At 35.9% G+C, this 129,204-nt stretch overlaps 2 protein-coding genes across 8 annotated transcripts; one reads left to right on the forward strand and one right to left on the reverse strand.

The window, feature by feature from the left end:
* The first annotated feature begins 14,490 nt into the window (after positions 1–14,490).
* On the forward strand, positions 14,491–91,889 carry LOC117337143 (calbindin-32-like). Of its 5 annotated transcripts, XM_033897971.1 has the most exons (14): positions 14,491–15,103; positions 48,235–48,320; positions 66,336–66,425; positions 66,530–66,616; positions 73,891–73,947; positions 74,553–74,636; positions 75,591–75,646; positions 75,930–75,975; positions 77,970–77,984; positions 79,966–79,977; positions 85,422–85,478; positions 85,938–86,009; positions 86,340–86,360; positions 88,463–91,889. In XM_033897971.1, exons 1-14 carry the CDS (start codon positions 14,986–14,988, stop codon positions 88,613–88,615), a joined length of 954 nt encoding a protein of 317 aa, XP_033753862.1. In that variant the 5' UTR covers positions 14,491–14,985; the 3' UTR covers positions 88,616–91,889. The 5 variants fall into 5 exon arrangements, with proteins under 5 accessions (XP_033753862.1, XP_033753863.1, XP_033753865.1 ...); XM_033897972.1 differs by lacking the exon at positions 77,970–77,984; XM_033897973.1 differs by lacking the exon at positions 86,340–86,360 and having other exon boundaries at positions 14,496–15,103.
* A 14,516-nt stretch (positions 91,890–106,405) lies between these two features.
* On the reverse strand, positions 106,406–123,332 carry LOC117338639 (lysine--tRNA ligase-like). Of its 3 annotated transcripts, XM_033899996.1 has the most exons (13): positions 123,229–123,311; positions 120,119–120,359; positions 119,242–119,374; positions 118,820–118,982; positions 118,296–118,389; positions 117,211–117,293; positions 116,353–116,582; positions 115,628–115,747; positions 112,484–112,646; positions 111,637–111,810; positions 110,653–110,951; positions 108,067–108,210; positions 106,406–107,527 (listed from the first exon to the last, which is right to left on the reverse strand). In XM_033899996.1, exons 2-13 carry the CDS (start codon positions 120,268–120,270, stop codon positions 107,432–107,434), a joined length of 1,851 nt encoding a protein of 616 aa, XP_033755887.1. In that variant the 5' UTR covers positions 120,271–120,359; positions 123,229–123,311; the 3' UTR covers positions 106,406–107,431. The 3 variants fall into 3 exon arrangements, with proteins under 3 accessions (XP_033755887.1, XP_033755889.1, XP_033755888.1); XM_033899998.1 differs by lacking the exon at positions 120,119–120,359 and having other exon boundaries at positions 123,229–123,332; XM_033899997.1 differs by lacking the exons at positions 120,119–120,359; positions 123,229–123,311 and adding an exon at positions 121,700–121,797.
* Between the last annotated feature and the right edge of the window lie 5,872 nt (positions 123,333–129,204).

Here is a 129,204-nt window from a genome sequence, read left to right on the forward strand (position 1 = left end):
GTTTACAACATGCTATTTTTTCTATTTCAAATTTTTTTTAATAGTAGGAGATAGAAAACTTACAATTTTACACACTAGACTTAGGAATGGATGCAGTGCTCTGCAATATGACCCTGATAGAGTTTTCCTCAGTGATAACCGATCCTTTATGTTTATGTATGGAAGCAGAAAATGTACATCACTATTTCTATACATGTCCATATTACTCTATTGTAAGAAATCTTAAGAACCTGAACTTTCCAGAAATCCTTCTAACTGACACAAACACTCTTCTTTGGGGAAATCAAGATATCACTTTTGAGCAAAATAGTAAAACTTTTACCTTTGTATGTAAGTACGTTAAGGATACAAACCGTTTCTAGAAGTCTTGATTAAAAAATTACATCATGTTTTTGTGTGAAAACCTTGGTTAATACTTTTGAGTAGTTCAGGATACAAAGAAACAACTGTCAACAAATTACAGCAAATTAGTTTGTTAATTCAATTTATTCAATTTAAAATTATCATGATGTATGTAACATGTATTAAAGTTAGGAGAAGGCTAACTAAGTTGTAAGAACTTGTGCAAGGCAATACAAATATGTTTAAACAAATAAAACAATTTAGGAACACAATAATTGACCTACTGGTGCCTCACTTGTTTGTAACTGGGTGGTCAGATGGCACAGTGGTAACACACTTGCCTTTCACCAAGGTGGCCAGGGCTAAATTTTCTGATCGGACGTGAAAAGGTCAGGGGTCACCTGGCCGACCACGTGGGTTTTCCCCGGGTTCTCCGGTTTCCTCCCACAGTAAGATCCCTCGTGCGCGTCAATCCGGGCCAACAAGCGTGATTAGTATAAGTTGATATTACTTGTTTCGTAACTGTTGTAAACCAAATGAAGTTTACTTGTTAGTTAGTGCAGTAGCTTTTAACTCAAGCGGGAAGGCCATTGTTGTTGACCTTTTGTTTCTTTGGTGTAAACTTCCGATTAAGACTTGGAAACACCTACATATACAAAGTTTATAGAGGACGAGCAGATTGACTGTGTTCATGGATACACCTGAAAATTCTTTACAATTAAATGACAACACAGATAGTTAATTTGTGTGATAATGTAGATATGTTTGCATAGGACAAATATTAATAAAAGAAAATCCTTTGGAAAACGGTTTAATGCAGAGATACAGTGTATATTCAATTTTCCCAAAAACAAAATCACCTAATTTAGCCTAAAAATCCCAGATTTATCGTGTGCATGTATGAACAATGATGATGATTTAATTAAGTGATTTTTATCGAGATTTATTTTTCAATTTATTGCCATGTCGAAAAGTACATAAATGACTGCTTCTATAAGAAAGCATTTAGGTACGCAAGAACAGTACTCAGACGAAATCAGCACCAAACAAGCTAATTCGTGTATCATATATCAATAAACATGTAATCCGATGGAAGCCACCAGGACGAGTATCGGAATCACTCTGGTGTTTATATTGATTGTCCATTGTTGATGATTATTCCAAGCGGAAGACACATTATGTCAGTCATTACATTCCAATAAATCTCACATTGTTTCTATAACATCAGAACAGATTCTCCTTTGTTTGGTATGTCGTGTATGTAATTCAATATGTTTACATGTGAAAAGTACATGTGATTATCAGTTTTTCTTCACGTACTTTCTATTATATTTTTATTTATACTTTTATTATTACACATTTGTCATTCAGAATTGCTGGTTTTGTTCTATAGTGTTAAACGTTTAATAGCTATGGTCACTGAAAGGTGGTCCCGTTTTTGCAGGATGTGAGCGAGTAATGGATTTTTTTTGTGTTTATCAGGCTGCGGCATGTTCTTGTGTCTGACGCCGACTTTATAGTGCTGCCTCACTGAAACTTACTGCCGAACACACCCACCAGGAGCCAGTTTATCCACGCCCGAAATTTAAGGCGTTAAGCAGGTGTAGTAACTACCATTTTTATAGACTCGGACTTTTCTTGGCAAAGACAGAACCCAAAGCCCTCCTGATATAGACGAACACCAAACTTAAGGCCAAAAGTGATGCTGTGTCATGAGAGACATAGAGAAGAAGGAACCTGTTCATATTCGTGCAATGTGGGCAGCGATAATTGTACCTGTTACCCTCAGTGCAAGTATCATGATATGTAAACGGAGACTGACCTGGGAACTCATCTGTTTTTTTCATTGTAAAGAACATCACAAATGTCTCTCTTGACATTGCCGCACTATTAAGCTAACCTTTACCGCTTCACCCTGTGAAGTTCTGTAATATTCGTCTCCCTTGATACTACCTACTATTAAACTTACCTATAGATCCCCCTCCCTCGTGTTGAAGTTTAGGAGTACCATAATATTCGTACCTGCTGCTACACACTACATTCTATCCAAAATTGGTCAGTGTTAATTTATTGTTCAGCTGCCGCTATTGATAGCAATACTTGCCCCTATATTGTGTTGCGTGTCGGCGAAAGGAATTTTGGTTTGCGGTATTTGAGAAAGATAATATTTTTGTTGATTTCCTTGAGAAAGGATGTATTTCCAAACTTCATACCAGCATTTCCCGCTTCTGGTAGCAAAAATATATGTGTGCCTTATCTATCTAGAGTAACGACGGCTTATTTGCGTCTTCATTTTGGAATGAATCGTTCCTTCTAAAATATGATGGCGTCATCACTTTATTCTGAGTGATTATATATCAATCGAGATTCGTGATCAAGTATGTCCATCAGGTTTATTGGTGATGTGTTGTGTTGTGTAGTAGATGTTCTGGAGAGGATAGTTTTGTCTGGGGAAGGTGTTCTGGAGAGGATAGTTTTGTCTGTGGTAGGTGTTCTGGGGAGGATAGTTTTGTTGGTGGTAGGTGTTCTGAAAGGGATAGTTATGTTTGTGGTAGGTGTTCTGAAAGGGATAGTTATGTTTGTGGTAGGTGTTCTGAAGGGGATAGTTTTGTCTGTGGTAGGTGTTCTGAAGGGGATAGTTTTGTTTGTGGTAGGTTTCTAGAGAGGATAGTTTTGTTTGTGGTAGGTGTTCTGAAGGGGATAGTTTTGTTTGTGGTAGGTGTTCTGGAGAGGATAATTTTGTTTGTGGTAGGTGTTCTGGAGAGGATAGTTTTGTTTGTGGTAGGTGTTCTGAAGAGGATAGTTATGTTTGTAGTAGGTGTTCTAGAGAGGATAGTTTTGTATGTGATAGGTGTTCTAGAGAGGATAGTTTTGTCTGTGGTAGGTGTTCTAGAGAGGATAGTTTTGTCTGTGGTAGGTGTTCTAGAGAGGATAGTTTTGTATGTGATAGGTGTTCTAGAGAGGATAGTTTTGTCTGTGGTAGGTGTTCTAGAGAGGATAGTTTTGTCTGTGGTAGGTTTCTAGAGAGGATAGTTTTGTATGTGATAGGTGTTCTAGAGAGGATAGTTTTGTCTGTGATAGGTTTCTAGAGAGGATAGTTTTGTCTGTGATAGGTTTCTAGAGAGGATAGTTTTGTCTGTAGTAGGTTTCTAGAGAGGATAGTTTTGTCTGTGGTAAGTTTCTAGAGAGGATAGTTATGTCTGTGATAGGTGTTCTAGAGAGGATAGTTTTGTCTGTGGTAGGTTTCTAGAGAGGATAATTTTGTCTGTGGTAGGTTTCTAGAGAGGATAGTTTTGTTTGTGGTAGGTGTTCTAGAGAGGATAATTTTGTTTGTGGTAGGTGTTCTGAAGAAGATAGTTTTGTTTGTGGTAGGTGTTCTGAAGAGGATAATTTTGTTTGTGGTAGGTGTTCTAGAGAGGATAGTTTTGTATGTGATAGGTTTCTAGAGAGGATAGTTATGTTTGTGGTAGGTGTTCTGAAAAGGATAGTTTTGTCTGTGGTAGGTGTTCTGAAGAGGATAGTTTTGTCTGTGGTAGGTGTTCTGAAGAAGATAGTTTTGTATGTGATAGGTTTCTAGAGAGGATAGTTATGTTTGTGGTAGGTGTTCTGAAAAGGATAGTTTTGTCTGTGGTAGGTGTTCTGAAGAAGATAGTTTTGTATGTGATAGGTTGTTCTAGAGAGGATAGTTTTGTCTGTGGTAGGTTCCTAGAGAGGATAGTTATGTTTGTGGTAGGTGTTCTGAAAAGGATAGTTTTGTCTGTGGTAAGGATTGTGGAGAGGATAGTTTTGTTTGTGGTAGGTGTTCTGAAAAGGAAAGTTATGTTCGTGGTAGGTGTTCTGAAGAGGACAGTTTTGTTTGTGGTTGGTGTTCTAGAGAGGATAGTTTTGTCTGTGGTAGGTTTCTAGAGAGGATAGTTTTGTCTGTGGTAGGTTTCTAGAGAGGATAGTTTTGTCTGTGATAGGTTTTTAGAGAGGATAGTTTTGTTTGTGGTTGGTGTTCTGGAGAGGATAGCTTTGTCTGTGATAGGTGTTCTGGAGAGGATAGTTTTGTCTGTGGTAGGTTTCTAGAGAGGATAGTTTTGTCTGTGATAGGTTTCTAGAGAGGATAGTTTTGTTTGTGGTTGGTGTTCTGGAGAGGATAGTTTTGTCTGTGGTAGATGTTCTGGAGAGGATAGTTTTGTCTGTGATAGGTGTTCCGGAGAGGATAGTTTTGTTTGCGGTAGGTGTTCTGGAGAGGATAGTTTTGTCTGTGGTTGGTGTTCTAGAGAGGATAGTTTTGTCTGTGATAGGTGTTCTGGAGAGGATAGTTTTGTTTGTGGTAGGTGTTCTGGAGAGGATAGTTTTGTCTGTGGTTGGTGTTCTGGAGAGGATAGTTTTGTATGTGATAGGTGTTCTAGAGAGGATAGTTTTGTCTGTGATAGGTGTTCTGGAGAGGATAGTTTTGTCTGTGGTAGGTTTCTAGAGAGGATAGTTTTGTCTGTGATAGGTGTTCTAGAGAGGATAGTTTTGTCTGTGGTAGGTTTCTAGAGAGGACAGTTATGTTTGTGGTAGGTTTCTAGAGAGGATAGTTTTGTTTGTGGTAGGTTTCTAGAGAGGATATTTTTATCTGTAGTAGGTTTCTAGAGAGGATAGTTTTGTCTGTAGTAGGTTTCTAGAGAGGATAGTTTTGTCTGTGGTAGGTTTCTAGAGAGGATAGTTTTGTCTGTGGTAGGTTTCTAGAGAGGATAGTTTTGTCTGTGATAGGTTTCTAGAGAGGATAGTTTTGTTTGTGGTTGGTGTTCTGGAGAGGATAGCTTTGTCTGTGGTAGATGTTCCGGAGAGGATAGTTTTGTTTGCGGTAGGTGTTCTGGAGAGGATAGTTTTGTCTGTGGTTGGTGTTCTGGAGAGGATAGTTTTGTATGTGATAGGTGTTCTAGAGAGGATAGTTTTGTCTGTGATAGGTGTTCTGGAGAGGATAGTTTTGTCTGTGGTAGGTTTCTAGAGAGGATAGTTTTGTCTGTGATAGGTGTTCTAGAGAGGATAGTTTTGTCTGTGGTAGGTGTTCTAGAGAGGATAGTTTTGTCTGTGGTAGGTTTCTAGAGAGGATAGTTTTGTTTGTGGTAGGTTTCTAGAGAGGATAGTTTTGTCTGTAGTAGGTTTCTAGAGAGGATAGTTTTGTCTGTAGTAGGTTTCTAGAGAGGATAGTTTTGTCTGTGGTAGGTTTCTAGAGAGGATAGTTTTGTCTGTAGTAGGTGTTCTAGAGAGGATAGATTTGTCGGTGATAAGTGTTCTGGAGAGGATAGTTTTGTCTGTAGTAGGTTTCTAGAGAGGATAGTTTTGTCTGTGGTAGGTTTCTAGAGAGGATAGTTTTGTCTGTGGTAGGTGTTCTAGAGAGGATAGTTTTGTCTGTGGTAGGTGTTTTGAAGAGGATAGTTTTGTCTGTGATAGGTTTTTTGAAGAGGGGAGTTTTGTCTGTGGTAGGTTTCTAGAGAGGATAGTTTTGTCTGTGGTAGGTTTCTAGAGAGGATAGTTTTGTCTGTGGTAGGTGTTCTAGAGTGGATAGTTTTGTCTGTGATAGGTGTTCTGAAGAGGATAGTTATGTTTGTGGTAGGTGTTCTGAGGAGGATAGTTTTGTCTGTGGTAGGGGTTGTTGAGAGAAGAGTTTTACATGTGGTTGTGATTGTGGAGAGGATAGGTTTGTTGGTTGTAGGTGTTCTGCAGAGGATAGTTTTGTCTGTGGTAGGTTTCTAGAGAGGATAGTTTTGTCTGTGGCGTGTGTGTTCGGGAGAGGATGGTTTTGTTTGTGGCGTGTGTGTTTGGGAGAGGATAGTTTTTATTGTGGCGTGTGTGTTCTGGAGAGGAGAGTTTTGATTTTGGCGTGTGTGTTCTTGAAAGGATAGTTTTGTTTTCGGATAGGTTTCCTGGAGAGGATAATTTTGATTGTGCTAGTTTTACTGGAGAGGATAGTTTTGTTTTGTGATAGGTTTTCTTGAGATGATAGTTTTGTTTTGTGACAGGTTTTCTTGAGAGGATAGCTTTGATTGTGCTAGTTTAACTGGAGAGGATAGTTTTGATTGTGGCGTGTGTGTTCTGGAAAGGATAGTTTTGATTGTGGCGTGTGTGTTCTGGAGAGGATAGTTTTGATTGTAGCGTGTGTGTTCTGATTCTGGAGGAGATACATTTGAGTGTGGTATGGATGTTGTTGTGAGATTAGATTTCGTAGATTTTTTTGTGGTCAGGTCGGCAGTGAAATGATATTTTGTTTCAGTGACTGTGAACACGACAGAGAAGTATAACATAAAAATCGATTCAACGCTGTGACATCTGGTACACACTGGAAATGGGATCTAGACTCGCCATGTGTCATCGATTCTCTGAAACATTCAATAGTTGGAGGGGTAGGCTATACGTCTCACCTTCCTTGTAAGATATAACATGCAGCCAATAGTTGGAGGGGTAGACTGTTAGTCCCACCTACCTTGTATGATATAACATGCAGCCAATAGTTGGAGGGATAGGCTGTCCGTCTCACCTTCTTTGTAAGATATAACATACAGTCAATAGTTGGAGGGGTAGGCTGTTAGTCCCATCTACCTTGTATGATATACTAAATAGTCAATAGTTGGAAGGGTAGGCTGTCAGTCTCACCTACATTGTATGATATAACATACAACCAATAGTTGGAGGTGTAAGCTGTTAGTCGCACTTACCTTGTATGATATAACATACAGCCAATAGTTGGAGAGGCAGGCTGTTAGTCTCACCTACCTTGTGTGACATACTAAATAGTCAATAGTTGGAGGGGTAGGCTGTTAGTCCCACCTACCTTGTATGATATACTAAATAGTCAATAGTTGGAAGGGTAGGCTGTCAGTCTCACCTACATTGTATGATATAACATACAACCAATAGTTGGAGGTGTAAGCTGTTAGTCGCACTTACCTTGTATGATATAACATACAGCCAATAGTTGGAGAGGCAGGCTGTTAGTCTCACCTACCTTGTGTGATATACTAAATAGTCAATAGTTTGAGGGGTAGGCTGTTAGTCTCACCTACCTTGTATGATATACTAAATAGTCAATAGTTGGAAGGATAGGCTGTCAGTCTCGCCTACTTTGTATGATATACTAAGTAGTCAATAATTGGAGGGGTAGGCTGTCAGTCCCACCTACCTTGTAAGAAATAACATTCCGCCAATGGTTGTGGGGTAGGCTGTCAGTCTCACCTACCTTGTATGATATACTAAATAGTCAATAGTTGAAAGGATAGGCTGTCAGTCTCGCCTACTTTGTATGATATACTAAGTAGTCAATAATTGGAGGGGTAGGCTGTCAGTCCCACCTACCTTGTAAGAAATAACATTCCGCCAATGGTTGTGGGGTAGGCTGTCAGTCTCACCTACCTTGTATGATATACTAAATAGTCAATAGTTGGAAGGATAGGCTGTCAGTCTCGCCTACTTTGTATGATATACTAAATAGTCAATAGTTGGAAGGATAGGCTGTCAGTCTCACCTACCTTGTATGATATACTAAATAGTCAATAGTTGGAAGGATAGGCTGTCAGTCTCGCCTACTTTGTATGATATACTAAGTAGTCAATAATTGGAGGGGTAGGCTGTCAGTCCCACCTACCTTGTAAGAAATAACATTCCGCCAATGGTTGTGGGGTAGGCTGTCAGTCTCACCTACCTTGTATGATATAACATACAACCAATAGTTGGAGGGGTAGACTGTCAGTCCCACCTACCTTGTTGAATATAACATATAGTCAATAGTTGGAGGTGTAGGCTATCGGTCCCACCTACTTTGTATGATATAACATACAGTCAATAGTTGGAGGGGTAGGCTGTCAATCTCACCTACCTTGTATGATATAACATACAGTTAATAGTTGGAGGGTTAGGCTGTCGGTCTCACCTACCTTGTATGATATAACATACAGTCAATAGTTTGAGGGGTAGGCTGTCAGTCTCACCTACCTTGTATGATATAACATACAGTCAATACTTGGAGGGGTAAGCTGTCAGCCTCACCTACCTTGTATGATATACTAAATAGTCAATAGTTGGAGGGGTAGGCTGTCAGTCTCACCTTCTTTGTAAGATATAACATACAGTCAATAGTTGGAGGGGTAGGCTGTCAGTCTCACCTACCTTGTAAGAAATAACATTCCGCCAAAGGTTGTGGGATACCTTGTTGAATATAACATACAGCCAATGGTTATGGGGTCAATCTCACCTACCTTGTATGATATACTAAATAGTCAAAAGTTGGAGGGGTAGGCTGTCAGTCCCACCTACCTTGTATGATATGATATACCGTCAATAGTAGGAGGGGTAGGCTGTTAGTCTGAACTATCTTTTATGATATAATAAACAAATAGCTGGAAGGAGAGGCTGCATATCTCACCTTACCTGTATGACATAACACATCTAAGTATGAGAATACCATTGTCTGAAGTATTTGGTCTCAATTAATAACAATAAAGATAATATCAATATGCTACAGCAATATTTCATTTAGACCTTTCTCGAATCATCCCTGCATAAACGAATTGATGAAAGACTCATTCTGTGTAATGTTAAAGAATATAGACTCGCTGACAAAAAAGACCATATAGATATTTCGCCACTTTACACTGAAGATCTTCTTATGTCAAATGTCTTCTCCAATACCGAGGACTGGAATATCATGATAACATACCTGAATTTAAAGTTAAAGTTGTATTAATTTTATTTTTTTTTTGTTATTATTTTGTTATACCCAACTTACAGAGAGTCGGTTATTTCATACCTAATCTAAATCACGTTCTCTAACACATGTGCGTGTCTTGTTTGTTTAGTAGAAACTGTATCTATTGTAATGTTTTCATAAAAAAGTTATAATTCCAATGTTTTGTTATGATATTGATATTCTAGACAGACACATTGACCGGACGCATTGAAAGTCTATCTGGTGACATATGCACTTGTAATAAACTGATTACGTATTTACCTTGCATGAGAACTACCGTTGACATTATTGAATTATTGATTGTTCGTGGTTAATATCTACAGCTCCCTCTTTACAGTGTTTACAGACGCCATTGACGTAGCACCTCCGGTACTTGTCAAAACAATTTCAAAATAAATAATAACGCCATCAGCAATATTAACCGATATCAAAACAAAAACAGCACCTAGATTTATGTACAGAACTCAGAGACTTTGAGAATAACTTAAACACACACCAAATAGTAACCAGAATGGGCCGGTGATTTAGCTTAAGGTTAGGTATTGTTTAACGTTCTATCAATAGATTAGGTCAATTAAGGATGGCCTTCCTTGTGATAGTGATGTATGCGTGTGTTTTGGGAGGCTGACGTATGTTTGTGTTTGTCTTCTGGTGATATCACGGAACTGATGCCGACTTTATATTGCTACTCAACTGAAGCATAATGCCAACGACTTCCAGCTGGACACCCACCCGGTCACATTATGCTTGGGGATATTATGCTAGTATGCCTGTGACATGACAATTAGTACAGTGACACTTACATACCTTTTAATTGGTTCCGCCGAAGTAGGCACTGTTCCTAAGTGACATCAAATCTTCAGCAGCAGTAGTGCATATAATTAAAACCGTACATACAATAACTAGCATATAGACTGATATGAAACCTACAATAGCTTCATCATACACAAAAATACAACAGGTTGACCTCATCGATTTAAGTCATCATGTTGGCCCCATCACGTGTTGAAAGAAGCATTTCATCAATCTTATAGCAAGCAAATTAATTTGCATAAAGGTTTCGTCATAGCTTTGGCAAAACATTGCGTTGTTTTGTTTTGCTTTCTTCCGCTTTCTGAAGTTTGCTTCTTCAAAAAGTGTCTTACAACAAACGCGTAAAAAACCTATTTATTGCACAACAGTTGCGAAACGAGTGATATAAAGTATTTATTAGCGTGTTGATCCAGATGAAAGCGCGCGAGGTGTCTTATATTTGGGGGAAACCAGAGTGTCCGGAGAAAACTCACCTGGTCGGGCAGGTGACCCTATACCTTTTCACGTGCACCCTTGGATGTAATTATGGGGAGAATGAAGACTGACTACTTTCAAACTTTAACAGTTACACAGAAATATAGGATTATCATCGTCAAAATGAGGTGATGCCGATATTATTAGGAATATGTAGCTCTTAAAATTGATAAAACTAAAAGAAAATATTTACAAGGAAACCATCGAAGACATAATTAGCGCCTTTTGATTTTTCTACTATACCGACCAAATAAATCTAGGTCAAATCCGGTCGACGTCACATTGTTGATAGAACAGGGTTGACGGTATCAGAATCACCATCTTTTATAAATAGTCTTGGATTTCCGTTCGCTTTTCTTTGAAAGCATTAAAAGATTGGAATGTGGTATGGTAGTGTAAAAAGTGAAAAAAAAAATGAATAAAATGAATGATTTGATTTAGGAAACTTTCTCAAAGGAGCGGATTATCACAAGGTTTCCTTCATATCTAACTATAGTAAAATAACTCTTCTGTAGTATACATAAACCTTGCCACTGCAACCTTCACTTCATAACTAAACAAAGTTTGTAATAGGACTGAGGTGAGCCACGGGAAGTGTATGATAAGGTATCTTTACACCAAAAATAAGGTATGTTTACACCACCAGTAAGGTATGTTTACACCAACAATAATGTATGTTTACACCAACAGTAAGGTATGTTTACACCAACAGTAAGGTATGTTTACATCAACAATAAGGTATGTTTACACCAACAATAAGGTATGTTTACACCAACAGTAAGGTATGTTTACACCAACAGTAAGGTATGTTTACACCAACAGTAAGGTATGTTTACACCAACAATAAGGTATGTTTACACCAACAATAAGGTATGTTTACACCAAAAATAATGTATGTTTACACCAACAGTAAGGTATGTTTACACCAACAGTAAGGTATGTTTACACCAACAATAATGTATGTTTACACCAACAGTAAGGTATGTTTACACCAACAGTAAGGTATGTTTACACCAACAATAATGTATGTTTACACCAACAGTAAGGTATGTTTACACCAACAATAAGGTATGTTTACACCAAAATAAGTATGTTACAACCAACAGTAAGGTATGTTTCACCACAATAAGGTATGTTTACACCAACATTAAGGTATGTTTACACCAACATTAAGGTATGTTTACACCAACAGTAAGGTATGTTTACACCCAACAGTAAGGTAGTTTACACCAACAATAAGGTATGTTTACACCAACAATAATGTATGTTTACACCAACAATAAGGTATGTTTACACCAACAATAATGTATGTTCTACACCAACAAGTAATGTATGTTTACACCAACAGTAAGGTATGTTTACACCAACAGTAAGGTATGTTTACACCAACAGTAAGGTATGTTTACACCAACAGTAAGGTATGTTTACACCAACAATAATGTATGTTTACACCAACAATAAGGTATGTTTACACCAACAATAAGGTATGTTTACACCAACAATAAGGTATGTTTACACCAACAGTAAGGTATGTTTACACCAACAGTAAGGTATGTTTACACCAACAATAAGGTATGTTTACACCAACAGTAAGGTATGTTTACACCAACAGTAAGGTATGTTTACACCAACAATAAGGTATGTTTACACCAACAATAATGTATGTTTACACCAACAATAAGGTATGTTTACACCAACAATAATGTATGTTTACACCAACAATAATGTATGTTTACACCAACAGTAAGGTATGTTTACACCAACAGTAAGGTATGTTTACACCAACAATAAGGTATGTTTACACCAACAATAAGGTATGTTTACACCAAAAATAATGTATGTTTACACCAACAGTAAGGTATGTTTACACCAACAGTTAGGTATGTTTACACCAACAATAAGGTATGTTTACACCAACAATAAAGTATGTTTACACCAAAAATAAGGTTTGTTTACACCAACAATAAAGTATGTTTACACCAACAATAAGGTATGTTTACACCAACAGTAAGGTATGTTTACACCAGCAATAAGGTATGTTTACACCAGCAATAAGGTATGTTTACACCAACAATAAGGTATGTTTACACCAACAGTAAGGTATGTTTACACCAGCAATAAGGTATGTTTACACCAGCAATAAGGTATGTTTACACCAACAATAAGGTATGTTTACACCAACAGTAAGGTATGTTTACACCAACAATAAGGTATGTTTACATCAACATTAAGGTATGTTTACACCAGCAATAAGGTATGTTTACATCAACATTAAGGTATGTTTACACCAACAGTAAGGTATGTTTACACCAACAATAAGGTATGTTTACATCAACATTAAGGTATGTTTACACCAACAGTAAGGTATGTTTACATCAACAGTAAGGTATGTTTACACCAACAATAATGTATGTTTACATCAACAATAAGATATGTTTACACCAACAGTAAGGTATGTTTACACCAACAATAAGATATGTTTACACCAGCAATAAGGTATGTTTACACCAGCAATAAGGTATGTTTACACCAACAATAAGGTATGTTTACACCAACAATAATATATGTTTACACCAACAGTAAGGTATGTTTACACCAACAGTAAGGTATGTTTACACCAACAGTAAGGTATGTTTACACCAACAGTAAGGTATGTTTACACCAGCAATAAGGTATGTTTACACCAGCAATAAGGTATGTTTACACCAACAATAATGTATGTTTACACCAACAATAAGGTATAATTACACCAACAAAAAGGTAGGTTTATACCCACAATTAAAGAATGAAATTTGTTTTTGCGACATCCGTGAGGTCATAACAGCATTGCCTCTGGACTTATTCCATGAATCGCGTTAGCTAACCAGAAAGCCAATGTCGTTAATAACTCATGAATGTTGAAAAATAAATTCCATTCTTATATTGGCATTGTTTTGCTTTGTAGTGATGTCGATGAGCGAACAGCCGTTTTCGCGGGAAAGTGTCCGAAATTTCTTTGTACGGTCTTAGCATCCGTCATAACAAAAAAAATCTAACAAAATGTAGTTCCATCTACAACATTTATTCTGTGGATGTTTGGAGTGATTTTTATGTTTTGAACATTAAGAAGACCGTGACAACATTGGATTTATGCTTTTACATGGATCGTGTTAATTTAAAGCAACACGAAAAGAAGAAAAAACGACAGCGGAGAGTACCACCCGTGGTAACTCGGTCCCCGACAATACAACACACTGTGATGAGGCTAATGTTATTGTGAACCGAGAATAAGGCATGTTTACTCCAACAATAAGGTAGAGCATTAGCCTGACTGACATTAGTCTCAAGCTTATAGCTAAAACAACAAAGACTATCGACATAATAACAAATCCACGATTCTAACACAAAATCGATAAAACGAGGAAAATATGAACAATAATATAAATGTATGGAGACTCTTAAAAATCTACTAGACAAGCACAAAGAGAACATTTACGAATGTGTAGGGAAACGAAAACAGAGGTATGAAGGTAGAGGTCAATGGTAAAAGTCAAAATTAGATGTTAAAGGTAGAGGTCAAAAGTAGAAGTCAAAATTAGATGTCAAAGGTAGAGGTTAAAGGTAGAGGTCGGAGATCTATTGTGTCAAGTATTCATCTTTGCACATATTAATATTTGTTTATCAAAACTTGTTTTGATCTTACACAGTAAATATAGCAAATACCACTCTTTACGGCGCAAAGTTTATACACTTATCTTTATTTAACGAATACTATTCTAAAGGAACGTTTGATGATTGAGTTTTTCTTTGTATACACGGTTTTTCCTCAAGTATCATTATCTAATGAATTAATAATGTATTATAAAGCAGATTACACCACAAACTCTTGTTGGTAATCAAGGACAGTAGAAGTAATTACATACAGGTAGATTTACGATGGAATAACAATAGCTTTATATATATATATCGATTAATATCATGTCACTACGGCGATAACTGTTTATCACATACATCGCTCACTCTCTTCAATAAACGGTCTGTTTATATAATAACTACTTCTTAAAAATCGAAAGATGGAAACACAAGGTAATTATCCATGCACGCTATCACACGAGTGCGACATCCACTGACTACCCAGCGCTAGGTACACCACACTCAGCATAACGGATTGGAGACAGATATTCAATACCGTGAATTTATCATCTCTATACTCTCTCATCTGCTGGCAATGTGGTGAATGGTGGGATTACCAGCAGAGTACAGGTAGTATTTGGTGTCGTCTCTGGAGCTTTCTCATGTGTCCTTTGTCATCTCGCCTGTAAAGCACTGAAACCGAGACTTAAAAAGTACATCATTGTTCAGTGACCACAGACGTTGTATATGTACACATTCTCACATTCTATGTATCTTAATTCGATACATACACCTGTTACGTGGATTAGCTTTCTGCGCCTGCGCGAACATTATTGAATTCTGTTTCAGCAACTTGTGTACATGTGATCCCTAGCAGTTTCTGACTCGTTACATTACGGTGTGTGTCACTTTAACTTCTCTCCATAGAACAGGCTGAATATTGAACCAATTAGGAAATACTGAATTGCGATTTTCATTTCACACAAAGTTGAAATATCACTGATTTTATTTTGGAAATATACATAAACATGGCAGAAACCGCCGACGGAAATTTCTTGCGACAATTTCGGGATTTGAATACCAGAGAGTTTAAGCAGATTACAGCTAACCAGTTCATGGACGTTTGGCATCATTACGATTCGAACGGTAAGTGACACCAGCCATACTCTCACAATATATATACCAACCACAATCTGGTACTTTGTTGCAAAGTTATGAATATGACCATATATCTTAATTAGTTTAATTTTTTCTCTAAGTTGCAAACATGAACAACAGGGTTTACAGAAAAGAATTGTTGCCCACATGATCTTTGTTAAATGTGACAATAAGTAGAACAATAATTATCTAACAACAGTTACAAGTATCTACCTACCTCATAGTATTTTATCAGCAAGGTTTACTCTTGTCATAACCGGTAAAATCAGAGAGTATATTGTATAGTATAGTTACGCCTATACTTGAAAACTTCTTGTTAGATGTCAAATGTTAACTATAATACCATATACATTTATAGATTACGACCCTTTGAATAGTATAAGGTACGTTCATAATTTGTATAATTGTTATAATTGTACCATTATCGAACAGTCAATATCGTAATTCGAAATATCCTGATCATCTGGTCCATAAAAGTACTTTCAATGTAATTTGACATATAAAGCATAATAACCGACAATTCTAACTTATCGCTCGGTATTGTTGTGTCTGATACGTCGACATGGAGTCAGAATTATATGGAAAGTAACGGAAATGTCACACATTCCTGAATGAAAGAATTTGTTCCGGTACACAGCAGGCATTGGCTTTTATATATATGCTAAACCGACTGGAATTATTCTTGTGTGCTCTTGTTAGACTGAGGATGAAAGGAGTTGAGTACCGTGCAGGTGTTTTGTTTCTAATCAAACTATCAATAATTAATATTTGTGTAGAAAGTCAGCTCCATGCGATATTATATATTTGCAAGACAGACAAAAATTTCGACTTTTGAATAATAAATTTTAATAGAGTCTATTGAATATTGCGTAAAAACAATATCTACTGTAAACTAAGATCTTTGTAGAGACTTTGATTATACAGGCTGATGTCCATTCGTGCACAACCAACTATAATTTATTGTTTATCAATGCAAATTTCACAAACATTAGTAAAAGTATAAAAATACAAGAATCGGTTGAAAAAAACCCCGTATTCATGTCCTCCAGATGTAGTAGCCATAAGAAAAATTCAATATCACTTGTTGCAAGCTTTGGAGATATGATTGAATGATATGATCTCCTTTTTCATTGGCACCACAGCAAGTCCTTCAAAAACTCGGTCAGACAGATATTGACAAGTGAAAGGATCCGCGTGTAACATACCATAGTGCTGTGAGATAAAAGTGTTTCATTACTGTACTGTGTATGTATCGATGAGATTCTATTGTGTCCGATCACCGTAACAATCCTACTTTGATGAGGAGACTATCAGAGAGATCAATTTCACCTCTACTCCTAAACGCCTCTCCTGTTACAGCTTAAAACAGCATGGACAGGCAGATTTATTGGACAGTTTCAATGTGTTGATAATGATTTTAACATGGTCATGATTTTATTTACACAGTCAGTATCATATCCATATAACGATAGGCCTACTACAACATTTATGATCAAATGTGTTGGAATGAGGTTACAAATCGCCACATATAGTAAACAATCTCTATATCCCATACATATTGCTGTTTATTAGAGTAATAAAACTGCTGTGGAACCACCAAAGCATGGTATAGATACTTCCGATGGGAATAAGTTAATGCTTGAGGTTGCAATTTGTGTACAATTCATGTATCGAATAATACAGCGTTTGCTGTTGAATAATTTATTATAAATCAAACACCTCATTTCAGAATGGTGTTGTGGTGAAAATGAAAATATAAAAGCTTGCCCTCGAACAACTTCGGCCTGGCCTCTATACACAATTATACTAATGGGAATACTACATTATTCCTTCTCAGTAACCATTTCCTGATAAACATTTTATGCTAGTTATTTTTGATTTTCAAAAATCATTGTTTCCTTGGTATTTTGTCACCATGATAATCGTTATTTCGTTAGCGTTGGCAATACTTTCTTTAATGGAATTCAGGTTGTTACATAGAGAATAAACATATGGCACGTCCGGGAAAAAATGGAATTTAGGTTTTTGTTTATTTTTGTTTTTGTTTTAGCTTGATTTTATTCATTCGCAGGGTAAAATAACGCTTTGATGACTAGAAATAACCATTCATATTGGTACCTCGCCATATATTCCTTTTCATTCTCACCAACACCGCTATATATTGACAGTTTTACCATAACACATGGGATGTTTTGGCAGACATACATAAGATTGCCCTCGTTCAAACGTAATCAATAGCCAAATGGTCTGTCAATCCATTTTTCCATCAAAATGATACACAATACACATGGAAAACAACATCACATTTATACAATATTGACGATGACTACTAAATGCTTACACAAACGTTTGTTTTTCAATTATTACCTTCATACGGTACATAAAAGCCATTGCTAGCAAGATTGACACACCATTTAACAAGGGTCATCGTGCGAGGCTAATACTGTAAGTCGAAAGTCGATATACAAACATGCTGCCTTAGGATAAATAAAGAAATATTATATTTCTATAGTATTGGTAAATTAATCAATATAGCGTAGAGTTCACTGTAAAACAAAGCCGGAAGGAGTGTTCTATAAGGTAAATCGGTTATTTCAAAATGCGGTCGCAATGAATTAACGCCCTTTCACGTTATTTCTGGAAACAAATCCGGGAAACTCTGGCTTTGCCTTCAGTGGGTAGGCTATTAAGTTCTAGCCTGTGCTACGACCTCAGTCAGTGTGCAATACCTAAGTAAGTAAGTAAAGGCACAAATTGTTATATGAATGCTTACCCTTTATACTGGCGTAAAAACAAACCTTTTCCATGTGGACATGTTCCCAAGGTTTGTCGTTACCTGCAGGACTCGTTTAAATTTTGATGAATAGCAGTTTTTTCTTCTTTAAACAATACAAATGTCCTAAAACTTAGTTTCATTTATTCAAAATGTCATTTAGAAATAAAAATATATAAATCCAAAAAATAACAATGATTAAATGGGAGGTTTAAAGTATCCACCCTATATATTTCAACATTAATCAATAATTCGTTTTGATAAGACCGACGTCCTTTCTGGATTTCCAAACTTTTCGGTCTCTGCCATTACGTTAGCTTTAGTTTTGACCTTAAAAAAGTATGCGTGGTGACCATGACGACTGTGACTATAGTTTTGATTATACTCAAGTGAGGAGGAGATATAGGTTTATCAATTTATTGAATCGTCAATGCATAGTAAATGCAGTCACATATTGATACGAGTTTCAGTTAATTCTCCTATATAAATGTAGCATATTATGTTTATGCATGCATCGATCTGGAAAACAGGTAACATTTGTTGCATTCTCACCATTTCCATATGTTACGAAGTGTATATTCAAGTTATTAATGGTCGTATGAAAACGTCACCAATAATACAAAATGCATGTTTTTTTCTAAGAATTTGGTTTAAATATTTTATTTTTCATTATTTACACATTGCAGTTTCCAAAGACACAACGAGGAATGAAAAGCAAGCTAAAAGCTTACATTAACTCCTCTTTCAATTAGTTTATAGCTATAACTGCCTTCTAATGTTCGATATGTCAGATTAAAATACAATTAAGTCATCGTGACATTATTATATATGCTGTCGGTCCAGTTACCGTTTTTATATTAGTCCTGCTGTGACCTCTATTTAGACTTATGTTAACAGTGTGAGTGTAGTCATATGTATGTTGTTGTTCTTACTGTCACCGATTCCTTTACTGCTGTATCTTCCTCCGGCGGCGCCACTGTAGCAGTTGGCAAGCAAGTTGACGCTGCGACCGTGGCATATAGCTAATTGCAATTAAAAAGTGCAGAGGGATGGAAAACGATGCTAGACCGATACATTCCTGCTGGTCGGAGATCGAAAATAGGGTTTTCCACTATATGTACATAAGGGGTGACTTATGTAGAAATTTTGAAATTGCCCTCTCTTGAGATGACGAAATTAATCTTCTTAGACAGTGCAAAATTTGTAAACATTATTTTTCCTACTTTATTACATTTTTTCCTGCGAGAAAAGCGAAGACAGTTGTGAGATCTGTCCCGTAGCCGAGATTAACCGATATTTTTTTTTATAGGAGGTGATCTCCGCTTGTCGCTCAGGGTTTAAGTTGGTTGTAAGGACTGATTGTTCCTTTATCAATACAATGTGTCACGGTGCGGTGTCGTGCCATCGTGCCCAAGTATGACATTCCAGTGAGATAGCACTTAATTGGTCCGTCAGTAGTCCCATGACCGTTGCCATATGAACCTGCTGTAGGGACATTGAACACTAAACACACTGCTGCCTCAGTTAACATGTTAGTGTTATTGTCGACTTAGTTCCTATTATGTGATTTACACTTTAATGACGTAGTTATTCCTCTATTGTTTTTGTAGTTTAAGACGTTCATTGCTGCTGATGCAGTTGGTGGAGACCGTGAAAGCTGCGAACGTAACACAAGCAATTGCAATTTTGCTAGTTACGTATTACGAAATATGGAATGGCAATCTGTTCTAGCATATTATTTTGCTTTGACTTAATGATTAAATTTGGTATTGAATATATTACATACCTGCAACTTGCTATTCGGGAAAAGGTTAAAAATTATATCATCTTACTAGGCCCAATGTTTTGACTGTTTCCCCTCACAAATTGCATCATCATTTTTGCGATACCTCAATAAAGACAGAGATTATTCCTGTAATAGACACTTCAGTTTTTGTCTGGAACATTCCATACTGTCAACGAGATGAATTAAACTTTAAAAAAAAAAGCAATCCATAATTCACACATCATTTCCCAGTTGAATTCAGACTACATTCTATCGATATATTGTTTCAAAAAGAGGCACGTGTTACACATACTACAAGCCAACGACAAGATATTAAAAACGTGAAGACAACCTTAGTCAAGTATTTATAACAGTGAAACAAATGTTGATTATCACAACCTTGACATGAGTATAATTAAACAGAGACATATTGTATTCTCTTTTATATATATAGATATTAAGAAACTCATTGACCATGTCGATCTATATACTACCACTTATTAGACTAATGTAACCTTGTACAGTTAATTGCAATGTATCACCAATTAAGAGAAGTACGCGGATATACATGTATGTTAATTTTAGGTTTCCACATGAGTTCCGCGTTTTTTACTGCTTAATTTTTTTTTGATATAATGATCCTGTGAACACTACTAAATATAAAAGCCCCCGAAACTTAGTACGCTTGCAGTGTTCTATATCAGAAGCTTACTTCCACCTTTACATAGGCCTACAACGTGACCGAGAACCACTTAAATATGAGATAGGAAGCATGATCACTTCAATTTCCCTTTTGTTATTTTTTTTCGATTTTTCGGTAGAAACATTCCTGCTTATACAACCTCTGGTGTTAAAATTTTGAATCTATTTTCAAGAAATTATTCCCAATATGAAGAAAAACATGAGAATAAAACCAGCCTTTCCCCGCTAATATCTATATAATATTGATACCAATATTGAATAAATTACATGTGCAACAATGTGTCAAATATTTCATTGCCATCATTGTTGCCATGAAAATGGTTTTAAAACTCTTGGTCGAGGAACAACTCGGCTTTGATTATATGACATTGTTTGTTCAATATGTAATATTTTGTGATAATGGCTACTATTTACAGATTCAATTCCTGTAGTTTTAACCCTTGCATGGTCAGAAAAGAATAAAGCATGTTGTACTCCGCCGCTTTTTGGTTGCAAAAGGTGTCTAAAAGTGGTTTACCTCCCATTTTCTACTAATCGGAAACTGCCGAAGCTAAAATTGGCCTAAAGTCCCTATTGCAGCATTTGGAAACTTTGTCTTTGCCTCGCTTTCCTGTGTGCTATCTCTGTTATTTAAAATATTTAGTTAGAGTTTCCTTGCAATTGATATAGAGGAGATTCAGGCCCGCAGAAACAGACATTAGGACTGTTATATCCATGCAATAATCCCTTACTGAAGATGGCATTCCACTGAGAAATATCACATGTCAATTATCTCTTATCTCTTGATATCAGCCCGTATAATACCCTGCCCTAATCTTCTGTATTGTCGTTTCTATTGCGATTGTCTTACAAGAGGTTATCTTTTTGTAAAACTTATCTAGCAGTGTGTGTTAGCTCTATAAGTAATGCTATCAAGAAAACATATTGATGTTGAATCAGGATATATTGGCAGTGCTAAATCGTCTATAATCACATTTGTTATCCGTTTGTAAATACACATCTTAATTGGCAGATAAGACCCATTTGGAAGCACGGTTACGTTGTATTCCTTATTAATTCGATTTACATTTATACAAGATCTGAGGTCACCATATTTATATTTCATTTCGTCTGCATATCCAGTCAGACACAAACATTAAGCGGACGAGCATATTTACAGGCGAGAGGTGATCAGTACAATAAAACAACGAGGGGTGTTTAGTTCGGAATTAATTGGTTAGTTGTGGAACTCTCTAATGACGTATATGTTGTAACTGTCTTATCACTACCAGATTGCACTATGATAACGAATTTTATATACATGTATATATATCTGTGTGCGAAGATTGACAAAAACACCGAACTTTCGTATTTTATTTACATATTGAGGTGATTTATCTCTCTCAATCACGAGACCAGCGCACTCGAGAAAAATGTCATAACTTTTCTCTGTTTCTGCAATTCTTCTCCATAAAATATTTTGATATCAAAATGGGCGAGTCCAATATTTCTGGTTTCGTTTTGTATTGTTTAACGTCCTATAAATATATATATGGTCATTTAAGGGCGGTTCAAATGTGTGCGAGATGCATTCATGTGGTGAGTGCGTGTGCACGTTTTGGGAGATTTTGGTATGTTAGTGTTTGTCTCTTTGTGATAGCGCGGAGCTGATGTCAACTTTGTAGCGCTACCTCACTGAAGCATAGTGCCAAAGAAACACAAAACATCCCACCGGTCACAATATACTGTCCCACACCATCAATGCTAAACGCTAAGCAGGAGCAACAACTACCATTTGAAAGACTTTGGTATATCTCAGCCATAACCAAAAGAAACCAAAGTCTTTAAAAATGGTAGTTGCCACTCCTCCTTAGCGCTTGAAATGCTGTGGGTGGGACGACCTTTGACAATATATTGTGACCGGGTGGGTTGTCCTGCGGGATGTCTTCGGCAGTATGCTTCAGTGAAGTAGCACTAAAAATCGGCGAACGTTGATGGCGATCACAAGGAGACTTAAGACGTACATACCGCAGCTTTCCAAAACACACACCCGCACTCACCTCACACATGCATGTCACACGCACGGGAGGTCATCATTAAATGACCTTATATGTTGACAGGACGTTAAACAATAGTAAAGCAGTTCAATTATATTATCTTAGAAGGCGACTAAAATGTGGACCTTCTGCAGAATCGCGGATTATGTTCAGTCTTCCGCTAAGGTGGTGTAGGAGAAACCAAATATATCTGCTGCGCAATTCTAACACTTGGGATATTAATCTTTGCCTTTCTTTTCTTTCTTTTTTGTTTCCATCATACCGTCCTTAAATGAACTCGTGTTGATAGGTGTAAACAATACCTAGCCGGCCAATATATCGTATTGTATTACGTCCCATCGACAATTTGAGTCATTTAGGACAAAAAAAACAACACCAAGTGAACGGAAAGATAGTCCTGCTGAGTTATAACTCAATATAAACGTGACGGTGTACACAAAATAGTGACTTTTGTTCAAAATAATTACAAGCTGTTCAGCTTTGACATTAACTTGCATTGACTCGACTGTAATGATATCAACATGCGTCCTTAATCTTAGACATACCGAGCAATCACCAGGTACGTATATCAATATCGTTACCAGTTGGACAGCCTTGACATTAACACTTGCGGTGACTCGGTTATAATTCAATATCAATTCGAGCTCTTAATCTAGTCCTTTACCAACAGCGAACTGGGCTTGCTTCAATATCGACGGCAATTCGAAATTAACCTAGGGATGACTAGGGTATATCGCTATCATTATTACTTCTTCTATGTCCTTGCTTGGTTTGAACTCTAGATAGTTGTCCTGTTGTGACTCCGGGTATTCCGTATAAGAAATAATATCATTATCAACTCTTTGACCTCCGTAATGATAAACAATCTTACGGACACTGATTTTTATCGCTTTGGACTCTGGTGCAAGAGCCTACATATAAAAAAAAACATCTTGATTTGAATCAATGATATATAAGTATATCTTAATGGGATTGCTCTGAAACTGAATTCTTTTTCTTTGTACCAGACTGGTATTATTGTAGGTTATTAGGATTTATTCACCTACTATAAAGTTAACTCATTTGCATGTAGTCATATTCAAATATAATATCAATTATATTATCTTGATCTGCGTATCATAATTCAGCCTTGCGTTCTGTGATCCATTTTGTTCATTGGAAGGAAACAACTGAAAATATGTTCCAATGTTTAGAAATTCTTGTTCCATTCAGCGTGTAGATGATACCGACAAAAAAATCCCAAAAATATCACAAATATTAACAAAAGTGTGATGTTGCGCATGTGAACAAGCATTATTGGATTCACTTTGATTTAAGAGTGTTTTCCGATATTTTATGACGTAAAGAATTTGCTTAATTATCTGCAACAAAGTGCCTTTTCCCTCGAGACTTTGTCGAGAATCATTTCCATTTAAAGAGGGAGCTTTTACTCAGCATCCTAGCTTTTCTACGTGTTATGTAACAGGATATGCTGACAATATTTACAGGATTGTGTTAAGAGTGTCTGTATGGTGTTACACTGCCATTGGCGGCGTGCCAAGGATTGATTAGTGAAGGCCTGCTAGCCATTCGTGTTAGTAAATTAACTGCAATACTATCTAAAGCGGTTATGATAGCATACAAACCATGTTATTCAAATAACAAAACCTTCCCTAACTTTAAATTAACCGTTTCCGCCATTCTGGAGACACGTAAGTTTGTTAATACAGAGCCGGTTTTATGCAAATAGAGATGTAGTTATTCGTCCGTTACCGAGTTTTGTTCTGGGTCAATACGAGTTCGTTGACATAGCAATCATTAATATTTTTTGTTTAAGTCGTACCTGCCTGTACTCGTAGCGTCCTTTGTGTTTCATTTCAATACTTAGTGACATTATTATGAATTATAACATCATAATACCAAGTGAATATAAAGTGTTCTCTATTATTTGAGTTGGCATGGTTTTGACTTCTCGAAGTGTTGACTAATTTAGAACATTTCCTTTTAGTAATGTTTATACTGTGTTGCTAGACGATTAGAAATATAATATTTAATTTTGCAGTGGTGTATAACAGAGACAATGCATCTTAAGCCAGGTCTGGGGCTGCCAGATAAAAAAAAAACACCTTCTACACATAAGAATTGATATCGATATCAACCCGATGACAATACGGGTAGTTTAGGTGTTCAAAACAGAAGTGATCAATGAACTGCAATAAATTGGGAGCTGTGCAATTGGTTCGCCCGTTGTCAGTTTAATGTGACCGAGTTAGGTGTCCTGCTGGGTGTCTTCGGCAGTATGCTTCAGTGAGGTAGCACTATAAATTGTACATCAGTTTCGTGGTATCACAAAGAGACCCGCACGTACATACCGCAGCCTACCAAAACACAAACAAAGGATGCCGTTCTGAAATGGCCATAAATTTTCTTAAGACATTAAACAATACAAAACCAAACAAAATCTTGCGACGATTAAATGTAACATGCTTGTTCTCATCTGTAAGATTTGATGTACAGATGTAGTGTTGCATTTAAGGTTCCTGATCTCAAATCCTTAATTGTAGTCCAGAGATGTGCTGTAGCGTCGCTGTACGTAAATGGCATCGATCAAACGACATGTTTAATGTGCACGTGGAAGTCACAATATGCACAGCCATTACGTGCCAGTTGGAGGGAACTAAAACAGCATAATTAACACTAAGAATGTGTCGATAAGGCCTTTTAACCACTCAGCAAAGAAGTTCACTCTCGGTAATGGAACATTTCAATCAACAGGCGAATTGGCGACGAAGAATGTAATTGGTATAAGAAACGAAGCTCTCTCATATTGTAGTCAGGGGTCAAAGTGTTCACGTGATATTAAATCTGTGTTCATTGGAACTTAGATATCAATGGTAACAAATATCAATATTTATGACATAAAGTTCCTTCAATGATTTAAACAATGTAAACTGATTAAAAAAATAAAAATAGCATTTAATTAACACCAAGAATCATTATCTTATAATTATCAAAAATAATTTAACTGAAGCCCTTTGAAACAAATCTGCGTGTGACTATCGTTATAATATATAACACATCTGGGGTTTGTATTTGATAAAAGTTTTATATTGATTAACGTCCTATCAAAAGCCAAGGTCATTTAAGGACGGTTTCCCCAGTGTTCAGGATGCATGCCTGTGGTCAATGTGTAAGAAGCTGTGGATTGTTCGTGTTTGTCTCCTTATTATATCACGCAACGAATGCCAACTTTAAATAAGATACCTTACTGAAGCATAATGCCGTAGTCACCAAGCAGGATATCTCATCCGGTCACATTATACTGACAACGGGCGAACCAGTCGTTGCATTATCAAAATGCTGAGCGCTAAGCGGATGTTTTAAATGCTTACTATTTCGGAACGCCTGGTCCTATTATCCTTGTACTTTTTAAAAGGGTCAAATCTATATTTTTGTTCATATGTCGCCGTCATTTTATCGATTTGGAGTGGGAATAATGGTTTCGTTATTATGCCGGCATTATTTGTTGTTTTTAGACGAGTTTCTATGGTGTAGACAATAGGTATTGTCTACTACCTATCATGGATTAAGGATGGAGCGCATGGATTCATGTCTAAAAAAAGACCGTAACATATCTTGGTAATAAATAGTATAAGCTTATTTCTCTGAATATGGAAATGCGATCAATGTTGTAGGAACTAGATTATACCGGATTACCATTAGCGTTAGATGTAAGAAAATCGTAAACAAACGGTAAGAGTAATTATAAATACTGCTGCACACGGCAAGCGGTTACAATAAACAGTTATTGCTCACACCATTGCATTATTTGTAGAATTATTTCTTCAGGTACGTGACAAATCATAACATTAATATATCCTGCAATAAGTTAATTAGGAAACTACAGGAAATCAATCCGGTTTAAAATCTGAGCTATAGAAAGTCTACGCTAAATTATACGACTTTGTCGTTTCAGAATATTTTATTGTGAAGATAAAGCAGCAAATGGGCAAGAGACAAGGTTTACAAGTTAAGTTCTTTATTACCTTGAGTCATACAACTCATCGGTTTAAAACAATACATACATGTATATAACATATATATATATAACACAAATACACAATGATACATGTACACAGAAGGCATATGTACACTCACTCCCCAGTGTGGACAACATATTTACATATTATCTAATGGATGTTTTTTCATAGCGAGATCTATGTACAATGTATCTCTGTTATTTCCCTTTTATTATCCGTTGTTAGTAATTGTACTAGCTTAAAGGATCGTATACATTTTATAAGTATACGAGTTAATTAAGTATCAGTTACCATGCAGTTGTATGTGGTACTGGAATAATTAACGCAACGTACCAATAGCTAGACTATCCTCCCTGAGCCTGCTAAAAGATTTCGTGCTGAAGGTCAAAGCATATGTAAGGAGGCAAATCTCGTCATCACATCCGAGAAATATAAACATTAAATTGATTTGTCGTAGTATATGTATGCTGTTAGAACCATATATAGATTTTGACATACGTGTAAGCACCGATCGACCTGGAGGGTAGTGTTTGCCCAATCAGAAAATAATGATTTCAATTGATTGTCGCCATTGTCTGTCGCAGTACGGCGACCTAACTCATGTTATAACTACCGTCTCGTGGCATCATCAGGTTGTTTTATTTTGGTGGCAAAACATGCAACGTGGAATTTCTCCTGGGGACGATACTTTTGCTACATCCCAAAGTCCAAAGATTCTAAACGCGCTGATATTTTGTCCTTTTTAAACACACATTTCCCGAAGATATGACGATTGTCTTCCGGTTACATTTATCAACAGTCATGTTTGCACGTAGATAATATATTGAAATACTTGAAATGCCAAAAATAAATGCTCCGTATGATTTTGTCATTAAAATTTATTGATATTATTTTCAAATTAATGTTGGTTTAATACAACATACACGTGATTAACACCCCCGGAACGAGGCTCGGGGAAGTGCGTTTTGTTTTACTCTGTCTACTTTCCATGTCTTCAGTTCCCTAATTTTTGCTCAAATTTTGTCTTGGATGACACCTATCCGACACTCGTGAAACTTCTTGATGTAATTCGGCAAGTGTACAAACTGTTTATATGACGTCATAACGCGTGGTTGTCCTTTTATTGGTTGAAATTGGAACAGGTGGGGGAGCTTTACACACAGAACTGGTTACAATTGGTTCTCAATGTACACCACTTGTATGCCTTAGATAGCGATATCCTGAATTATGGAGAAACACGCCGTATCTGTTTGCTTCTCCAATATTAAAAATCCATAAATCGTCTATTAAGTTCCAAGATAAATCAGGTGGCAGCAATACACATTAGGGAGAATTAGAACGAACACGTAATGGATGATAGAAAACTGTAATAAGTATAGTGTATCAGCAGCTTTATATGAATGAAAGTGTAATGTTTGAGTGTAAACGTTTTGATCAGGAAATGCAGAGTCGTCATTAGTAGAAACGCCGCAGGTGTAACAATGATAACGACTTACTTTGCTCAGTAGGTGGGGCAGGCTACGGCAAATAATGAGGATGTACTTTTAACATCAGATAAGAATCCCTTGCAAAGCTGAACATTAGAGTCGGTATCTTGTCAGCAATATGCGTTCCGATTGGATACCTCGTGAGGGTTTTACTGGATGTTGTTTATAACGCTACACATAGTCAGTGATTATGGTTAGATGTGACGTATCATGTTAGATCATTCCTAAGAACGACTTTCATGGAGCCCTTACTGTGTTTTCCATTGCTGGAGAGTAGCATCCCTACTTCCCCAACTAAGTGGATTATAAGCTCTAAGCTTGTTTTCCAATTCCTATGTAAATATAACGATTGTTCAATTATTGAATAAACAACACGGCTGTTGAAATTAACCTACAGTGTTAACATGAAATATTTGATTCTAGATTCAAGACATTACTTGTTAGAATATCACAATCACGATGGCAGATGTCGACTTCGGACTTAGAATATTTAAAACATTTGTTTTAGAGATATATGTCGATAAAGATTACAGGTTAGTTATATGATCGTAACCTAAGAATAATAGGATATTATATTTGTGTGATAAGAGGTGTTCTCGTTGATATGCCGGATGTGTCAGGTGTTGTTTTATGCCCCCAACCTCCCGAGACGTTAAACAATTTAAAATCAAACTAAATGAACGAATCCTCATTATTACCAATATTATCGTCATCATACACATTTATGATAATGAATTTTCATGCAATAAGTGTACAGCGTATATAAAATTATTCAACACAATACAATATGCCATTATACCAACATTCGATCACGATGAATAATTCACCACTTTTTCCCGGTGTTACACATTATGGCGAAGTTGTCATGACGAACAAACTAATTTCCATAGTGCAATTTGATATTTATTTGAATGATAGTTGATGCCATGTCCCACTTTCCATAATCATCGCGAGGGTCGAAGTTATTTTCACATTTGAAATGAATACGATTCGATACATAACGGAAATTATCAATCGCCCAACATGTGGTATCTCTATCACTACCAATGGTTAATAATGAATTGATATGAACACCAGTCTAACATGTCTAACCTTACGTAAGTAATATTTCAGAGATAATGTTTTACTGGATTAGTATCGCTAAGATATTCTGATTAAGTTGACAAATTGTCTGCAGATACGAAGTCTAAACCTAGTATCATGCGATATGTTATCGTAACGAAATTCAGTAACAACCTAATCCGTCTAGACATTATCCTGGAACAATCGTTGGCCACTCACATATACTTATTTGTGATATATAGATGTCAATGTCACATACACGTTACAACCTTGCTTCAATGAAAACTCTGTTCATTAATATTTCATTATCTACATGCAATTGTGCTTTACTGTGATATGATTGCTGAAAACGATTTCAGTTGTAATGAATATTTTATAAACTTAAAAGTTACGAGTGTGTATTTTTATGTACTGCAAAGATTGTTAATCATTTGAGCATTTATAGTCGTTTTATTTGAGTGTTGTTATATAACCATTGATGTGTCGCCAATAAATAATCTGTTATATAAACATTGATGTGTCGACAATAAATAATATGTTATATAAACATTGATGTGTCGACAATAAATAATATGTTATACCACCATTGATGTGTCGCCAATAAATAATCTGTTATATAAACATTGATGTGTCGCCAATAAATAATCTGTTATATAACCATTGATGTGTCGCCAATAAATAATCTGTTATATAAACATTGATGTGTCGCCAATAAATAATCTGTTATATAAACATTGATGTGTCGACAATAAATAATATGTTATACCACCATTGATGTGTCGCCAATAAATAATCTGTTATATAAACATTGATGTGTCGACAATAAATAATATGTTATACCACCATTGATGTGTCGCCAATAAATAATCTGTTATATAACATTGATGTGTCGACAATAAATAATCTGTTATATACCATTGATGTGTCGACCAATAAATAATCTGTTATATTACCATTGATGTGTCGACAATAAATAATATGTTATACCACCATTGATGTGTCGACAATAAATAATCTGTTATATTACCATTGATGTGTCGACAATAAATAATCTGTTATATACACCATGATGTGTCGACAATAAATAATCTGTTATATCACCATTGATGTGTCGACAATAAATAATCTGTTATATCACCATTGATGTGTCGACAATAAATAATCTGTTATATCACCATTGATGTGTCGACAATAAATAATCTGTTATATCACCATTGATGTGTCGACAATAAATAATCTGTTATATCACCATTGATGTGTCGACAATAAATAATCTGTTTAAACATTGATGGTCGCAAAATATGTTATAAACATTGATGTGTCGACAACATAATATTTATCCACATTGTGTGCGAGCCAATAATACGGTTTATCTACCATTGATGTGTCGACAATAAATATCTGTTAATACCATTGATTGTCGACAATAAATATCTGTTATACCACTTGATGTGTCGAAATAATATGTTATACCATTGATGTCGACAATAATAATCTGTTATATCACCTTGAGTGTCGACAATAATTAACGTATATCACCACTGATGTGTCGACAATACAATCGATTATCACCATGAGTGTCGACAAAAATAAACTGTTATATCACCATTGATGATTTTTCGACAATAAATAATCTGTTTTCACCATTGATTGGTCCACATAAATGATCTGTTCTTCACACATTGATTTTCGACCCAAAAATGATCTGTTATTCACCATTGATGTGTCGACAATAAATGATCTGTTTTATCACCATTGATGTGTCGACAATAAATACTCTGTTATATCACCATTGATGTGTCGACAATAAATAATCTGTTATATCACCATTGATGTGTCGACAATAAATAATCTGTTATATCACCATTGATGTGTCGACGATAAATAAGCTGTTATATCACCATTGATGTGTCGACAATAAATACTCTGTTATACCACCATTGATGTGTCGACAATAGATAATATGTTTTATCACCATTGATGTTTCGACAATAAATAATCTGTTATATCACCATTGATGCGTCGACAATAAATAATATGTTATATCACCATTGATGTGTCGACAATAAATAAAAAGAGAAAGTTATATTTCCCCGAGGCCTCCAACTCCCCGGGGAGCATACAGATGGAGCTGCCATTTCGGCGCTTACAGCTTGCATACCTTTCTTGCACTGCCCTATCACGTATTCATTTATAAGCTGAGTCGGCTGGAACATAAGGATGTCGAGTATCTTGTTCAAGAATAAAAACGGAATTAGTGTCCGTGTACTCGAACTAGCGGCGTTTCGGTCATTATCTTGCGTTCTAAAATTAGAACACCGTGCCCCAAATGATCTTGACAGTTTGAATTGATAACAAGTTAGTTCTTTTCAAATACGCAATGACAGATGTCTTAGACAGAAGTAAAGACGGATTCTATTTTGCTTCTCTTTTTATTTAGGACATTTTCAGGCGTCTTTCTGTAATCCGCAAGGGACAACATTACTCATTTAAATGACCTCGTTATAGACACCGGAGATTTCCTGTGTTGTGGATTTTAAGATCCAGTGAGTAGCTCTTTAGAACTTCTTTTTACACGTATTGGTCTATGTAGCATGTGCGTGTGTGGTTGTATCGATAAAAAGACAAATGAGTGTTACGTGCAAAATTGTCCTTTTCATTATAGCATCAGCTGATCATGATAACAGTTCTCACACGCGTCTGAAAGTACGGAATTAATTCGAATGCCGATTATTCTTGTTTTTTCTACATCATGTATTAACTAAGGTCAGTCACGAGACCTACTTTATTAGCACTATTTGATGTTAATGTAGAGTGGTATAATTGTATTAAAGACCTGGACTATCAGATAAAATAACCATGGTAATGTTGAGCTATTCCATGTGTATCAGCATTTCTGATCAGCAAAAAGACTATTCAAGCCCCGTTAGCTTCCTTTAAATCAAGAATTCGTTTCCTCGTTAAAATGTATTTCATCGGAATTTGTAATTTATATATACTCCCTAGGTTTTGTGGTATAATACCTTTAGAACGTTAGGTAGTGTTAAGAGAGAAAAAAGCATATCCGCTTTATCCTTCAATGGTTTAAACAGATTCATGCGTCATGATGTGACTACCGGAAGTACTGGCGGCATCTAGACGAGGTTCGCAGAAGACGAAGGAAGCCATTATTATTTTTTTGTATAAGTGTTGTTGTAAGTTCTGTTTTACAATTATATCGATTATTAAAATATTTTCTTTGTAGATTACCTTTCAATTTTACAAAGAGCAATGCATAATTTCTGTCATCCTCTCGCAATCTAGATGCCTAGTTTGTTAGGGGGGAAAAGCTTTTCCGTCAACATGACGGAAGTTAAGTAATTTATCGTTCAAAGATCGAGTGGATGGGATTCACCTGTACCGTGTTAACAATCGATGTCCATGATTCATGTCTCTGCGATAAGGTTTCTGTCAAAGGAGATCCTCAGAGTTACAATGTCATAACAGGTGGTCTTATTGACATACTAAACAGCTTTACCCTGGTCTTAACGGATTTTCTTTGCTATAATGATCGATTTTCAAGTTATCTCGTATGTCTTCAGTATAAGAAGAATACAAAATATAGCAGCTGCAACTTTTCGCGTTCTGAACTCATGCCATATATACGTAAAAGGATAATTACATATTTTTAAGGAGCGCTATTTTATAGACGAGCAGAGTTGGTGTTAGTATGACAGCGGCATATAAAAGAGAAATATGTGATGACTATAAAGAATAGATCTGTGGCAAGTTGGTAATAGCCTGACAGTGAATATGAAAGAGAATTCGGACGAGTTGGTAGTTTGACAATGGATATAAAGATGTCTAGCGAGTTGGTAGTTTAACAATGGATATGAATATCTCTGACGAGTTGGTAGTTTAACAGTGGATAAAGATCTGTGACGAGTTGGTAGTTTAACAATGGATATGAATATCTCTGACGAGTTGGTAGTTTAACAGTGGATAAAGAACTGTGACGAGTTGGTAGTTTAACAATGGATATGAATATCTCTGACGAGTTGGTAGTTTAACAGTGGATATGAATATCTCTGACGAGTTGGTAGTTTAACAGTGGATATGAATATCTCTGACGAGTTGGTAGTTTAACAGTGGATATGAATATCTCTGACGAGTTGGTAGTTTAACAGTGGATATGAATATCTCTGACGAGTTGGTAGTTTAACAGTGGATATAAAACAGTCTGAAGAGGTGGAAGGTTGACAATGGATATAAAGAACTTTGACGAGTTGGTAGTTTGACAGTGGATATAAAGAACTGTGACGAGTTGGTAGTTTGACAGTGGATATAAAGAACTCTGACGAGTTGGTAGTTTGACAGTGGATATAAAGAACTTTGACGAGTTGGTAGTTTGACAGTGGATATGAATATCTCTGACGAGTTGGTAGTTTAACAGTGGATATGAATATCTCTGACGAGTTGGTAGTTTGACAGTGGATATGAATATCTCTGACGAGTTGGTAGTTTAACAGTGGATATGAATATCTCTGACGAGTTGGTAGTTTGACAGTGGATATGAATATCTCTGACGAGTTGGTAGTTTAACAGTGGATATGAATATCTCTGACGAGTTGGTAGTTTAACAGTGGATATAAAACAGTCTGAAGAGGTGGAAGGTTGACAATGGATATAAAGAACTTTGACGAGTTGGTAGTTTGACAGTGGATATAAAGAACTGTGACGAGTTGGTAGTCGACAATAAATATAAAGGAACCATCAGACTAGTTTATTATAATAGTCTGGCAATGAAGTTACACACTCACGCTGTCATTTTCCTTCGTTGCGTGTGTTTGTTAGTAACACACTAGTCTGGTGGTACATACTGTCCGACACAGTATTAGGTATGCAGTACCTTCCCAACACTACCTTCAAAACAAGAAGAAAATGCCGACGAGTAAACAAACCCCTTATTCAAACTCGCGCTGGCGATAAAGGAAAGACAATGTGTGAACAAATGACACATTTACACGAAAACCTTTGATAGAGAATAAGTTTGTAGATTTTCAAGGCAGTTGTCGGCGAATCAAAAGACGCTTATCCTTCCGAAAATCTGGTATTATTCTCCTTGATCAAATTCAAGGGTGTCCATGCAGGTCTTTATTTTGCCAATTTTGAGTTGGAACTATGAATAACTACGGTTTCGGTTAAATGTCGGTAGTTTTGGTTAGTTTTTTAGTATGTACTTTGTTTGATTTAGTTACTTAATTACTCAGACCAACGGTGATAAGTCGTGTCGAACCTTGGAAAGGACTCTAACTGTGACATATTGTCTTAGGTTTATATGTATTCGTGCTTATAGTTTTTACTACCTTGTTTTAAGTATGACTGAAGCTTTTTGAATAGCAGCGCTATAATTTCCTTTTCTCAGTGCCGTGTCATAAAATCTATGATGGAAAGGCTGTCATGTTATCATCAATAGTAATAACATACAGTCACATTCTTGAATTACATTGGTTTGAAACGTGGCAGCATTTCGTAACCTGCGACACACGTTAGAGAAGTTTCGCAATACACAAAGTACCTACATATTGTACAATGTACTACATTCTCAGCGAATTTCTGGGTTTATGATATTGGTCTAGTTGTCAATGTAATTTACCCCGTATTTGACCTAGATTTGTATGGCGTGTGTCGTCGTGACCTAGATTTGTATGGCGTGTGTCGTCGTGACCTAGATTTGTATGACTGGTGTCGTCGTGACCTAGATTTGTATGGCGTGTGTCGTCGTGACCTAGATTTGTATGGCGTGTGTCGTCGTGACCTAGAGTTGTATGGCGTGTGTCGTCGTGACCTAGATTTTGTATGGCGTGTGTCGTCGTGACCTAGATTTGTATGGTGGGTGTCGTTGTGACCTAGAGTTGTATGGCGTGTGTCGTCGTGACCTAGATTTGTATGGCGTGTGTCGTTGTGACCTAGAGTTGTATGGCGGGTGTCGTCGTGACCTAGATTTGTATGGCGTGTGTCGTCGTGACCTAGATTTGTATGAATGGTGTCGTCGTGACCTATATTTGTATGGTGTGTGTCGTCTATGAAGCAGAAGACGCTTACTCTGCTGGACAATCTGGTCCTAATTTCCTTGTACTTTTTTCACTGGTTTCCATGGAAATCTATCTTTTTGTTCACATCTTGCTATCTTTTTATCGAGTTAGAATTACGGTTGTTTAATGTTGTTGGTATTCTCTGATTAGTATGACGAAATGTTTATATGTCATCGATAAAGTTCTCTATGAATAATCTGTTCTTGGCCATTATCATCACTTTAACACCTAGACAAATGAAACATGTATTGTTTACAGCCCATCAGGACACCAGTTTAGAAGGACGGTTACGGAAAGAATCCCACGAAAAACTCGAAAGGAATAAAATGTTAGAAGGAAAACACTAAATACAAAGTGTACACTTATATAAAAACGAACTGGTTGTAAAACCCATTACATTAAATGGTATAGTCCTATTGCATGTAAATGATTAAATGGAATTGAATTGATGCAGAAATTGTATCGAATAAGCAAAGAGGTAGACGTATCGTTAAAACGGCATCATGAGCCTGACATCGGAGCATTCAATCATAACATGTCTGACAGTAAATGGTTGATCGCTGGATGATCTTCCTTTTGTAAACTATAACTGTGAGTGGTATCTATATATATATATGGTCAATACACAATGCAATAGCTTCAATGAATGATATACATTGTATATTATAGTAATCTAGTTAAATCATGATGTAATATAGAAACAGTGCGTTGTAAGATATCCCTTTATTCAATACAGATCAATCACGTATTTTGTACAGTCCCCAAGACTGAGTAATGTACATGTATACTATTACACGATCTTACCGTAGCGCATTGCATTTATAGCTTAACATAGACCAATGTAGTTGTTTCACGGGATCAAAATGATCTTCTACATTAAGGTACAATCATTTTATTTCAGAACCACGGCAGTGAACACATTTTTATTAGTCTTCGTTTCATTTTAACTCAAACAGAAGCAAAACTAAATATGTTTCATTTCCTTTTTAAAAACAAAAATTCCGACATATTTTAACAATTTTCTTTATCAACTGTTCCTCTAAACACACTTTAACATTAAAAATGAAGATACCCATTTGTTTTGATTGGCTGAAATGCGGTAGCCTTATCTTTCACAATAAAAGCTATTGTAACAGAATACGTCGCCTATTATTGACATGTTTTAGTACATAATGAGAAAAATAACCATATAATGACATAAGAAATATTTCACAACAGCTGCACAGTAAAGGGATCGAAATCTATGTTCGCAATTGTCTTTAAGATACTTACACGCATTATACGATTAACATTGTATTGGTGCTTATATTATGTATCATTTCAAAGTAGTTCGTTCTGATATACTTTACCTTCAATTACTATACTGGGTAAAAGAATAAGACTTGATGTGAGCCAGTAAACACAGCAAAGTTAGTTAATAATGCTAATTAGGATGTAGATCCAGTCAGTTATATATCACACCTATATATACAGTAAAAAGAGATAGTTAATGATGTTAATTATGATGTAGATCCAGTCAATTGTATATCACACCAATATATACAGTAGATCCAGTCAGTAATACATCATCATACCAATATATACAGTAGATCCAGTCAGTAATACATCATCATACCAATATAAACAGTAGAGAGAGTTAGTTAATGTTAATTATGATATATCCAGTCAGTAATATATATCACACCAGGAGACAACCGATGTTATGTCGTGCCGGGTCTGAGAATAATTGATAGGTATTCATCTAGTTTGTTCCACGTTTGAGACGGGCACGAAAAGCGAGCCATAAAGCCATCATCTTATTGAGCATAAAAGCAGAGTTATTGGTTGAATAAGAACCTATGACCTTGATTTATCGGACATATACCGTAAGGCGTCAAAGAGAGATACACTATCGACACGTGACGTTAGAGACTGGTGTCTGGTACAGCTATTACAGCAGAGGTGTCTGACACAATATCGACACGTGACCTTAGAGACTGGTGGTGTCTGACACAATATCGACACGTGACCTTAGAGACTGGAGTCTTGTACAGCTATTACAGCAGAGGTGTCTGACACATTATAGACACGTGACCTTAGAGACTGGTGTCTGGTACAGCTATTACAGCAGAGGTGTCTGACACAATATAGACACGTGACGTTAGAGACTGGAGTCTTGTACAGCTATTACAGCAGAAGTGTCAGACACAATATAGACACGTGACCTTAGAGACTGGTGGTGTCTGACACAATATAGACACGTGACGTTAGAGACTGGAGTCTGGTACAGCTATTACAGCAGAGGTGTCCGACACAATATAGACACGTGACCTTAGAGACTGGTGTCTGGTACAGCTATTACAGCAGAGGTGTCTGACACATTATAGACACGTGACCTTAGAGACTGGTGTATGGTACAGCTATTACAGCAGAGGTGTCTGACACATTATAGACACGTGACCTTAGAGACTGGTGTCTGGTACAGCTATTACAGCAGAGGTGTCTGACACATTATAGACACGTGACGTTAGAGACTGGTGGTGTCTGACACAATATAGACACGTGACCTTAGAGACTGGTGTCTGGTACAGTTATTACAGCAGAGGTGTCCGACACAATATAGACACGTGACCTTAGAGACTGGTGGTGTCTGACACAATATAGACACGTGACCTTAGAGACTGGTGGTGTCTGACACAATATAGACACGTGACCTTAGAGACTGGTGTCTGGTACAGCTATTACAGCAGAGGTGTCTGACACATTATAGACACGTGACCTTAGAGACTGGAGTCTGGTACGGCTATTACAGCAGATGTGTCTGACACAATATAGACACATGACCTCAGAGACTGGTGGTGTCTGACACAATATAGACACGTGACGTTAGAGACTGGTGTCTGGTGCAGCTATTACAGCAGAGGTGTCTGACACAATATAGACACGTGACCTCAGAGACTGGTGGTGTCTGACACAATATAGACACGTGACGTTAGAGACTGGTGTCTGGTGCAGCTATTACAGCAGAGGTGTCTGACACAATATAGACACGTGACCTCAGAGACTGGTGGTGTCTGACACAATATAGACACGTGACCTCAGAGACTGGTGGTGTCTGACACAATATAGACACGTGACGTTAGAGACTGGTGTCTGGTACAGCTATTACAGCAGAGGTGTCTGACACAATATCGACACGTGACCTCAGAGACTGGTGGTGTCTGACACAATATAGACACGTGACGTTAGAGACTGGAGTCTGGTACCGCTATTATAGCAGAGGTGTCTGACACATTATAGACACGTGACCTTAGAGACTGGTGTATGGTACAGCTATTACAGCAGAGGTGTCTGACACATTATAGACACGTGACCTTAGAGACTGGTGTCTGGTACAGCTATTACAGCAGAGGTGTCTGACACATTATAGACACGTGACGTTAGAGACTGGTGGTGTCTGACACAATATAGACACGTGACCTTAGAGACTGGAGTCTTGTACAGCTATTACAGCAGAGGTGTCTGACACAATATAGACACGTGACGTTAGAGACTGGTGGTGTCTGACACAATATAGACACGTGACGTTAGAGACTGGTGGTGTCTGACACAATATCGACACGTGACGTTAGAGACTGGAGTCTGGTACAGCTATGGTACAGCAGAAGTGTCTGACACATTTGACCGGAGTAGGGACGTGTCACTGGCAACATGCTATGTATGACAGTGAATAGTGGTGTCCAGTTTACAACTTACGTGGTATAGTGGGCTGTCTGGGACTCCAATTAAAAAACAGAGTTTAAACAATTGATTAGACGATCGCAAGTACAGAAAATGTCGTCTCCGGAACGCCACATCCATTGCGCTCGTGAAGATCAATAGAAAAACGACCCTTGTGTGACAAGCTTGGAGACACCATTCTTTGAAAATCTTCATTAGTATGTATAGGTAACACAGAAAGTCTAAATGACACACAAGTCAATGCATGTTACATAGGGGATTTGGCTTTAGATCTTTCATTGATATATGATTTATAAAATAAATCTTTTTAATTTTCAGCAAGCCCCGGACAAAGATATTTTTAATGGCGAAAATTTAACTTCGTGTCGCTTTAATTTGTGGATGATTGTATACGTAGTCCACAGCCTTTGTGTTCATAAAGATAAAATTCCATACATTCAATTGAATAGTATCGTTCATATTTATGTTTGATGTGCATTAAATTACAAAGGTATCGCTCGATAAATTCCGGGAGTATAGAATGACAAATGGTGAAAACGGACCTATTGTGAAAATTTAACAATGCTAATGTTATATACATCTATATCACATGAAGCTGAAAAAGCAAAACAGTTTGTTATTTAATACTACAGAATTCGATATGAGACTGGTTTTACATTAGCTTCACAGGGAAGGGTTACATTGTAATATCAGCTTCATGTTACAATCCTACAGGGGCTGAAAACAGTAGGATTCACCAGTTTCCAGCTAGGATTTTGATCACGTGACACACTTGTAGGAAAAATATACAGCGACATGAAATAATGATTGTGTCCCCGTAAAAGAACCATCCTGATTATGGTACCTGATCAAGTGAGTGAATTGTAGCTCACATGGAAACACATATATCAGTAATTCGGATATATTCATCAATATTTATTAGCTCTGTCGACATTTTGTAATCAACAGGGACTGAATTATGGATCACTGCTTTTCATGCAAATATGCATATTTCTTGAAGCAATTGCCGTCTCCGTGCTAACAATGTCCAATTTAGCGATAATTAGCGGCTGCAATTATCAAAACAGAGCTAATTTAGCCTTATCTTGCCACCCTATTATCAGAAATATGGAGAATATACATTCCTGTAACGGAAATGTTTTTTCCTGTGAGAAATACTTTCTATATTCTGTAAGTACCATAGCCTGTCATTGCCAAACACTATTGGTATCTTAATTGTGGCATGTTTATTAGACAGGTAATACAGGTATGGGGATAAATACATTATATCAGTAGGGCGTGGAATTTGGATCAGAACTGTTAATGACAAGTATCTCCCAACAAATGATTCGTACAAGTACAGAGCTCTAGCATTTTTCTTCAACCTGAAATCCATACATTTAATGTTTTGACAATTATATACCCTTAACTTGATTTTGAATAATAAACGTATATTGACCAAATTCCCTACCCTCTAAATAATCATTCATACATATACTTGCACTCCATGATGACGTCACCGGACCAGATAGTCTATATGTCTGTCTATATCTTTGTATATATATGATGTTTATTGTGTAGAAATGATTCGACCTCTGTTTTTGAAGCGCTATTCTGCAAGAGTTAGCAGAGGTGACAACAAGATGCTCTTCAATGTGGAACTGTCTCTCACTTTTAAAAGACGTATACCCGTTTAAGCAAACGAAAAGACAAGTAAGCCACTTGGGGAAATAACAAACTTTTAATCTAAAACTGTCGACACTGCACAATGACATCGTGCCATCAGTTTGTGTAGCGTACCCATATAGCAAGAGAATCAGGTCATCACTTTCGGAACTCTTCATGTTCCATTGAAAATGGCGAGGTGCAACGGATTGACCTTAGGGGATTTTTATGGTAGAAAATGGTTGGAACAAAATAATAATCGTTCCTGGGTGACGCGTTCAAAGCTTTGTACTAAACATCAGAAGTCTCGCTCTGGGGGATACATGTCTACAGCTACGTCTACATCATACATTTATGATAGGTTATATTAGTCCCCAGTTAACGTGTCGTTCTCTGTGAGCTCATAGGTTATGACAGTTTACAATGGCCTAGCCTCACACAGCAACACAATAGAAAGATGATGTTACGGAAACAATCAAATATGCCTTCACTATTACCTTAATTAATTTTGTCAAACCCAAAGGTATCGTCATGCTTATCTGATTTAGCGTTTCAAGCAAAAACTAGACAAACCTGTTGAGCGCATGTGTAGAAGAAATTCTTTTTATGGAAATATATTTTTTCCACCGTAAAATAGCGTTACCAATCACCGTCACATTATGTAGCGTAATCACACCTCAAGATAACTCCGCTATCGATACGTATTCCCTTTATATAATCACGTTATCATATCAAAACCAAGATGTTCACATACTTGTGTCTAAATGTATCAAATCTATGACAAGGGGCACAATCTATAGTTGCCCTGTATGCATTCCTGACTCTTCATGATTTTCTTCAACTATATTTATATATATAGCTTTTCTGTTTATATTGCCGTTATTGCGGTTATTTTATAGCTGTGTTTAAATATATGTTTATATACAACGAAACACACAAGAACAGTTTACCTGTTTATTTACTACAGTAATATTTAAATATATACAAGACATAACATTTGGCGTATCAGGGGCTACTCACTCAATACCAAAACCTTAACAAATTGACTCTGAGGTGTCCCTGCAGAGCAGCTATAAGATCGAGACTCAAAGGATACAGAGAAACAACTAGACCCTGGACGCTTCCAGAGAAGCTGCTAGACTCTGAAACGAATCTGGAGATGCTGAATGAGAATAGAATATACAATAACTAGCTAGACCCTCAACGATATGAGAGAAGCTGTATATGCTAGCTAGACCCTCAACGATATGAGAGAAGCTGGAGCATACCGTCATAGAATATATTCTATTATAATATTGGGGGCAAAATTCCCCATGAATTAAAAGCCATGAATTAAAAACCTAAACATATAAAGCTATTTCCCAATTATGAGTGAGTAACCCAAACTACAACCCAAGGTAGGAGGACACATGTTTACTGGAGCTCTTATACACGAGACTTCAGCTTGAAATAGCTGAAAAAAAAACAAACTATAAGGTATACATAGAATTATAATACTCAATAGTGAACATAGATATACAAAAAGAAGGTGCTGCAGGGGATGGCGGGTGGGAACGCAGAACACTTCCTTGCTGCAAGGCACAGAAAACTATACTGGGGGGTGCAAAATCCCCAACAGGGTGACCCCCAAAGTGGACGCTGATTGGTCAATCAACCACATCCTTCTTATCTCATTTACATATCAACATGTACCGATACACATACACATGGCAAAAACAAAACATGTATACACACAATAAAAACTATAGGGTAATAAGTAATTTATAAGGCATGAAGCAAATTCGTTGTATATAAACTATAATTTAATCTTAAATATCAAATTATCATTTTATATACAACGAAACACACAAGAACAGTTTACCTGTTTATTTACTACAGTAATATTTAAATATATACAAGACATAACATTTGGCGTATCAGGGGCTACTCACTCAATACCAAAACCTTAACAAATTGACTCTGAGGTGTCCCTGCAGAGCAGCTATAAGATCGAGACTCAAAGGATACAGAGAAACAACTAGACCCTGGACGCTTCCAGAGAAGCTGCTAGACTCTGAAACGAATCTGGAGATGCTGAATGAGAATAGAATATACAATAACTAGCTAGACCCTCAACGATATGAGAGAAGCTGTATATGCTAGCTAGACCCTCAACGATATGAGAGAAGCTGGAGCATACCGTCATAGAATATATTCTATTATAATATTGGGGGCAAAATTCCCCATGAATTAAAAGCCAAATTGAACGAAATGTTAAAACAAGAGTGACACGAAGGTTCAACATAAAGTGAGAGCCCCCAATAAAATATTATGGGAAAAACTGATAAAAACCTGAATATCAACGTCCTAAGTATATCTTAGCTCTTACTTTATCTATAAGCATACAAACATAACAATATAAATGGAATAATATAAAACATTAGTCAAGAAGACATCTGCTGCTGGGCTCGACGGATAGTAGCAGGATTAGTGTGGATATAACGTATAAAACAATCAGATGACCAACGACCTAGGGTTTGAATAACATGATCTTCAACCCCAGCTGCTGCAGCAGAGGTACTAGCGCCGATACGAAAGGAATGACCATTGAAAGACTGATTATCAACGCCAATCCGAGTCAGAGTCTCCTTTAAATAGGATAAAAAAGTATGACGCATGAGTGGTCTAGAAGAGCAGCTCCGCTCCACAAACAAAGGAGAAGTAGGTAAAGCACCTGAAGTGGTTCGAAAACGCAAATATTCACTCATAGTAGCCACAGGTGTTAAAACACCATTTTCGTATACATTGACATCTACTCCTTGACCGAATGGGTCCGTTTTGGAAGATCTCAAGGTGAGAGTAAAACATGACAAATCAGGCAAGATGCTAATATCGCAAATACGAATAAAGTTTTTATCCCACAATGATTTACATGTAAATTCACCACATCTTAAAAAACCATAAAATGCTGTTTTGAAAATACAAACTAACATAAGATCAATAAACGGTTCAAACATACCATGCCGAGTAATAGCAGTGCACATTTTAGATAATAAAACATGAGTAATAGGAAGACGCTTAGAAGAGGTATTTACCTGCGTCTTCTTAATTGCACGCAAAATATAAGTCAATCTTAAGGTATTGGCAGTAGGGTCACCTAGATTGCTTTTAATATAGTTAAACCTTATCCCGGCTAAATACAATTTAATGGTGTCAAACTTAAAAAGTAGAGCCTTCTGACAATGGGTAACAAAACGTATAAGCAGATCCTCGTTGATAGGAGGCAAAGAGTTCACAGGGAAGCTTATCCCCTGCATCAGCACAAAAGTCAAGAAACAGTTCAGTCCTGACTGGTAAGTAGCTCGAGTGCTACGGCTCAGCGCGGAGTCCCACAGAAGATCAACTTCCTCGCTTAGTTCATCAAAAGGGATTCCAGAGGAAGACACGGAATGGGATGCATGTCTGCGTGAGGAGCCAGGCGTCGGAAGCGATCCATCTGCGAACGAGAGATAGCATCAGCTGTGTTATTTTCTGACCCAGGTATATGCTTAGCATGTACTACATAATTGTTCATAGCTGAATAGTAGGTAAGAGTTCGTACTAGTCTCATGATACTCTTAATTTTGGACCTCCCTTTGGAAATAATATCAACAGTGGCCATATTGTCACAGTGAAACAAAATCCGCTTCTTGGTCCACTGATGACCCCATAGCATACACGACATAACAATGGGGTAAAGTTCAAACAAAGCCATGGAAGGTTGATCACGTTTAAGCTCCTCTGGAAACACTCCCTTAAACCATTGATTTCTATAAATTCCACCAAAAGCTTGATTTGTAGCGTCAGTAAACAAGTGGAGATCTGCGGAAGAGGTTATATGATCGTCTAGGAAAAAGGAAACACCATTCCAATTTCTTAGAAAATGAGCCCACATACTAAGGTCGGAACGACATTCCTCGGTGAGTTTTACATGGTAATGAAGCTCGCGCACAGTCGTTGAGAGAGATATAAGATGGGACACGAAGGACCTCCCAGGCTTCACACACCTGGTGGCAAAATTCATGTGACCTAATAAACTAAGTAGCTCACGCTTAGTGCAAGACTTCCTGCAAGCAAACGACTCTAAAACACTAGAAATACGGGCAACTTTATCAGCTGGTAGCCTGGATTCCATACACTTAGAGTCCAAGAACACACCTAAATATTCTAAAACATTAACCGGTCCGACAGTCTTGTGTGCTCCAATAGGTATATTTAGGTCTCTAAACACATCCAGAAAGTTTTTCATAGTTCTTGACGCGTCCACATGCACTGGTTCAATGACAAGGAAATCATCTAAAAGATGCATGATGTGTTGTATCCTATATTTGTTGCGCGCTATCCAACAAACCGCCCGAGAGAGAGTATCAAACAGTTTGGGGCTGGAACGACTACCGAAAACTAAACGCTTGAAAAAATAGTATTTCCTGTCCCACTTAATACCATGATAAGGCCACAACTCTGGTTTTATTGGTAACAACTTAAACGCATCCGTGATGTCCGTTTTCATAAGCCAGGCATTGAGACCTAATTCCTTTATGAGTGAAATGGCATCATCGATAGTAGTGTATTTTAAAGAACATGTAATCTTATCGATAAGACTGTTGAGACTGGGATTTTCCTCGTCTTGATGGGGTGCTGACATATCCACTATAAGCCGTTTCTTTTTAGAGTACTTATGTTCTGCGAGGCCGATGGGGTTGATTCGAAACTTATCAAATGGTATAAAATCAAATGGGCCCAGCAAGTATCCTCTGTCTAGTTCCTTTGTAACTAGGTCTGCAACACTTTCCGGATCAGCTAGGGCTGATTTCAGATTATGGCATTCATAGGAAAAGCACGGTAAAGACTGAAACCCTGTATCAAAACCTTGGGACAAACCTTCTACAAGAAAAGTCACAAACTCCAAATCTGGATGGCCGTCCAAAGCTGATTTTAAAGCATTGATATTAATGGGTGTAGTCGCCTGCAGGGAGTCTAAAATCTTCATTTCTTCTTGTTTTGAGACCGGGTTACATCTAAAGGGCACGCGAACTTTGAGTGGCTCCCCTTACATACTAAGCACACATGAGAGTAGCTGCACGAGGGCATATTACACCCAAATTGGCCATTAAAATTGTTACATAGCTCGCGACCTTCGTGATATACTCGCGGGCGACCGTGACCGTCTACTGCAGAGGAATAGCTGTTCCTGTGTGATGCATGTTTAGCTTGCTTGGGCCCTTCATTATGAGGTCCTGGGCGCTTATGTTCATACGCGGAATTGGGGCAGAAGCTTGTAGCATGCAGAGGGCTACCACACAAATCACATGTAAGTGGGCGTTGATTTGTGAAAATGTTACAAAAAAGAACATTGTCCCGAATTGACCAGTCTACAGGCTTGTTGTTGTATCTTAATTGAGCAGCTGCCCTAGCAGAGAACTGCCTATGATAGTCATAGAATCCGACCGTGTATCTGGTGCCCATGTCAACTAGGTCTCTTTCGTAGAGATCCAACTCCACACGTCTAGACGGGTAGACAGAACACATGACCTGTTTGTACACCCCGAAAGCTAAGATGAATTCATTCAAAGTTAAATTCCTGGACAGTCTAACATCGGGTTTATCATTAGAGTGGCCGTTTGGGTCGCTACTGCCAACGAAGTACGGAATTAAAAGCGCTGCCAAATTCACATCCCTACCGGTAATTATCTGGTGACGTAAAGCAGGGGAAATAGTTTCTACTAAGGGCAGCGATTGAGACACATAGCCGAATCTAGTTCTTTCACTGATCTCACCTTGAGAAGTGGCCGATTCCTCAAATCTTTTGTAAGCTGTGTCCAAAGTAAAATCAGCTGGTGAAGTAGGCACCGGTAGCCTCAGAGAGTCGACAGCTGTCTGACTAGAGCTGCCAGCTGCGGCTGCAACTTGTCGCCTGTCTCGTGCTTCATTCTCTGTATTTCCCAACCTGTTCTCCAGTCGAATATAAGAGTCTTGTAGCGTTGCGACGCTTTCCGAGAGACTTGTAACGATGTTAACCAGGCGATCTAAGTTAGTTGTAGAATCACCGGTAGATACAGCTACTTCCGTGACGCCATCTTGCCGCGGTGGATTGTGGTATACCGCACCTCTACTGGGGGGAGCGGAGGGGTTTGTAGTCCTCGTTTCCGAGCGTGTCGCTTCCCGTAACTTTTTTACCAATGTCATACGTTTTGAACCCGCTTTAAAAGCGATGTTTTTGGATCGTAATTCCTCCTGTAACCTAGCGATCGTCCAGTTTTCGTAAAGCTCTGGATCGTAAGGCAAAGGCCTCGCATTCCTACGCTTCGGACCCATAATGGTGACACGGAGACTGTGAGAGTTCACGAGGCCGAGAGGTCAAAGTTTACGTACTAATCCAGTGTTTACAAAACACCGCACAGAACACGAACAACGTGGGAGTCTCTAGCTTAATAAAACACGTCACTTACAGTTGTGGGGAGGCAGTTACGAACTGTTCTTCTGAGAAAGTTAAATCCAAAATGGCGTAGCTCCAGACTCGTGAAGATTGGAAAGTTTCTTAAGTTTGGCACACTTTCACGATCACCACAACGACGTAACCATCCAAAAAAGTTCACCGAAGAATAGTGTTAGTTATAGCGATTATTTTGGGAAAATAACGACGTATGAAGAGAAGAAGAGCTTGAAAAGCCGAGATAAGAACGCAGAACACTTCCTTGCTGCAAGGCACAGAAAACTATACTGGGGGGTGCAAAATCCCCAACAGGGTGACCCCCAAAGTGGACGCTGATTGGTCAATCAACCACATCCTTCTTATCTCATTTACATATCAACATGTACCGATACACATACACATGGCAAAAACAAAACATGTATACACACAATAAAAACTATAGGGTAATAAGTAATTTATAAGGCATGAAGCAAATTCGTTGTATATAAACTATAATTTAATCTTAAATATCAAATTATCATGAATGTAATGAAGTTGACATAAGACCAATATGCCACCATGAATTCTTACCAATTAATTACAGGAGGTACAACCTATAGTTGGAGTGTACACATTCTTGACTCTCAATGAACAATACATTCGTGACAAAGACGTAAAGATAATTAATATTTTCTTATTATCTTATTTTCTCTCGGGTCAACACTCTGTTGATTCAGTAACGATGTCCCTGACCCTAGGGACTTCGGTCTTAGGGTGAGTGGCAAGTATGATTAAGGAATTATGGATATATCTAGTTAAGTTATGGCTAATTTGGTTCAACGATGATATGTACATACTTGACCTTGTTGACGATGTGGTTGTTGGATTCTAGATAAATGGCATGCACGTAAACAGCAATAGGTCTTAAATTGGCAAAGTCAAGTTATATTTGATTGCTTCCAGGATAAAAAAAAATTCATAGTCACCTATGAGATTAATTTTTAGATGCTGTGGACGGGGGTAGTGTATGATATTTCAAACGACAAAGTTAATTCAAGAATTGTTCGTGTTTCCATCCTTTGCACGGATCAAGTATCGTTTGGTGCCTGTTGTCAGTATAATGTGGCCGGTGAGGTGGTGAGGTGCCCTGGTAGGTATATTCGGCAGTATGCTTCAGTGATCAGGTAGTGTAATAAAGTCGGCACCAGTTCCGCTCTATCGCAGGGAAACAAACACCAACAAACCGCAGCCTCCTAAAACACACAAACACGCGCACTCACAACACACGTACGTTATATAACCATAGCTGTTGATAGGACGTTAAACAAAACAAAACCAAACCAAACTATATTTTGGTGACAAAGATAAATTCAATTGTGTTATTATATATACTCTGTTATCTTGCAGGTGATGGCTATATAGAGGGAAAAGAGCTGGATAGCTTCCTGAAGGAGCTAGTGACTAGTATAAATAAAGAAGATGTCGGCATCGAGGTAAGCTATTTACAAATCTTAATCAATTTTCTGTCTCCAATAATACAAATACAGTAACACTACACTACACACATGCATCTCGCACACAAGGGTAACCTTGCTGGCATTAGCTGTTAATAGGACGTTAAACACTGGCATTAGCTGTTATTAGGACGTTAAACACTGGCATTAGCTGTTATTAGGACGTTAAACACTGGCATTAGCTGTTATTAGGACGTTAAACACTGGCATTAGCTGTTATTAGGACGTTAAACACTGACATTAGCTGTTATTAGGACGTTAAACACTGGCATTAGCTGTTATTAGGACGTTAAATACTGGCATTAGCTGTTATTAGGACGTTAAACACTGGCATTAGCTGTTATTAGGACGTTAAACACTGGCTTTAGCTGTTATTAGGACGTTAAACACTGGCATTAGCTGTTATTAGGACGTTAAACACTGGCATTAGCTGTTATTAGGACGTTAAACACTGACATTAGCTGTTATTAGGACGTTAAACAGTGTAAACAACACCAGTAAACAAAACAAAATCATCACTGACTATCCAAGGAGGACAAAACGTTGTATTGTGCAGTTGTCTTTTATACAAATTTGGCGTGTTTAAAGATAGTATTTACTTGTGTGTCTTGTACAAACAGTAGACTACCGATGCCTTCGTCGTCAAGTCTGGCTCGTCCAAACAAAGGCGTACTCCAATGTGTGGAACCAACACATCACAAAGAGAGTTAAAACTGCATCAATCGATATTAATACGAACTTTCCTACAGATAAGAATCGCAAAAAGTATTCGCTAATTTAGATTTTCGAATCACCTTGTCCTGGACTGTGTATATGTTGTATTACACGTATAAATCCCACCTTGTCCCTCGCTCCTTGACAATACCGTTATGTCCTAAGTTTGACTTCTAGGCGCCATTCATCCTCTCAAATGTTGACATTGATCCGAAACAATCCCGCTTAGCATTACCTATCACGGATCTCTTCATCATCGGCCCTGTACCAGGTCAAGTACCATATTAGGCAATGTAAATTACTAGTATGTTCCAGATGTTTGTCCGCTAAAATAAATGAAAGGAAAAACATTACCTGTACGATTCAACAATCTTAGACAATCAGCATAATATTGCAATTCCCCGTCGTCCTTAAACAGTATTACCTTGTTAATTGTGCGTAAATAAAGACTATACCAACTGTACTATATTACCTAATCCATATTAAAAATGTGTCTTTTTGTTATATTTTAAGACAACTCGTTTTCGTGCCTTTTTATTAAGAATATCAGAATATTAAGTAACATTAATTTGTTAACGGTGGCTTAAGCGAACCATGCTTTACAATGACTCCGACATCGCGTAAAGTGGCCATTTCTGGCCAAGCCTTGAGGTGCCAGGAGAGTCGTTCTGTTGAACAGGCACATCAATATATAATACCGCAATCATGATACTGTATGGCAACTCAAAACGCCAATAAGAGGTTTTATAATGGATTCGTCTAAGATCAAGCTATCAGTGTTTAATTCAGTATAGACTGTCAGATGTCCGTTTGATATCAATACAGCAACGTCAGCACGAGGCATGCAAGCTTATAGCACTTGTTGATGTTGTTGTTTAGACTTAATGGACAGTCTGAATCAGATGACAAGAACTACCTATATTGCCCATTCAAAAATAAACAGCGTACCGTTTTAAAGTAAATCGTAATCTGTTTCAATACCGCTTCATTTGATACTGAAAGTCTCTTGTTTAACGAAGACAAGATCTGAACAAAAATATAGATTTATATGGAGACTCTCGATAATAAGACCAGACCCGCCATACAAATCTAGGTCATTTAAATATCCTAGTGAAGTCGCACTTGACAGCTGAGGTGGTAATAAACCTACATATATTGTCACACTATTGTTTCTGGGATAATTATTTTCAAAGTCTAATTAGCAGGATTCCTAATCCTCATTCCCGTTCTGATTCGACTTTCGCGAAGACTTTTGTAGCTACATCGCGAAGAAAACGTTAGTTGCGCACTTTGCCAGACATCATTCCAGTGGATAGCTATGGGTATTTGGGCTATAATGCTTTTTACATCCAAACGGTACTGTTAAAGATGTGAAGGACATTTATTATTTACGATGCTTCTGTCATCATCGACGCCCACACTTAACATCTTACGCCTGCTTGGGAAAATGTATAACGCATGCAATTCTGAATATGAGTCATTCTGCTGATGCAGTTTTTTTTATCCACAGACCATTCGAAAAGGCCAAGTGATAAGACGCGTCACATCGGGTGTTGAGGGAAGAACGTGACAGGGACTGTCGAACATGTCACCTGTTGCCAGGAGTCGAGGCGATAGGCAATCCTTATTTATACACCACACGTTTGGTGCTATAAAGCGCGATAAAACAGGGATATGCTAGCAAAACGTCTGTCATCAGTTCTTAGGAATTGAGACACTAGACAACCCTTTTTACATAAAGCATACGTTTGGTGTTAACTGGACGGCCGAACATACACATATTTGGTGACAGGACCTGTAGGTGCTAAAAATCGTATTCTACTCAGAATCAATGGAAGAAGGTCCATTATATGTACATTACAGGGACGAGCATATCAAACCGATACCTGTAACAATCCCGCTGCGCGATAATAGCGCACAATGTGATAACGAAAATAATTCTGTGTTTCATACTTGCTAAATTGTTTTCGCTGATTTCTGTCTACTTTTCCAATTTAATTTCCTACTTGACGCTATCTTGCTTTTTGATATCATGCATTCAGATCAATCAAGGTTGTGGTTTTGATATCATGCATTCAGATCAATCAAGGTTGTGGTTTTGATATCAAGCATGAAGATTTTGGTTTTGATATCAAGCATGAAGGTTGTGGCTTGATATCAAGCATTCACTGATATACCAAGGTTGCGGTTTTAATATCAAGAATTCACAGATCGATCAAGGTTGTGGTATTGATATCAAGTATTCACATATTGATTAAGGTTGCGGTTTTGATATCAAGTATTCTCAGATCGAATAAGGTTGTCGTTTTGATATCAAGTATTCACAGATTGATTAAGGTTGCCGTTTTGATATCAAGTATTCACAGACTGATCAAGGTTGTGGTTTTGATATCAAGTATTCACAGACTGATCAAGGTTGTGGTTTTGATATCAAGTATTCACAGACTGATCAAGGTTGTGGTTTTGATATCAAGTATTCACAGAGCGATCAAGGTTGTGGTATTGATATCAAGTATTCACAGAGCGATCAAGGTTGTGGTTTTCCTCTCTGATCAAGTTAAGCCAAGGTCGATTGAAGGCCATACCGTTTGCTCTCTGTTTGACATTTAGCAAATAACAGGTGGTGGTAAGGTCAGCTTAGCAGGCTAAAAATGCAATATACCTGGTCGGAATGTCATTCTGTTACGTCATTATTATGACATTTCAAAGAGATAACACTGTAAAGTGTTTCTTGAATGGTTCCATTCTGTTTTATATATGATCTTAGGCTGTTGCAAGGGCATAAATCCCCGAGCGATTGGTGATAGGTTCTAGGGAACACCGCCATTTGTTAACTTGGAACCTGAGGCCATAAGTAACCTTATTTATACACCACGGGTTTGTTGTTACATAGGTAATTACGACTGATGATATGTGCTAGGAAAACTTCTGTCAGTCGTAGCTCAGATTCGAGGGATCAAGTAATCTGTATTGATGCAGCACGTACCTGGTATTAGAAGGATGTCTAAGCCAGACAGATGCTAGAAATCCCCACTGGTGACAGGATCCAACAAGATAGGTTATCCTGATTAATAAGTCACACATTTATAGTACAAAAAGAATTGAGCTTTTAATATAAATCGAAGTGACATGTAATACCGGTATTAATTAACAAAACTCAATCAATAAAGGTTAGACAGTAGTAAGGTTCTCAACATTTTGTGTACAATATGGATTCTGTACCACAATGGCGATATGGTTTAAAACAAAATCTTCAACATTTCTTCTCAAGCTAACTTAGCATTGCAAGACACCATTCTCATCATTCCTCGAGAGTTTTTAAAGCTCAGTGTTGGAATTAAAGTTGACACCATCACCTTAACATGTTAAAATGGCAGTCATAAACCTCCAAGAAAGGCTCGCCACAGCCTGCCGGGCCGTTATTTAGTCATAAGTCCTGTAGCCTAACCTCATTACTGTCTGTCCGCGGCCATTTATCAACCGACCACGACAATTCGGTTAGATTAGAGGGTACAAAGGAGACCAAAGTAACAGCGAACGTAGAACTCTTCTGTGCTAGGAATATTGACACGTTGATGAATCGCGAGCGTCATGATAAACATGGTCGCTGGTACTGAACGGTCACACAATCCCGTAAATGAATATTTCTGGTCTACTTGGTGACGTCTCAGGCGTAAACGACTTGTGTTTTAAGGATGGTATGTACAGTAAACGTGACTGATCGAAATGAAAGGGTATTAGCTACGTAGCCTTCAATAACGTTCAGATTCAGTGATAATTTCGGCACTAAAGAAATGTCTAGGATTTCTGAATACAAACTTATTATTTTCTACTGGGTGATCTTGTATGCCACTGTGCACAAATGGTATCATCTGATACGTTTAAACTTGACATGAAATGCATTATAAAAAATGATGCGATTTTTGTCTCCAAACTTTAATTAAGCAAGATAGGCGATTCGAAAAATGTATTTGTCAATAAACACATCAGTTTCGACTAAGTACATTTAAAGTATAACCAATATGGATCTATTTATGTCGCATCAGAAGACGTTTCCCTTTTGTAACGCCTGGTCTTATTCTCCTTTCCGACTTTTTCATGTCAACATGTAGGTCGATATTTATTTTATCGATATTGATTGTCAGATTTGCGGTTCCGATCACGTTCTCTTGCTGAAGAATCTGTGTTTTTAGGAGCTATGGTTTATGGTTCAAGTGAAAGTTTTCGTCATTGTCTGAACCTCTTTTCGTAGATTGATATGGACGGATATAGCATGAGAGGTGTAAAGCAATTTCCGGGGTCCGGATTCTAAAATAACGCTGTCCGGAAATTGCTCCTTCGTCAAACGCCGTAAATCATTGGCTAGAGCTAATGACTTTACATATGTTGATCTGGTTAAAGTATACAAGGTTTAGTATGAAAATAAAGTCCCAATTTAATAACAGTTACTTTTAAGTTATCATTCACCAGTAGTGTGTTCAACGTTTTGTTACAAGTATGGTAAAATGACTAAAATAACATGCATGTAAACGTAGTAGGATTACCATGCTAACTCAAAACAGTTAGTTCTAGAGAACAGCTTGTGAGAGCCCACGAAATTAGTAAAACATCTCTGTGAAATATATAGATTATTCTGAAGGTTATAGTCAGTCTAGAATGAGATATCGAGCTGACTCTCAACACATAGAAAGAGAGGAATCAATATCATTATAGAAAACATGGTGATTTCACACAAATGGAACATTCAAGATGATTGTCCTTAAGGGAAAAGATTAGAGTCAACTCTTGAATACTCGAGTGTCGAAGGGTAATAATTGCCAGTTACTTATACGTTCATACTACAGTAAGAACACCACACGTAACTAGTTACGTATACGTCCATACTACAGTAAGAACACCACACGTAACTAGTTACTTATACGTCCATACTACAGTAAGAACACCACACATAACTAGTTACGTATACGTCCATACTACAGTAAGAACACCACACGTAACTAGTTATTTATACGTCCATACTACAGTAAGAACACCACACGTAACTAGTTACTTATACGTCCATACTACAGTAAGAACACCACACGCAACAAGTTACTTATACGTCCATACTACAGTAAGAACACCACACGTAACTAGTTAGTTATACGTCCATACTACAGTAAGAACACCACACGTAACTAGTTACCTATACGTCCATACTACAGTAAGAACACCACACGTAACTAGTTACGTATACGTCCATACTACAGTAAGAACACCACGTAACTAGTTATGTATACGTCCATACTACAGTAAGAACACCACACGTAACTAGTTACTTATACGTCCATACTACAGTATGAACACCACGTAACTAGTTACGTATACGTCCATACTACAATAAGAACACCACACGTAACTAGTTACTTATACATCCATACTACAGTAAGAACACCAAGTAACTAGTTACGTATACGTCCATACTACAATAAGAACACCACACGTAACTAGTTACTTATACGTCCATACTACAGTAAGAACACCACACGTAACTAGTTACTTATACGTCCATACTACAGTAGGAACACCACACGTAACTAGTTACCTATACGTCCATACTACAGTAAGAACACCACATGTAACTAGTTACTTATATGTCCATACTACAGTAAGAACACCACACGTAACTAGTTACTTATATGTCTTTACTACAGTAAGAACACCACACGTAACTAGTTACTTATACGTCCATACTACAGTAAGAACACCACGTAACTAGTTACTTATATGTCTTTACTACAGTAAGAACACCACACGTAACTAGTTACTTATACGTCCATACTACAGTAAGAACACCACGTAACTAGTTATGTATACGTCCATACTACAGTAAGAACACCACACGTAACTAGTTACTTATACGTCCATACTACAGTAAGAACACCACACGTAACTAGTTACTTATACGTCCATACTACAGTAAGAACACCACACGTAACTAGTTACTTATACTTCCATACTACAGTAAGAACACCATGCTTAACTAGTTACTTATACGTCCATACTACAGTAAGAACACCACACGTAACTAGTTACTTATACGTCCATACTACAGTAAGAACACCACACGTAACTAGTTACTTATACGTCCATACTACAGTAAGAACACCACATGTAACTAGTTACTTATACGTCCATACTACAGTAAGAACACCACACGTAACTAGTTACTTATACGTCCATACTACAGTAAGAACACCACACGTAACTAGTTACTTATACGTCCATACTACAGTAAGAACACCACACGTAACTAGTTACTTATACGTCCATACTACAGTAAGAACACCACACGTAACTAGTTACTTATACGTCCATACTACAGTAAGAACACCACACGTAACTAGTTACTTATACGTCCATACTACAGTAAGAACACCACACGTAACTAGTTACTTATATGTCCATACTACAGTAAGAACACCACACGTAACTAGTTACTTATACGTCCATACTACAGTAAGAACACCACACGTAACTAGTTACTTATACGTCCATACTACAGTAAGAACACCACACGTAACTAGTTACTTATACGTCCATACTACAGTAAGAACACCACACGTAACTAGTTACTTATACGTCCATACTACAGTAAGAACACCACACGTAACTAGTTACTTATACGTCCATACTACAGTAAGAACACCACACGTAACTAGTTACTTATACGTCCATACTACAGTAAGAACACCACACGTAACTAGTTACTTATACGTCCATACTACAGTAAGAACACCACACGTAACTAGTTACTTATACGTCCATACTACAGTAAGAACACCACACGTAACTAGTTACTTATACGTCCATACTACAGTAAGAACACCACACGTAACTAGTTACTTATACGTCCATACTACAGTAAGAACACCACACGTAACTAGTTACTTATACGTCCATACTACAGTAAGAACACCACACGTAACTAGTTACTTATACGTCCATACTACAGTAAGAACACCACACGTAACTAGTTACTTATATGTCCTTACTACAGTAAGAACACCACACGTAACTAGTTACTTATATGTCTTTACTACAGTAAGAACACCACACGTAACTAGTTACTTATACGTCCATACTACAGTAAGAACACCACACGTAACTAGTTACTTATACGTCCATACTACAGTAAGAACACCACACGTAACTAGTTACTTATATGTCTTTACTACAGTGAGAACACCACACGTAACTAGTTACTTATATATCCATACTACAGTAAGAACACCACACGTAACTAGTTACCTATACATCCATACTACAGTAAGAACACCACACGTAACTAGTTACTTATACATCCATACTACAGTAAGAACACCATACGTAACTAGTTACTTATAAGTCCATACTACAGTATGAACACCACACGTAACTAGTTACGTATACGTCCATACTACAGTAAGAACACCACACGTAACTAGTTACTTATACGTCCATACTACAGTAAGAACACCACACGTAACTAGTTACTTATACGTCCATACTACAGTAAGAACACCACTACGTAACTAGTTACTTATACGTCCATACTACAGTAAGAACACCACACGTAACTAGTTACGTATACGTCCATACTACAGTAAGAACACCACACGTAACTAGTTACTTATACGTCCATACTACAGTAAGAACACCACACGTAACTAGTTACTTATACGTCCATACTACAGTAAGAACACCACACGTAACTAGTTACTTATACGTCCATACTACAGTAAGAACACCACACGTAACTAGTTACTTATACGTCCATACTACAGTAAGAACACCACACGTAACTAGTTACTTATACGTCCATACTACAGTAAGAACACCACACGTAACTAGTTACTTATACGTCCATACTACAGTAAGAACACCACACGTAACTAGTTACTATACGTCCATACTACAGTAAGAACACCACACGTAACTAGTTACTTATACGTCCATACTACAGTAAGAACACCACACGTAACTAGTTACCTATACGTCCATACTACAGTAAGAACACCACACGTAACTAGTTACTATACGTCCATACTACAGTAAGAACACCACACGTAACTAGTTACTTATACGTCCATACTACAGTAAGAACACCACACGTAACTAGTTACCTATACGTCCATACTACAGTAAGAACACCACACGTAACTAGTTACTTATACGTCCATACTACAGTAAGAACACCACACGTAACTAGTTACTTATACGTCCATACTACAGTAAGAACACCACACGTAACTAGTTACTTATACGTCCATACTACAGTAAGAACACCACACGTAACTAGTTACTTATACGTCCATACTACAGTAAGAACACCACACGTAACTAGTTACTTATACGTCCATACTACAGTAAGAACACCACACGTAACTAGTTACTTATACGTCCATACTACAGTAAGAACACCACACGTAACTAGTTACTTATACGTCCATACTACAGTAAGAACACCACACGTAACTAGTTACTTATACGTCCATACTACAGTAAGAACACCACACGTAACTAGTTACTTATACGTCCATACTACAGTAAGAACACCACACGTAACTAGTTACTTATACGTCCATACTACAGTAAGAACACCACACGTAACTAGTTACTTATACGTCCATACTACAGTAAGAACACCACACGTAACTAGTTACTTATACGTCCATACTACAGTAAGAACACCACACGTAACTAGTTACTTATACGTCCATACTACAGTAAGAACACCACACGTAACTAGTTACCTATACGTCCATACTACAGTAAGAACACCACACGTAACTAGTTACTTATACGTCCATACTACAGTAAGAACACCACACGTAACTAGTTACTTATACGTCCATACTACAGTAAGAACACCACACGTAACTAGTTACTTATACGTCCATACTACAGTAAGAACACCACACGTAACTAGTTACTTATACGTCCATACTACAGTAAGAACACCACACGTAACTAGTTACTTATACGTCCATACTACAGTAAGAACACCACACGTAACTAGTTACTTATACGTCCATACTACAGTAAGAACACCACACGTAACTAGTTACTTATACGTCCATACTACAGTAAGAACACCACACGTAACTAGTTACTTATACGTCCATACTACAGTAAGAACACCACACGTAACTAGTTACTTATACGTCCATACTACAGTAAGAACACCACACGTAACTAGTTACTTATACGTCCATACTACAGTAAGAACACCACACGTAACTAGTTACTTATACGTCCATACTACAGTAAGAACACCACACGTAACTAGTTACTTATACGTCCATACTACAGTAAGAACACCACACGTAACTAGTTACTTATACGTCCATACTACAGTAAGAACACCACACGTAACTAGTTACTTATACGTCCATACTACAGTAAGAACACCACACGTAACTAGTTACTTATACGTCCATACTACAGTAAGAACACCACACGTAACTAGTTACTCATACGTCCATACTACAGTAAAAACACCACACGTAACTAGTTACTTATACGTCCATACTACAGTAAGAACACCACACGTAACTAGTTACCTATACGTCCATACTACAGTAAGAACACCACACGTAACTAGTTACTTATACGTCCATACTACAGTAAAAACACCACACGTAACTAGTTACTTATACGTCCATACTACAGTAAGAACACCACACGTAACTAGTTACCTATACGTCCATACTACAGTAAGAACATCATGCTTAACTAGTTACTTATACGTCCATACTACAGTGAGAACACCACACGTAACTAGTTACGTATACGTCCATACTACAGTAAGAACACCACACGTAACTAGTAACTTATACGTCCATCCTACAGTGAGAACACCACACGTAACTAGTTACTTATACGTCCATACTACAGTAAGAACACCACACGTAACTAGTTACTTATACGTCCATACTACAGTGAAAACACCACACGTAACTAGTTACTTATACATCTATATTACAATAAGAACACCACACGTAACTAGTTACTTATACGTCCATACTACAGTAAGAACACCACACGTAACTAGTTACTTATACGTCCATACTACAGTAAGAACACCACACGTAAATAGTTACCTATACGTCCATACTACAGTAAGAACACCACACGTAACTAGTTACCTATACGTCCATACTACAGTAAGAACACCACACGTAACTAGTTACTTATACGTCCATACTACAGTAAGAACACCACACGTAACTAGTTACCTATACGTCCATACTACAGTAAGAACACCACACGTAACTAGTTACCTATACGTCCATACTACAGTAAGAACACCACACGTAACTAGTTACTTATACATCCATACTACAGTGAGAACACCACACGTAACTAGTTACTTAAACGTCCATACTACAGTAAGAACACCACACGTAACTAGTTACTTATACGTCCATACTACAGTAAGAACACCACACGTAACTAGTTACTTATACGTCCATACTACAGTAAGAACACCACACGTAACTAGTTACTTATACGTCCATACTACAGTAAGAACACCACACGTAACTAGTTACTTAAACGTCCATACTACAGTAAGAACACCACACATAACTAGTTACTTATACGTCCATACTACAGTAAGAACACCACGTAACTAGTTACTTATACGTCCATACTACAGTAAGATACGTCCATACTACAGTAAGAACACCACACGTAACTAGTTTCGTATACGTCCATACTACAGTAAGAACACCACGTAACTAGTTACTTATACGTCCATACTACAGTAAGATACGTCCATACTACAGTATGAACACCACACGTAACTAGTTTCGTATACGTCCATACTACCATGAAAAAAACTAAAACGTCACAAGTACAGTACAACACTGAATAATACATTGAATAAATATACATACGACAGAAAGTGCAGTGAAATTAATGCTAATATTACTAAGAACCTATTTCTTATATCCAACTTCACAGGTAGTAATGTTGTATAAAAGTTTGATAGGCGAAGACAAATATATATCATAATAGAGAATTACAACATAATAAAAAAAACAAGCAAAGTATGAAGTGATGGTTTATCGGACAAGCGTGTTTGCTCTTATTTTTCGAAGGAACCCTGTCAAGCTGCATTACAGTTAAGTCAGCTTAAACCTCAAGCGAATAAAAGGAAATAAAAAAATTACAGAATCGATCAATTCCTTCAGATATGCAAAACAGGTCCGTTTTCTCTTTTGACACGCAAACACTGTCAGAAACATTTCTCTCAATTTTCTTTACGGGGCAAATTAGCTTTCAATCAACAATCCATCGCCTCCAAAACAATTCAAATAATCATTCTTTTTTCAAGCGTTTTCCACATCCCCATCTCTCAAACAAAATTAGTTCAAAATATCCCCATTGGTTCAGAGGTCAATACATAAATTTCATGTCACCCAGCGGTTTTATTTATTTGTTGGCTTTTTATATTATTTTATTTTATTTTTCCCCGATTCAACATCATCTTGGTCTTTTTCTCCGGTTCAACATCATCCTGATCTTTTCATTATTCACCAAGAACACAAGGGAGGCAAAGTATCATTTCAGATTGGTGCAATTTAGCATAATGTTATGAAAATCCAACCTGACATAAACAAGGGTTGAAAACATACCACATCTTTTAATCTCAAGCAGAAGTTAGTTCAACGTCAATACTCGAGTTCATATATAAGGGACAAAATTTATAAGACAACGCCAAATTACAAAAACGTAATGTACCACAGCATCGGCACACAACAAAAAAACAAGAATTACGAATAGTAACTTGAAGACGTCCTATGCTTGGATTGATTTGCTTGGTTTGCGATGGTTTTCTTTAGTGTAACTTGAGTGGGAGGAGAAGGTGAAACAGTCCCCTTGTTCTTGTTGTTTATAACTGATGAATCCTAGAACAGCTGTTTGATGCAGTCTAATTGGTTTTACTGTATATATCTCTCATTGTGTCTTTTGTACAATCATATGCTGTAATTTGTTTTATTATTTCAAAGTCACATTTCCAAAAATATTTAAAAATTGTGATTTATACACCTCAATACCACATTTTAACATTTGTTTGTATGCCAACATTGATTTTTCTTACCTTCCTTTTTGATGGGTATGCTTGTGGTATATGTCATCACTGACGAGTCCTATAAGGAGGACAATGCTGTAAGTGTCCCGAACATCACTAATGAGTCATATTAGGCCAAAAGTGTTGTACGATGCCCCTAGTATCACTGACGACTCCTATAAGAACGAAGCTGCTGTATGGTAGGCGACTAAATTTGGGACCATATCTTTTCTCTTCATTCTAACCGGATGGAGCGTGTTGCTTGGTGTCTTCGGAAGTAAGTTTCAGTGAGGTAACACTATAAAGTCGGAATCAGTTCCCCGCTATCAGGAGACAAGCACAAAAAATACCACAGTCTCCAGAAATACGAATACTCGCTACGCGTATAAATCCGGTATATATACAGGAGGCCGTCCTGATCAAAGCTGTGGATAAGACGTTAAACAATACTAATCGCACTTTTCATACCTTTTCAACCTGGGGTGTGGCAAACAGCGCGTGTAGGCAAAAACAAGACAAACACGTCACATCATTGTAAGATACATGGGAGGATTAACAAGGTCAGCAAAAATAATCACTCATTCCCTTGGAAATGAAATGATGGGTTCTGAGATCATTATGCTGTCACATATACATAAATTACTACACATTATGTTAAGCATAAAATTCATAGTGTTTAAGAAAATAATTTTTGTTTAGTTATGTTTTATTTTTTTGTTTGTTTGTTCTTTTTAGGTTTTTTTCATCAAACTGATCATTTTATTTGAGCAACTGGGCCGTTCGTTAATATAATAAAGGATGATGGGAGAGTAACATGACCTGCCGTCGGTCGTCTGTAATACTTTTGACCAAATAAATCTATATTTTAGACACACGCCACATATTTTCACTATATGACCCAAACAAAGACCCGTTATCGTTTGTTACAGTGCGAAAAAACCATGAAGTAGTATACCATCAGGAGCGAGCTGCACTGCCGTAAACAGGTCGTTTGTGTTCGTGAAATGTCGCTATAACTTGGTGAATGAGACAACTTGTCGTAAACAATTACTCATAAACTTGAGATAATTCAATTATGTCTTTTCGAATTTCATTTACCTCTTTTTATGGATTAATCATTGTTTGTATTTAAGTATTTATCCTTTGTAATCTCAAGCGCTACTTACACTCACAGTGAAGGGTGTTTTTTTCTTTCTTTTCTTGTATTGATTTTCGTTGAAGACAGCAGGATTGAATGGCGTGCAATTGAAAAGATATGACCGAGGAACGTTTGTTATCTATTAGTACGGTGTAAAACTGAGCTGCTGCACCTTTACTAGTTAATCTTGCTAAAGAATAAATTCACTCTGTCGACGTAGATCATAAACTGGTAAAAGAAAAATAGACGTTGATCTCAGATCATATCATGTACGTGATATTTTCCAGTATTATGATATATTTGGTTGATAAACAAAGGAACTCGTATCCATACAATTTGGCGAGACGGAACATAATTTGATATCAGCAGATATCATGTTGGCTTGTTTTGCGAATTAAATTTGTTCTAGAATGTTCCAATGTAATAAACTGATACTAGACTATAGGCAGGCGTTGCAACTTAAATTTTTTTCCCTTCAACCCATATCAGACACCTATATTGTACAACATCTGTAAGACCCCTGGATTATACAACATATATAAAATTACTTGATTATACAATGTTTGTCAGACGCTTAAATTTAACAATGTTTGTCAGAGGACTATATTTTACAATGTTTGTCAGATGTCTATATTATACAATGTTTGTCAGATGTCTATATTATACAATGTTTGTCAGATGTCTATATAATACAATGTTTGTCAGATGTCTATATTATACAATGTTTGTCAGATGTCTATATTATACAATGTTTGTCAGATGTCTATATTATACAATGTTTGTCAGATGTCTCTATTATACAATATTTGTCAGATGTCTATTATACAATGTTTGTCAGATGTCTATATTATACAATGTTTGTCAGATGTCTATATTATACAATGTTTGTCAGAGGTCTTTATTAAACAATGTTTGTCAGATGTCTATATCATACAATGTTTGTCAGATGTCTATATCATACTATGTTTGTCAGATGTCTATATTATACAATATTTGTCAGATGTCTATATTATACAATGTTTGTCAGACGTCTAGATTTGACAAATTTTATAAAATTTGTATAGATGAGGCCGCAGTGGCCGAATGGTTAAGGTGTCCCGACACTTTATTACTAACCCTCCTCCTCTGGGTTGCGAGTTCGAAACCTAGGTGAGGCAGATTCCAGGTAGTGACCGTTGGCCGGTGGCTTTTCTCCGGGTACTTCGGCATTCCTCCACTATTTATTGCCAAACGCATGGATGATAAAAATTTGTCAGACGCCTGAGTTACACTTTTTTCAGACGCCTAGGTTTACTATTGTCTTCCAATTTATCAGAATAAGTATTACTACATGACGTTAAGGTACGTGAATGGGGAAAGTTCATGACTCTGGAGATCAATATCGGAGATAAAGTTAAGTCAAATTAACCTAGTATACATCAACAGCGTCCAATTACCCGATCCTAATTATACCGAGTTCTAATTATACCCGCAATAATGACACGGGGAGCATTGATGTGTATCGATTTCTTCCGAAATTACCGCGTTCGCAGATTACACACAAAACAGGAAAGGCCAATTTGAAGCGGAAGCGGAAGTAGCTAAAAACGTCTCAATATACAATTTGGCAGTAATTCAGGAAATGATGAGGATGTGAGCATTTCTTATTGCGGTTGTCCTCGTCTCGTAATTCTAAGTAATACCACCGAAAACTAACCTTAATGATCCAAACACGATGATAATAATGTAGTCATCTGTAATAGGTTAAGTCTACCTAGTCCTACACTTTCATATTATTGAACAACAATATATTAAAGTGCAACAATCTTCTGACAGTTCATTTTTTTCTGACGTTACAGTAAAATGTTTCTCGTGAGTAATTGGCTAACGCTAGCACTTTAAGACAAGACAAAAGTGTTATCATCTTTTTCTGTACATAGGATAATGTGTGCTGAGGGGAGATGAACTTGAATAGACATGTAACACTCATCAGATATTTCAGTTTCACATGCGTTGTAATTGCGAAGCCAGAAAAAAAACACGTTTTTAATCACATAGCTGGTCTTTATATCATGTCATAGATATCGAAATACTGACGTGTAATTATTTTCATTTTGTTAAGATTTCATTGTCAAAATCAATAGGTATAGGGAAACAAGTTGATGCCCATATAAGTCCTCTGTCTAAGATGGACCAATTAGCTGCAATATTGTTGATAATGTTCAGCGAAACTAGCAAATAATCAGACGTATAATTATAACTGTGATGTAACATAATTGATGTATGACGTCACATAGTTGTCTCGGTAGCGAAAAATGGACCGTCCAACTCCAAAGATTTTTCGCTTATTTTCTCAAAAATGTGTTAGAAGAATTTTTCTTTCTACCAGTGTCAATATAACATTAAATGTGTTAAGCAAGATAAAAATTTGATATGTCAAATACTCGAGTTATATCATTTATCGCAGATGCTAAGTGAATTGTATATTATGTTGGCATTTATATTAAATCCTCTTTCGAAATATCTATCGTGCAAGATATTGCCTATCTGTCCAATCCCGCCTGGAGTAAATAAGAGTTTATGAATATCTTAATTGTAAGTTATTATTGCTTGTTTATCCTGATGCCGATATCTATTTTCGCTTGTACTTTAACAAACTATTACTTTTTACTTAATAAAAGACTAGGGAGGAGCGTGTGTTGGGACGTATTGAAATGTAGTGTTGGTTCACACGGCAGTATGAAGTGAGAACTGGAATTGTCTTCAGAGGACAATCAATGTTTAACGAGGGTCTCTCACACATTGTGTTTCTCGGTGTTTAATTAATTTCTTTCAAAACCAACCTGAGCTGGAAATCCACGGTTTTACTGGAAAAGATCTAAACATTGTTTTCCCAAGGGGAACGCTGCATTCTTAAGTTACAAATTTGACGTTACATGGCTAAAGAGACATTATCGGTTGAACATTGATTCCGAGATACACCCATCACTCTGGCTCTTTTATACATGAGAATACTGAAAATTACAGTTTTATTAGAAGCTGATAGACAAGTTCCTATACCTTTTCACTGTTGTAAAGACTACACTCTCACACTCCAGTCATCTTATAAAATAGCTGTGTAAACATTACGTGATTAAAATATAGAACCATTTCCTTTGTCAGAAATATGCCAAACAAAGGCAATAAGTATTGTTTATGTTATGGAACCTAGTAACTTTACAACCGAGACAGAAGGTCATCTGAAAGTGTAAACTGCAGAGTATACTTTCGTGTATGGATTTATCCAGGTTATGGGGAACTCTGCTGAATACAATTTTATATGATCATAAGAAGCGATTGACATAAAAAGTATGCTGATCTTCCCGATTTGTTTTGGTATACTGCAGTGTCTGTGGACTGTCAACTTTTTACTATTAATCACTACTTGTTGTGAACGAGTGGATTTTAATCAAATTTGGTCTGAAGCATCCTTTGGGGTAAAGAAAACCAATTGGTATAAATGGCGTATCTGAAAATTGGCCTTGGGGATTATTGAGTGAAGGAGATCAAGTGTTATATAAAAGAAGGTCCCCAGGAGTTAGAGGTGAGCGGCCCTCATAGTGGAAAAGAAGAATGTCTTTGAAAAGTTCCTTCTGTATGCATCTATATTTCTGTATTTGATTAAAAAAGTTGATCTGCAGTATCCTTTGGCAACATCAACTGACTATTAACTTAGAAGTATATTCCTCCCAGAGACAGAGGGTTGAGGTCAAGAAAATGAAGTCAAAATTGGTTATTAATGATGTTTTTCTCAAAATTGGTCATAAAATATCAATGTTTCTTTTACCTTAATATGCTTTTAATCTTATTTTGAACCAAACAGCTAAATGTTAGTGTTGACTGCAATGCACGATACTGAGTGCCATATCCCAAACTTGGAAAGGTATTTGCAATATAACTTATATTACGTCCTATGGACATCTTGTTCTTTAATTCTGCACCTTCCACTTTATCCTAATATAACCCTAGTTTTTATTATATCATAAAAGATTTCCACCCAAGTAATTTATCTTTTTCTTTTCAGGTTGTTTCAGAAACTGCTCTTAAAGAAGCAAAAGAATTAATTCTCAATGCCTTCGACGAAAATCGAGATGGTAAAATTGACATTGCCGAGGTGAGCATTTAATACCGGTCTATTTATCTTTAAAAATGTCTTTTTTTCATGTATTAATGTTTTAACTAAAAAATGTAATATATTGTTTTTTCATTGTTTCCCAGCTTGCACAAATCCTGCCAACTGAGGAAAATTTCCTGTTGTTATTCCGTCGAGATCATCCACTCGACTCCAGTGTCGAGTTCATGAAGGTAAGGCGTTGATATTACCCGTGCAACTTATATATACCGGTTCCCTCACCTTTCTATACTACAGCCATTCCCCAAATTCCAGGGGATGTGTCTCGTTTCTTTTTACTACATCATTCATCTATAATAATGTTTCTTCTTTTTCATATGGTTTGTATTGTTTGTTTTTTCCCTTTAAGGTTGGTTTGTATTGGGTTTTTTTCTTTAAGGTTAGGGTGTCAATCACTAACCGCATTATATATTGTTAAACATTATAAGGCTGTTGCATGAATACAAAATGTGTCAGAGTTTTATTAGTACATTAATATACAGGGATTAAAAGGATTTTTCATTTTTATTGCGGCTATGAGTAGTAGTAGCTATCTACATATCCCGTCCTTCGTTATCGATGCAATTCATGTATTTACATTAGGGTGATTTGGAATAAAAACATAAAGAACAGAGACAATTTTTTTTTTTTTTTTTTTTTTTTTTATATCTAGATGTCTATATACGAAAAGATGCAAAATCAATGGAACAGTCGGTGATCCCGCCAATGCACCATGCCATCGTTCACTGTGTCCTTCTGCAGTTTCCAGTCATTTCCCCCATTTTATCCAAAACAAAAAGACATCAAATTACATCAAATACAATCATTCGTGTTAAATTAGATTTATTATGTGTAAATACATGTCAAAGAAAACACAAATTTCGAAAACGGGGCTATTTTTTTCTGGCATATTAATATTCAACTGATGTATTATGTGGAAAATCAGCACATAAAACGATGTTTTCATACTGTATTCATAGTGTTTTCGTGGTCAAATGTTTGTTGTTCTCACTTTGAATGTTCATATTAACAATCAACACTCAGAATGTTGATATATGTATATGAACAGAAACAATGTCAGCACCGTCTTGTGTGGCTTAATCCTATTAAACAAGACCATTATCCTATATCACGTAATATGTCATGTGATGTTGCCATTACCATAAAAAGTAGTTGCATGGGGTAGTTTTTTATTTATATATTTTTTCGTTGTTACACAGAAGAAACCGACCGATGGTATTGTGTTTGAAATGCATGATATCGATGATATTACTGTTTTTATCACCACCATCGATCATGCACTAGTTACTAAATCTGTACCGAACGTTAACTAGACCCAACAAACTTTGGAAGGTACACCTTGACAAGTTCAACCCAGACTGTTTTGTAGCCCAGATGGAACCACACAACCACATTCAAGATGCGTCAACAGCGTAAACTCAGCGTAATCCTTAATCAAACACTATACGACTAGACTTTTTAATCAATTGAACTTAAGGTATTTAATCATTATCACTGTACGAAGCCAAACTCGTGTGCAATAGAACATTTTTCTGCTATCCTACAATCTGTTTTGGGATCTGTCAATTTCAATATTTATACTGCGAATTTTTTAATGAACCAATATCGCTTGACAAGACAAATGTTTCATAAGAACGACCATGTTGATGGAATTAATCTAAACCGGGCGTCTCTTCTATCATCCAGATATTTTCTATCATCTCGTAGACTGATTTCATTTCATGTCGGGCCGGTACAGCTTAGTCGCTGCTATCATCAACATTCTCGTAGTGTACTGTAATATTAACGGAACGGCAGTTTAATTGTAATGATGTAATTTGTGAAGCAATCCCAGTTTTTAAAGTAGAAGCAATTATCTATCTGAAAATCCATTACAGGTGAAGGAAACTATTAACAGTAAACAAGGTGTTCAATAATACAACCAGAGTATATTGTTAACAAAACATGATAATTCTGATATTCGGTTACGGCTAAATGTCTGCTATCCAAATACTGATTATCACACTGATTTTTTGTTGTTGCTTATTTCGTGTCTGTGTGTTGATAAAGTGATCCTGTTTTCTGTTTTGATTACCGAGTTATTTCGTTTCGGTGTATACATAATATGTTTCATGTCGGAGTGTACATAAAGCGATCCTGTTTTTTTGGGTTTTTTTTTTATCATTATTTCGTGTCTGTGTGTACATAAAACGATCATGTTTTCTGTGTTGATTATTTCGTGTCGGTGTGTACATAAAGTGATCCTGTTTTCTTTGTTGATTATTTCGTGTCGGTGTGTACATAAAGTGATCCTGTTTTCTTTGTTGGTTATTTCGTGTCGGTGTATACTTAAAGCGATCCTGTTTTCTTTGTTGGTTATTTCGTGTCGGTGTATACTTAAAGTGATCCTGTTTTCTGTGTTGATTATTTTGTGTCGGTGTGTACATAAAGTGATCCTGTTTTCTGTGTTGATTATTTTGTGTCGGTGTGTACATAAAGCGATCATGTTTTCTTTGTTGATTATTTCGTGTCGGTGTGTACATAAAGCAATCCTGTTTTCTTTGTTGATTATTTCGTGTCGGTGTGTACATAAAGCGATCCTGTTTTCTGTGTTGATTATTTTGTGTCGGTGTGTACAAAAAAACTATCCTGTTTTCTTTGTTAATTATTTCGTGTCGGTGTGTACATAAAGCGATCCCGTTTTCTTTGTTGATTATTTCGTGTCGGTGTGTACATAAAGCGATCCCGTTTTCTTTGTTGATTATTTCGTGTTGGTGTGTACATAAAGCGATCCTGTTTTCTTTGTTGGTTATTTCGTGTCGGTGTATACTTAAAGCGATCCTGTTTTCTTTGTTGGTTATTTCGTGTCTGTGTGTACATAAAGCGATCATCTTTTCTTTTTTGATTATTTCGTGACGGTATGTACATAAAGCGATCCTGCTAGATGTAGAGCCTCAATGATATGACAGTTTGAAATGTTTAAGATTGTTGACCAAGTTGTCGCTAAGCAAAACAAAATTATATCTTCTTATTAAAGTATTCGTAATTGCCAACAGCTAAATGTTCACCAAGTCAGTAGCAAAAATCAACAAGGGAATATCAACGTGTCAACAGAACTTATTGATCAAAATCACTAAAAGAAAGTCAAGCAAAATATAGATTAAACAAACGTAGACCAAGACAAATAAAAGCCGAACAATACTTTATCAGGTGTTCGGAAAGGTGCATGTCATGTCTCACAGGGAAATAACACTTCATAATGCATTGCGTCAACCTTCATATGTCTGATAACACTTTGCTGTATTTTTTCTTGTAAAATCAGTCAACATTTAACACGGAAATACAAGTTGATGAATACCTTATCAGTGTTTAATAGTCAATATCATGATTTCATTGGATTTTGTTTATTTCCTTGGGCGATTTGAAATGTTTGATGCTCGTTGATGTACCTGATGTTTCAATAGTTACCTTGGCCTTTACCACCCAAAAACTGCAGACAGAAGGGAAAGAACACTAGGATGTGTCAACATCCACTGTGGAATCGCGTGACTGCTACAGCTGAACAGTCGAATGGAGATCGACAGGACAGGAGCGGTTGAAGGAGCATCAGTTAAATGCTTGGCAGAGAGTCTTTTTGTGTGCAACAAGTAGAGAATTTAACCTTTTAGTAATGTCTTCTCCCTCCTTCCCGCCCGCCCTAATGGTAGCTTCCGAACACGATTGTAAACATGCATAGACCTGTCTTTGGATTGTGACACCTGTTACCACCCAGTACTGAAAATCAAACTGGAGACAGGAGGAAAACAATACTAAGGATATGTCAATCATATTTTGCTCTGCTTTATCGATTTTGTGCTTGAGATACAATTTCGTTTACATTTTGAAATTATTCTTTGTTTTGACAATAATATGTATGGAAGTACAGATGAATATTTTAACATATTACTTTTGTTGGGAACATTGGAGATTTTCAAATAAACATCAGTGAAAATCTACAAGTGAGAATCGATCTTTATCTGTACATGATTCCACGCTGTGTTGTATAGTATGTGGTACTGGTACTGGTACTTTCGTTTCCCTCATTCTGATATTGATAGTTCAATTAAAAACCTGAAATGCCCATTTCGCCTAGTCCAAAGTGAGACGTGTGTCCATAGCAGAGCTTATCGATAATGTTTCCATACCCTGTCTCCACGTGCAATGTCAATAAGCTTATTAGTTAAATTTCTCGAGGGGGTTTCCCAGTCAATATGTATATAGGCCAGCTTATTACCACAAGGTATCAGTGGCCTTCAACTGTAGACCACGCCAACCAACGTAACGAGAGTTATTTACGGAATAGATTTTAAATAATTATCCATCATCAAACTGCCAGGCGAACTATCGCCGATATTGTGAAATGAACATAACCAGCATGCCCCTGAGTGCCTTGGTTAATTCAGGCAGTCCTTTTGAATTGTCGATATATTATTCATATGGTAAAAAATAACACCTGGAGATCGGTCTCCAAAGTATACAGAAAATGTATTGGAGTTGTATACATGTTAATACATATACATTATATTGTGATAGCATTTTTCACAATATTGCCTTTTATATGGATTAAGTACTTGATACATAATATCGGGCACGAAATACCGTGTGTTACACTAGGATAAACATTAGGCAAAGTGTTATTTATGTATCTTCTACCATAATAATAATGAATAATATATAAATGCAAAATCGTTGTACTGGTACAAATGGTAGCAACTACAATAAAAACATTTGTTAGTCTTGGTAAGGTTTCCAAAAACACCAACGACACAGCGAATGAAAATGGCCACCAAAAGCATGGCATTTGAACCTGACTAATCAAGTCATGATACATTCCCCATCGCTATACCGACAAAGTGACAGACCAGAACGGTCCCCTTGGGGCTTGCATTGGGATATTGAGTAGTTGTACTCATAACAATGTAGGCAACTGCAAGCATCATATCACTCTTAACCTAGCCTTAGTGGGCTCTCCACCAACCGCCATTACGGCATTAATTAATATACAGAGGGCCCGCGGTAATCCGGACGCCGACAGTCCGGAAAACTCACAATCTGGACGGAAATGACCGGGAACGGATTTCCGTAATGTTATTTTAGCTCACCAGCCCGGAAATAAGTACATTTATATGCTATAATATTCTCAAGAATTTCTTCTCAACAACAAGAGTCTCCATCATAGAGGTCAATCTATTATATAATCAATTCTTGGAATGAATGGTAATTTTTCATTATTATATCGGTAAAAAGACATATATTTGATAAATGTGTCTCTTATTCGAGAGCGTTATAAAAGCATTTAAATCTTACGAATCATTGATATGATCGAGTTCTCAATAACTAGAAAATGTACTTGTTCATATACAAAGATAGAGTCATCGTAGGGATATGTCGAAAACATTTAATTTCCTTGTTAATGTTAAAATCAATTCCATTTGAAGTGATATTTCAAACACTGTCTAACATCAAACTAGTGTGGTTACCGAAATTTTACATTCATTCGGTAGGCCCATATAGTTTATATGCAGCTACTAATGTCATTGTACAGATAAGTATGCAATTTACACGACTTCATCAGCCAGTTCCTAAAATCATTTCCTGAGAAAAGTCCATAAAGACACAATATTTATTCAATTTCTTCTTTTACATCAAATTTTAAGGCGTCAATATTGCGTGCAATAGCAAAAATAACATGTATTGTTGAATTACCTTTCCCAAACAACCACAACTTAGTTGTCACGTGTAATATTATAATTCATATTCAAACTTTGTTTTCCAAAACAACTTACCGATGTATTTAAACGGTAGTTTTGGCCACTTTTTAACCAGTATTCTTGTAAACTACAGTTAGTTAGTTTAAACATATTTTATTGTATCAAATATATACAATAGGATTGGGCACAAGTTTTCCAACTTATATCAAGCCCTTTCCATACAATATTATATAACACATACAAAATATACAAGATGACATTAACAATAAAATAATTATTTAGTGTGGGAGTGTGGATAAGGGAAGGGTAAGGATGGGGTGTAAGAAGGTGCAAGTGTGTGAAAAGAATGTGACAATCTCCATTTTAATTCTTTTATGAAATAATTTAGACATTTCCACTAGTAATTGAAACATCTTTTTTTTTTTTTTTTTTTTTAAGACTGCGTGAATGATTTTTCTCGACCGAGATGGCACAAGTACACAATCCACTACTCGTAACTTTCGGCTTTTCAATGTTCATCATATCCCCTGCAACTACAGTTGTTTACCAGGTCTTCGGTAGATCAGTATAACATTAAAAATTCAAATCATATTGCCAATTAATTTTATACCCGAGCGCTTTATGTACTCATAATGCCATCAGCTGCTTTATTACGTTTAAGTTTTTCAACTCTCTTTCCCATTTATAATCTATATATTAATAATTAGATGATTCAGTCGATATACGATCCTGTTCATTGACATTTCCATTTTTTATTTTTTTTTTTACGTCTCGAAAAGATCGGTATGCAGACAGTAGTTTCCCTTTACTACAAGAATTAAGAAGCTTAAGAATTTGTGTCTCTTTTGGATGACGATAAGCATGTTTTACACTACAGGATATGTGCACATTTAAGCATTGAACTGCTTTCTGTTTGCAGTTATGGGCTAATAGTGCCAACTGCACAAAGACAAATTTTATGAAGCTCGCTAGCGCTGCATGTTAAAGTCCTTTGTCTAGTTGGCATTATCATCCCATAACTGCTAACGGAAAGTAGTCCATTGCTTATATTTACCACTTACTAATTAAAAAAAAATGGAATTAAAGTTCCCCCGCCATACTCGGCTGTGAGCTCTCCCATGTTGTTCCGCGTAAAAAAATAGTGCGTAAGATAATAGAAAACCAAGTAAAAAATAATCAATGTAATACCAATATTAACTGTAAATTCATATGATGAAAATACAAAATATAAACTGTCCGTTTAATTTTTCAAAAGGAAAATGTGTATTTAATAAAATGTTACCGCAACTGCGGTGTTCTTCACATTATTAATGCACCGTTTATGAAATTGTAATGCTCAACAGCTGTGGGTAAGGTTATGTTGTGACTATGTCATAGAGTGGTAAATAACAGGTATTGAAGCTTACTGATGCCTTGGAAGCGTATTCGGTTATTACGATGTTACTTCTTCCGGGTATCCAAGCCGTCTTTAAAATTAACACTGACCGCATTATTTCAGAATGCAATATGATTATCTATCAAATATGCTGCTGTCAAAAGAGCTACTTACCTAATTGTGATTAAACAGAAATAGAACGACATTGTATTGTTTTCTATTTTATGAGTTAATTTGTTGGTTTTCATCACACGTTGCATACTTTATTCATGGTTGGATGTGTGTGTATTGCTACATAAATAACCTATTAAGTATTAAATTAGTCTCCATTTTCTTTTTATAGGTATGGCGAGAGTTCGATACAGACCACAGCGGGTTTATAGAAGCTGACGAACTGAAGGTGAGAGGAGGAATGACGGACAATAAATCCAGAATAAATAAAAAGTTAATGGTAGCCATCAATCCGATTTTATGAGAGACGGAAAATCCCGTCGCTTAACATAAAAAAGGACACAGAAACAATTATATCTGTCACTATTGTCGCAACTACCATCATCCATTTTGGCAGTCATAGCAAAAATATTACGAATGCGTTATTTTACTCTGATTCCGTAACTCGCAACTGTCATTTTATATGATGCAATATTGCATACAATTGTTTGACATGATCAATTATAGCAGGATATTGTAAACATGAATGACTTCATATGAAGTAATGTTATATCAAAAATACTGTGATTATGTTGTTCTATGGCACGACATGTAATAGAAACACGGTCTTCCTGAAAACTGTTATTTTTGTATAAAAATTGTATCCTTTATAACATGTATTGATACCTATAGAGATGATCTGGAGCATAAATCGGTGTTTCCCAGGCATTGTCTCCCTTGACCTGTACTATGCCTATATTCAGCCTATGTACGAAAATTTGTGCACCGTGCATGATGCAGCACTTGCATCTTTATATAATTGTTTAAGTTTTACTGATCTTTACTAATTGACAGAATTTTCTGCGACACTTGCTGAAACAGAAGAAGCGTGAGGACACGATCACTGAGGAACAGCTCACAATATACACCGGGACAGTGGTACGTATCGTCCTAATGCAGAATAGTATACATCGGGACAGTGGTACGTATCGTCCTAGTACAGAATAGTATATACTTTTAAAGCTTACCATATACACCGGGACAGTGGTACGTATCGTCCTAATACAGAATAGTATACACCGGGACAGTGGTACGTATCGTCCTAGTACAGAATAGTATACACCGGGACAGTGGTACGTATCGTCCTAGTACAGAATAGTATACATCGGGACAGTGGTACGTATCGTCCTAATACAGAATATATACACAGGGACAGTGGTACGTATCGTCCTAGTACAGAATAGTATACATCGGGACAGTGGTACGTATCGTCCTAGTACAGAATAGTATACACCGGGACAGTGGTACGTATCGTCCTAATACAGAATATATACACAGGGACAGTGGTACGTATCGTCCTAGTACAGAATAGTATACTCGTATATACTTTTAATTCACACTTACTGTATCACAATCACTTATATTTCGCGTAGGATTTATTTTCGCGAGGAAATTCAATCGCGAATTCAAATCCTTCGCGATTATTTGTACGAAAATAACACTTTTGGATGGCGGCCAAGCTATAGCTTACCGATATAGGAGTTTTGCAGAGTCGATGACTCTAATAGTCATTTCTAGATCAGCGTTCGCGAAATCATATATTTCCGAATATGTCTGAAGGGGTAAGTTCGCTATATAAAGTATTCGCGAAACTGTATTACAATTGTATATCTTTCATGAATAGTTTGTACCGTACTCATCCTATAATGTCACGCATTTAGTCAATTAAAGAAGTATAATGGCAGTTAACAACTATCTATAGCAGCACAATTCCACATAATTAGAAAGTCTGGCCCATTGGGATAAATTAAGACGAATTCAAAATGACGCATGTGCTGTTTTACATCTAGCCCATATATTGTTTGTATAAAGCTGGTCTACTTTATATTACAGCTACAACTTTTTGACCGCAACAAAGACGGAAAACTTCAGCTTAGCGAGATGGCAAAGTAAGTTTCATATTCACACGCACGGTAATATCATCAGTTATCCATATCGATCTCAATTTATCGTACCAAGAAAGTTGTAAAAATCCTTCATTATATGATCTATGAATTACTACAATAAACAAGAGTTATGTAAACTGCCATCAAATAATGAATTGTTTATTACTGTTAATGAGGGTTTACTACTTTCATAGCAATTAAAGATGTTCTACATCGAAAGAAAGACTTATTGATACACCCTTGTATCATAATGTAATACGGTATAGAGTACATGTCTTTTGTTTAGACTGTTGCCTGTGCGGGAAAACTTTCTCTGCAGACCTGTGTTTAAGGTATGTATCAGGGACCCTCTTGCTGACAGTGCTGTGCTTGAATAGAGTGTGCTGTGTGCGGTAGGTCCTAGCTATAGTAGCAACATGATATGAAGCAGTTTGGACACAGCCTGAAGATTTAGCTGTAGTGAAATAGTGATATAAACGATATTCCATTTCATCGAGGTCGGCATGTCTTATGTCTATACAGGTTATCCCTCCAGATGTACTCTTTGCCACAAAATAACATAATTCCAATAAAGTTGATAACCCTCCACTCATGTATTGTTATTAAGACACCTGTTGTACATATCGTATTATTTAGGAGATAGGTGTCTTACACAATAAATGCAATGTACATGTATGAAATTCAGATATTAAAAACTACCAACAGTGAAGTACCACTGAAAAGGCTAGCGCCTGTAATGATCTACCTTTGTAATAAGTTTATTTTATTCCGAACCTTACCGTTTGCTTTTGCAGAAATTCTTTAAGCCAAGAGCATACGCAATGCTTTCAGATACACCCTGTGTAAGAAAGGAATGTGTACAAGAAGGGGTAACCATGCCATACATTTTAATTAGCAACAAAGGCTTCTGAAATGGGGTTCCCAATACAATATTCGCTTGCCATCCCGCATATTACACGAAAACAAAGAATTTTAATTCAAAAAGATGTTTGGGTAAATGGCTTGATCTAGTGAGCTTAATGATAAGCGAATACGATATGATACTTCAATGAATGGCTTGAAATGCAAAGAACCCCAGACCTTGTATTCAATCAAAGCAAGCTTTTTCGGTGTATTGGCGTTTCAAAGAGGAGAGAAAACATCACTTTAAGCTATTTGAAATTAACAAAGGTGTTCCATTTATGGTAACGAACATTCAGCATGTTTTATCTCTAAGAACCTCTTTGACGTGTCAACACTTGAATACAATCAATGATATGGAATGGTAGTAATTCCTCTGCGTATCATCATTTACATAATACAAATATATTCATATTATAATATTTCATATACCAAGTTCACCAATTATCTCTTGGTCCGACACAACCTCGATATAACCTGTTAAACCAGTATATATATACCATTTATATTTATAATAAATTATTATCGCTATGCACTTTTGATATTTTGTTTCTTTTATACTATTGCATATATATATATCTTAATACGACTCCACACACATGAATTAATGTACAATATATGTGAATACCTAGATTTACAATATTGTTGAAGACATTATGGAATGGACATATCCCTTTGTGTTTTTATTGTATGACAGCGTTTTAAATTCTAAAACATGGAAAGACACACTTTTGTTTTTTACATTATAACGATCGTTAAGTGCAGTAGATATGTTAACAAACAAATATAAACAGAACAAAATATACTATCAAAATATATCGTACAGAAAAGACTTCTCATTATCATTAATTATAGCCACGCATTACACATTAGAATCGCAGGTTAAAAAGAATCCGTCCTCCCTAGACGGAACACTATATGTCATAACACTCAAAACTATTCTGCTTGTTTCCCTTTTGGTGTTGGGTGCGTCACCATTTTACTGAAGCTTTGACCTTACTATACTCTCCGCTTAACTATATGTGTCATACATACAATATATATATAAGTACTTCTTGCTAGAGGAATAAATGCTTTAAGTAAAACAAATATATGTTTGTGAAAGTAAAGTATAACATATGATATCATTGAGACAGCGATTACCAGAATTTTCATAGTTTAAGGAAATAGAACAGAGTACACTGGTTATTAATTATATCCATAATATAATAGGTCAAGGATTTATAGACGGTTAAAATTAATATACTATCTTATCATATAATGAGCTAATTCACTTGCCACAATTTGCCTATCGCCAAAGTCATATACTGTATGTGTTCACGTGATTAGTTCCTTAATTAAGCTTTAATAGTATAGAGAGCATGTTGGTTAGAATGCTACAGATTTAGAATGCTACAGATTCTGGTTTTCCATTTATTTATGATAGCGAAACATCCATAAGGTATGGCGATTGTATTTGTTTTCTTTCACGCTCACATGATTTCTTTATTCTAAAGCATGTTTTATTACAATAATTTAAAGAACATTCTATATGGCATATAATAACAGCGAAGTGTTATAATGTAATACAGTTATTTTAACGGCAAAGTACACATACCAATTCATATTTCTATGTATTCTGTAGTTATTTCTTTAACATAGCAATCCTCTTTAAGTATTCATTAGACGCAGATATCAGCGATCCTTTTTTCAGACGAATGACAAAAAATCCATGTGGAACACAATTGTTTGGTATACGTCTAATTGCCAACGTCGTGCAACGGTACAATGGTAGACACTGCTACTTCTGATTGAATGTTTAACACCTTATAATGCGATACCTCTATCAGAGTATTAATTTATGTATACACAATAATTAGAAATAAAACAAAAAGATAAAAAAGATGCAAAATATAAGTTCCTCTCCGGTTAAATGACAACATCAAATTTAGGTACAATATTATCGCGTCTGTCATGCATTTGCAAATATATTTGTTTCTTTGTATAACACTGTCAGTGAGGTCATTTTGAAACAAACGATAAACCTGTAACTGGAGATGGTATATTAAAACAGAAGATAAACCTGTAACTGGATATGGTAGATTAATACAGGCGATAATCCTGTAACTGGAGATGGTAGATTAATACAGACGATAAACCTGTAACTGGAGATGGTAGATTAAAACAGACGGTAAACCTGTAACTGGAGATGGTAGATTAATACAGACGATAATCCTGTAACTGGAGATTGTAGATTAATACGGACGATAAACCTGTAACTGGAGATGGTAGATTAAAACAGACGATAAACCTGTAACTGGAGATGGTAGATTAATACAGACGATAAACCTGTAACTGGAGATGGTAGATTAATACAGACGATAAACCTGTAACTGGAGATGGTAGATTAATACAGACGATAAACCTGTAACTGGAGATGGTAGATTAATACAGAAGATAAATCTGTAACTGGAGATGGTAGATTGATACAGGCGATAATCCTGTAACTGGATATGGTAGATTGATACAGACGATAAACCTGTAACTGGAGATGGTAGATTAATACAGGCGATAAATCTGTAACTGGAGATGGTATATTAATACAGGCGATAAACCTGTAACTGGAGATAGTAGATTAATACAGGCGATTAACTTGTAACTGGAGATGATATATTAATACAGGCGATAAACCTGTAACTGGAGATGGTAGATTAATACAGGCAATCAACTTGTAACTGGAGATGGTAGATTAATACAGACGATAAACCTGTAACTGGAGATGGTAGATTAAAACAGACGATAATCCTGTAACTGGTGACGGTAGATTAATACAGGCGATAAACCTGTAACTGAAGATGGTAAATCAAAACAGACGATAAACCTGTAACCGGAGATGGTATATTAAAACAGACGATAAACCTGTAACTGGAGATGGTGGATTACTACAGGCGATAAACCTGTAACTGAAGATGGTAGATTAATACAGACGATAAACCTGTAACTGGAGATGGTAGATTAAAACAGACGATAAACCTGTAACTGGAGATGGTATATCAAAACAGACGATAAACCTGTAACTGGAGATGGAATATTAAAACAGACGATAAACCTGTAACTGGAGATGGTATATTAAAACAGCCGATAATCCTGTAACGTAACTGGAGATTGTAGATTGAACGGACGGTATGTGTACTTGCTGTATATTTGTTAAAATCAATTTGACCAAGTCTCATTTATTGATTAAGTATAAATAAGCAGATAAACAAGTTTTCTTCGATAATGACAAGGATAACTATAATCGTTTCAAAAGAGATCCCGGTGGATAAGATAGCAGGATTCCTGTCTATAATATAAGTAGACAACTGTTCATTATTATAAAAGCCGTTTTGTATTTTCTTTTTGCTATATTATAAAATTGAACATCCCTGCCGGATCCATAAAAGACACTTGCGATAGTGAGTCTGTTTTCGTTTTGTTTCACAGATGTGCATGCTACTTCTTGCTCTTTGTAGATTTTGTGTCTTTCGGTTTTCTATAGCCAATTAGAACTAGACTTTAAGTACAGTCCGCGCTAGCGTGTTACCTAGTTGAAGCTATTTAAAATCGTTCGTTTTGTCTTAATTTTGATTTATTCAGATATTTCTTAGATATATGTTTATTGGTTTATTGGTAATGAGTACGCTATTCTGAACGATGCAAATGTACGAAGTTGTATGTTTATTTTGATTGGTACAGATGTATGCGTGTGTTCCGTTGTATGATATCTAGGATATTAAAGTAGATTATTAAATATTTATCAGAAAAAAAAAACATTTTTTCCTTTGTTTATTTCTGCGATTTTTTTATTTCTGCTGCTTGCGCTGTAGATGATCGCACACTGCGTAGAAGTTGACTGACCTAGAAGTTGGTTTGACGGCTGTGGTATTGTGAATGTTCATGTGATAGATTCGGAAAGCATATATAGTGGATTTGTCTTAAATTAAAACGAGTTAATTGCGATAAAGTAACGCGTTTGTGTACAACCAAATGATGTTATAGTATGGCATTTCATTTGAAACACAACTTTCATCAAATGCCCTGTAAAAATACTGTTTGTAAAGTATATAAAATTAGCATGCAGACCATGTGGAGTAGATTATAAAAAAAAGGTTAAATAAGATATATAATATACAAAAAGGAAGAAATCTAGATAGTATATTAAACAACACGTCTCCCTGGTGTACGCGCTTCCATCCGAGACAACAAGCGTGATCATATAAGTTGTTATAATTTGTTTCGCTACTTAGTTTTCTCCCGAATTTGGAATTTGACATCTTATACTTCACGTGTACCCAAAACTCAGTGATATTGGGTACACAGTAATGAAAACACGCTTCAGTTACATTGGATACACCGTAATGAAAACAAGCTTCCGTTAATTCGATACACAGTAATGAAAATACGCTTCAGTTACATTAGATACACAGTAATGAAAACACGCTTCAGTTACATTGGATACACAGTAATGAAAACACGCTTTAGTTACATTAGATGCACAGTAATGAAAACACGCTTTAATTACATTGGATCCACAGTAATGATAACAAGCTTCAGTTACATTGGATACACGGTAATGAAAACACGCTTTGATTACATTGGATATACAGTAATGAAAACACGCTTCAGTTACATTGGATACACAGTAATGAAAACACGTTTTAGTTACATTAGATGCACAGTAATGAAAACACGCTTTAATTACATTGGATACACCGTAATGATAACAAGCTTCAGTTACATTGGATACACAGTAATGAAAACACGCTTTGATTACATTGGATATACAGTAATGAAAACACGCTTTAGTTACATTAGATGCACAGTAATGAAAACACGCTTTAATTACATTGGATACACCGTAATGATAACAAGCTTCAGTTACATTGGATACACGGTAATGAAAACACGCTTTGATTACATTAGATACACAGTAATGAAAACACGCTTTGATTACATTAGATACACAGTAATGAAAACACGCTTCAGTTACATTGGATACACAGTAATGAAAACACGCTTCAGTTACATTAGATACACTGTAATGAAAACACGCTTCAGTTACATTGGATACACGGTAATGAAAACACGCTTTGATTACATTAGATACACAGTAATGAAAACACGCTTTGATTACATTAGATACACAGTAATGAAAACACGCTTTAGTTACATTGGATACACAGTAATGAAACCACCCTTCAGTTACATTGGATACACAGTAATGAAACCACCCTTCAGTTACATTGGATACACAGTAATGAAAACACCCTTCAGTTACATTCGATACCCAGTAATCCCCTCGTGATGACTCGTAGTCAATATAATTGGAGACTTGTCTCTAGTGATAGTTCATATTTCATTTAAATGTTGTCTCCATACAAACCAAACAAGTAGACAACTGTCGGCATTTCAAAACAGGTTTACATTTGACTACCACACTAAGCACTTGCCTAAATCATAGATTCAAAATCAGACGAAATGTCAAATATTTACGATTATGCGGGATATCATTAACTGGCAGCTTGACAGCAGGACTATTATTATTGTCACAAATAAATATTCTGTATGTTAATTTTTATACTTTATTTAATTCGTACAACAACACGTTCCTTTAGTTTCATTTTCGACAGAATAATTTCAATAGAAGAAGAATCTTTTGAATTCACTCCTAGACATGTCTACATTTCAGATGAAGAACGATGTAATATAGCTTCACTTACGTATAAGTTTCCACAATATGTACTCGCATCGCATGGCATGAAGCATGAAATCCACATCCATTTGCATCTTTTCTTCTTTCTTCTTTTATAAAATGTTCAGCACATTCCTTACAATATTACGTAAGACTAGTCAGGATTTCTTTAAAATATTTGTATGTCGATGTTTTAGAAAAAAAATACTTTGTCAATGTTTGTATTATGGTGGTCACATAAACTTTGGTCACTGACGTACGAGTGAATCTGTACAAGCACCCAGACGTAATGCATGGCAACATACGATCATTGTAAACAGATATTAATGTTATTTAAGCAACAATTGTTACATAAGAAGCTTGAAAAGTTTCTTTTTGCCATTAATATAAAGACATTTTGTTTGAGATTGAATATTTTCAACAATTCGCTTAAAACGATAAGATATTTTAGTACTTATCAACACATACATATATAATTATGAAAATAGAAATTCCAATAATAAATACCGTACAATAAATAGGAAAATATATCACGCGACCAAGACTTTTATTGGGGGCTTTAGAAACCGTTAACTTCAGATGAAGCTTTAGAACATCGGTTGGATAAATTAACAATCGATCATCTTTGCTAGTGATTACTTCATTTCAGTTTATTGGCGTTGCGTGTTCTAATTCATCCCTATAAACATTGCTGTTCCAATGTCGTCATCTGTTTTCATGTATTAGTAAATTGTTAGAGAAATTGGACATGTTTGTTCCATTGATATGAATAATATTTCTTTAAGACAAATAATTTATAAACAGAATTCCTAAAACTCTATATTGTATTCAGTAAGGCACAGGCGTGATGTGGTGTGTAATGACGCCATTTTATGGCATACTAAGAATCTCGGCCACAGACCATAACAATATTACAAAACGTGTTTGGCAACTTGTTTGTGTTACAACCAAGTTCAGGTCAGTGTTTTGAATTCTGTGTATACGCATCAAATGGTCAGAATAATAGGATTATGTTGATAACGAGTCTACCCACACACTTTTATTTTAAATCAATAGAAATATCTTGAGCGTCAGGAAATCTGAAACAACATATACCAATAGTATAAGAATAATTACTCCCACGAGGTGTTGAAGAAGCAAATAAAAACGCAACGAAGATTTTTACTTGTCCAGAATCGGTCATTCCAGACGGTTAACCCTTATCTTTATATATCACACGGGAGTTCAAATTTCTTTTGATTACTATTTAACAGTTTAGCGTTGACATCATTGTTCACTCATTCGGGTATGACGTCACATCATTATTCTTGTACAGAGCGTGCCAGTCGTCCTTACTTAAGGGCAAAAGTGATTTTCTTTGCAAGCAATATCCATATTAAATCAGCACGAGATTTGATAAAATCGTAAAGTATGCCAATGTTGCACCTGACGACAATATCACATGGTATAAAATTTGAACTAGCAGTGCTGAAATAACCAAAATGAACAAGTTTAGGGCAAAGTCAGATGGACTGAAAATGTGCTGATGCTATCAAAAACGTTTGTACCGGCACAAGTTTCGAGTTTGTACGAGTCCGCAACAATGCTGAACGAAACGACTCCATGTAAGAAATGCTAATTTTACGTTACCATTTAACATTAAGAAGTCTTTATCATTGAGATTATTTGAGGGCAGCTTCGGGCTCCAGCCATTGATTACGGCATGTAGTATAACATATACTAAACCTTGGTTTTACATCACACATATGTGTATTACATCATACACGAACGTATGTATAACGTCACACAAACGTGTGTTTTACATCACACATATATGTGTACTATTTCACACGAACGAGTGTGATGTCACACATACTTGTGTAGTAGGCGTTGTTTTACATGGCAATATTGTATGTAATTTGATGTTAGAATTTAGTAACATTGAAGTTAACAGTCATTGATACTAGAGTTTGTAGTAACTTATCTTAGATCTTAGGTCTTAGATATTTCTTCAGCTTAATTATTTCCTTTGAATATGTTTTTCTTTTTTTTCAATGTTAGTAAATCATTAGTTTGTAGATCACCAAAAGATGTTATTTAATTCAAGAAACCAGTGTGGTACTAGTAGATCTGTTTTGTGAATCAGGAAAACCATTTTCTTTTCCTTAATAAAATACATTGCAAATTTGTAAACATCATTGTAATTAGACCAGAATTCAATCCGGATGTAAATCTATTACATACCACACAGATTATCATTATCCATGGATTATCTTGGTATAATACCAATGTCTCGGATTCACATTTGCTTGTTTGTAATATTATAATGTACTCTAATTGGTTTCTTCCTATAAAACGAATCATTGGCCAATCTAAATATCCTTCGCGCATATTGTTTCATGTTGGATTTATAAATGCTGGTCATGGTAGTAGCAGTTGTCTTGAAAAGTTTAGTACTGTTACGTTGTTATTTCGTGGTTCATTTTTCCACGTTTTTCCAAATATTTTCTGGTAATTATTTTCGAATGTATATTTCGCATTTTTCTATCCTCAGGAACACTAGATAAAACTCACAGAAGATGATTTCCTTTACAGTATAATACATATATTCTAGTAGAAATCCCGCTAATTATTATATTGTTTTGATTAGTATTTATGAATGCCATATGAGTGATTGTCAAATTAGATTTTAATCTGTAAATGTCAATGGATAGTAGAATGATATTGACTATTTGAAGTAGATGATCTAAGACCAATAACTGCCATAACTGTTTAATTATAATCTATAATTTGTCATATGTTTTTAACTTTATTCTAATTGATCAATGCCAATAGAATAAGCATCGGTGACTCATGTTAGTTTTAGAATGAGTTTAATTGTCTTATTTATTTTACAACAATACCATTTGAGAGTTCCATACATACACTTTACTTGATACCACTTGCCTAAACAAGCCTAGATAAAACGTAACGGTAGATCACCGGACATGTTGTAGTCATGTAAGCTTAAATCATGGGCGATAGTAAGATATAACGTTATCAGTGTTTGATATAATAACATAATTATATTGTTCTATGGTGATAAATTTAGCAATAATAATTTCATATATTCTTAATACTCTGTAATAAATAAATAACAGGTATCATTATTGTACTTGTATTTATTTTGTTATCATATTATTATTACAGAGTGCCAACAAAATGACGGATGACGACATCAAACGAGTGTTTGGTCTGTATGACAGGGTACGTATGCCGTGTTTAATCCATTGGCTAGCGAGTATTACACTTAAGCTATGGTTTGTCTAATATCTAGCTCCGTTTAATTTAATTTTTTGACTTTCTCTTCTGTATCTTACTCTCGATTGGTATTAAAAGGTGCTAAAATCTTGTGTTCTTGTACAATTACTTGAGATTGCGGGTGTTTACACTGCTTGTGAACTTCAAGCCCCAAGGTGTATTGTAGTATGGGTGCCAAATTCTAATTCACATAAATTGTGACGCGGCTAGGGATATACACGTAATTGGATTACTTTACAAATTCTATATTGAAAATGATTAAATTATGGGGAGTTTTAATCACAAATGATGGCATTTCAGCTTAACATGGTCAGGGGAATCAAAAATCTAAAAACTTTCAAATATAATTAGACTTTGTTGTGTGTCATGGTATTTGGATGAATAAGAAATTGATTCTTTTAACAGGATGGAAATGGTTCAATAGAGAATGAAGAGCTGAACGGCTTCCTTAAAGATCTAATGGAACTCGTAGAGGAGGTATGTGTTGGTTTTATGCATTGTATAATTCCCAGTATTCTCTTGACATATCGATATAATTCGATTTTTTAAATACAATGAATATGTTATCATTATTTCCTGGCATGTACGTTTAGATTTTCATGGATGCGAAATTCTGTAATTTGAGAAGATCCGACAGTCAAAATTTTATATACGAGTTTTCAAATTATTTAAAACGTATTTGATAACAGAATGTTGGTGCTTTAATGCAAAAATAATTTCAAAAATATTTGATAAAGTATACATTTTTGTTTTGACAATCGCTTGAAAAAATATACCATAAACCCGTTATTCGTCAAATATTATCAGGGAAAGACAGCTGACGACAAGGTATGACTTAAAACTACATTAAAATATTTATATAGGGGAGAGGTGATTAGTGTGAACATCGTAACGGTGTTGTCGTTCATACATTGTACGATATATACCGATACTGTGTAAAACAATGATTGTGTGGAATCTACCCTTTATGGGCCTATAATTACAGTTCTTATCAATTATCAATTGTCAATATATATTTAAGATTATAAAAGTATGCATAAGCACACCAATGTGTCATCAAATCATCAAATATCGACTCTTTCTAGGGAAAGATCCCACACAATTAGAGGGCTAGAAAGGTTTTATGATTATGATATAAAGGACAACTTGAATTTATCATTCAGACCTCAGATTTAGTTCCCATTGTTAAATTCTACTTACTACCTAATATCATACTGGTTTGTACCCATTTAATATTGTTTGCTAGCTGTTGCAATTTTGAGCAATATTTGATTTCATGGAACAGCTTTGGGTTTGTTTCTGGTAACTGAATGTTATGAAGGATAAAATGTTAAAGGCGGTCAAAATTAAATATTGTCAAAATGTGGAGAGCAAAGGAAAATTAAAACGACATATTTTCACAAAGAGATTCATATGGCAAGTTATTCATCTTTCCGTTTGTCACTTCTGATGAAATTGTGTTCGATCATGGTTTATTTGATTTAGATATTTGTTTCAACTACTCTTTAGAACAACAATAATTCTATAATTCACTGCAGAAAATATGAGACTTTTCTCTGAAGAAAATGATGCCGATTAAATTATCAACTTGATCAATTTGATTGGGCTTTGTCTTACGACGAATCAATTGCAAAATAATAAACCAAGCTTTGTCCTTGTAATTTTCTTCATTAATGATGGGAACCAAATCAGAAATACATACATTGCCATCCATGTCTAGCTACACAACGGTTGTACACTAAATATGGTTATTACAATGTACGGCACCACCCCCTACTTACCCAACTGATTCTTTATTATGTAACACTATATATATATGATATGTATGTATATATATTTTGATTATTAATCAAGTCAAAAGTTCATCTTATTTAGTAAATAAAAATGAATTAACAGTTTTCCATAAAATGAAATTACAATAATAGTATTTTAAAGAATGTCCGTGATGAATTACTAATTTATTCGTGATCAGGTGATTTTTTAAGCCTTTGAGTTAGATATTGATCTACTTGGGATCAACTTGCATTAGTTCTTTGGATGCAATGTACACATCACATATGTATGCAACAGTATTGATAATTTGATACTTAACAACAATTGGCGTTTATTTTTGTTATTAAAAATAGTCTTTCACAGAAGATCATTTCAGCATATCTTCAATATCATACGAGTCTTTTAGAGCGAAAGGAGATTGCTTTTATCAATTCAGGTCGTAACTGTTTACTCAGAAAATCATGATCATGCTTTGGCCGACGGTTCAGGTTTACGTTTTGGTGTTGAGACGTACATAATTATCTGTATGCAACTTAAATCTGCTTTTAATATTTGGCGCAGTACAGTTGCGACAGGTAGTTCACAACTTTAACGGTCAGATACATTATAGTCATTTAAATATGATAATATTGTAGTCAAAACGTGAGGTAAAATAGTATTTGAAATGTGTAATTGATGCCATAGTCCATATGTCTGCCGAATCTACGTTACACAAATGTGAATTGTGTAGACAACAAAGTGGAACATAAATGCGACAATACAATCATCAGTGGATGATTATGTAACCTCTTTTATATGACCATGAATTAATGAAAAGACAATTTCTGAATTTAAACTAACCATTTCCCAATGTCAAGGACACAAGCTAATACAGTACGTGTCAATATTTCCAGTAAATGCAATGTTACAGAAATATCTGCAAAAAAACAAACAATTAAGTCCCATTGGCAAGTGAAAAAATTGATAATTGATAAACGAGTACCGTGTTATAGAAATTTACTTCAATTGCAGTGACATAAACTATCAGCGAGCAGATTTACATTTTATTCGGTATATAATGTATCTATAATTATTTCCATATTTTAAGGCGTCGTTCACTGTTTGTACAATTCTTTTTATGAAAAGATTTTTCTGACCTTTCCATTTCTTTGTAATAGGATTATGACGAAGAGGATCTTAACGAGTGTAAGAAGATTCTTTTGGATAAATGTGACTTGAACCATGACGGGAAAATCAATCTTGACGAACTGACCATGGTCCTCATGTCGTATAACAGGTCTTCCAGTGAAACGGAGTGTGCCAAAAACTAACTTACATTCCAAAGAGCATTCACAGGTCATGGTCACTAACATGTCTTCTCTATCAAAACCGTACTTGCAGACGAGAGCGTGTGAAAATGGAACAAACCTTTGTCGTATTATGTTTGATGACAGTGAGGATAGGAAACATGAGTTCCGTGTAAGATATGACAGTGTAGAAGCCTTTTTACGTAAGTGACTTATTTTCTCCAGCGTCCTTCGTGATGCCATTATAAAGTACAAGAAAAAAAATACAGTTAGTGACCTTGACTAGTGCATTATATAATGAAATATATATCTGCTATATATACTTACATTGTATATCTTTAAGGTCAAATTACACGTTAGGAATTGTTTTAAATGTAAGATGCTTGTATTTATTTTATCATTAGCTTCGTTTAATGCATTAAATATATCCTAAATTTCATTTACTAATATTACAGTTTTCCGATATTTGGGTGCTTTGTTTATTATATTATTCAAGCTTCGTTTTCAACTTTATAGAATTGTGGATATATATGAGGCAGATGTTATTATTATTGTTTCGAAGTAACACCAGATGTTATCATAATTGTTTTGACCTAGCATCTATCTTTTTTGCTCTTGATATAATTACTGATGTACATATTAGCTAACGGAAACAGATTTTTTCTCATTACATTTTTTCTACAACTTTTTTTTATTTGTATATTAAGTATCCAATCGATTGTTTGTTTTGGGGTTTTTTTCAATCCAGCTATCAACTGACCAATTAAAAATCTGGATAGCTCAAATATGTGTTTTCAATGTTCGTTGAAATTTTAGGTTTAGATATGTTTGCTTTTAGAGGGAGGAAATGGCGTATTGGTAGGGAAAATATTGAATCGGAAAGGGTTTGTGAGCTTTAATCAAATGTTGATCAATTTCATCGACAAATACCTATCTATAACTTGTATTACAAATAATTTACCAAAATATTTTAAACATCCATCGCATTACGAGGTATCCACCATACTTATTTCAAAGTATTTTCAAAAACCAAAATAAGGATAAACACATTAAATTAGACATTAGTTTTCAATAGATTAGCTAGATGGTATACACGATAAGTTAAAACAAATGTGTATCCTAGTGTAAGCATTTGTCCAATATCAATTAGCATGGTATAACTTAACATGTCCGACGGGGACGATGAAATTGACACTGCTAGAAGGCAAATGATAATCCGTTTTCTATGTAAGCATATTTTCCTTCTCTGTTTTTTTTTATCTCATCTTTTTTTTTATACATATATATATTGTCGTTTGGAATTCCCAAATAATCTAAATTTGAAAATAATTTAAGATTAATTGGCACGGTGTACTTAAAAATGAAATACCTTAACCATTTATTTTGTGGATAGGGCGCATCTGAAATAGCATTTCAACGAATAGCTATGAAAGTAATAAACTTCACTGAATGCTGATTCAGTCGATCAGAACATGGTTTATCATTCTAAATTGATATCTCCTGTAAGTTATTGTTTTTAATGTAATGTTATTGTCTTACGTACTACTACTACAAAGCAGGCATCACATCGACATGATGGTTTTTTTCCTACCTTTCTATTTTGTCTGTACATTTTTACATTAACAAACACACCTTATATACGTATTTGCTCAAAACTTTACCTACCTTTCTTTACTAGAGCCTTTCATTGAATCATAGATATATCTCCCATCCCAGGGCATGTTAATTAAGTGCTGATTTTGGTATTGTTACGTGTCATATTTTTTCACTTTTGTTTCCATTAAATCAATAAATAATCAAATTAAGAAGGTAAACTCTTCCATAGCCGTCTCGTGCGATGCATTATCTCATAATTACCATTACAGGAATAAATAGCTGTTCTAGTTATATTAGTCTACCAATTAGGTTGTGTGCAAATCAAAATTGATACAGAAGACCAAAGTTGACACCAGAATATTTGAACACATAGACAATTGAATTACAAAGGCATAATGATGTTATCTTTTACCCGATAATATATGCATGTGTATCCAGTTTTCTTAGCGAGTGATATTATTATAGTTAACCATGCGTTCGTCTCAGAGTGTGGTATTACTGTAGTTAACTACATCTCAGAGTAAGGTATTACTATATTTAACTACATCTCAGAGTGTGGTATTACTATAGTTAACTACTTCTCAGAGAGTAGTATTATTATAGTTAACTACATCTCAGAGTGTGGTATTACTATAGTTAACCATATCTTAGATTGTGGTATTACTATAGTTAACCACATCTCAGAGTGTGGTATTACTATAGTTAACTACATCTCAGAGAGTGGTATTGCTTTTGGTAACTACATCTCAGAGTGTGGTATTACTATAGTTAACTACTTCTCAGCGTAGCGTCATCTTAGCGTGTGGTATTACTATAGTTAACTACTTCTTAGCGTGTGGTATTACTATAGTTAACTACTTCTCAGAGTGTGGTATTGATATAGTTAACTACATCTCAGAGTGTAGTATTATTATAGTTAACTACATCTCAGAGTGTGGTATTGCTATAGTTAACTACATCTCAGAGTGTGGTATTGCTATAGTTAACTACATCTCAGGGTGTAGTATTACTATAGTTAACCACATCTCAGAGTGTGGTATTACTATAGTTAACTACATCTCAGAGTGTGGTATTACTATAGTTAACTACTTCACAGAGAGTAGTATTATTATAGTTAACTACATCTCAGAGTGTGGTATTACTATAGTTAACCATATCTTAGAGTGTGGTATTACTATAGTTAACCACATCTCAGAGTGTGGTATTACTATAGTTAACCACATCTCAGAGAGTGGTATTGCTATAGTTAACTACATCTCAGAGTGTGGTATTACTATAGTTAACTACTTCTCAGAGTGTGGTATTACTATAGTTAACTACATCTTAGCGTGTGGTATTACTATAGTTAACTACTTCTTAGCGTGTGGTATTACTATAGTTAACTACTTCTCAGATTGTGGTATTGATATAGTTAACTACATCTCAGAGTGTGGTATTACTATAGTTAACCACATCTCAGAGTGTGGTATTGATATAGTTAACTACATCTCAGAGTGTAGTATTACAATAGTTAACCACATCTTTTTTTAAAAGTTCCATTCCAATAGTATTGACAAAAATATTTTGAATCACTTCGATTATAACCCTAACTAACGGTCATGTGAAACTAAGATAATTACTGCAAAACATGTATTGTATATATATATAATTCTATATGCTTTTATTGTGCTTTTTATAAAATAAATTTGGAAAGAGCACATCATTCAGTGAGTTTGTATTTATTTATAACTAATTATTATTAGTTGTAGTATTATGCATTCGATACCGTATACCGATGTACTCTTCGCCAAATTCCTTCAAGAACAGGTAACAGGGATTGGACACAGGTGCTTCGAGATGTTAGTGAAATATAGTATGGTCATTTAACACAGGAAAAACCATAATAGAAAAATTACAAGAGTGTGCGTGCATATTTTACATAACCTAACGTTTAGCTTGAACAATAACTCGTATGTAATGAACATTTCGGTCAATCTATTAAGATTGTATTTCAATGAGAAATTGGGAATATACTGAAATGTAATAAGGTAATACTGGAGGAATACTTGAATTAACGATTTTTTTACCCAAAAGACGATTGTTTTGTAGTCCATCGACGGTATTTGCCATGTATTTCCTAGTCAAATATAAGTTACATGTATATCAATTTGTCACAATCATATTCGTTGTAGTGACAATAAAACCAACAGGCAACTTGACCTTAAAACCGTCAAGTTTCATATCAGATAGGGGTAATATAAAGCTGATGTTGGCGGTCATACAACTTTCCTTCAACCTGCATCTCTCGGAAACCCTGTGTTGGAAGTTTGTCAGCATTAACGTCCGAGACGGAAATCTTATCATTGGGTAGAAGACATATCGAATCAAAAGCAACACATAAATATCATTGGAAACAGGTGTTACTATAAAGAGAAATGAACACTCGCGTTTAGTAGAGGAAATCGAAATCGCCACACCCACTGTTGATCAGCTGAGTGATAATTAAGCTGCCCCTATAGCAAGTAAAGATCGACACACACTGCTGGTGCATATGGTTCAGTGTCGAAGTCTGCATTCTGGAGCTCGAAGAGGTATACAATCAAACTGTTCAATCACGTGAGCTTTTCTTATTATCCTTGGCAATGCATATTAACATTTCTGTAGAGATCTTTAAGGATCGTGTAAAACAAAAATACAGCAGTTTGGGGCAATCAGTGTATTTCTGATTTCCTTTGGTCAATACATAAGCATGTTACGTAGAAGAAATCAGAAACTTTTTTATCAATATTTCAAGAAGAACTCTGACTGTCCTAGTAACAATTTGAATCTTGGAGATTTTTTAGAACATTTAAATATGTCAATAATCGTGAAGTTGATGAAACCGATAGTTCATTTAATCCCGAAAACTGTGATAATTCACATGTGTATGACGAGTTAGATTCTCCTATTACAAATGACGAAGTATTGAAGGTTTTAAAAAGTGCCAAATTAGGCAAATCTCCTGGAAACTTGATTGTTTGTTTTGTTTGTTTTTGTTTAACGTCCTATTAACAGCCAGGGTCATTTAAGGACGTGCCAGGTTTTGGAGGCGGAGGAAAGCCGGAGTACCCGGAGAAAAACCACCGGCCTACGGTCAGTACCTGGCAACTGCCCCACGTAGGTTTCGAACTCGCAACCCAGAGGTGGCGGGCTAGTGTTAAAGTGTCGGTACACCTTAACCACTCGGCCACCGCGGCCCCTTGAAACGATAACGTTCTTAATGATTAATTTGTTAAGCATAATGAGACATTTGTTTCAACTCTTACAAAACTGTTCAATGTATTTTTTGATACCGGTGTTTTCCTCTCAGTCTGGTCTAGGGGTATCATTTCCTCTTTGTTCAAAAAATGTGATGCCAATAAAACAAACAATTATTTTACTTACTTTGGTAAGCTGTTTATCTAAATTATTTACTAGTGTTTTAAACAATAGATTGTTAGAATGGCCAAAGGAGTACAACATTGTCCCCGATGCCCAGTTCAGTTTCAAATCAGGTTTTGGTACTAATGATGCCATTTTTGCTGCACATGGTATATTTAAGAATATGCTCCCTTAAAGTCGTAAGCTCTACTGTTGTTTTGTTGATTATCGTAAAGCATTTGACAGTGTTAATAGAAACATATTATTTCTAAAGCCTTTTAATTACGGATTTGGTTTGTCTGGTTTGTTTTGTTTAACGTCCTATTAATAGCCAGGGTCATTTAAGGACGTGCCAGGTTTTGGAGGTGGAGGAAAGCCGGAGTACCCGGAGAAAAACCGCCGGCCTACCGTCAGTACCTGGCAACTGTCCCACGTAGGTTTCGAACTCGCAACCCAGTGGTGAAGGGCTAGTGTTAAAGTGTCGGGACACCTTAACCACTCGGCCCCATTTTTAATTACGGAATAAGGGGCAAAGCATTAAATATTCTCAAATCTTTATATGAAGGTTTAAAATCGTGTGTTAAGTGCAAGTGCGAGTAACTTAGTCCGACTTTTTCTCATGCTCGCTAGGTTTGATGCAAGGGGAGGGATTGGTTCCCTCCCTTTACTTCATGTATGTAAATGACTTTGAACCTGAACTAATTAACACTTAATGCGACGCTTTATTCCTATGGAAGCCGATTACGTATTGGAGACAATTTTTAATTTGATGGTAATGAAATAGAAATTGTTGATAGATTTAATATTATCTTGGCATAGTACTCAACTTTAATGGCAAGTTTACAAAAACTCAAGCTACATTTGCTGAACAAGGTCGAAAATGCATGTATAATACATTGAGAATCTGTAAGAATTTGTCCCTCAATGCAGAATCTAAATCGAATATTTTTGGTGTCTTTGTTTCATCAGTTCTTAATTATGGTTGTGAAACGTGGGGTTTTCATACTGCGGAAAAAAGTAGAAAAAGTGATTTTTTTAAAAAGAATTCTGAATGTAAAGAAAAGTACGCAATCTTCGATGGTGTACTCGGAGTTGAGGCGAATGCCTTTACATATCATAAGGAAATGTCGAATTGTCAAATATTGGTTGAAACCAATTAAATGTGATAATTGTGTTCTTAAAGCAGTTTATGATGACATAGACGAGTGTAATAACAGAACTTGCAGTTGGCGTTGTCAAGTTAGAGACTTATTACTGGCGTCTGACTTTGGCAATGTTTGGTATACACACCATGTTGATAATGAAACTATTTTTACATTGTTTTAAGCAGCGTTTGATAGATAACTTTATTCAAACAAGGAATGAATTTTCTGAAAATTCGTCTAAATGGTATCTGATTGATAGTTAATGTTACAGTTTTACATTAAAAAAAACCTATACCTGACGTGTATCTTACATTAATTTTGAAATTTTGACTCTCATCTCATCAATTATATATAGAAGGTCGGTATCGTAACATACCTAGAGCAAATAGGATTCGTCGTTATTGTATCCAAAACCAAGTAGAGGAGGAGTTACATTATTTTTTATCTGTCCATGCTATGTAGATATTCGTAAGAAGTTTATTGGAACAGTATTACTGGAAAAGACCATCTTCATTCAAACTTGTTCAGCTGCTATCTAAGCATACGTAACCGTAAAGATCTCTGTAATCTAGGAAAGTAATTGGAATCAAGCTTGTTAACACGGCCAAGACTCCAACCTTTATTTTTGTTTTTAATTACTTCGTTTACATATATGTGTCAAGTACCTGGTAATTCTCGTCTCCAGGTTTACACGTGTATTCTGTTGTAGCCCGTCCACTGACTGCTCCACTAGATACAGTCCCTGTTCTTCTTTCAAACTATGTAAAGTGTATACTTTATTCAGCCTCAAATTTTTCAGAAATATTGCCAATCCATTTAACATTATATTTTCAAGAAAAACTAGTTAATACAGATTTAATATACAAGAGCTGTCCATCTTCATAATTTAGTTTTTCTTGTACAATGTATTTTAGAATATTTAACGACTGTATGCGTTGTACAAGATCATGTTTTGTAATGATGATATAAGTATGTAGTATTTATTATCATAGACTATTGTTTATATAGAGGTTACACAACGAGTGGTTGTTGGATATGGAATTTATTTCACACGAGTAAGTTATTTTTTAAAAGTTACAAAAGACACGAGCTTTAGCGAGTGTTTTTTGCAACTTTTAAAAAATAACTTACTCGTGTGAAATAAATTCCATATCCAACAATTTCGAGTCGTGTGACCTGTTTCTACCACAATAAAATCGGCTTGAATCAAAGGGAAACGTGGCCAAGTATAATTTTGCGTATGCAAATAAAGTGTACCGGTGACGTCCGGGACCCGATGATGTGACGTCATTAGATTATTGATGACGTCAATAACAATTGCAGCTTGGGTCAAAGTTCACCGTGTTAGCCAATCGAAATGCGTACAGAGTTTATACCACGTGTGGTATAAACAGATTGTTAATCAACGGCTGCAATGATTAACTGATAGTCTGAGAGTTGAATAGCACAGGGTATTGTGGTAGAAATAGAGGTTACACAACGAGTGGTTGTTGGATATGGAATTTATTTCACACGAGTAAGTTATTTTTTAAAAGTTACAAAAGACACGAGCTAAAGCTCGTGTCTTTTGTAACTTTTAAAAAAATAACTTACGAGTGTGAAATGAATTCCATATCCAACAATTTCGAGTCGTGTGACCTGTTTCTACCACAATAATATCGGCTTGAACCAAAGGGAAACGTGGCCAAGTATAATTTCGCGTATGCAAATAAAGTGTACCGGTGACGTCCGGGACCCGGTGATGTGACGTCATTAGATTATTGATGACGTCAATAACAATTGCAGCTTGGGTCAAAGTTCACCGTGTTAGCCAATCGAAATGCGTACAGAGTTTATACCACGTGTGGTATAAACAGATTGTTAATCAACAGCCGTAATGATTAACTGATGGTCTGAGAGTTGAATAACACAGGGTATTGTGGTAGAAATGTTATTATACTTGTATGCTCAGGAGCCGTAAGGCTTCAGGTGAAATAAACATCAATTCCAATCTAAAGAAAATAATTGAAAAGTGACAGGAATACAATGAATACATAAGCTCGCTACAGACCTCAACAAGATACATTACTCCTTAAAGTGGATATACAAATGTATAAATAAATAAACAGTCCAACAGGTCCAATAAACAAATCCTCAATATATAATGTTGTATTTAACTCACATGTTGTGTAAAGCCGATTTTAACCTGTTTACGTGTTTTGTTGTTGTTGTTTTGTTTTGTTTTGTTTTTCTAAACCTTTTCAAATTGCTTCTAAGCAATCCAACCATTATCATTACTATATCAACTATTTCTCATCTATGATGTACATATATTGAACCCCGTGTACATGTACAGGTGATTTTTGCTGTTTTGATTGCTGTTAGGAATTTATTGATTTATGAATTATAAATGGAGACCAATTATTACAGTGGCTTGGATGATGACCAAGACAGTCACCATGAAATGACCAATATCATGCCTCTGTGGCTCGGAACATTGAAAATAATTCTACCTATACAATGTTACGGCCACCCGCGGCGACTGAAAGTTCAACACACGGTGAGTTTTTTCTGGAGTGTAACACCCTCCCGATAGCCAGTGCCGTATGAGGATGAGAATTAAGAAAACACGTGGAGATATTAAACAAATACAGACAGAAAGTACAACAATAGAAGACGCGAATCTTTCCGGGTCACATTGGCATCCTTCAATAAACATGTAGGGAACAAATGACAGGCTGGTCGTGTACCCGGATCCCTAAAGAGTAGAAATCGGAGACGCTAAATTCCATACAATTAGTCGCCTCTTACGACGTGCAGAGAGAAATAGTAGGCTTATTATTTTCCGTTCCTGTGCGGTTAAGGTCGCCAGAAGAGTAAAAATAACATAAACTTATCATTTTACCTATATAAGAGCTTGAGCTCATAATAGTATCTAACAATGTTATTAGTCCACGAAGGCAACCAAATAAACAATTAGTTTTACATTGGTCTAAGACAGGCGAAATTGAATTTCGAATTCACGTGTTGTAGCATTGTGTCTCAACACAGAGCTTATTCACACAATACGCTACTAATAGCTAGAACAGGTTTCATGGAAAAAAGAAATGGTCAATACAAAATCAATATCAAGAGAGAAAACTGATTGAATGTTGGCAATACTGGATACCTTTATGGTGTTTGGTGACCATATTTCAAGCATATCATTGACACACCCATGGAAACAAAGAGGTGTACTTATTTCGGTCGACTTTTGGTTTCCTGCAATGTTTATGATGATTCTACATTAGAATAGATGCTCAGATTTTAATTCCCCGTCAGAAACAGGTTACCTTTTACCTGTGTGAAAAGCGTGGTAATTTATTTTCCCCCAATTGTGAACTTTCCATTCTTGATAGCAATATCCATTATTTCCTAATCTAGAGCATTTACCTCTCAGGAGTGATTATATACCCATTCGCCTTTTTCCCAACATCGCAATTTCTGTCATGAGTGTCAAAATCTGACTGACAATCTTACAAAATACAGGCTTTCGAGATGTACAATTTAATCAAGAATGCACACAAGTTGTAAGGTCGCCATTTTGATCCCATAAAGAAATTGCATATTTTCTTGTATGATATGAAGTTTTTTGTGAAAGAAACTAGTTATTCTGTTTCGTGATTTCGTTGATAACCCAAACTCATTTTGAGATCGCGAGTTATTTTCAATTCGTCCTCGAATTCCGTGGATAAGGCAACAGAATCGTATCCTTATGTGAAAATGGTCATATTCTCCTTCCTTTTTATTGTATTTTATTTCATTAGTTTAGAAATCATCCAAAATATCGCATGACTGAAACGTTTTCAGGTTGATGATTTTCCTATACTATACTGTCTAAAATATTCGGCCAATACCGTTTTGGTGCAAAGGAGCTACATTTAGGAATTGTTTTTAAGCAACCTATCAAAGTTGCATAGTTTAGAACAATCATGTTACTTCATGGCAAGCCAATTCTAAGGAGCACTGTCTATCCCTATTTTCATAAAACGATATATAATATCTTATAAAACATATGAGATATATATAGAGATGTCGTATCATAAAATATAACTTATATACAAATTTGATTGGATTATATATGATATTTTATTGGGTATATCAAAAATTAGTTCTCTATTTTAGGTACCTTATTTAATATATGAAATACATGTACATGTATATACTCTAATTTATATGAATGCAATTTCGTAAGTATATGTCAGATATATTATATAGGAATGAGATTTTGACATATGTGAAAATGAGGCAAATCTCTTTCTATATACGATGTTTTGTATAGTAAAGAAATTTGAACGATATAGAGAATACATTGTCAGTGTCTTCAAATATAAGCTGTATTATTGTGAGGGTAAAGAAAGACAAAAGTGGTGATCCACTTTTGTCTTTCTCTCCTGAGCCAAAAATACAGCTTATATTTGAAGACACTGACAATGTATTCTATTTATCCTGTAACAGTCATAAAAAATAAGCATTTTAAGTTAAACGGTATCAACAATGTTCCAAATATGTTCGCCTTTAAAACGGTGTTTCACTTGGAAGTACCCTAGTCGAATTGACGAACGTGCTAAGATTCCAAAATACAGCTATTTCCCGTTACTGTCGTATACAGCAAAAACATATATGGTGGGTGTATTCCGACAATGCGGTGGCAGGTGCAAGATAAATGTTATTACCTTATATTGTATATCAGATATCTTTAATCTTGTACGAGATATGTACCATACATCATATAGTAAGAATTCTATATAACATATGAAATATCTTATTTAAGACACCTTGTTTGACTTGATGAAATACGGGATCGGCAATGGTTTGGTTTAGTATTATTTAATGCCCTATCTAATGTCATGACGGCCTCACCTGTGTGCGAGATACATGCGCGAGGTGTATGCTCGAGTATTTTGGGAGGCTGTGTTACGTTTGCATCCTTGTGATAGCGCGGAACTGATGCTGATTCTATAGTGCTATCTCACTGAAGCGTACTGACGAAGACATCCAGCAGGACACTCCACACTGTCACATTATACTGACAACGACTGAATGAGTCGTCCCTCTCCCATATGTCTGAGCGCTAAGCAGTAGCAACTACCGCGTTCCTTCAATAGATAAGTTGGATTGACAAATTGCTAGCTTCCGCGCGACTTTTTTTCTAGTTTAGCGAAAAAGTATTATTATTGCCTTCAACAATAATTGGCACAGGTCTAATATTCTGTTGAGGCAGATCCACATGGCTGAAAATTCTATCTAAATCAGACGCACACAGTCTGACCAAATAATCGTTAGTAGCTCGTCTGTATTTAAAACCGCTGTGAGGTATTAACTTAATTAATATCAGACAAATCTTTGTTTTCCTGATCTGGTTGACTTATAGATACAAGGAAGGTAGCAATTAGAATCACTGTTTCGTTATCACCTCTCGTCTACTTTAAGGTGCTTTAGTACACCTGGACCGAGAAAGATTTGAGAAATAACCAAACGGTTTATTGTCAATGATGAATCCTTCCACAAATGTTTTGATGTGGTATATTCGTTAGGGATCGTTGCAGAAACATTAAAAACAGATATTTCAAAAATGACCTAGTTTATAATTGGCATATTACCAAAAAAGAATTCAGAAAGCTTATCTAAAATATTTTTTTGTGTGAACAGTTACAATAATATCATGGTATTAGTGTTTATCTGTGTCGTGCAAGGCTTTTTTTTTTCCAAATGATCAAAATAGTGTTGTATTAATAATTAACATGTTAAAAACGGCTAGCCAAACTACATGTACTACATTGTAGGTGAAGCAAATACTGCTATTTTCGCAATAACTGTTCATTTTACTTGATACGATAGCAATAAACAAAATCAGTGTTACCTTCCGTTGTATTTTAGCTAATTGGTGTCTCAAAAAATGAGAAAATAAGCCGGTATAACGTTCAATGATCTGTTTTTATTATCGTCATGCATGTTTTCCGGGTCACGTTCTAATAGCATGTGGGCTTCCGGTTACGTCATCAAATTCATTTCCCGCGAATTTATTGGGAAATCTAAATTACACTTACAATGAAATGAAGTGAAAGAAATAAAAAATGTCTCAATAAAAATATTGTGATCAGTATTTACTGCAACATTTAATTTTCACTGTACAAAAATGCTACGATTTGCTTAGTAATTAAAATCAAATAATTTTAAAATCCATATTTCGTTTCTATTATAATCATAATTTTTTTATCACAAGATCGTTTAGAAGCTTTGCAGTACTGACTCTTTCAAACGCACAGATGCTTTGATTTGAGCAAAGATGGCGACCTGAAGCTGTGAGGCGGTTTGGATTGGAATTAAAATGCGTATATTTCGGCAAGTAAACATCGTACAATGTCCCCGTATGGTCAGATCATCTAATTTTGTCATTATGTATTCAGAACAGTTGTTGTTTAGTCGCTACGGTCATTAACATAAAAATTCGGATTATTATATAAATACTTATTTAATTATTATTCTTCTTCTGCATTTCATTTTGTCACACAAGTTGTGGGAAAATGGTAAAAGGTATGCCAAGTCAGTTATGCCTATTGTATATGGCATGAGTTGAAGGGGTGACAGCAACATCTTCAAGTAGGTCAAGAAACCAAGACGGCCGCCATGACGTCATACCTCAAAAGTTTAAAACGGCCATAACTCGAAAAGTATTCAAGAAACAAGAGTCATGTTATGACATTATGTTACAGTACCATTGGGGCTAACTTTTATTTATAAAGTTAAAGGTCAGAGGTCAAATAAAAAAGCTCGCCTGAGGGTCAAGTTAGTCTATTTTTAGAAAATCTTTTTTCCTTCTTTTTCAAAAATTCTTTCGAAATATGATGCAGAACGTCATTCTAATGAATTTGACGTTTTCAGTTTTTCTGTGACACATACGGTTTCTGTTGTACGCCATTTTGAATTTCCCCCTATATATTTCAATATAGAAAAGTGTGTTACATTTCAAACTTCTTCTCAAGTTCCACAAGTGGCATTCAGCTCAATCTTAGCAGAAATAATCCTTGGATTGTCCTGGCCAAGTTATGTTATTTTTTAACTTGGTTTGAAATCCAAGATGGCCGCCATGACGTCATGTATTAAAAAGCTTAAAATGCCCATAATTCATAAAGTGTTCATTTTACAGGGGTCATGTAATTATGTTATTTGTAGTTAATGCCTGACTCTAGCTTTTACTCACCAAACGTTTTAGGGTCAGAGGTAAAAAAAAAAAAAAAAAAAAAGCGTTCGTTATGGGGTCAAAAAAGTCTATTTTTAGAAAATCTTCATTTTTTAATCTTTTTCCAAAAAAATAATTCTTAGTATGATGTAGAATGTCATTCTGATGAATTTGATGTGTTTAGTTTTTATGTAACACATGCGGTTTCCGGTATACGCCATTTTGAATTTCCACTATATATTCTATATTAAAAATAGTTTTATATTTTCAACTTCTTCTCAAGTTCCACCAGTGGCATTCAGCTCAATCTTAGTTGAAATATTCCTTGGATTGTCCTGGCCAAGTTATGTTATTTTTTAAGTTTGTTTGAAATCCAAGATGGCCGCCATGACGTCATATATTTAAAAGCTTAAAATGCCCATCATTCAAAAAGTGTTCATTTTACAGGGGTCATGTAATTATGTTATTTGTAGTTAATGCCTGGCTCTAGCTTTTACCCACCAAAAGTTTTAGGGTCAGAGGTCAAATAAAAGCGTTCGCTATGGAAGCGTTCGCTATGGGGTCAAATAAGTCTATTTTTAGAAAATCTCCATTTTGTAATCTTTTTCCAAAAAAAAGAAAATTAAGTATGATGCAAAATGTTATTCTGATGATTTTCATGTTTTAGTGTTTCGGTAACGTTTGCCATTAATCTGGTAGATGAATATTTACTGCTATCATGTATGAACATGTTGGCAGAAGCGGAGACTAGTATTTTGGGAGGCTGTGTTACGTTTGCATCCTTGTGATAGCGCGGAACTGATGCTGATTCTATAGTGCTATCTCACTGAAGCGTACTGACGAAGACATCCAGCAGGACACTCCACACTGTCACATTATACTGACAACGACTGAATGAGTCGTCCCTCTCCCATATGTCTGAGCGCTAAGCAGTAGCAACTACCGCGTTCCTTCAATAGATAAGTTGGATTGACAAATTGCTAGCTTCCGCGCGACTTTTTTTCTAGTTTAGCGAAAAAGTATTATTTTTGCCTTCAACAATAATTGGCACAGGTCTAATATTCTGTTGAGGCAGATCCACATGGCTGAAAATTCTATCTAAATCAGACGCACACAGTCTGACCAAATAATCGTTAGTAGCTCGTCTGTATTTAAACCGCTGTGAGGTATTAACTTAATTAATATCAGACAAATCTTTGTTTTCCTGATCTGGTTGACTTATAGATACAAGGAAGGTAGCAATTAGAATCAATGTTTCGTTATCACCTCTCGTCTACTTTAAGGTGCTTTAGTACACCTGGACCGAAAAAGATTTGAGAAATAACCAAACGGTTTATTGTCAATGATGAATCCTTCCACAAATGTTTTGATGTGGTATATTCGTTAGGGATCGTTGCAGAAACATTAAAAACAGTTATTTCAAAAATGACCTAGTTTATAATTGGCATATTACCAAAAAAGAATTCAGAAAGCTTATCTAAAATATTTTTTTGTGTGAACAGTTACAATAATATCATGGTATTAGTGTTTATCTGTGTCGTGCAAGGCTTGTTTTTTTTTCAAATGATCAAAATAGTGTTGTATTAATAATTAACATGTTAAAAACGGCTATTTATATTAATGTAAAACCATATAAACTGTCGAATTTGAGCTTTTTCACAAAAAAAAAAAGAAAAAAAAAAGGCCTGGTCCGACATAGATAAACACTTATACAATATTACTGTACCTGTTTTTTTAGATAAATTCTTTAGTTTTACATTACACACACAAAAGTGTGTACGTTAACTAGACATAAGTACATGTATATTCAAGGTGTGTCTTGACACAGTCGATCCGGTTACCTGTGCACGTGCGTTGCCATTCAGACCAAACGTTCATCGGCTAGTCAAGTTTGCGATGAATTTCTCAAATCATACAAGTTTATTTTTGGAAACTACCGATCAACACCAGTCATTTATTGATATCAACTACTTGGCATAATAAAAACAATTGTATACTCTTTTTATAGTGACGTATGGGGTGTACAAGTGTCATGATCCACCTTAATGATGGTGGGGTGTTTTATCGTTTGCAGCGCTTCAAATGAAGCTTAAATATCTAAGTTTCCAGTAAATGATACAGTAGCAAGCAATAGAGAATCGGAAATTCAAATTTTACAACCGTACTTTTGAAAATTTTGGATTATATTCTGTTGAAGGATTGTTTTAGCTATGCCACCATAACGGTGGAAAATTTCCTGAATTTCTACTTTCTAAAACGCGAAAATATTACTTTCATCATATCATTTTTCTTGTCAACTTTCGAAGAGGTCCAATTCCGCATCTCTGTCCTAGCACTATTTTCCTTTCCGGTAAACTTGGGTAATAGTTTTATTTAAATTTTAGTTTATTCCTTTTAATATTCATTTAGATTTGAGCTGGTTTTGGCTGGAAGACGACATAATCCTTTCTGTGGATCGTTACACATATTAACAGTGGCAGGTTTATTCTCGTTTTTTTCCCAGGTAGCGACACTTACAATCGTCTACACATCTGTCTTGCATGTTTTATTGGACTGACAGTATTCCTAATCACCATATAGGTCCAGTATTCCTTAAGTAGAGGACATTTGGTACAAATTGATTTGACTAGTAGCCTGTTGACCGAGGTTGGACCCTCTAAAGTGCTATATATGTACATTTTACAAGGGCTGCTTTATCACTAGCCCTCAACCTCTGGGTCGCCAGTTCGAAACCAACGTTGGGAAGTTGCCTGGTACTGACCGTAGGCTGGTGGTTTTTCTCCAGGTACCCCGGCTTTCCTCTACCTCCAAACCTGGCACGTTCTTCAATGACCCTAGCTGTTAATAGGACATTAAACAAAAATAACCTAAACCTAAACATTTTATACCCACACCACGAAGTTAGTCTGTCCGTCGGTCTGTCTGTAGACACATCTTGTCCGGACAATTCCTCCTAAACCGGTTGGCCGATTCCAATGACACTTCACACAAATAGAGGACCATGTGTAGATGTGAATGCAGCTGTTCAAATTCCCAAAATTTTGGTTGCCATGGTTACTGGTCATTATTCATAGGTTTTTCTTGTCTTGGCAACTCCTCCTAAACTTGTGAACCGATTTTCACAAAACTTCATGGGAATGTTAGGTAACATGTGCAGATGTGCATGTGCATGCAGCTGTTAAAATTCCAAAATTGGGTTGCCATGGTCAAAAAGTGTTCATTTTACAGGGGTCATGTAATTATGTTATTTGTAGTTAATGCCTGGCTCTAGCTTTTACCCACCAAAAGTTTTAGGGTCAGAGGTCAAATAAAAGCGTTCGCTATGGAAGCGTTCGCTATGGGGTCAAATAAGTCTATTTTTAGAAAATCTCCATTTTGTAATCTTTTTCCAAAAAAAAGAAAATTAAGTATGATGCAAAATGTTATTCTGATGATTTTCATGTTTTTAGTGTTTCGGTAACGTTTGCCATTAATGCGGTACGCCATTTTGAATTAATTTGGCATCTGATATAATAATTATAACATTAGTTGGACGAAGGGAGATAACTTGTGCAAGGCTGTACGAGTTATCTCCCTTCGTCCACTCCTTTGTTGAAATGTTATATCTCCGATACCAGATTAATCAAAACTAGAACGTGGATGACCTATCAAGTGTTCTAAAATAGTTTTTTACGTTTGGAAATACCAAGCCTTTAGGCCATTTATGCTAAGAAGGTGAAAAGCCCGTCAAATTGTTAGCCAACAATTTCTAGTTCACTTTGTATTTCTTTTTTTTTCCGCAATCTCTGCTGCTTAAGATTTGCAGAAAGTTTTCCCCATATTCTATCTTCAGACATTTCCTTGTGAAAGGACTCTTTAAAATATATGCATTTATGTATTTAGAATGGTGAACTGAATCCAGTCAATTTGATACATTGTAATATCCGTCATGATTTCAGCTTTACAGTACAAATATCTGTTTTAAGGGTATTACACCCTCATAGCAGCTCTGTTATGAAGACACATTTCTGGGGAGGCAAGACTGGAACTGAGTAGGAGGGGGAAGAAAACACAATATACAGCCCAACCTGCTCTAGGGCCATCTCTATATATAGAGAGAATACATAGTCAGTGTCTTAAAATATAAGCTGTATTTTGGCGAGGATAAAGAAAGACGAAAGTGGCGAGCCACTATTGTCTTTCTGTCCCGAGCTAAAAATACAGATTATATTTTATTTTAAGACACTGACCATGGCCATGTATTCTATTTATCATGCAACAGTCATCAAAAATCAACAATGTCCCAAACATGTTCGCCTTTTAAATGTTGTTTCAATTGGAAGTAGGTCAGTCAAATTGACACATGCTAAGATTCTGAAATACAGCTGTTTTTTGTCACTGCCATATACAGCAAAAATATATATGGTGGGTGTATCCCGACAATTCGGTACCAGTTGCAGGATGAATAGTGAAAACATGTCACATATATATGTACAAATGAGTTAAAACAAAAAACACTGTTAAATAAAGCACTTTTAATATGTCATCAGGAATAAACAAACAAATCAGTGAAATGTTCATGACAATAACTTACACACAAAATGTGTCAGCATTACTTGATAACAAATATCTGAGCTGACCGTTGTTATAAAATGTCCTGAAACATGACAGCACTGTGCACCCATACCATTATATCATATTACATACAATGTCTCACTAAATGCTCTTACAGCATAATGAAACAAATCTAGTGTAAGATATCGAATCCGATTGTTGAACATGTAGAAAATTGAAAATCATTTCATCAAACATATTGCATCAAGAACCATAAATTCTTTTCTGATATGCACACAAGTAAAGACAGATTTTCAGTGCACCAATGTTCTCTTTACAGAACTTCTCATTAAGTTAAATAACTATGAGTCAAAAGTCAATTTATCTCTACTTAATGTACATGTATTATAACAGAGAGGACTAGCAGTAATCATGTTATCATCTTCTTAGGGGGCTCTAAATTGATTGATGAGACAACTGACCTATACCACCCACCTGAATATTAAAGAGTCTAGAGGAGTGAAAAGACGAAAGAAAAATAAATTTCCTAATTTTACAACATTGATAATAAAATATCAACCATTTGGGTAATATTCTTGTATGTTCACATCGTATGCTTGTAAAGGATTTGACAGTTGAGAGTATTATCTATTAGGTGGAGATTTACTTTTCAAACAGTAGAGAAAGATTTCATTCCCACCAGAATGGGGCCAGTATATATTTCATTAGATTACTTAAGCTTTGATGATCGATTTATTGATTTATTCCTTGAGTACTAAATTTGTGAAAGGAACAGCGACCATTATATGGTTGGTGTCTTTATAAATAATTATTAAAAAGACTTTAAATTTGTGCCTCTTCTCACTAATTAATCATCTTTGCACTTGTAGATAAATCTGTATTTAGAATGAAACAACTATTTTTTCCTCCTTTGGTAATTATCTGGGATCATAATTGGGGTTTAATCCTAAGAAAGATAACTCTATTTCACGATGCAGGTGCTTTATCAGCTGGAGATTCCTCTCCTTCTGTTGTTCCCTTCTTCTGGTCGTCAGGTTTCATAGCAGGGAAGAGCAGCACCTCCTGAAGGAATGAAACATTCACAGAAATGAGATATAACATTAATCACCATAAAGTGACAGCAATGTTTTAAAATCAATCCTGACTATTAAAGTGACAGGTAATTCCTTGTCAGAAATCTGTAACGTGTTGCAATAATTTGTCAATATGCCCCATCTGTGACCCATTGTTGAATGCAGTATATTCATTGTTGTATTATAGAGTCTATTGCAAAATTCTAATTGATTATTTCCAATTTGAACAGCAAGCAAGGAACTTGCTTTTAAGTATACTGGACAAATCTCAACTAAATCAAACTATTCATCCAATAAACTTCCAGCATCCCCTTAATGATTAATCAACAAATTGGCCAAAATTAAGAAAATTGATACTAAACATGCCAAAAAGATTTTAATATTAAAACCTGAAAAATTCTTCAAGGGATATTTTATGAAAACAAATCTGTAGTTGAATGATGATATGCGAGAGTGAATGAATCACTATCAAAATTTTGTCACCTTTTCATTTGACATGAAATCATAGAAATTAACAGTACCACATACCTTGATGTTATTGGAATCTGACAGGAACATACAGAGCCTGTCTATACCCATACCCCAGCCTGCTGTGGGAGGTAGTCCATACTCCAGGGATGTACAGAAGTTATCATCTACGTACATGGCCTCATCATCACCAGCAGCCTTATCCTGTAACAGAGTCACAGATATAGTACAAGGTACAAAACACAGGTACGAAGGTCACCTGGTCTCAGATATAGTACAAAGTTACAAAACACAGGTATAACGATCACCAAGTCACAGATATAGTACAAAGTTACAAAACACAGGTATAAACGGTCACCAAGTCACATATATAGTACAAAGTTACAAAACACAGGTTATAACGCTCACCAAGTCACAGATATCGTACAAAGTTACAAAACACAGGAAACGGTCACAAGTCACAGATATAGTACAAAGTTACAAAACACAGGTACGAAGGTCACCTGGTCACAGATATAGTACAAAGTTACAAAACACAGGTATAACGGTCACCAAGTCACAGATACAGTACAGTATTACAAAACACAGGTATAACTGTCATCAAGTCACAGATATAGTACAAAGTTACAAAACACAGGTATAAAGGTCACCAAGTCACAGATATAGTACAAAGTTACAAAACACAGGTACGAAGGTCACCAAGTCACAGATATAGTACAAAGTTACAAAACACAGGTATAACAGTCACCAAGTCACAGATATAGTACAAAGTTACAAAACACAGGTATAACGGTCACCAAGTCACAGATATAGTACAAAGTTACAAAACACAGGTACGAAGGTCACCAAGTCACAGATATAGTACAGTATTACAAAACACAGGTATAACGGTCACCAAGTCACAGATATAGTACAAAGTTACAAAACACAGGTAAAACAGTCACCAAGTCACAGATATAGTACAAAGTTACAAAACAAAGGTCACCAAGTCACAGATATAGTACAAAGTTACAAAACACAGGTATAACAGTCACCAAGTCACAGATATAGTACAAAGTTACAAAACACAGGTATAACGATCACCAAGTCACAGATATAGTACAAAGTTACAAAACACAGGTATAACGATCACCAAGTCACAGATATAGTACAAAGTTACAAAACACAGGTAAAACGGTCACCAAGTCACAGATATAGTACAAAGGTACAAAACACAGGTATAACGGTCACCAAGTCACAGATATAGTACAAAGTTACAAAACACAGGTACGAAGGTCACCAAGTCACAGTTATAGTACAAAGTTACAAAACACAGGTATAATGGTCACCAAGTCACAGTTATAGTACAAAGTTACAAAACACAGGTATAACGATCACCAAGTCACAGATATAGTACAAAGTTACAAAACACAGGTATATATAATGGTCACCAAGTCACAGATATAGTACAAACTTATAAAACACAGGTATAACGGTCACCAAGTCACAGATATAGTACAAAGTTACAAAACACAGGTATAACAGTCACCAAGTCACAGATATAGTACAAAGTTACAAAACACAGGTATAACGGTCACCAAGTCACAGATAGATTACAACGTTACAAAACACAGGTATAACTGTCACCAAGTCACAGATATAGTACAAAGTTACAAAACACAGGTATAACGATCACCAAGTCACAGATATAGTACAAAGTTACAAAACACAGGTATAACGATCACCAAGTCACAGATAAAGTACAAAGTTACAAAACACAGGTATAACGGTCACCAAGTCACAGATACAGTACAAAGTTACAAAACACAGGTACGAAGGTCACCTGGTCACAGATATAGTACAAAGTTACAAAACACAGGTGTAACGGTCACCAAGTCACAGATATAGTACAAAGTTACAAAACACAGGTAAAACAGTCACCAAGTCACAGATATAGTACAAAGTTACAAAACACAGGTATAAAGGTCACCAAGTCACAGATATAGTACAAAGTTACAAAACACAGGTGTAACTGTCACCAAGTCACAGATATAGTACAAAGTTACAAAACACAGGTATATATAATGGTCACCAAGTCACAGATATAGTACAAACTTATAAAACACAGGTATAACGGTCACCAAGTCACAGATATAGTACAAAGTTACAAAACACAGGTATAACAGTCACCAAGTCACAGATATGGTACAAAGTTACAAAACACAGGAATAACAGTCACCAAGTCACAGATATGGTACAAAGTTACAAAACACAGGTATAACAGTCACCAAGTCACAGATATAAAACAAAGTTCAAGAACACATGTCTAAAGGTCTGACACCAAGTTGCATGTTTACATTAGTAAACTTTCAGCTATAAAAAAGATGATCAAACTCAATTTTGTTCATGTATCTTTATATTCAACTGTTATCAATAGTTGAATATTAAATGTATAAACTTATAATCTTACATTTATACTATATTCACATTACTGCAATGTTGTGTAACAAATTATGAAATTTTGACTTTTGGCATTAAAATTGAGTAGTTATTATTAAGCTGTTTGTGTCATAAATTTAACTTTAAAATGTAAGATTAAATGAATTCAAAAACCAACAAATTTGGAAATCTTCCTCTCAAATCGTGCATTACTTAAAAACAACATACCTGTGCTTGCTGTGCAAATCTCTCCCTCTGTACCACAGGGTCGTTCAATTCTGTGTAGGCGTTGCAGATTTCTTTCTTACATGTAAACAGTTCAAACCTCTCAGTTAGCCCAGGGATTGTCCTATGCCACTTGGCTAGAGGACTCATGACCTGTGGATGATCTATGATGTATGTAGGGTTGATACACTTCTCCTCGATATACTCTCCCACCAGTTTGTCAAGTAACCGAGCTGCTGTTCTTGGTGGAGAACAATCAACTCCATGTTTGACACAGAGATCATCTAAAAACTTCTTTGTTCCTGGAAAATATAATTTAACATTTGTAGGTAAAAAATATTCTTATTATTAAGTCGATTAATCAAATTCATTGCAACATAATTTGCACTAAAAGCATATAAAGCCATGGAGTTCAACATCACTTCATTGCAGCTATTAGCCCTAACAAAATATTTTGTTAATTTTTAAATCGTCATGACACAAATCAAATGCTGGATATCTTTTTCTTAATTTTGACAGACAATTGATTTTCAGATTTCATTATGTGTACTACTTTTCATTGGACCAATTCTTCACAGATTAAAGTTATCTATTATAATTGATGGTGTGAAAAAATCATAATGGCTATTTCAGAATTATTTGTGTGGGAGAGATGGGAGGTACTGACATCAGGGCTATTTCAGAATTATCTGTGTGGATAGGGGTGGGAGGTATTGACATCAGGGCTATTCCAGAATTATCTGTGCGAGAGGGGTGGGAGGTACTGACATCAGGGCTATTCCAGAATTATCTGTGTGGGGGGCATTTGCATTAAAATTTGATGGTTGGTGAAGGGAAAAGCCAGATTTCCTTGAATATATCAATTATGTTTAAATTCTTGATGGGTGGTAGGGTCTTTAAATACACATCCTGCTATCTCTCCCACATGGATAATTTTGAAACAGTCCTAAGCTAATTCTTCCTGGAGAGCAAATTAAAGTTACCTACCATCTGAGCCAAACTCTGTGGCCGGAGGGAACTTAACATCCAGGATTTTCTCAAGCTCCGAGATCATACTGACTCTCTTAAAGGGTGGGGAGTAGTCTACCTCCCATTCTGGTCCCTCTGGCCCCTCAGGGTGGTACTTTACTTTGTACCCTCCTGTCACATACTTCACCATACCTGGAAGGTAAATAAATAGATCATTATACTACACAACCAATTTGGCCGACATACAACCTTGTGACCTTGGACGACATACGACCTAGATTCCTCCAGTCAAATGACAGAAACACAGTACAAAGTCAGTCATATGTCCTAACTTCAGTATACAATGTCCTACCATCCAATATATAATGAATTTTGTAAATACTGGTGCCTGGTGACACGGAATAGAGATTGTGGTATGATGTCAAGAAAATGACACAGTAATCAAACGTCCTAACACTGTATAGCTACTGTCAACATAAATCTGGTGCCTGGTGACACAGAATAGAGATTGTGGTATGTTGTCAAGAAATTGATGCAGTAATCAAACGTCCTAACACTGTATAGCTACTGTCAACATAAATATCTTTTACAGTACTGGAAATGTACCCATTTTATCAGTAATCTTAATTTAAAGCTTATTGCACTAAAAAGTATTCTTCTAAATGATAATTACAGTAATTTCAGTTTCTGTAACATTTTATAGGAAGTATAGTGGGTGTTCCAATTCATCACTCTGCTGATCTGTTAAAAGGTTATTCGTTAAATTTTGAGTATGTTTACAGTAGTTGGGCATGAAACCAGAATTTTACATACTTGAGGATAATATACAAAGCTCAAACATCTCAACAGGTATGCTACACCTTACCTGATAAAAGTTGTTCTGTGATCTTCATGAGGTCCTCATAATCAGCGTAGGCCATATAAAACTCACAGGTTGTAAACTCAGGGTTATGTGTAAGGTCGATTCCCTCGTTTCTGAACTGTCGGCCAATTTCATACACCCGATCTATACCACCAACAACTAACATCTGTAACATAAAATTGGTCTCTCGTTAGTAGACGTTACATATCATACCACATAATTGTTCTGTTATCCAGTGAATTTGTCAGTGTAATATATTTGCAAATGTAACTAGTGTAATATACCCTGGAGCATTTGTCTTTTGCTGCACCAGTTGGAAATCCATTGTGATGTCATAATATGGACAATGATCTGACATTGTGAATTGTGAATGATGCACAAAAATGGAGGTCTTCGTTTGATTAAGTCCTCCACATTTAGACTTAAATGCAAGTTTCTAGAGTTATGTGATAAAAGTATTCCAAATATTTTTTTTTCATTTTACATGGGATTTCATGAAACTCATCTTAAAATTTTTGTTAATAGCCTTAGCTAGCAAAAATAAAAACTTTTAAGACACGTTAAATAAAAACTCATATGTAATAACAAGAGGCCCAGGGGCCTTAACGGTCATCTGACTCTAAATTAAAGACCCTTATATTATTGTAGTATGCATTCTCTGTAGCAGGTTTAGAGGCACTGTTGGCTATGGTGGCCATCTTGGGTTTCTGACTGACCAAATAAATAACACTTGGCCAGGACCATCTTAGAATCATTTCTGGTAAGTTAAAACTAAATCCCACTGGTGGAATTTGAGAAGAAGTTTGAAATAGGTGTTGATCAGAAGAACCATGATTGCGCATGTTACAAAATGGCCGCCATGGCTGTCATGTCAAAGTTTTACCCAAAAGGCCAAAAAATAACAACAATTTGCTGGCTTTCCTTCATTACATTCTCACAAATTTCTAGCTCAATGGCACTTGTGGAACTGGAAAGAAGTAAAAAATGTGTTTTTCAAAATGGTTGCCATGGCAGCCATCTTGGATTTCTGACTGACTCAACAAATTATAAAAATCAGGACCATCCAAGGATCATTTCAGGCAAGTTTCAGTTCAATCTCACCAGTTGAACTTGAGAAGAAGTTTCAAATGTGTTTTCAAAATGCCGGCTGTGGCGGCCATCTTGGATTTCTGACTGATCCGAAAAATAAGCCTTGGTCAGAACCACCTCAGGATCATTTTTAGTAAGTAAGAACTGAATCCCAATGGTGGAGTTTGAGAAGAAGTTTGAATTAGGTGTTGTTAAGGAAAACCATGATTGCGCAATCATGTTACAAAATGGCCGCCATGGCTGCCATGTCAAAGTTTTTACGAAGCTGAAAAATAACAACACTTTGTTGGCTCTCCTTCCTTAACATCCTCACCAATTTCCAGCTCAATGGCACCAGTGGAACTGGAGAAGAAGTTTAAAATGTGTTTTTTTAAGATGGTTGCCATGGCGGCCATCTTGGATTTCTGACAGGCCTGAAAAATAACAACACTTCCTCAGGACCATCCTAGGATCATTTCAGGCAAGTTTCAGCTCAATCTCAACAGTGGAACTTGAGAAGTAGTTTCAAATGTGTTTTCAAAATGGCGGCTGTGGCGGCCATCTTGGATTTCAGACTGACCCGAAAAAATAACAACACTTGGTCGGGATCATATTAGGATCATTTCCGGAAAGTTTCAGCTCAATAGCACTGGTGGAACTTGAGAAGAAGTTTAAAATGTGTTTTTCAAGATGGCGGCTATGGCGGCCATCTTGGATTTCGGACCGACCCGAAAAATAACAACACTTGGTCGGGATCATCTCAGGATCATTTCAGGCAAGTTTCAGCTCAATAGCACTGGTGGAACTTGAGAAGAAGTTTAAAATGTGTTTTCAAAATGGCAGTTGTGGCGGCCATCTTGGATTTCAGACCGACCCGAAAAATAACAACACTTGGTCAGGACCATCCCAGCATCATTTCAGGTAAGTTTCAGCTCAATCCCACTGGTGGAACTTGAGAAGAAGTTTGAAATGTGAAAAGTTTACGCACGGCGCACGGCGGACGGCGCACGGCGGACGGCGCACGACGACGGACGAAGCATGATGACTATAGGTCATCCTGACCCTTCGGGTCAGATGACCTAAAAATAACAACACTTGGTCAGGACCATTTCAGGATCATTTCTGGCAAGTTTCAGCTCAATAGAACTGGTGGAACTGGAGAAGAAGTTTAAAATGTGTTTTTCAAGATGGAGGCTATGGCGGCCATCTTGGATTTCAGACCAACCCAAAAAATAACAACACTTGGTCGGCATCATAGCAGGATCATTTCAGGCAAGTTTCAGCCCAATAGCACTGGTGGAACTGGAGAAGAAGTTTAAAATGTGTTTTTCAAGATGGCGGCTATGGCGGCCATCTTGGATTTCGGACTGACCCAAAAAATAACAACACTTTGTCAGGATCATATCAGGATCATTTCAGGCAAGTTTCAGATTAATAGCACTGGTGGAACTGGAGAAGAAGTTTAAAATGTGTTTTTCAAGATGGCGGCCACGGCGGCCATCTTGGATTTTGGACCGACCCGAAAAATAACAACACTTGGTCGGCATCATATCAGGATCATTTCAGGCAAATTTCAGCCCAATAGCACTGGTGGAACTTGAGAAGAAGTTTAAAATGTGTTTTTCAAGATGGCGGCTATGGCGGCCATCTTGGATTTCGGACCGACCCGAAAAATAACAACACTTGGTCAGGACCATCTCAGGATCATTTCAGGCAAGTTTCAGCTCAATAGCACTGGTGGAACATGAGAAGAAGTTTAAAATGTGTTTTCAAAATGGCGGCCATCTTGGATTTCGGACCTACACGAAAAATAACAACACTTGGTCAGGACCATCTCAGGATCATTTCAGGCAAGTTTCAGCTCAATCCCACTGGTGGAACTTGAGAAGAAGTTTGAAATGTGAAAAGTTTACGCACGACGCACGGCGGACGGCGCACGACGACGGACGAAGCATGATGACTATAGGTCATCCTGACCCTTCGGGTCAGATGACCTAAAAATACTGACTTTCAACATTTTACCAACACAACATTAAACAGCCATGTAACTGGCAATCCCTTCTAGCTTTGTACACGTACCTTGAGATAAAGCTCAGGTGCTACTCTCATGAAGAGGTCCATGTTGAGGTCATTGTGATGAGTGACAAAAGGTTTAGCTGTAGCACCACCGGGTATCATGTTCATCAATGGGGTCTCCACCTGATCGAAAGAGGAAGCGAATCATAGCCATGGTGAACAATATCTACAGACTTAATTAAGTATCTTTTATAAATCATCTGCATTCCTCGGTAGGCTTTCCTACAACTGTTACGCGAGTAATTCTCACAAGTATGACCAACTCTCTATCCTAGTCTTCACATGGACACTTAAATCTGTCTTTACATCATTATGACTGATTACACTATACACAGGGCAGAAAGAACAATTCCAGCATCACTGGTCCTTCGGGCAAGTTTGGGCTCAAAAGTACTTGCCCAAAGGTGAAACATAGTGGTCCAATTAAACTGAATTAGTAATATCTTCAATTATTCTAGGGGAAAGGTAAAAAAATTGAGATACTTTGCACTTGCCAATCGGGCAAGTAGTCACCAATATTTACTTGCTCACAGACTAAATCTACTGGCCCCAGGCCATCGGACCTGGGTTTTTTCTCACCCTGATACATTGGATTTATATTCATAGCAGTCCCAAATTATGTTCAGGTATAGAAGAGAATTATTGATATCAATGGCTTCATGTAAATACTGTTTTTAATATTTGACCAAATGAAACAAAAATAATCTGATTATTATATCATATCTCACCTCGAGAAATCCCATCTCGTCTAGAAACTTTCGCATATAATTTATAATTTTTGCTCTGGTAATGAATTTCTGCCTTGTGGTTTCATTGATGATGAGATCAAGGTATCGCTGTCTGAAGCGGGTCTCCTTGTTCTTCACTCCATAAAAGAGATGTGGTAGCTGATGAAGACACGGCGTCAGGAGAATCATTTTGGTTGGCACTATACTCAGCTCACCTTTCTTTGTCTTACCTGTACATAGGAACAAAGTATGTATCATAATTTAATGTGGGATAACTTTATATATATCGTACAGCAAGTCCACTGGAATAAACCATTAAAATTGTATGTGCCATTTTTTCCACTCTCAAATCGCTACAATAGCCGGCAAAATGGGCGAATTAGCCCATACTTTTTTTTATTACGTTCTGTAAGGAATGATAACAGAGTTATCGCCCCCTTACTACACTCCATTCTTTATATTATACAGCAAGTCCAACTGGAATAAACAGACTTAAATGACCAACCAAACTCTGGACAGAACAGGCTGTCTTATACAAGCATTTGTATACAGAGTGATTTATCACTTATTCTTGATCGTTTTTTCACATCTTATTCTTGCGTTGTTTTTGCCCAAACAACAATTAGTACATGTACATGATGTTTGACTTTAATATGATTTTAATTGCAGGGATGAGAGCCATGAGAGTAGCCGAATGTAAAAAAGTCTGAAATCCCAATTTATAGTGTGTTTTCTATGATGAAATATTAAAATTAACATTACAGCCAACATGAGAAAAGAGTCTGAAATCAGACTTTTATCTGGAAATTCTCATACCTGTAATTGTTAACTTGTATTTCTGAATCTATATGAACCTACCTGGCTTTCCCTCAACTCCTACAATATCTCCACGCCGTAATTTGTCGTTAATATCCAAGTATGCCTCCTCAGATTCATAATGCCTAAAACACAATTAAAAGTCATACCCTGAAAAAGGTCTTGAGTTTTGAAAATATGAAATAATACTGTCAGTGTCATCAGTACAAAGCTCACTTCACATTGTATATCACTATACCTCACACTAGAATTTAGGGGCCAGTTCACCATCAGTACAAAGCTCACTTCGCATTGTACATCACTATACCTCACACAAGAATTTAGGGGCCAGTTCACCATCAGTACAAAGCTCACTTCAAATTGTACATCACTATAGTATACCTCACACTAGAATTTAGGGGCGAGTTCACCAGCTTGAATCTATATTGGAATACATGTTCACCGATATTTTACCAACAAAAATATTGCAATATTTAAAGATAAAACAGACATTGTTTGAATTAAATTTTGCATTAACATTGTTGAAAGGATTGAAATGATCATTATTATGAAACACAGGTTTACTCTAGGAAATAGTAGTTTGAATAGTAACCCTTAAACCGAATATTGGAACCATAGAACACTTATAAAGGGGTTTACTGATGCCTTTCAAAACTTGCACAAAAAATTTAGAATTTTGAAACCAACGCTGATGCTGACGCCAGGGTGACAAACTAAGCTCCCTTTCTCTTCAAGAGGCAAGATAGAAATTACAATGTACTTGCATTATGTAAACTAGAATGTTTCTTAATCAATATCCAAAAAAATTCGTCAACAGCTGTACAACAACAGCTCTTGCACCAGATATAAGAACAAAGGAAAACAGTTAGATTACCTCTAGTCTAATATGCATACTATTGCATAGTGATGTTTCATATGCTTTGCATATAATTTTTAACCCAAGTAGGTTTTCTGAACCATAGGCTTTCCTAACTCAGTTACTCGTTTTAGATCAAATCCCATCTTGATTAATCTAAAATATAATCCTCCACAAAACATAAAAGTTAAAGGGAAACTCATATCAATCAAGATTTATATGTAAAATTGACCACCAGTCACATATACTTTATTAGCACATTTATACTTACTTGGCATTGGCCATTATCTGTATTTTGAATCCCTCTCCTCTGAGATCATAAAAGATCAACTTTGGACCCTGCATTCTCTTGGAATGGAGGCGGCCTGTAAATACATATGTCACATATCAAATAAATATGAAATATTAATGAAATTTGACATACTATTTCATTTTTTACAAAAATGTAAAAACTATCATTTTTGACCATGGCATCGTCAGATACCCAAGGTCAATCGCACTATGCTATACTATACTTAGCATAGTGAGGTTTAAACGACCGTGGGTAACTGACGATAGACCATGGCAGCAAATTAAGATAGCTTCAGTGAAAGACTTGGCATATATATAAAATTTACTGAAAATTTTAATGAAGTTTGCAGAATCAACCTTAACACTTGTACTAAGAAGAAAATGTTCATCCAATTTCTTCAGAATATAAAACTCTCCTATATTATTCAAAAACAGGACTTATTCCTGTGATGGTCACAACATAAACAAGAGCCACTATTATCTAACATATATCATTTGACTTACCAGACACACTGACAGTGTTCTCCAGTATCTCGCCAGAGTTGATATCATTGTACTTCTCTATAAATTCTGTCAGTGATATACTGACATGAAATTTGTGAGGGTAAGGGTTCTCATTGTTTTCCTTCCATTGGCGCACAGAGTTGGAGCGCAGAGCAAAGTATTCCTGCCAACAGTAACAATAATCATTCATATAAAGGCTTAAAATATTGATACACTCATTATAATTCAAGACATTAACATATAACCCTGCCATATCTCTGTCTGAAAGATATGTTTCTAATCTAAGTATTTAGTGATCATGAAGTATGAATAACCTAATAAGAAGCCAGACAAATCAAAGAAGTGTATCTATAGCAGCAATAAAAGCATTGTACACATGCAATTCCCAAATGTCTGCAATAGCTCCTAGTATCTTTTCTTACATTTGCATCAATCTCATCATCATCCTGTGATTTCGGCTTTGCATCTTTCTGGGTCTCTCCTGCCTTCTTTTCCTTTTCCTTTTCTTTCTTTTCCTGTTCCTTTTTCTCTGCCTTCAAGCGCCGCTTAAGCTCACTATAATAAAAGAAAATATTCAAAAATTGATTATTTAATATACATGTAATATCTATTTTAATCTTGACTTAGAAAATTTTAAAATTTTAAGTGCATATTTAAATATGCAAAAAAAAAAACAAAAACAAAAAAGAGAAAAAAAAAAATATATATAACAGTAAGTGTAACCTGTTCAAGTTCCGATATATTTTAACAGTTCCAGCTGCATGCGAGAACAGACTTTAATGAGCTTGAACCCAAAATAACTACTACATGTAGTATTATTAAACATGCTCATGATTAGGCAGTACATTAATGTATTATAGGTCTTTAAAAGTTAATCTAGCCACTATGAAAATGGGCCAGAATTAATAATAATATGCTGGAATTACTTTACAAATCAAATTTTGATATTACTGAATGGTTGGTTTATATGTTGGACCTAGACTACAAATTCCATTTTCCAGAAATATCCATATACAGTGTACAGTGTACAGGACCAAAAATTGTAAAAAAAATGTGTTTCCTTCGAAAATGACTCATGCAACAGTGTACTGTAGTTTGTTTTTTTTAAATTTTGGATACTCCCAATGGAAATTGTAATTCCATTACTCCCAATGGGAAATGAATGGGTTTTTCCCCAATGTAATATGATCCAAAAGTTCTCACATTAAAATGAAAACAGAAAACATGTTTGTAGACTAAAGTCCCCAAAAGCCAAAAAATTCATTTGAATATATACAAAAATAACCACAAACATCGTACCTGGAGCACATGAAATTGTGGGATGCTGATGTATGGAACTGATTTATTGTAGGAAAAGGATTGGCAGATCTGTAACCCATCGTCTCGATGGTGAGAATTTTGAATAGGCGAGGCACCAAAGGGGGGATTCTCTTCATAACGTAAACAAACATCTTGTCCCTCCCACTAGTACTCTGTAGATTAACACCCAAAGGGAGATGTCTAAAATAGTTCAAGTCATAGCGATCTTGTGTCCTTGCTCCTATAAATACACAAGGAAAAATTGCTTTACAAAACACCACTTTACACTTCAGCAGCTTATATATATACTGAACTTAATGTCTGACTATGGTAAATTTAATAGATATCCCTATCTAACAGGCTTTTGGTAATTTTGTTAGAAACACTTACCATGTTCTTGCAGCAATTAAATTCAATCATTGTTATAGATATAAAAATAGCTGTTTCTGCAAATGGCTGAACAATGAAAAGGTCCCACAGCCAGCCCAATCATATAGTACATATAGTAATGCATTAGTTTGAAACTAACAGGTAAATTCATTTCAAAACATCAATGAAATGGTTTCATAATTATTACAAACATCTTACTGTAAACATCTGATAAACCAACAATGTATCAGTTTTTTAAATTATATTAAAGACAAGGAGAATGAGATGACACATGGTTTGTAGATTTTTCAAGGAAACATTCAAGCACTTTTTCTCAATTTCCAAAAGATGCAATTTTTGCCCAAAATTGTTTGGAATTGAGGTAATTTTTGTCTGATCATGATAACAATAACAAAATTGTGTCATTCAAGTAAAGGTATCACAAGATTGGACTTGTTATTTATATAAACCAAACACTGGAATCTGAATATACACGTGTATATCACCGAAAATTGAGAAACACCAGAATCTGGATATTATTAAAAATTAAGTAAATTGTGCTTACGATTAAAAATTTTTGTGATAATTTACATGCACTCATTTTTAAGGAATCTGAAAAAGCATGTTTAGGGCCAGTAAGTATAAATTCTAGTACTTTACAAGAACTCATATGCAAATTCCAGCACTTTTCCAGTATACGTATAGATCCCAAATTCCAGCACTTTTCTGTACGAACCATGTGACACTTACAATATGGTAGAACTTAAGTTTTGTACTGACTACTACTATTATTGTAGTTGATATGTACATTTACAAGTAACCATTAATAAATTGTATAAGTGTATTATGACTATTCCAGTGAAAGAATCCAACCGGACGAGGTGACTCCAGGACGGTCAAACACTTAATTAACAGTACAATATATTACACTATGTTGCATTTTCTTTAGAACCTTCAGGTCTGCATTGAGTTTAGATTTTGAAGTCCATTTATGGGACAAAAAGATTTTAATGTTTTGCAGTTAAACCTTGAAAGTATATATTCATTATTGATTAATATTGTCCATTTTGGGTTTCCAAGAATTAGCCCAGACTCTTGTTTTACACGGACATAAATGTCTATTACACATGTTTTGATCCTTCCTATTTGTTAGAACCTATAGCTAGCTGTCAATTAAAAGGTCAACTGAACATTATATACAAATGTACTTACTCATTGCTTGGGAGAGAGTTTGAAGCTTCAGTACTTTTTAAGGTAACTGAAGCTAAATCTTGATCCATAGAAACTGTTTCCATATTCTACTCTATATCTTTTTTTCAAAATTAGCTTGCTATTCATAAAATCAACTAGACATTTCTAATTGCAGCCATCTACAATGTGTTCCTATCATGCTTATGCAGCAGCATTCAGCAGATAAATCTACATTTCTTCTCTCTTATAGGGGCAATATTTCACAATCAAAATTCATCAAAAGACCGAACAACGATTTCTTCTAATTACAACATCTTCACCACCCTACGGTAAATATATACTGTAGCTCTATGCAAGCATTACAGTTGAATTGCATCATGAGGTGGTGTAAATGACCTCTGGCGTTATATTAGGTTATCATTTTTATGCCAGCCTTGACTATTTGCCTATGCGTGGTGTCATATGTCACTTTGGAACTAATATAAGCTAGCAACTGTTGTAGCGGAAAAGCATTTGACACTCAAAAAGTGTCAAATGCTTTTTTCGCTACAACAGTAACTAGAACTACTCAGGCCATCTATAGAACAACATCTGAATGTAAATACATATATATATAGTAAGACATTCAGCAACTAAATAATTGGCACTCTGGATCCGGACCAGTTGACACCAACTTTTAGCAATTTCAGAAGTCAAATAACTTTTTCCAGAAATCTAGAGGATCAAATGATGTTTAAAGACACATACCCATTTACATAGGAACTTCCTCAGAGAAACAAACTATTCCAATTATATGATCGAGTGTGGTAATTGTGATTTATATAAAACATTAAAATTTGATAATTTAATCTATTTGATTGGTATGTTTTAAATAGATTGATATCATCTCTTAATGTTATAATAAACAACTTTTGTTTAATCATGACCATTTTTATATTTTCCCCATTTTCAATGATATCCAAGTTATAAAATCAGGGAAAATCATCAACACTTTTAAAAGTTGTTAATACAAAGAGGTGTGGATATCAATTAAATACTTAAATTTTGATGTCTTAAATATGCACACTGGTCTTGCAAAATTGAGGAGACAAAAATATCTGCTCTCCTGCATGCCTTAGCTTTCTTTACTGTCTGCTTCGATTTCTCTCACAGGCGTCTGCATCTGGTTAGTGTTACATGTTTAAAGAACAAAATATTAATCCCTTCTTGTAGAGTACTGTGAGTTTATATGTTTTCTATAAATACCAGATGTAGAGGCTTGTGTTTTCCCTTTCCAGTGTGCTATTATGTACAAACCCCAATAAATAATATAACTTTACACGTACATGTACAAACTATGCATACATGTTCATCACATGAGTGTAAACAATGAATGATGCAATTTTCCTGTCGAAAGTGACAGGAGTCGCGGCTGTGATGGTAGAAATCTGTTCGGCATATTTTGAGATAATGAAAACGTTCACACCATTTGCTCGATTCACCAACGTATTCCATGAATGTTTAACACTCTAGCTAGTGGTAATTTCATATATAACTACATATATACCCACTTTTTGCTGATCTTTTCTTCTGCCATTTCTGCCGTATCACACGTGCGCCACAATTGTGTCCAAATCTCTATCTTGGAAATGTTTTTACACAACACTATCTCAAGATTACAAGACAAGCGTTTCAGTAAGGTAGATATGCGTTCTGGGCTACTACTAAAGTTAAGAATTTGTCGTCAATAAGCAGACTTGCCCGGAACAGTTATAAAGGAATATGGAGAGAATCATTTTTCCAATGACAGATTCAACATATGATCATATTCATTAATACATTTATAGAGTACACCGTCAGTAGGGACCACAGCTACTGTAGTACTATTATGTTGCAATTATGTACATATGTAGTATGTACATCCATGAGCTCCATGTTTTAAGTGTGCAAGTGATGAGTTTCACTGGAGAAGGTTATATGACATATACATGCATGTGTTTGTGTCATAGTGTTTGAGAAAACTTAAAAACTTGTTTATTTTGGGTTATATACTCCTTTATTCAATTTACATATAACGGAATGCCATCTTAGAAAGCTTCTCTTCTGAGAAGAATGCAAATCGAGTGGGGCTCTGGCCTAGACCATAAAGCTCCACAAAGTATTTGTTGGGTTTTTCTGTGTATATATAATCATTTTGCCTTATTCTGACATAATTTTCGCAACAGATTTTTAAAATGAGTTAATCACTAATTAACAATTGATGTATATCAGTTATGTATTGTGACTTAATTTAAAAGACATGTCAATCTTTAAATTGTTTAACATAAAAGAGAAGTTATCTCACAGACTAAAAGAGATTGATTGCCAGGAAAATGTCTTATTTCTACTGGTAAATATCAATTGCTGAGAAGTTTTTGAAAGGTCCCTTGTTCTTTATCTAATATTTCTGAAACATATGCTTTAATCGACGAACGATTAAAGGTAATTACTATATAAAACTGCAGTTCAAAGTTCAAGATAATTTCAAGTTTTGAACAATCAAAGCTTTCGAATTATGCCTATTAACTAACTCACACTGGTACATTAAGATTTTCCACAAATTTGCATTCTTACTTCATCTCTGAACATTTTAACACATCAATGCTTTATAAATATGACCTTTGTATTCGTAACTATCAAAATATATTACTAATTAAGGGATGTATTACACCACACCTACTTCGGGGTGTAAAAGTGGCTTGTATGTAATGCTCAATACTGTCTCTGTCACTCAGTTGACGGAGCATACTGGACTATCTTGCCCGAGACCCAGGTATACGATTCCTGCTGGCCTGATTGAGTCGACTCTTCTTTCATACCAGAGTTCTAAGGTCGGGGAAAAGGCCAAATTTGAACATAAGTAGTAAATTAAAGTTGAGAATCATATACAGTCACACTAACAACAAAGTAAACAACAACAATGAAGAGATATTTGGCAGCACATAATTTTATTACATACATCAGCTGATTGCAGAAAAGATAGCTTATAAACTCAACATTTAACTCTAACTTGTATATACAGTCTCTTCGTAAATTACAAGATCGACACACTTTCTGGGAAATTATGGAGCCGACCATTAATATCTCTATCATTTTCAAAGTTTATTTTTTCCAGTATTCTCAAAATAGGATGATAGCCCAATATATAGTCAGTCAAATGACCAACACATTCATGATGTTTTAAACAATGATTATTACAAGCCATCAAAACTAAGTTATTTCGTAGAAAAAAATTGAAGACATTGGACAGATTGGTACTAAGTCTCTTTACTATATTACATGTACCAGGTATATCATTTAAACTTTTGTTGAGTTTAAAATAAAAAATAATGGAATAAATCCTAAATTTAATGTCTAATCGCCCCTATCCTGGAACATCTCAACTCTTTATACACACGTACATTATCTGTTTTATCAACTTTAAAAGATGTTACCCTGTAGTCCATTGTAGAAAACTTTTGACAAAGACATTCATTTACATATACATAATCACTAATAAATATATACCAAGGTCATACCACACACTGTAATATGGGTTTTCAAAAATTCCCATAGTTATTCATGGCACGTTTCTAATACAAATTCTATTTCTCGCTAACTTTCTGGTGTATATCTTGGTATTAGGTTCAGGAGTCCCAAGAAAAGAGCAGCCACAATAACTGAGTCAGTATAGAGCATCAGTCTAATCAAATCTCAGGTGAAGGTCTCATCGCATCCTCGATACTCGGCCAGTGACAATGATCAAATAAGCTCTCTTTCAGTGAAGAGTGCATATTTAAGCAATGAACAGTGGTTTTAAAGTTGTTATAGTCGATATGGCAGCAAGATGTATGGTGGGCAAATGGCATGGGAACCCTACATTTGCCAATCATACATCTTGCTGCCATATCGACTATAACAACATTAAAACCACTGTTCAATACTTATATTTACATTGTATTAACATTTTCGTCAACTTAGAAAAATAAAATAATAAACCAACATAAAAAAATCCTGCCTTTTTTAATGTCACATGATCCACTTAAGCAATAAACTGCCTAGATGCGGCAGACCTACTGGTATAACTGCCACATGTGTCACAGACAAACTGAATGGTGCGCACTAGCGCACCATGATTGTTTGTCTGTGACACATGTGGCAGTTATACCAGTAGGTCTGCCGCATCTAGGCAGTTTATCGCTTATATTTACGTTCTATTAATGAATCGCAAAAATAAAAAAAATTACTGCTTTGTTTACAATTTTTTGCAAGTGAGATATTCATACGCCCTCAGGGCAACTTCAGTTATACTCTCATAGATGAAGCTGCTTTTGGTAGGGATTTACTAGTAATATATAAGGGCATTGCCACACCAAATGTAAATATTGGGTGTTATAGCCTGAGGCACTGGGTGTTATAGGCATATGGTGGCAACTGCCTCTTAGTATTGTGTCAATGGGGAAATGCCGAGCAAATGTAAATATATGATCATAACCCCTGAAGTATTGAGGACAGTCTGATCAGGGAATGTTCAACCCCTACCCCAAGTGTTTTGTGTTTCTTAGGAAGCTGAGATATTATGGGCCATCCTGTGCTGTTACAGTTGTGTCTTTGGGAAAGACAAATTACCCTGTAATTGCTCTAGACAACATACAAAAGGACTCTCAATTTTTTCTCTGTGAGGTAGCCACTAGCTACTACAACAGGGTAATATGCACAGCAAACAAATGTGATATATTCTTTTACCTTGTGCTATATTGTGGATAACTTTTAAAGTGTGTTAATGTTTGTTTAATCTTGCAGAATTGGTACTGATGCAGAAATTACATGACTGGTACAACATAAAATATAGTTTATTTACAGACTTTTTACTCATATTTCTGTGTAAAAGGAAAGGGAAAATTGCAATGACCAGACAGAGACTCAAAACCCACGACCAATTAACTTAAGATTAACACTCTAACCATTGGAGTTACATACATTAGAGTTACGATACCCATGGTAAATGGGGTAGGGAATACACCCGTTCAGAAATGAGGGAAAGCCATCTCTGCTGAGATTACTACTTATTACTGTATCTATGTCATGCTTGCATGTTGGTAAAACTCTTTTATGAAAATCTTTAAGGAAATCCTGGCCAGCAATTAATACAGAGAGAAAACATATATTTAGGGTCAAAATATGAAAATTCACTACCACAAAAAAATTACCCAATAACCCAATAATCTTATATGGTGATCATGCAGCTCCGAGATCATATGATAGCAATTATACCTCACTTCAAATGATCACAGACATTTCTAAGGAAGACAAGTAATGACTGACAGCAGAGACATACATGTATATATGTCTCTGCTGACAGATACTGTACAACTGTCACCTGATGAAATTGAAGTATTTAAAAATATAACATCAGGGTCAACATTTCCAATAAAAAGTTTTACAAACAATATTTAAATGATATAGGTTAGGTAAAGCATTAAGCACCAAATTATACAAATTCACACAACTAATTAAGGCGGTATCCTTGGATATATAAAGTCTGGAATGAGCAAGTTTGGTGTGACTGCTCCCTCATTTGACAGAGTATTTATCATCAAGTATTATAATCAATTATAAACAGTTAAATCTCTTGCTTACAATCTACTGTATGCTTAATGAGTTTGAACACAAATATAAAACCACACTTGTCTCCCAATAACATTATATATCTTTTTATAATAACATGCAAAGTAATAATAATTTTACTACATGTATTTCATTGATACATGATTACCTCTGTCAGTACATTGTCAGATACCCAAGGTGGGTCACATTACACTAGCTATATAGGCTACACTTGTGATAAGTGTAGGGTATGGTTGTCCACACTGACTGTGTGTATCTGACAATGCATCAGTAAAAATACTCTTATCTTCATCAAGGAATAAGCCCATGCTTGCTATCATGCCCCCTTCCCCCTATCAACCAACCAACTAACTCAAAAGTAAGCTAGAAGTTGGTTCGCCTAGTGAATGATAATTACAGTAAATGTGTATTACAATGTGTAAAATATTTCAGTTTCCAGTAAATGCATAAAAATGCCCAACTTCACTAATCATTAACTGACAAGCATTTTAATAGATTAAAACAATCTGGATATTCTGGAATTTCTGATGATTCTTTTGTTTTATTTGTTAGTTTAGTCTATATAACTTCTACACAATATTTCCTTGATAACCATCTGACATTTATATGTGGCCCAGTATTGACTAGTTATCTGACAGGAACACATCATCAATTATTACAATATAACACACAATATATAAAATACATATCACATGAAATATGCTGAAATGATTAACAACAGTGATATATATTCTCATTGGCTATAAGCACGGTCATGTGGAAGTAAATATTTTGAGATATTGACTGATATTTTTATTTTTAGAAACATCAAGTCAACATTGCATTTATGACGTTATAATTATTGTGATGTCACGATGGTTGATGGATGTCAAAATGTAAATTCAAGATAAATATTTAATGTAATTCCACCTCTTGCAAACAAGGTTCATATCTGCCGGTAATATAGAAATTAAGGACTTTTGATATGGTTAATATGGTGGTACACTGACATGGTAGAATCTAAAATATTAACCAAGGGCAACACCATATTGACCTCACCAAATGTCCATAAAGTCTATGACTATTTCTTATATCAAACCCAATACTCTGCCTGTCTTATATGTACGAATATACAGACCGTGTCACACAGGGGCATGGCCAGATTCTCAAACCGAATACTCTGCCAGTATTATATGTACAAATATACAGACCATGTCACACAGGGGCATGGCCAGATTCTCAAACCCAATACTACAGACCGTGTCACACAGCTAGGGAATGTCCAGATTCTCAAACCCAATGCTCTGCCAGTATTATATGTACACATCTACAAATTTTGAGACAAAGATCCTCAACTCTCACTGTACAAGCTTCAAATTCAGGGTCTATATGCCACACCCCTTCTATATGGAGACTATGTTTTGTTTGACCAGATAAGATGATGTAAAGACATGTATATATCAAATGACTTAGAGTGAGGAAAGACTCCAAAAAGTTAAAATTCAAAAACTGAAAGCAATGAAAAAAGCATAATATGATACAAATATTACAAGAGATGCTAGAGAGATCTTGATCACCATTCTCCATTTATATCTTATCATCCTACAGACATTTTATTGTTTCTGATGTCTGTCTTCCATATTTTTCATCTTAACTTCCTGTCAGTATCAAATTAAATAAGAGGCCCAAGGGCCTTAAAGGTCATCTGACTCCAAATTAGAGACCCTTATATTATTGTAGTATGTATTCTCTGTAGCAAGTATATAGTGGCGATGTTGGCCATGGTGGCCATCTTAGAGTTCAGACCGACCCAATAAATAACAACACTTGGTCGGGATCATATCAGAATCATTTCAGGCAAGTTTCAGCTCAATGGCACCAGTGGAACTTGAGAAGTTTAAAATGTGTTTTTCAAGATGGCC

This window comes from Pecten maximus, chromosome 11 (genome assembly GCF_902652985.1).
Source record: "Pecten maximus chromosome 11, xPecMax1.1, whole genome shotgun sequence".
NCBI lineage: Eukaryota > Metazoa > Mollusca > Bivalvia > Pectinida > Pectinidae > Pecten > Pecten maximus.

Excerpts from the sequence above, each read along its gene's own strand:
- LOC117337143 (XM_033897971.1), top strand. The coding sequence starts at position 14,986 with ATGGCAGAAACCGCCGACGGAAATTTCTTGCGACAATTTCGGGATTTG. Across the intron at positions 66,426-66,529 it reads GTAAAATTGACATTGCCGAG|CTTGCACAAATCCTGCCAAC; the intron begins GTGAGCATTTAA and ends ATTGTTTCCCAG. Across the intron at positions 85,479-85,937 it reads TGTTTGGTCTGTATGACAGG|GATGGAAATGGTTCAATAGA; the intron begins GTACGTATGCCG and ends TTCTTTTAACAG.
- LOC117338639 (XM_033899996.1), bottom strand. The coding sequence starts at position 120,270 with ATGTTTGTTTACGTTATGAAGAGAATCCCCCCTTTGGTGCCTCGCCTA. Across the intron at positions 119,375-120,118 it reads CACAATTTCATGTGCTCCAG|TGAGCTTAAGCGGCGCTTGA; the intron begins GTACGATGTTTG and ends CTTTTATTATAG. Across the intron at positions 116,583-117,210 it reads AGGAGTTGAGGGAAAGCCAG|GTAAGACAAAGAAAGGTGAG; the intron begins GTAGGTTCATAT and ends TCCTATGTACAG.